This window comes from Haliotis cracherodii, unplaced genomic scaffold, assembly GCF_022045235.1.
Source record: "Haliotis cracherodii isolate W230 unplaced genomic scaffold, xgHalCrac1.p SCAF_26, whole genome shotgun sequence".
Lineage (NCBI taxonomy): Eukaryota > Metazoa > Mollusca > Gastropoda > Lepetellida > Haliotidae > Haliotis > Haliotis cracherodii.
The window spans coordinates 3,245,281-3,387,506 of record NW_027266282.1 but is presented as its reverse complement, the minus strand read 5'-3'; the positions used below and the strand labels follow the sequence as shown (position 1 = coordinate 3,387,506).

General features: G+C 42.1%; 4 protein-coding genes across 7 annotated transcripts; 2 read left to right on the top strand and 2 right to left on the bottom strand.

The window, feature by feature from the left end:
- Positions 1-6,527: 6,527 nt before the first annotated feature.
- Positions 6,528-9,596, bottom strand: LOC139473037 (uncharacterized). The gene is made up of 4 exons (XM_071255552.1): positions 9,422-9,596; positions 8,615-8,839; positions 7,169-7,342; positions 6,528-6,754 (listed from the first exon to the last, which is right to left on the bottom strand). Exons 1-4 carry the CDS (start codon positions 9,594-9,596, stop codon positions 6,528-6,530), a joined length of 801 nt encoding a protein of 266 aa, XP_071111653.1.
- Positions 9,597-42,775: 33,179 nt separating this feature from the next.
- Positions 42,776-70,048, top strand: LOC139472977 (tetraspanin-18-like). Of its 4 annotated transcripts, none has more exons than XM_071255470.1 (8): positions 42,776-42,877; positions 60,688-60,772; positions 62,519-62,749; positions 63,224-63,298; positions 63,659-63,769; positions 65,352-65,558; positions 67,078-67,161; positions 68,947-70,048. In XM_071255470.1, the coding sequence occupies exons 2-8, from the start codon at positions 60,719-60,721 to the stop codon at positions 69,007-69,009; spliced, it is 825 nt and encodes a 274-aa protein (XP_071111571.1). In that variant the 5' UTR covers positions 42,776-42,877; positions 60,688-60,718; the 3' UTR covers positions 69,010-70,048. The 4 variants fall into 4 exon arrangements, with proteins under 4 accessions (XP_071111571.1, XP_071111568.1, XP_071111570.1 ...); XM_071255467.1 differs by having other exon boundaries at positions 42,873-42,957; XM_071255469.1 differs by lacking the exon at positions 42,776-42,877 and adding an exon at positions 43,039-43,123.
- A 1,841-nt stretch (positions 70,049-71,889) lies between these two features.
- On the bottom strand, positions 71,890-135,267 carry LOC139472975 (cubilin-like). Its single transcript, XM_071255464.1, has 19 exons — positions 135,180-135,267; positions 127,609-127,683; positions 123,998-124,033; positions 123,203-123,412; positions 121,662-121,760; positions 119,487-119,693; positions 98,236-98,361; positions 96,579-96,812; positions 95,337-95,435; positions 94,816-95,026; positions 89,407-89,519; positions 88,592-88,696; positions 87,357-87,519; positions 86,433-86,512; positions 85,693-86,049; positions 84,344-84,530; positions 83,645-83,829; positions 78,569-78,709; positions 71,890-76,983 (listed from the first exon to the last, which is right to left on the bottom strand). The coding sequence occupies exons 2-19, from the start codon at positions 127,664-127,666 to the stop codon at positions 76,838-76,840; spliced, it is 2,757 nt and encodes a 918-aa protein (XP_071111565.1). The 5' UTR covers positions 127,667-127,683; positions 135,180-135,267; the 3' UTR covers positions 71,890-76,837.
- Positions 108,352-111,812, top strand: LOC139473051 (transient receptor potential cation channel subfamily V member 5-like). Its single transcript, XM_071255564.1, has 2 exons — positions 108,352-108,420; positions 109,090-111,812. The coding sequence occupies exons 1-2, from the start codon at positions 108,352-108,354 to the stop codon at positions 111,688-111,690; spliced, it is 2,670 nt and encodes an 889-aa protein (XP_071111665.1). The 3' UTR covers positions 111,691-111,812.
- Positions 135,268-142,226: the final 6,959 nt, after the last annotated feature.

Here is a 142,226-nt window from a genome sequence, read left to right as displayed (position 1 = left end):
TGTATGTATTGCCAAAACACTTCAATAGAGATGATGTAAATATAAGAAATATTTCCTGTAGAAGATATACAAAAATGGCTTGGGACCTTTGGCACTCTCTGTTGTAAACAATGTTTGTAGATACGTGACAGTGGTATCAAGGCAGTGCTGCTCTACTATAGGAGCAGAATGTCACAACAACTTATATGCACTGGTGGGTCTTTTAATGGTCACTTGACTGTGTTTCAACTGTGATGGAATGGTTCACGAGATGACTGGGGGACTCCTTTAGGTGTTGAATGACAAGAGTTGAAACTCATGCTACAGAAGACAAACTACTCATGGGACACAAGTGATTAAGATTTTCTTTGAGAATTAGAAATATATGGCCACATTTACAAATAACACACTTCAATTCTGATAATTCTGAATGTTGAAAATTAATTAGGTTCATGAAATTAAATATTATTTCAGGCTGCTATTAAACTATACCAACTGTTGCAATCAACTATTAAAGTGGAATGTTTACACAAAACATTGTGAATAATTTATTTTAAGATAAATGGGTGTTTTTGAAATGTCATCCACACACTGTATTTGGAGAGGTGATATTTGCTATTTGTAACCTCTGCCATGAATTGAAAACATTCATCAATGTATATACTAATAGTACATTTACCGTATTTTCTTGAGTATAGTGCGCACTTTTTTTCGAAAAAACACAGCTGTGTAGAAGGGGGTGCGCATTATACACGAATTATGAGTTTGGATTTTTTTTTTCCCCCATGGAAAGACATTACCGTGAGCACGAAACAGCGGAAATACCATGTCAACAAATCCATACTGAAGTACGCAAAATAATTATTTAATTACACTGTCTGTCTATAAAAAGTGTTCTTTGTATTTCTGGACTTATGTTTGTAACTTACTTTATTAATTTTATTCAAAATTCCTTATAATATTGTTTTTATTAATTTCGGCGAAATCGTGTGTGAAGCGATCGGAAGATCGCACAACTCACCGTAATTAACAGCAACCACGGTCAGAATACCGCTATTGACCGCTATTGACGGTACTTTTTTGGTTAAAAATTTCTTTTACCAAAAGGAACAGATAATAAGTATTAAAACTTTAATAGTTTAATACCTTTCTACATCATTTGTGATTTACATTTACTTTTATTTGGTATTTACCACAAGGAATTGGGATTTGAAGAATTTTAACTGAAATGTATTTTAATGAGACTTTTGAAACTTGGTATGATGCACCCATTTTTGTGTTTTAACTAAATATATAAGGGTGTAATAAGTACACAATAAGTACCTGGAGGTACTGATGTACTGTCATCGCCATGAAGTTTAACGTTTGCCTTCACCAAGATCTCAGATACCCTAGAGGCACCGGTGTGTTGCCAACACCATGATGTTTTACTTATACCCTTGAGGCACTGGTGTGTTGCCAACATCATGATGTTTAACAGATACCCTTGAGGCACTGGTGTGTTGCCAACACCATGATGTTTTACTTATTCCCTTGAGGCACTGGTGTGTTGCCAACACCATGATGTTTTACTTATACCCTTGAGGCACTGGTGTGTTGCCAACACCATGATGTTTAACAGATACCCTTGAGGCACTGGTGTGTTGCCAACACCATGATGTTTAACAGATAGCCTTGAGGCTCTGGTGTGTTGCCAACACCATGATGTTTAACAGATACCCTTGAGGCACCGGTGTGTTGTCAACACCATGATGTTTAACAGATACCCTTGAGGCACCGGTGTGTTGCCAACACCATGATGTTAAACAGATACCCTTGAGGCACTGGTGTGTTGCCAACACCATGATGTTAAACAGATAGCCTTGAGGCACTGGTGTGTTGCCAACACTATGATGTTAAACAGATACCCTTGAGGCACTGGTGTGTTGCCAACACCGTGATGTTAAACAGATACCCTTGAGGCACCGGTGTGTTGCCAACACCGTGATGTTAAACAGATACCCTTGAGGCACCGGTGTGTTGCCAACACCATGATGTTTAACAGATACCCTTGACGCACTGGTGTGTTGACAACACCATGATGTTTTACTTATACCCCTGAGGCACCGGTGTATTGCCAACGCCATGATGTTAAACAGATACCCTTGAGGCACCGGTGTGTTGCCAACACCAAGATGTTTAACAGATACCCTTGAGGCACCGGTGTGTTGCCAACACCATGATGTTTAACAGATACCCTTGAGGCACCAGTGTGTTGCCAACACCGTGATATTAAGCAGATAGCCTTGAGGCTCTTGTGTGTTGCCAACACCATGATGTTAAACAGATACCCTTGAGGCACAGGTGTGTTGCCAACACCATGATATTTTACTTATACCCTTGAGGCACTGGTGTGTTGCCAACACCATGATGTTTAACAGATACCCTTGAGGCACTGGTGTGTTGCCAACACCATGATGTTAAACAGATACCCTTGAGGCACCGATGTGTTGCCAACACCATGATGTTTTACTTATACCCTTGAGGCACCGGTGTGTTGCCAACATTATGATGTTAAACAGATAGCCTTGAGGCACCGGTTTGTTGTCAACACCATGATGTTTAACAGATGCCCTTGAGGCTCTGGTGGTGTGCCAACACCAAGATGTTAAACAGATACCCTTGAGGCACTGATGTGTTGCCAACACCATGATGTTTTACTTATGCCCTTGAGGCACCGGTGTGTTGCCAACACTATGATGTTAAACAGATACCCTTGAGGCACCGGTTTGTTGTCAACACCATGATGTTTAACAGATACCCTTGAGGCACTGGTGTGTGGCCAACACCATGATGTTAAACAGATAGCCTTGAGGCACCGATGTGTTGCCAACACCATGATGTTTTACTTATACCCTTGAGGCACCGGTGTGTTGCCAACACTATGATGTTAAACAGATGCCCTTGAGGCACCGGTTTGTTGTCAACACCATGATGTTTAACAGAAACCCTCGAGGCTCTGGTGGTGTGCCAACACCAAGATGTTTAACAGATACCCTCGAGGCTCTGGTGGTGTGCCAACACCATGATGTTTAACAGATACCCTTGAGGCTCTGGTGGTGTGCCAACACCAAGATGTTTAACAGATACCCTCGAGGCTCTGGTGGTGTGCCAACACCATGATGTTTAACAGATACCCTCGAGGCTCTGGTGGTGTGCCAACACCAAGATGTTTAACAGATACCCTCGAGGCTCTGGTGGTGTGCCAACACCAAGATGTTTAACAGATACCCTCGAGGCTCTGGTGGTTTGGCAAGTCCAGCACTATCTCAGCTATTATGATGTAGCCAGCAGTGTGGAACCTTGAACAGACAAACCATGATGAAGAGCTGTGGTCTGCCAGCCAAGTACAAGCCACACACAGCAGCCATTATTGTCATCAGGAACACATTGCTGTCACACCTTGAGCATGGGAACGAGGTACCAGTTTACTCATGAAGGTGATTGTGAGCATCTTGGTCTCCAGTAGGGCTTGATACTACCCCTGATGCGAGGGACATGGACAGTGGTACAGATGACACACAGCCCTCGTCTCTGGTTATCTATTTTCGTGGAACGATAGATGAAATTTTGCTATCAGATATCGGAATCAAATATGCACAGAAAAGGCCAACTGTAATAATGGGTAGATGGCTATTTCAGAAAGGCCACACAATCACCCATAAGGCACTGATATTTAATAAATCTAAGGAATGTTCAGCCATGAGATAAACGATACATTATATATGTCATTTAGTGTAAACAATAATAAGATCAATATTAATGTGTTGTCAAAATTTGAAATGAAAATTAAGAATGATATAATCAAATTTCATATGAAGTAAACATGAAAGTTACCAATTTAGAAATTTGGAACGGCCAGACAGCAGACAGACCAACTCCCTAACACTCCAATGTCTGACGTGACCGCACCGGAAGTGTTCTCCCTGAAGGCCCCCCTGACTGCCTGCCTCCATCCATTCTTCATCAGTTCTCCATCCAATACATCGCCTGGGGCAATATTTCAACCATAATACGACGACCTGCATTGAGTGGGTTCAACACCCGGGATCAGGTCAGGTGCAGGCAAATTGCAGCTGGCAGTGTGTGTCAATCCATGCTCATGGGGTATGAATCCACACTAGAGCAGCCAGGCAACAGCAAAGTTGGTCTTCCTTGGGCTCACCATCCAAGTACTATCCAAACTTAAAGCTGCTTCATTTTGTGTGTAAAGCTTACAGCATTGCTGTCAATGCCACCTGATCCATTTTCAAATTTAGAAATTATGTTGACACTATCTTAAATCCAAATGGGCTAAATTTGTTCCTTCCGCCCAGTGTAGCCTGGCGCTGAGGGAAGTACTTATCACTTCTACACTACCACCTGCTCAGTGTGCTTCAGTGTGAGGCTTTGCTCAACTGGCTCTACATCAAACACTTTACTTGTTTCTGTAACATTAAGTCTGAAGAGGCATGATGAAGAGACAAAATCACTGATGGTACATTTACGCATTTGTGTGACCAAACTCTTTAACCAAAAATAGTGCATGGATGGGTAATGTTAGAATGATTATTAAACTTGCACAAATTGTCTCGGCTAAATAGTGTACATGATGATTACTTGCTAGAACCTAGGGTATGTCATCAGAGGTTTTACTGATGACGGACAACACACATGGTGTGATGACTAGTGGATGTCCAACTGAGCTGACAAATGTTGCTGATGGTAATGTAGAAGTGAGGATCCAATCGGGGGGGATGGACAAACTGATGAATGAATGGATGACACAGGTTTTGGAAGAAGAACTGAGACATTTATGTCTCTTAGCAGTCAGTGCCTCACAGATGAATAGACTGCTAAAAAAAACAAAAAAACAAATGTTACGACATGGGTCATCCTACAGATGACAGTCTAACCACATCAGCTTGTCAACATGGTTCAACCACTTCAGACTACAGAATGACCAGTGCCTCAAGACAGATGGAAGCACCATGATGTTGATATTGTCCTGACCAGTGCCTCAAGACAGACAGAAGCACCATGTTAATATTGTCCTGACCAGTGCCTCCAGACAGACGGAAGCACCATGATGTTAATATTGTCCTGACCAGCGCCTCAAGACAGACGGAAGCACCATGTTAATATTGTCCTGACCAGTGCCTCAAGACAAATGGAAGCACCATGATGCTGATATTGTTCTGACCAGTGCCTCCAGACAGACGGAAGCACCATGATGTTGATATTGTCCTGACCAGTGCCTCTAGACAGACAGAAGCACCATGATGTTGATATTGTCCTGACCAGTGCCTCAAGACAGACAGAAGCACCATGATGTTGATATTGTCCTGACCAGTGCCTCAAGACAGACAGAAGCACCATGATGTTGATATTGTCCTTACCAGTGCCTCAATATAGACAGATGACATTCTATGTACTTATACATGTATTGCACGAAAATCTTTCTCAGATACTTTCATCAATTAGAAAACTACCAGTACAAATGTTATTTACATATTCAGGTAATTATAAATTACTTTCCAATCCCAGTTCCTTGTTGTATAATTTATAACATATATAGCTTGATTGAACATTTGATGGCCTTAGTTATGACAGCTGATTTAAATAATTTCACATTATTATAACATTTACAACACTTGAAATTCTTCATTGATTTTTATTGCATCAATTCCAGTTAAGGAAGCTGAAGTTATCTCCTCCTTAACTGACTGATTCTGTGCACACTCTAGTTCCTGTATCATTGCTTCATATTATAAAGTGTGTCACTTGTGCCACATGGAAATCCTTCAGGCATATGTTAACACATTTGTATCGTTTGAAAAAGGCCCTCATACTAAATAACTTTCACTTGTCAATATTGGATACACATTCCTGAGGTGTTTGCAGCATGGTATCTTGCTGGATATTGTCCAATGACCGCCTCTGTTGTGTATGTTCCTATATACTCAAAGCAGCCTTATGTACGACTCAGTGTTTGGGGGGGGGGGGGGGGGGGGGGGGTTCGTGAGTTAAAACAGCATACTGTACTTTGTATATTGTTTCCAATTCCTAAACATCTAAGTAAAACATATCATAAAACATCACAAGTATCAGTATCAGTTTAGATAGCCTCAAAAAGCAAGGCAAAATGTCATAAAAATATAACCAAATCTGAAGACTGAATGCCTCAAAAATGCTAAAATATTATAATTGTCAAATAAAACAGCATACAATTTTTACATTTATCAAATTCACTGCTTCACTTATAATTGTATTAATAGATATCTTACCCTTTACATTTTTCTATATGTTGCTCGTAATTTTTTCCTGAGAAATTAGCTACCCCTTGTAACATTTAACCCCAAATTTTGTCAGGTAGCATTAGATATTATTTCAACTTTGAAGACCTAAACAGACACACTTTAACTGGAAAATGTTGCCAAATGTTATATGTGAAATATTAGTACACCTAAACTGCCAAAAGAACTAAAATAGTATTTTCGAAATACTTGTGTTGTGTCTTCATAAGTTGTCTAGCAATCATCTGTGGCGCCCCTTCTCTTGCGTTTCCTGATGTGAGGAAGGTAGGGCAGTGGGGCGGGGCTCGGTGACCTCATGTCATCTGCTGCGTAGTCCTGGGCCATGAGGCGAGGTGTGAGGAGGCGTGGAGATCTCCTCGGGATCTGGGGCAGGTTGAGAGCAGGAACCTCAGACAGGTTGAGGCGTGGCATGGTGGTAGAGTCTGTGCTGTTGGATCCCCCTGTTGCAATAAGGGCAGGTTAGGATCAGTGTTAAAATGCTAGTTTTTTATACCTAAAACTTAAATGTATGTATACACCGTCGTGTCCTCATGGGTAAAATTGGGTTCAGCTTCTTAGACACCTTGCATGGTTTGAGTAGATTTGTTTCAATTAATCCTCCAACTTTCTGCATCTTGAGCTCATGTTAAGGGTAAACTGATGCCATTGTACCTACAGTGACTGTGCTTTCTTCTTAAGAAATTCCACACCTGACCAAGAGGTCATTCTGTCTGACCACCCAATCCAGTAATGTCACCTCATACAACACACATCGGTTACTTGCAACCAGTTCTAACCAGGACTCCCCACATGTTCTGAAGTCTATGCATCCCAAAGATTGCCATTTCCAAGTACAAAGCTACCACTAAACTTACCAATCGGGAAAATCTCCTCTGAGCTGACGTCTGAGAGTGGGTCCTCCATGCCCTCCCCGGGGTAGCGAGTAGATGGGGTGTAGATCCTCTGTCCGTGGATTGCTAGATGCGGGGCATCTGGGGAGTGATGGCTGCTTACAGACCCCCCTTGGGGGCTGACTCTCTCATTCCCACCTACAACAGCCATAGATGGACTCACTCATAGGTCAAGCATGCAAGCAGCTTTGGGAATGTCAGACTTAACAGGGTTTAATGGCACATTTGATTTGCAAGATGACACTTACATATTGTTTTCCAGCGTTTACACATTCAAAGTTTTGCTTTGCTTGCTTGTAATAAAGCCGGTGGTATTTACTCGGATTATCAACAGAGTTGTCATGGAAGGTGAGACATGTTAGGCACAGTCAGAAACATCACAGTTAAACATTTGACAGTCAGAAACATTACAGTCAAACATGTGACAGTCAGAAACATTACAGTTAAACATGTGACAGTCAGAAACATTACAGTTAAACATGTGACAGTCAGAAACATTACAGTTAAACATGTGACAGTCAGAAACATTACAGTTAAACATGTGACAGTCAGAAAAATCACAGTTAAACATGTGACAGTCAGAAACATCACAGTTAAACATGTGACAGTCAGAAACATTACAGTCAAACATGTGACAGTCAGAAACATTACAGTTAAACATGTGACAGTCAGAAACATTACAGTTAAACATGTGACAGTCAGAAAAATCACAGTTAAACATGTGACAGTCAGAAACATCACAGTTAAACATGTGACAGTCAGAAACATTACAGTTAAACATGTGACAGTCAGAAACATTACAGTCAAACGTGACAGTCAGAAACATTACAGTCAAACATGTGACAGTCAGAAACATTACAGTCAAACATGTGACAGCCAGAAACATTACAGTTAAACATGTGACAGTCAGACACATCAGTCAAACATGTGACAGTCAGAAACATTACAGTTAAACATGTGACAGTCAGAAACATTACAGTCAAACAAGTCACAGTCAGACACATCAGTCAAACATGTGACAGTCAGAAACGTCAATGTCAAACATGTGAGACAGAAACATCACAGTCAAACATGTGACAGTCAGAAACATCACAGTCAAACATGTGACAGTCAGAAACATCACAGTCAAACATGTCCCAGTCAGAAACATCATAGTCAAACGTGTCACGGTCAGAACTGTCCCAGTCAGACAATAATTCAGCAATATGAAGGTGATCTATAAATAGTCAAGTCTGGACCAAGCAATCCAGTGATTGACATCATAAGCACTGATCTACACAATTGTGATATAATTACATGCATCAACCAAGTCAATGGGCCTGACCATACGACCCTGTTAGTCTCTTACAACATGCATGGGTTGCTGAAGACCAGTTCTGCTGGTAAGCTTCAACACACCAAACAACTCACAGTGTGCCAAGCGAGACATCTGCTGCCTCCGGAGCAGACGGACGTTTCTTCGTGACAGCCCATCGTTGATGCCTGGCAGAGTCAGGTCCAGCTGGGAGTTGGTTGGTCGTCTGACCAGCATGTCCTTGGGCATCTGTGTGTTGTCAGTGTAAGGCACTGGTTCCCGGCGCCGTAGGGGCTGTGGCAGGTAGTTTCCGCAGTGCACTGATGGGTTGAGGTGAGAACCTGCGACCAACAACATTATTCTTGCAACAACAGCATGACGAGACACACACCAGAGGCAGCCTTATCATGTTCAGTATGCACCAATAACTATTATAATCCAAATACCAATATATATATTGTAGGGCCTGAGAACCCCGTACACCGAGAGAGACAATTTCTCAAATGATATGTCACAAGTCATGTTTGCGAAAGTTTGAGAACTTCATAACTGTAACAGATGTAAACCCCTTTACCTCTTAACTGTGCTGCAATACCTGTTGGTAATTTGGTACTTTAAGTATTTAGTATGATGATTTGAAATATAATTGCATTACTTACTTACTGTTGGGGATTTAACATGCGCTTTCCGACATAATGTGTGTTTCGATAAAACTGCATTGACAAGCTATATTAAAGTAGTCAGTCTACATGTATCATGACTTCAGTCAGAAACAGTTGCCTCTTGTCCGATGCCTGGTTTAAGTAAACACAAAACTCAGCTTATAGTAGCCTATATTTTAGCACTGACATCTACTGACAAAAGTGCTATAAGGCAGACTGAGTAAGACCCAGACAGTGATTTATGATGATAATATGTCTCACCTGTAGCTGGTCTGACACGCCGTCCTATGTTGTTCTGTCCCTGCACAGTCGCCACCAGGGGGATGTTGAGAATCTGGGGGAGACACATACGACGAGGCTCCCTGGCTTCAGGGTCATAGATTGGGCTTGAGCAGCTTGGGGGCCGAAGTGGGGGTAGCCTTATTTTCCTACCCATTTTAGCTGGAACCCATTAACATATCACTTGCAGATGAATAGCCTGGTGAAAGACAGGTGATCTGCCCTGTTGGGAAGACCTGGACTTGTACCCAATATAACAGAAAAGACTGGACCCTATGATACATGTTGGATGTTATGGTACATAGTGTGAACTGGACCCTATGCTTCACAGTAATGGCTGGATCCAATGGTACATGGAATATGAGTGAGTGAGTGAGTGAGTGAGTGAGTGAGTATGGTTTTACACCGCTTTTAGCAATATTCCAGCAACATCACGGCGGGGGACACCAGAAATGGGCTTCACACATTGTACCCATGTCGGGAATCGAACCCGGGTCTTCGGCAAGGCGAGTGAACGCTTTAACCACTAGGCTACCCGACCGCCCCACATGGAATATGAAGAACCCAATTGTACATGTTGGATGTTATGGTACACAGTGTAGACTTGACCCTATGCTTCACAAAACTGGCTGGATTCAATGTTACACGGAATATGAAGAACTTTCTGGTACATGTTGGATGTGATGGTACACAGTATAAACTGGACCCTATGCCTCACAGTACTGGCTGGATCCAATGGTACATGGAACATGAAGAACCTTATGGTACATGTTGAATGTTATGGTACACAGTATAAACTGGACCCTATGCCTCACAGTACTTGCTGGATCCAATGGTACACGGAATATGAAGAACTTTCTGGTACATGTTGGATGTTATGGTACACAGTATGGACTGGACCCTATGCTTCACAGTACCGGATGGATCCAATGGTACATGGAACACGAAGAACGTTCTGGTACATCCTGGATATTATCGTACAGAGTATAGGCTTGACTCCTTGCCTCACAGTACTGAATGGATCCAATGGTACATGGAATATGAAGAACCTTATGGTAGATGTTGGATGTTATACTACACAGTGTAGACTTGACCCTATGCCTCACAGTACTGGCTAGATCCAATGGTACATGGAACATGAAGAACCTTATGGTACATGTTGGATGTTATGGTACAAAGTAATGGCTGGATCCAATGGTACATGGAATATGAAGAACTTTCTGGTACATGTTGGATGTTATGGTACACACTATAAACTGGACCCCATGCCTCAGTGTACTGGCTGGATCCAATGGTTAAACGAACATGAAGAACAGTTAAATATACATAATTTGTGTGGACCCTTGTATCCTATCAGGACAAAGAGATCCTACAGGACACATTGGTCAATAGAAAATATGGTATGTGTATTTGTGTACAGCTACGAGTTTCTTTGGCTTAACAGAAAAATAGTCACTAAACCTTTTCCCTGGATTTGTCTGCATTGACAGCATCTGAGTACTATGTATCTAGTAGTACTTTCTACCCTCAGTAAGATGCTTTCAACCAACCACAGTCTCTGTTGCATACTCTGCCGCTGTTTGTAAGCTACAAGCATACAGGACGATTAAGCCACACACTTGTCGAGGTGTTGGCTTACGTAATTATGCTGACAAATCAGTAACGAAACAATTAGATCTATGACGGCAATGTTAAAACACAGAGATCAGTGTAAGACAGAATAGTCCAACTGCTGTGTACCCCACCTATCTGTACGGAAAAAGTCAGCGGTCAGCGGTCAGCGGTCATGAATATTTGGCATGAATATTTGGAATTGAAAAATAAGCACACCATTTCATAAAAACGTCCCGCAAATATCCATGATCCCTAACTTTGTGAATTCAGTAAACAGTATGAAACATTAGGTTAATCTCAATTCACATTCCAGTCTTTGAACTCGCGAATCCCGTGAATAAGACCCGGGATGAGCTCGAGTCCGCGGCCAAGTTGGATGTCAGTAGCGTTGCCTGGAGTCCCGTATCCTTATATCACCTATAATTTGGTTTCTACAGTCTGACAAGCTTACTCTGAACCAAAGATTGCAAGCTTACGACGCGGCCTCAATGTACTTACATCCGTTTTTTCCGATTTTTTCCGCCAGATTAAGTAACTATCTTGGGAAGTAATCACAAACAGTGTCTCCGTGTCGCCATTTGCATGATTATGACGTCATTATTCTGTGACGTCACTGACATGTGTATACTCACGAACATGACGTTTTACGCAAGTTTGAGACCAAGCTGCGAGGCCTTCCCCTACTCAGTTACTTGCGGCCAGCAGCTAGCATAGTACTAACACATGAATCAAAATGGTTATTAGATAGAAATGACAGTCACTTTTGATAACTACTCAATTCCAACACTATATATAGATAATCACAGGATAAACAAATTACAGTAGTTGGCGGTGTAGCCTAGCTAGGTCAGCCAGTCCGTAAGAGGCAAACAAATCATTTTCTTTCTTTTTGACTGATACTATTGAAAAAAAATCAAGTTCATTGAAATATTCATTTATTGATATACTTCTATTTATCGTTTACCTGTTTAAAGATAAAAGGTCACGTGCAGTGCCTTCAATTGGTACACTTTGAAGAGATTTTAGCTTAGTTTTTTCTGACTGGTACAACTACTGATAAGATAAGGTGAAATGGAGTTTAACGCCGCGTTCAAGATAATTTCACTTATATAGCGACGTGCATGCTCGTGCGTGTATGTGGCTACTTATACTATCTCGGACTAATGCCGATTTTATAGTGCTAGCCCACTGAGTTACCACTGTAGTTTAAATTTGCATACCCCACTTGGACACAGTATACTGAGTCCGACCCGACCAGTCATTGTTTTATCCCCTGAAATATCAAGCGCCAGTCAGGGTAACAACAAGTACTATATTTTAACTATGGTACGACGAGTTCCGCTCTCCGGGGAGACGCACTGTGAACTACACCGACAAAGGATGACATCTGATAAAAATAACTATCCTTCTTAACAATTGAGTAGTCATCACAGAGACTTAATTTGAATCGTATAAATAACAAATCAGGAGTGAGTGAGTGAATATGGTTTAGCGGCGGGGGCTCTACACATTGTACCCAATTGGGAAATCGAACCAGGGCCTTCGGCCTGACGAGAGAACGCTTTAACCACTAGGCTACCCCACCGCCCCAATTCGCCAGGAACACATGGAACTTTGAAGCAATATTTGATGTATACTATTGCCTCATTATTCTCTGTCTACCACAAACTGCTTAATATACTGCTTAATTGGTATAGTACACGACGAGTGGTTCCTTGAAATGATTAAAACCGGTGAACAAAAAGGTGACTTGACCCAAGTATATGCTGAGCCATATCGTTATTAGTCTGCCGTTGTTAAATGTTTACCTCTGTACCTGGAGATTAATCATTTGTTATCAGAAATACAAGGTGTATTCGACATGGCAATTTTGTCTTTCATAACATTGTTGTGTTATATTCTTAAATTGAATGTCTTTAAACCAATAAAATGAAGTTATAGTGTACTATCATAGATTTCCATTAAGCCTTGGCCTTTAAAAGGAAAATTTATTTAAGTTATACAAAGCGATCTTAGTGCTAAGATGATCGTAAATCCCATACCTTAACATAGACTTACGACAGTCGTCGTGCTAAGGTTGTTTTGTACAACGCTACCCAGGGCATTAAGTCGCGTGTCATTCTTGTTAATTGAGAAACGCATTTTTGTTTCAGGGACATCGCAGTTAAACAAAGCGGAAAGCTACCGTCGAATCTTTTTTGTTTTGTATCTAAATGACCTTGAAGCATATTTGGAACAAAAATGCGTAGAGGTATTAAGGTGTTCGGGAGGATTATTTTATTTGGAATTTGTAGGAAGATCATAGTTTTGTCGTAGCAGGTGATACTATTATTATTTCATATAACGCTCGGAATGTTTTCAATGAATATTGTATTTATTTTGGAAATTACCTATTAATATAGATACAGGTAAGGTTGTAAAAAGAGGATCAGGTGATGTGTTTGGCATAGATGATGTTGCTATTGAAGTAGTAGAGGAGTACACACACCAGGGTGTCGTCGTACAAGACAACGCTGCGACTGTCGTAAGTCTATGTTAAGGTATGGGAGTAACGATCACTTAAGATCGCTTTGAACAACGGAACCCTGGGCTTGATGACTAAACGTGCTGGGAATGTCCTGGCAGCCATAACGTCATTAGCTGCTAAAGCAAAAAAAGCCATGTTTTGTTTGTTTGTTGTTAACATAGTTTTCAGCAATATTACAGCTATATGACGGCGCTCTGTAAATAATCTAGTCTGGACCAGACAATCCAGTGATTGACATCATGGGCATCGATAAACGCAATTGGGATACGATGACATACATCTACCAAGACAGAGAGCCTGACCACCCGATCCCGTTAGTCGCCCCATACGACAAGCATAGTCGCCTTTTACGGCAAACATGGGTTGCTGAAGACCTATTCTACCCCGGATCTTCAAGGGTCGAAAAGCCATGTATATACTTACATAGGAACAAGAACGTTGGACAAGATTGACCGGTTATTGTTATTTGACCAAACGATAGCACCAATATTAATTTATGGTTCCGACATATGGGTGTTTGGTAAATTAGATATGATAGAAAGGATACACACAGATGTTTTTAAACTAGAGTTAAAAAGATTACACCTCATAATATACTGTACGGGAGTTGGGAAGAATTTCAATTACTGGTATAATTTAACAGAGACTTTTGATGTATTGGTAAACACTAATTAATAATACACCAGCAGAATTGTGTACTGTTATGTAAAGTATTATATTATCAGATTCAAGTAAATATGAACATACCTATCTGCAATTTGTTTAGGTTTAAGCTCTGTGTGGACTCAACTGTTTGTACAAAATAATCATATTTATTAAATCTGTTGTCAAACAGCGCATCTTGGATCCAGAGTATCAGACATGGACAAGATACTTCTCACTGGGCAGTGTTTTATAGATTATTTAAACATGAAATAAAATTAGAAAGGTATTTGTATCTCATTCCTATTATTAGGATGAAATCCGCTAGCAACAGATTACCAATAGAGATTTGGCGATGAGAAAATATATCACGTGAAGATAGGCTTTGTAATCATTGTAACATAAATATATTAAGCAGACAATACCACTAATTATCAATTTGTCCCTTTTGATAATCTACGTAAAGATATATTCACAAAAAAATACTTACAAGGCAAAATGCAATCGAACTAGATCAATTATTAATTACTAAAATCTGCCAGAATTAAGACGACTGGTATATTTGGTAAAGAAATGTTGAATTAAACAATTAAATTATGAATGTAAACTGGACTTGAAATTTCTTAAAACCCGCGCACGTCTGTCTAATGTGTGCTACATCATGTAATTCTGCCTTTAGTCCTTCATTGTCTCATTGTGATGACCTTGGATATTATCGTCTTGTTGTTATCACCTCCTCCTCCATGCTGGTGATCATTGCTTCCAGTAGCCTAACGGTTAATACTTGTAGCTGACATCCGTGAAGATCTGGGTTAGAATAGGTCTTCAGCAACCCACGCTTGCCGTAAGAGGCGACTATGCTTGTAAGAGACGACTAACGAGGTCGGGTGGTCAGGCTATCTGGCTTGGTAGATGTATGTCATCGTATCCCTGTTGCGTGAATCGATGCTCATGGTGCCAATCACTGGATTGTCTGGTTCAGACTCGATTATTGACAGACCGCCGTCATAAAGCTTTAATATTGCGGAGTGCGGCGTAAAACAACAAACAAACTTGTAGCTGAAGAGGTTTCCACAACCATGATGGCCTACCTCCCTGAGATAGACACCTTAACAGTATATAACACGTCGTTCAATGCACAACACAAGGCCTGTCTTCTTGTCGCCATGACAATGCTAATATGGTTTGAATTACATTTAATACATTAAAGCCAGACACGTTAATCAAACATGGATTTGTTACATTGTGTTTCCTATTTCACTTTTCTGTCTACTGGGGCGTGTCTCTGGTAAGCTAACCGCTAAGGCACACGTAGGAATATTGGTTGGAGCAGAAACTACACAAACACAACTTTCCGATGGAACATGTGTACATATATTGTAAAGGTGTAGCAACAGAAGTTTGAATATCGCAAATATTATTGTAACGGTAAAACTGCTATCGATAGTTAATGGTATGCTGCAGAATGAAGAAAACACGGTCAAATGCATTAGTACAAGATAAGAAAAAAATTGGAAACAATAATCTTTGTCAAATGAAAATAATGAAGTGGTAGAGTGTTTGAAGGGTCATGTTTGGTTGTCTTATCTGGCCTACAAGTGGTCACATTGTCCAGTGAGGTTTCACTCAGTGACCATGCAACCATTTCAACAAACGTAATACCACACCTTACGGACGTAGACTTACCGAGAACAGACAAGCAGTAACAGGCTCTACAGTAGGCCAACAAGACATTATTACATTTCATTTATATTTGAATGTAAGCCTTCTAAACGGTTCAGCTAAGATGCCTTGTGACAAATGTGCTTTTATGAATTTTTACGATATACTTACCTACGGAATTGCGATTTTTTCCTTCAGAATCGTGATTATCTCTGGAATAAAGTTCGCACTAGCGTCTTCTTATCGCGATTAGAGTGTTTATGACGTTTTTGTTCTGTGACGTCATGAAACGCGTGTCCTATATATGACGTAGTACGCGAGTTATGTGACAGACTTGTAGTCACCTCTGGAACCAGTGTGTGTGTGCCGTGTGCAGGCTGTTGAATACAGTTGACAAAATAGACAAGAAGAAGCATTTTTTAAAATTCAAAAACAAAAAGGCTTGGGTTGTTTATATTTTATTATTGTATGGTATGTATAGCATCCTTACAATCACCGTGTCAATAAGATATTTGTCATCCTGGTGCAATGCTCTCATAACCCAAAATAAATGCACTCCAAACAATACAAATCTAATTCGACAAATTCAAAACTGTAAAAATGTATGGCCTCAAGCACGTATGATACCAGATTATTTGAAAAGTGCTCGCAAATGTAGTTTTTTTAAACATATATACCCCGTTTTTCCTTAAAATTGTGAAATAACTGAGCGGATGGTTAACGCCGCCTAAACTATAACTTTATTTTTTCTAACGGCTGATTCTGTGGTAGGTGTAGTCAAAGTGTGGTCGGTGATACACGGCCCCAGCTACCAGGGGTTGGTTAATAGACAATTAGGGGATATTAACGCCTAGCCACACATATAAATCAATTAATACAAAAAAACGTTTTTTAATCGTTATTTATCATGCTTTCGTTCAACGTTTGTTGTTAATTTCTTCTCGACAACGAGAACAATTAACTGGTTAACAACTGGTTCTTAATGTTCCATTTTTCTTCCTCACGGAATTCAAGGGGATATTGGCCCCTCACTGTCCAACAAGAGACGCCCCAACGGCGGTGGAAACATTGTGTGACTGTCACCGCACCCGTGTCATGGATCGTTGTTCGTTGATACTGCTATCAACCGTTCTGTAATGAGTGTGAGTGAGTGAGTTGGGTTTAACGCCGCTTTTAATAGTATTCCAGTTATATCGCGTGCCCCCGTTCTGTAATGAGGAAAGTTGAATACACACATAAAGATATATATACATAATTATCATAGCTGACGTGGATATATAACCGACATATAGATAAAGATCCTACTCAACTCTTGACATAGAATCATTTTGGTGTATCATGGAAAGATGAGATATCCCTATCAAACGGGAAGTGGTATATATCCTAATGTACTTTCAGACAAAATAAATTAAAATCCTACTCTGACAAGAACATATAAAAAATAATACATGAAGTGTCGTTTAATGTATCAACATGGCGGGCGTGTTCTAGTCCCCTTCTGAACATATTATGTATGCTTTGGGTTCAAGTGGTGGCATGAATTACTTTATGTTCCAAACACAACTACATGTAGTATGTGTACATGCTTACAGAACTGTATCGTAAAGTGTTCAAATATATACCTGGTACATACATACCTGGCAGCAGTTATTCAGTAAGCTTTAAAAATAGTGAAAACGATTACAGAGGTAAATGACGTGTGTTTTATTTCCGGAGACGTATTACATTATTGTTCAATAATCACACTTGGCGAGGCCACGCAGTGTATTTCTGTACGGCTGTACTTGAATGGGGATATGTATACTGCTTGGGTGACTTCCTTGTGGATTGTTGTTTGTTTGTTTGTTGTTTAACGCCACACTCAGCAATTGTCAAGCTATATGACGGCGGTCTGTAGCCAGACAATCCAGTGATGGACATCATGAGCATCGGTCTACGCAAATGGGATACGAAGACATGCACCAACTAAGTCAGCGAGCCTGACCACCCGATCCCGTTAGTCGCTTCTAACGACAAGCATATCGCCTTTCACGACAAGCATGGGTTGCTGAAGACCTATTCTAACCTGGATCTTCACGTCTCCTATCTCTTCTAAACGATTACAGAGTTAAATTACATGCTTCTATTTACGGAGACGTATTACATTATTTTGCAATAATCACACCTTGCTACATCACGCAGTGTATTTTTATACAACTTTACTTTAACATCTTCCGCCTGTAGGACATGCCGACATGCATACAGCACGAGTGACATGACTGCCTTCCCAGGCATGTGTCACGTTGTCCAGATGAAGACTAGTGTCACACTGATGTATGGCTTGTGTCACCGGGGATTGCCTAAAAGTCGGGCCGGGCCGGGCCAAAGTTGTATTGGCTAATTACTCCATTATCGGCGACCATACCTACATATCGTTGATGCAACACACACATGACATTAATGAACAATCATCAATCAAGAACGTGCACCATGATTAAGTGATTCGGACTAAATCACTTGAAAACTAGAAAGTGGAGCTGTGTGTTAGCGTCGCTGATCGAGGTAATATGTAAAAGGGCAATCGTTAAACGAAATAGGATTTGAAACGTATCAAATACTTCTAGCTATCGTGATACAAATTTCCATCTGTCGGCATAGCGTTTACATTATAGGACAGTACTGTGTCTAAGTAAATACCACTTAATAATGTCACTGTTCATCGTATTTAAAGCAGACACGTTGGTTAAAATGGACCTCTTCTCCCCATACTCTTAACAGTCTCACAAGTGTTCGGTCCGACTTGGCCCGGGCTGTCAAAATCAACTTTAAACACACAGATGTATCAGCTATAGAGTATTATTATATCTACCTCTATACCACTTTATAATGTCACAGTACATCGCATTGAAAGAAAACTGATCCGTTAAAGTCAAACACTTTTACTGTATTTTCTTAAGAAAATCTTTGTCAGAAGTGTTCGTTCCGACTTGGCCCGAGCTGTCAAAATCAACTAAACCTAACAGATGTAACATCAAATGGTTTCACATCTATCAACTAGTATAATATCTACCTATATATCACTTTGTAGTGTCACAGATCACGGTATTTAAAGAAAACAAGATGCTCAAAGTGAAGCCCTTTCCCCTCTCCATTCTCAACATAGCCTCCATCAAAAGTGTTTGGCTTGTGTTGGGTCCGACTTGGTCCGGGCTGTCAAAATCAACTCTACACTCACAGATGTATCATCAAATGTGTTTGCATCTATAGATTAGTATTACATCTGCCTTTATACTACTTTATAATGTCAGAGATAGCGGTATTTAAAGAGAGTAAGGAGCTCAAAGTGAAGCCCTTTTCCCTCTACATTCTGAACATAGACTCTATCAGAAGTGTATGGCTCAATTCTCATATTGTTTCCACATCATTAAAATACACTTGTTTTAAAATAAACTTGTTATAATGTGCCTTCTCTGTATGTTGAATGTACTTATGTGTCTTGCACTTATTGTGCATTTAAACTGACGTCCAAAAGAAACTTTACCAGAGTTTGAAATCACTCTTGCTCAAAAACAACAAAACATACATGCATGAAGTAAAGTGTATTGAGAAGATCAATATATCAACATAATCAACACTGAAAATGACAATCATACCGCGACCGAGAATGACGTCAGAGCCCCCAAAAGTTGGGTGTGGTACAAAAGTCGAGCTTTCAGAATCATGGACAATAGGCAGAGTACATAAACAATCGCTCACGTTCAATAACAAGTCATTAGTAGCGTGTGTGACCACCAAATGCCTCAATACACGCAAAAACTCTTCGACGCACAGAAAAAGTCAGTCTTCTGATGAGGTCACGTGGGATTTGACGCCATTCTTCGTGGAGGGCCAAGATCAGTTCTTGCCGGTTGGCTGGAGAGTGTGGTCGTTGTCGAACACGACGATCCATCAAGTCCCAGAGGTATTCTATGGGGGACATGCCGGGTGAGCTTGCAGGACACGGCAGGACGTTGACGTTTTTGGCTGCGAGGAAGTTAGTGACAATTCTGGCTGTATCGGCTCTAGCGTTGTCATACTGATAAATGACACCACGTGGCTGCTATTTCATTATCCATGTAACGCTGAGCTGTCAAGTTTAAGTCAACGATGACCAGCGGTGTCCTCACCATATGGTACGACCTCCTGCACGCAACACGCCGCCGTTCGTTCACCCCTTCGGCGGTAGTTACGTTGTCTTCCATCAGCCCTAAACATACAGAATCGACTTTCGTCAGTGAAGACAACCCTCTGCCAGTCACGTCGTTGCCAACGTCGTACAGTCCGGGGCCCATCTCAATCGCAGACGACAATGTTGCGCTTTCAATAGCTGTACTCTGTATGGTCTAAAAGCCCTGATTATATGAGCCTTGAGTCTCCTGGCCACTGTCTGTCGACTAACCCTGTGACCTAAGGCATTTGTCGCCGATGACGTCACTGTCAGGAAGCGATTTCGGAGGTGCAAGGTACGCAAGTACCGGTCTGTCTGTAACGTTGCATCAAGTTGGTAACGGCAAAACGGGAGCAACCGAAGGTTCGTGCAATATGGGCGTGGGTGGCTCCCATCTGTACCATACCCAAGGCTCGTTCACGTTGTTCGACTGTGAGTCGTGGCATTTCTTTCGTGTGTTTTTTTTATCACTGTGGATGTCTGATTTGCCGTTGCAATCGTTTTATACCCTTACCCGCACGTGCATTTGCAGTTGTTCGTGGTGCACGTGTTTTTCACTTTTTCGCGTGTTATCTCGCAAACATGTAACAGACGATTAACATTTTCTGCATACAGTATTGTTGTACTTAGGTTATGTGTTTTAGATAGACTTCATCGAAAAAAATGTATACTTTGTCTGAAATTTATATTTTCAGTTGGTAAAGTTTCTTTTGCACGTCAGTTTATTTTGTAGTTTGTGATAGTGTAATATTGCCACTGTTTCTTCATGGAATGTTACACAATACATATCTCATCTTCAAGATCTTTGTTGTATGATAGTTTGTTACAGTTGTGTACGGTGGCACGGTTGGCCAAAGTCGCCTTATGCGGTGCAATTCGCTATGCAGAGTGGTGTCCCTTGGGCACGCCAGAAACCTATGACAGTGTGTTCGAATCCCTGTTCGCCCCGATTATGTTGTCAGCACTTTACCCGTGCTCATGGGTTTCATGGGTCTAATACCTGCATCACTTCGGGCTTTCCTCCCACATCAAGCTGACACGCCGTGATATAACTGGAATTATACTATTCAAAGCGGCGTTAAACCCATCTCACTCACTCACTTCTCTTGTGTACGGTTCCGTTTGGTTAGCTGGGTGTGTGTGTGTTGTGATTACTTCCGGCTTAAATTTGAAGTATGTGAATATATCATGCAACCGAATTATTTTTCAGGAGAATAATTGCAAACTAAGGGCCTACATATTGATTTCCCATGGATCCAGAAGCAAAGAACTTATACGGGTGTGTAATCTCTGCAGGAAGTTAAAACAACTGTCAATACAATAAACCATGCAGAACCATAAACCGCCGTATGAAACGGTATAAATCATATTTTACAAACAGTGAACGACTTGAAACTGTGCTCAGATCTGCACAGCAAGCACCATACATGTGATTGTGAAGACAACTTATTACAAATATCTGATATCAAACCTGTTGTTTTACATGTGTTGTTTATTGAACAAAGTCATGCTTCATAGAAGCCTGGTATTTAATCGCGTTGAACAATAATTTGCAATAGCAGTGTGAAGGGAGAACGACTGAGTGCGCGTGACATGCTTGACCTAAATTCCTCCCCAGGAACCATTCTCGCTGGCGGCCTGAATAACATACGATACATTGCAAAGGTAGTGCGCAAAAGAGCTATTGGGGTAAGGGAGATACTCACTCACTCCGAATGATACAGCTTGAATAAGATACGATGTACAGCATTAAAAGGTCACGCGTGATAAAGCTCTTAATGCGCAATAGGCAATCACGCCCAATCACCATCTGTCAATATACAAAACAGAATAATACATTAAGATAACAGTTTTCATGTAACGATTAAGTATTTCTAAGCAACTTAAAGATACATATATCTAGATATTGTACACATCTTTAAGTTGCTTAGAAATTCTTAATCGTTACATGGAAACTGCCATCTTGATGTATTATAATGTATTGTATATTGACAGCTTGTGATTAATTGTTACCAGATGGCTGCAGCTGGGGTAGCAGACGACACACTTTCCAACAATGGGGAACAGGGTAAAAATATGAATAGGCTAGTTATCATCGAACATCCAGTTGCAGTTTGTACTCCAAGCTTGCAACACCTCTCCAGCCTTCCAAGCCTTCCAAGCCAGCACAGCTTCGCCCGATAGTCAGCCCAAGGAGAACCCCACGGTAATTATAAACCTTTATCCCAATCACTACTCCACACAAACTACAACACAAACACCCAAGCCACGTTCAAAACCTTAATCCTCAAAACAAACATCCTCTCTCTCTCTCTCTCAATAAACCCAAACACCCCACTTAAAGCAACAAAACACTTAAATCTAACAGCATCTCGGCTTGGACACTCGCCCTGTGCTGACGTGTCCTTCCAAGCTCGCAAACCCACGCTACGATGAGAGACCTCGCCAAGTCACTCCCGAGAGAGCTAGTTGCCATCCTGGAGCCCCTGCTGGCTTACCGGGTTGGCGACTACTCTCTCAAGACATCATACAAGTTGAAGACCTCCACCCTCTCCATCTCCTTTGACCTAGGTCAGAGGAAGAGGCCTCCGGGCATGGGAGGAGGAAGAGGAGAGACATCCCCTCAGCTGAACCTTCCCCCCGACCACCCACCGCCACCAGACTCACAGACCATGGAGCCCGCCCTAAACGACTCCAGCGTCCAAGACCATCGAACCAGAGCCCCCAACCCTCAGCAAAAGTCAGACCCAGACCACCCCGGTTGAGGGCCCCCCTAGGGTAAAGAGCTTCAGAGACGTCAGTGGAAAAATCACATATCCTGATCAACCAAGATAAGACTCATCCGGACCTCCATGCTGCGCTCATCTCCACCCCCTAGAAGCAGCTCTACGCCAAGCTAGGAGTCCATCTCGCCATGGTTCACAAGCGGTCGGGTCAGGAGTACGAGATCTCAAGCTTCACGGACTTGTACCATTTCTTCCAAAGCAATGGCATACCAACCTCCGACCACTTCATCGCAAATACCGCCGCCCTCCTTGCCAAGAGTCTCTATCAGAATCCTGACCCCCAGGAAGAGAAGCTGACCAAGAGGCTCCTTCAAAGACGCCGCAGCTAGACTTCTAGCCACCACGCTCGCCAGCCACGACGGTCCGGGCTGTAAAAATCAACTTTAAACACACAAATGTATCATCAAATGTGTTTACATCTATAGACTAGTATTATATCTACCTATATACCACTTTATAATGTCACAGTACATCGTATTTAAAGAAAACAAGGCGCTCAAAGTGAAGCCCTTTTCCCTCTACATTCTCAACAAAGTCTCTACCGAAGTGTTCGGCTTTTGTTGGGTCAGACTTGGCCCGGGCTGTCAAAATCAACTTAAAAATCACAGATGTAACATCAAATGTGTTTACATCTATAGATTAGTATTATATCTACCTATATACCACTTTATAATGTCACAGTACATCGTATTTAAAGAAAACTGGTCCGTTAAAGTCAAGCACGTTTATTGTATTTTCTTAAGAAAATCTCTGTCAGAAGTGTTGGGTCCGACTTGGCCCTGGCTGTCAAAATCAAATTAAACATCACAGATGTATATTCAAATACGTTTACATCTATAGATTAGTATCATATGTACCTGTATACCACTTTATAATGTCACAGTACATCGTATTTAAAGAAAACAGGGTGCTCAAAGTGAAGCCCTGTTCCCTCTACATTCTCAACAAAGTCTCTACCAGAAGTGTTCGGCTTGTGTTGGGTCCGACTTGGCCCGGGCTGTCAAAATCAACTTAAAAATCACAGATGTAACATCAAATGTGTTTACATCTATAGATTAGTATTATATCTACCTATATACCACTTTATAATGTCACAGTACATCGTATTTGAAGAAAACAAGGTGCTCAAAGTGAAGCCCTTTTCCCTCTACATTCTCAACATAGTCTCTATCAGAAGTGTTTGGCTTGTGTTGGGTCCGACTTGGCCCGGGCTGTCAAAATCAACTTAAACATCACAGATGTAACATCAAATGTGTTTACATCTCTAGCCAAGCATTATGTCTACCTAAATACCATTTCATAGTGTCTCAGATAGCGGTATTTAAAGAAAACAAGGAATCAAAGTGAAGCTCGGTTTAATTGTACGGTACACATTGTAGACAGACAGACAGACAGACAATAATTTATTAATGTCTCACTTCTGAACATATATAAATCAGCTTTGTACAAATAAACATTGATAGAATGTACAGAACCATTCAATAGAATTATGAGAGATTATTAACAGAATATCCCACTGCAAAATATATGATGAATTGTTGAATTAACATTAGATAAGGTTGAGAAATAATTGTGTTTTTTTTTTCAATACATCTTAGACTGGTTAGTCGTCTACTCGATGATACTTACTTACTTATATTGGAGATTTAACGTGCGCTATCCGACTGCAAGCGTATGTCGCGCATGGGCTCAGCCAGGCCATTTAATGTGTTTCCGAAAAGGGGAAAAGTGAGTTTGTGCAACCCAGGAGGGGGGCTTTAGGGGCTGCTTATATAGTAATTTTGAAATTTTGAGATTTGGGATGAATGCGAAGAGTGGGTGGAGGACGAACTAAGGGAGCTGTGTGTGTTGGGTGGTTGTTACATTAGGTAGTTTTGGTTTTAATATTTTATTTGTGGTTTAAATGCGACTAATTAGTCCTGTTTTAATTAGGTATATGCCTAAGGCTTTGAATTTTTCTAATATATTTTGTAGGTTTAGGATTGATTCTAGTGTAAGTCCGGTTTTAAGATTTAGGGTGGTCTGTAGTGTTGTTTCGGTGTGTTTGGTAGTGTGTGCAGTGAATGAGTACGTGTTCTGGTGTTTCATGTTGTTTGCAATGTGGGCAGTTTCCTGTTGTGTGTAGATTAGCTATTTTACGGTGATTACTGTTTGGTGTGGCCTGTTTGTAGTTTAGTAATTATTCTGTCGATTATTTTGGATGGGTGTACTATTTTTGGTTTACTTAGAGTTTTTAATAGTCTTTTCCTGATTTGGCTATTTGAGTTTTGGTATATATTTTGCCATTTTTTGTTGATATTTTGTTTAGTAACACTGTTGATTTCTGATTTTGAGCTAGGCAAGTTTAAACTTATTTCTGGGAGTTTAAGGGATAATTTTGCTGCATTTCCAAAGATTCCTACGTGGGCAGGGATCCAAATGAACTCTATTTGTTTACCTGCCTTAGTTAAGTTGTTTGAGCTTTTGAGTATTTGATTTATTAGTTTGGGGCGGTGTTTAGTGTTTTTATTTTTGAGGGCTTGTAGTCCACTGAGGGAGTCGGTTAGGATGAGGATTTTTATGTGTTCTTTTAGGTTGCTGATTGTGTAGTGCTGAGGCCATGCCCATGAGTTCGGCCGTGAATATGTATTGGTTGTTTAGGAGTCGGTAAGATTGGGTGTTTTTGGTTGGTTGAGCGATGTGGACTGCGAAACCTGTGTGTTTTGAGATCGGATCTGAGGATCCGTCTGTGTATATGTGACACCAATTTGGCCAATTTTCGTGTATGTATGTTAGTGTGGTGGTTTTAGCGATGTTAGGATCGTCGGTCTGTTTATTTAGTGTATCGGCTAGTGTTGTGTCTATTTTTGGTATTTTAAGTTTTGGAGTGAAGATATTGGATGATTTATTGTTTTGTTTAAGATTATTTATTTTGTGTTCATTTAGGTAATTGGTTATTCTTAAGGAAATTTGAGTAAGTAGTGGATTTTTCCGGGCTAGGGCTTGGTGTCTAGGGCTAATATTGGTTATTAAGTTTTCGATTAGAGGGTTTGATTGGGACGCGGCCCAGAAGTTTAGGGTAAGTTGTTCCCTACGTAGTTTAAGTGGCATTTCTCCTGTTAAGGCCTGGGGTGAGGTGGAGGAGGTGCCATGTTGAGTTCCTGATACTGGATTGAGTAAAGTATTTTAATGAGAGAGTTGTTTAAGGTGTCGTAAATGGCACGAGGACTCACGGTATGTAGTCATAATTATGAGTTTATTACATTGTTGAAGATGCATTTTGATTCAAACTCAATTAAATAAGCAAAACTATACGTTGGTGGACATTTGCGATCTGCCTAGATATGCACGTTTCGTTTTATTATTCTGCAATCCATTTTTAGTATTACCCGCTGGCCCGGCCCGGCCCGACTTTTCTTGGCCTGGCAATCCCGTCACCGGGTGAGTGAGTATGGTTCTACGTCGCTGTTAGCAATACTCCAGCAATATCACAGCGGGGGACACCAAAATGGGCTTCACGCATTGTACCCATTATAATTAGTTCCATGGCAGGATAACGTATACACGCAACACGTTGCGGTTTTTTTTTGTAAATACAGATGAGTGAGAGAGTTGGCTAGTTTTTTCAGTTATAATACCGTCAGCCGAGGTAGGGGGAATTTCTCCCAAGTGATAGACAGAGATAATCTGGGTACAAACCGGCGGGTTCTGGAAAGGCAAAGGGACGCAACTCTTTACAGCGAATTGCGGTTCTTCAGATGACTGGGCAGTCCACGCTACCTGTATTCATGAATAAAACGACGTAATTTTAGGCAATACTTTATATACACATATTTTACTATTAAGTCATTGAGTTGTTGGTCTTACTTTTCGAACCTGCACATAATCCTACTTGTCATGTCTCCTTGTTAAAATGAGCAGATCCATCTTCCCAAGGCAAGGGAGTTAACTGACTGTAAAAGAACAGTTTCCACCCTGGCCGAACTAGGCTGGAATTTCTTGGCTCGATCTTAGCGCCACCAGTGGCTATCATGAGTTTTTACCCTGCTATTAACCAATCAGATTCCATCTCTCATGTCACTTGCATTTGCTTCAAACAAACATGGCGGTGCCCAGTCAAGACGATCTGATCGATGATCAAGATATAAATAGTAATAAAACGTACCTTAACCTCGCGAAGTGCATCTAATCGCGTGAGCACCTTGATTAAAAACTTTAAAATATGTAGAAAATATCTGTTGACGCTCAGTTGACAGTACACATCTTATGCAAATCCTGCAGTCGACCGAAATCTGCACGTTGAAATCCATGTTGTTTACGATCCGGATTTCGATTTCGTTCCGCGAATTTGATTGGACTATGCATAGACTCGGAGTCCAGCCAAAAACTAAGGGCGGAAACTTATCTCGGGAAGATGGATGAGATCTGATTGGTTCACGTGATCATGATAAAATACTTTATCATACCTCCATGTCAGAATAATGAGATCTGATTGCTTGACGTGATCTTGATAACATAATATGTATCACGACATGGGGGAAAATAAATTTCTGAGGAGGCGAGTAAACCCCCTATACCCCACCACGAAGAAGACAGGCAGCACGCGGATTTCTGAGCAGAAGACTAAATCCCCAATACCCCGCTTTGAAGCAGAAAGCCTCACGCTTTTTCCGAGTTAATGAAAGTCAAGTGACATAGCACACGTTAACCTCATGCCCATTGCTATCGCAACCACGCACATACGGAAAAGTGTATAGCTGCACGTGCATGACGAAGTGTTGTAATACAATACTTCTTGAAACTGACGTAGCTTGCGTTCGGGCCGTTTTGCCTTGTGTGGGCGTGGTCCCGTTTGCTACGTCACAATAGCCAAGATAGTGGGGGAATTAACTTGGTAGAGCTGATTACTCGGCTGTCACCTTTAAAACAGACAGAAGGCTGCTGAGTCCCTTTACGTCTTTATTCGTGGCAGAGTGTAATTTCATATATAGAGAGATATTTAAACAATATTACATTACAAGATAGATGCAGTCAATGACTTGTTACATTAAATATATAATTGACAACCATACATGAATTGATAGCAACTCGTTTAAACTTTCTTAACAGGACTGTTCTAATAAATAAGGTACAAAAACGAATTGTGAATAATAAGCGACTGGGAGGTATTTCATGTTATTCTAGCTACAACATTTCATACAGGAACTGTTAACATTTACATTTACGGCATTCTAGCGTTACTCGTGTATTAACATACAAACGTATTTAACATACTGTATAATTTCAATGCCGTAAATGCTTAACCAAATGATAGACGTAGCACGGCCAATATTCGCATGAGACGGTATTTACGTGAGATTACCTGAGGGTATTTACCACAATGTACTCTTTCTCATGTTATGTAATGTACGGCTTTATCTATCACTTGGCATATCAACAGTTAATGTACAAGTGAATTAATCTACTAACATCTATATAAACACACACATACAATTAACATTCAAGGTGCTTTGCGGTATAATGAATGACATATAACTTATTCTTAAATATTACAAACCATGGTAAATATATAGTTGCTTGCACAGGATATCATATAAGTTAAAGGCAAGGAGAATTTAACAAGAAAATAATGTTATCTTACCTTTAAAACAGACAGAAGGCTGCTGAGTCCCTTTACGTCTTTATTCGTGGCAGAGTGAAGTATCTGCCACTGGACTCCGTATATATAGGGACTCAGGCCTTCTATAGAATGTGTTAGTTACCTAATATTGAAACTATGATCTAAATCTGCTACATGCGTGGCGTATTAATTACAATTATTCGACAGTTACAGAGCGCACCGACCGCGTAATATCCTTTACATTCCACCTATCTGATACTCAAATGACGATGCGTCCGGCCATACACAGCATGTTATAGCCTGAGGCATATCCCTAGCCTGGCCACCTGGCTGAGTTAGATAATCCGGAGTCACTGGTTTGTGACGGTCAGTTACGTGCATGGTAACTGACTTACATTATCAACAGAAATATATTTAGGTTTAGCTAGTTGTAAGATAAAATATTGAGTAAAATACAAAACATATTATTGAAATATGACCACTATAATTATGGGTTAATTATAGTGATTTTAGGACTATGACAATATCCCTCCGCTGTGGGAAGCTTTTGACCGCAAAAGCACAAAATATATGTTACATGGAATTAGTGCTACTGAAAGATACAATATCCATTTGTCATGGTAACAAACATAAAGTAGGTATTGAAAAAAGAATACAATATGTGCACAATAGTCTACCAAACAGAACATGTTATGACAGAGTATTGTTCTGTTATGAGAACCCAAAAAGGTACAACATAATGAAGCATAATACAACAGTTTTAGCAACATCTGGCTTAATAGAACATGTAGAGTATTGTTCTCAGCAGGAATTCAGCAATTTGAAAACTTTACTTGATGAAAGAGGTCATATACATGTATATGTATCGGTTTAGTTCATGGATGAGTAACAGTTCATACACAGTTAATTGTTTTTTGTTTTTTCTATTAAGCTTAAAGTTTTGAAATAGTTATGGGATGAAGGTGGACAAATAGTGTCATATTTGGACATAAAGTTTGTTTCGATTTTGAAATATACACCATTATAACAGCATAATCTATAATAATAGATAAGTGAATCTGACAACTCTGAGAGAAGATCAAGTAGGTAGATCAGTGTTGACAACGGGTTTGAAGAGATGACATTTGCAACTATCATCCTTCTAGCACTTAATAACACAGGGGGCCCTGCAGGTTTGTCGACAACATCTAACCACTCACAATGAAACTAACTGCCAGGTACTATCAAAGTCAAGGATAACTATATTATTAGAGATTAGACAAAATATTTGTGTGATCGTTTGTGCTTACGACTGCGTCCAGCCTGTGTTTTATGCACGTGGAAGTCTCTGATAAGTCCTTGTCCTATATTATGGTGTGGCTCCCATGTTGGTGTAGGATGCGCAACCCATTTGACAAGAAAATGGCGTATGCCATTGATGTCTTTGTACTTCAAGAGTTTTTCAACATCATAGAATTGATCTTGATTGCGATCTTTTGTTTGCTTGTGATTGTGCTCTGATGGCACAGTTTCATCTGCTTTTGCAGTTGGCTTTTCACTAGAGACTGGTGATTCTAGTGGAGGACTGCCTTGCAAAGTTTGTGCAGGAGGATCTGGTAACAGTTCCTGTGCTCTGCTTGAAACCAATGTAGGTGCAGAAGAACCTGATGTGTCAACATGCCGTGCAACATTACCTCTGAGGACATAGGGTTTCAGGCGATTGGCATGGACCAAAGATTTATGTTCTTTGTCATCTGAACATCTGTGAATTTTGAAGGTGTGGTTTGGACCAATGTCTGTGATATAATAAGGACCTGTCCATGATTGGGACAACTTCGGGGAAAGTCCTTGTTTGACTACAGGGCTGTGTAGAAGCACCTGTTGACCTAACATGAATGAAGGTTCTGATGCTTTTAGCTCTTGATGCTCCTTGTCTATCTGTTGACTTACAGACATGTTGTCGCGAGCAATAGATTTGACAACCTTCAGATTGTCGATGAGCTGCTGGAGATGTGTCTCTGCATTTTTACCAAGTGTCGGCTTTGGTGTGAGTGTAGTATCAAATGGAAGACACATCTCTCTGCCAAAGAGCATATGGTGTGGTGAGTAACCAGTTGATTGGCACGGTGTGTTTCGCATTGACATGAGAACACATGGAAGAATATCAGCCCAGTTGGATTGGTCAGGCTTACAGTAAGATTTTAAGGCTTGTGCAATTGTACTGTTACGTCGTTCAACCATTCCATTTGTCTGAGGATGGTATGACGATGTGAAGTGGTGCTTAACCTCAAAGATTTCGCAAATAGCATTGACCAGCTTTGATGTGAACTGGCGACCTCTATCGGTGACTAGAGTTCGAGGTGCACCATACCTTGTGAAGACCTCATTAAAGAGTTTTGTAGCTACTTCCACAGCATCTTGAGTGTGCAATGGAAATGCTTCAATCCACCTTGAGAATGAATCCACAGCTACAAGAACATACTTATGCCCATCCTTTGTTTGAGGAAGAGGTCCAAGGATGTCAACATGTAACCTGGAAAAGTTGTCTTCAATAGGCATTGGTACCATTGGAGCTGGCTTTGAATGGGCCCAACGTTTGCTTTTTTGACATTCTTCACAAGATTTGATGTATGTTTCAACATCTTGGTACAAGCCTGGCCAATGGTATTTGGTCAAAATGGACTGACGGGTGGCATCACGACCAAAGTGGCACCCACCTGCTTTTGAATCATGGTAAGCATAAAGCAGGGACTTCCTGTCAGAAATAGGAACTGCCAGTTGTGTAACCATTGGGTGACGTCCGTTCTTGTGTCCTCTATGCTTTGGCAGGTAGAAATGATACAAGATGCCATCACATAGATCATACTCCTGTGAGAGACCTTGGAGACCTTTGACTTGAGAATCAGTGAAATGAGAGGGAATCTCACCATTCTCTAGAAAGTCAATGATAGGCTTGAAATCTGGTGAACCTTGCTGTCTTTCTGCAAGATTGTTTTCCGGGATATCAGTTCCAATTGTTTGAACTGTTGGTCCTGATGGAATCTCATCTTGATAACAGAATTCAACATACAGATCTATCGACGATGCTGAAGAAGGTGCTATAGCCTTCTGACCAGATAAATGAGGGTTTTCTGAAGTTGAACATTCAGGAGATATCCCATAGTCATTATCTGCTGCAGTAAGCTGACTAGCAATCTGGTGATGGGTTGTTGATGATGGGTTTTTGGGTGGTGTTGAAACCACTTCAGCATATGAATGCTGGATTGGATGATGATTTGACTGGGTGGTGGCTGAGGTGTAGCTGATAGAGGGGACTGGTGGGACAGGGAAATCATCAGTGACAGGTTCTATGATCTGTGCAGGATATGGAATGCGAGAGAGAGCATCAGCATTTGTATTGGCTTTACCTGCTCTATGTTCGATCTCATAATCATATTCCTGCAGCATGAGAGACCATCTAGCAAGACGACCTGTTTCCTGTTTGATGTCCTTAAGCCATTTCAGAGCATGATGATCTGTGAAGACTTTAAACTTCTGAGATGTGAGATACACCCTGAAAGTTCTAATGCCTTCTAATACAGCCAAACATTCTAGTTGAGTGATGCCCCATTTCTTCTCAGCAGCATGAAGGGCACGGCCACCATAGCAGATGACATGTTCTTGGCCAGAAGCATCTCGTTGACCTAAGATATACCCTATGGCTGAGGTAGAAGCATCTGTTGTAAGAATGAATGGTTTATTGGGATCTGGATATGTTAAGACAGGGGCTGAAGTTAGGCATGCTTTCAATTTGTTAAGTGCCTGCTCACACTCGTCTGACCAATTAAAGGTGGCATCCTTTTGAAGCAAGTTATATAATGGTGATGCTATGCGGGAAAAATTTGGGACAAATTTGCGGTAGTAACTTGCAAGACCCAAGAAATGTCTGATGTCATGGACATTTTTGGGAGAAGGGATGCTTTTAACAACTTCTACCTTTGATTTGTCAACTTCTACTCCATCTTTGCTGAAGACGTGGCCTAAATACGTTACTCTCTTAGCTGCAAATCTACATTTGCTTGGTTTTAAGGTAAGACCAGCTTCTTTAAGTTTGCCAAAAACACATTTCAGATGATGTAAGTGTTCTTCAAATGTTCTGCTGTAGATTATGATATCATCAACATATATTAAAATGTGTTTCCAATTCATAGCTTGAAGAGCAGAACAAATGGTTTGCTGAAATGCTGCTGGTGCATTTTTGAGACCGAAAGGAAGACGATTGAATTCAAAAATGCCATCTTGCGTGATGAAGGCGGATTTATGTTTTGTTTCTGGGTGAAGTGGTATCTGCCAAAATCCACTTGCACAATCAAGAACAGAGAACATCTGAGCATGTTTTTCACCAATAGCATCTATGACATCTTCCAAGCGTGGAAGAGGGAAAAATATTGGTTTCGTAACCGCATTGAGCTTGCGATAATCTACCGCAAATCGATAACTGTTGTCAGATTTCTTGACCATGACTACTGGCGAATGCCATTCAGAATGACTTGGTTCTATTATGCCTGCGTCTAACATTTCTTTAATTTGCTTAGCACATTCTTTTCTAACTAAAGATGACTGGCGGTAGAAGGGGAGTCTTACAGGACGGGTATGCTCTGTTTCAATCTTATGTTGATGCAGATGTGTTTTGCCTAGCTCTGACCATTCTCGTGCGAAAACAGATCTTTGAGACAACAGGAAGCACTCAAGCTGTTGCTTCTGGGTCTCTGTGAGATCTGAGTCACTCAGGTCAAAATTCAGGTTAGCACTTAGTTTTGATGGGCTAGAAGGGACTGCAGTGTTGACTGAAGGATGGTCTAAGATTGGCTCAGATTCCAATGTATGGACAGATGATGGGTCAATGATGGATGCTGTGGCTACTATTCGTTGACAACGAAGTGTGACAGGTTTATCAGTTGGGTTGAGAAACCTCATACATGGTCTACCCTTGGCACTTTGAATGAGACATTTGGCTCCTTGGAGTGGGAGTGCCTCTAGGCCAGGAAATGGTTCCAGTAGCAATACTCTGTTGCTCTCACAACGGGAGATTTTAACAGGAATATCAGCCTGGGAGTGGGGAGGAATCTGAACTGTTTTGCGAGGTCTAGCAAACCCTGCATTGGCGTCCACCAAGCCTACGGATATTAATCCATCATGCAGGTGAACTGTGCGGTTTGATAGATCAATTTTGACCCGGTTTGACTGGAGAAAGTCTAAACCAAGAATGATGGTATGATGTAATGATGTGAAGACATGAAAATCCTGTGAATAAGAAGCATGGCCGATGTTAAGTTGTAGAGTGACTAAACCTGACACAGGATGGCGTTCTCCTCCTACACCAATAATCTCTGTTAGATGAGATTTCTGAAGGTGAGACTCAGTGAGTCCTATTTTCTTCAGAAATTTCATATGAACACAGCTGATTGTTGCTCCAGTGTCTATCAATGCTGTTGTTTTGACTTGTCTGACCTTAACTCGAATGGTGTTTTTAGATAATGGGGCTACAAGAGATACATGATGTTGTTTAGCGTTAGTAGAGGATGGGGAAGTAGGGGTAGTATGCTTAGTGGGTGGGTCAGATGGTTTGGGTTGTTTGAATGGGTGCCTGATTCTAGGTGGATCCTTGGAATCAGGCACGCGTCCCTATCTATTATCTATCTTAGACAGAAGAACCTGGTAACATACAGATGTATGGTGACCTTTCTTTCTACAAACATTGCAAATGGTATGCCGATGGGGACAGTGATTACGCTGAGAACAATACCCACCACATCCTGAGCATCTTTCTCTGTTGTTTCTGCTGGATGGTCGGAGTTGCTCTCGTCTGAAGTCACGTGGTCTGTGCTGCGACTGTAGACTGGCATAAGATGACTGATGACTTGGTCTCGAGCTGTAGTCATCAAGTCGAGATGGTGACTGGAACCTGACTCTTCGCTGACAGTCATCATGAAGCGTCCCCTGCTGTGTTGACATTGCTGCTGCCAGAGGCTTCTGTTGGCTCTCCATTAGTGACATCACTAGTGTTGATAGCTTAGTCACCTGGTCTGTGAGACTAGCTTGATCTGGCTGTTGGATGCTGAGGTATGACTTGGCCGCTAGTTCACCCTGTTGACGCACTTCTTCCAATGTTTTGGGTTCTTTGTTATAGACCCATTGTCTGACGGAAGGGCACATACCATTCACAGCTATGGCAACTAAGATGTCGACTGGTATGGATTTACTAGAGGTGGACTGCTGTAACCTACTGATGTAATCTGATACTGATTCAGCAGGTTGCTGATTGATTGCCAATACTGACAGATCAAATTGTCCTGATGGTTGAAACCTAGTAATGAAAGCTTGTTTCAAGCTATTCCAGTCTGACTTGATATCGTCACTCAAGGCATGATGCCAATGTTTGGCCGGTCCTTCTAAGAGGAAGTTCAACATTAAACACGCTCTGTCTTGGTCAGTACCTTGGAGTTTAACCCAAGTTTCTAGATCTGACCACCAGTTATTTGCATCCTGCTTACCTGAATATTTAGGAAGCTGAATATGTGACATGGCCATGCTTGTGTTTGAAGCTGTGGAGGAAATACTTCGAGTAGCTGCTGTTGAGGATGTTGTTGATAACGTTGATATGGTTGTTGATACTGACGTAGATGTTGATGTTGATGTTGATGTTGACGTTGACGTTGACGTTGGTACCGTTGATGTTGACGTTGTGTATGTTGCTGGTGATGTTGGTATTGTAGAGGTTGGCGTCTGTGATGTGGAGCTGTTGATGATGATGACTCTGCCTGGTAACTCAGGGTTACAACGAGTCAAGACTAAAAGACTGCAGCCTCATCCTGTTCTCTGTGTTCTGCCTTTCATCAGCACCGGAAACTTTGATCTCCATCAACTGACGTAGCTTGCGTTCGGGCCGTTTTGCCTTGTGTGGGCGTGGTCCCGTTTGCTACGTCACAATAGCCAAGATAGTGGGGGAATTAACTTGGTAGAGCTGATTACTCGGCTGTCACCTTTAAAACAGACAGAAGGCTGCTGAGTCCCTTTACGTCTTTATTCGTGGCAGAGTGTAATTTCATATATAGAGAGATATTTAAACAATATTACATTACAAGATAGATGCAGTCAATGACTTGTTACATTAAATATATAATTGACAACCATACATGAATTGATAGCAACTCGTTTAAACTTTCTTAACAGGACTGTTCTAATAAATAAGGTACAAAAACGAATTGTGAATAATAAGCGACTGGGAGGTATTTCATGTTATTCTAGCTACAACATTTCATACAGGAACTGTTAACATTTACATTTACGGCATTCTAGCGTTACTCGTGTATTAACATACAAACGTATTTAACATACTGTATAATTTCAATGCCGTAAATGCTTAACCAAATGATAGACGTAGCACGGCCAATATTCGCATGAGACGGTATTTACGTGAGATTACCTGAGGGTATTTACCACAATGTACTCTTTCTCATGTTATGTAATGTACGGCTTTATCTATCACTTGGCATATCAACAGTTAATGTACAAGTGAATTAATCTACTAACATCTATATAAACACACACATACAATTAACATTCAAGGTGCTTTGCGGTATAATGAATGACATATAACTTATTCTTAAATATTACAAACCATGGTAAATATATAGTTGCTTGCACAGGATATCATATAAGTTAAAGGCAAGGAGAATTTAACAAGAAAATAATGTTATCTTACCTTTAAAACAGACAGAAGGCTGCTGAGTCCCTTTACGTCTTTATTCGTGGCAGAGTGAAGTATCTGCCACTGGACTCCGTATATATAGGGACTCAGGCCTTCTATAGAATGTGTTAGTTACCTAATATTGAAACTATGATCTAAATCTGCTACATGCGTGGCGTATTAATTACAATTATTCGACAGTTACAGAGCGCACCGACCGCGTAATATCCTTTACATTCCACCTATCTGATACTCAAATGACGATGCGTCCGGCCATACACAGCATGTTATAGCCTGAGGCATATCCCTAGCCTGGCCACCTGGCTGAGTTAGATAATCCGGAGTCACTGGTTTGTGACGGTCAGTTACGTGCATGGTAACTGACTTACATTATCAACAGAAATATATTTAGGTTTAGCTAGTTGTAAGATAAAATATTGAGTAAAATACAAAACATATTATTGAAATATGACCACTATAATTATGGGTTAATTATAGTGATTTTAGGACTATGACAAAACCATTGTCCGTGAATGATTTTAAACCTAGAATTTGTTGTGAATTTTTTTCATATGGAAATGCATGTTTCTCATATGCGCAAACACGAATCTGTCATAAGAGAAGATTAACCCTAAACTGAAAAAAAGCTCATTATCAAAGGTGACATTTTTGCGGAATGTATTTGCAGATGTAATAATCACTCCAAGGTTTCTGTCATCTCAGACACACTGTTGATCCCAGTTCAGTATGACCTAATCAACGTTCCATAAGGCGTTCTACCAACATCAACTGAACTAGACCCTGCATGCTTGATCGCATGTCCGTGCAGCATACCTTATCTCTGAAATATACAACAATGTCACTTGACGTCAGGATAAATCACTTTATGAGGCTGTGGCATGCGAGAAACATTACTGTGTAAACAATGCACTCTGACCCCAACTGAAATCCTACCACCAAAGCCACCTACTCAGTAAAGCGATTTTCTACAGTGTGGCTATGGGTTCACAATATTTCAACGGGTGTTCGTCAAAATAATTTTCATACATTTTGTTGTAAAACTATTTGCACGCTAGTGCAAAATACCCTGGCGATGATATATATATATATGTATATGAATGTGAGGTTTACATTGCAGTAAGACCTTTCAGTGTTATGTTTGTTTGTTGTTTAACGCCTGTTCATTGAGTCTGGGCAATACAAACCAGTGATTGATAATATGAGCACCGCTGACATTCAGTCAACGAAGTCACCAAGTCTAACCATCCATCCCATGTAGGCTTCGTGAAGGTCAGGGTTAGAATGGATCTTCAGCAACCCATACTTGCCGTAAGAGGCGGCCAACGGGATCGGACGGTCAGGCTCACTGATTCGGTTGATGCATGTCATCATATCCCATTTGCGTAGATCGATGCTATTAATCACTGGAATTTCTGGTCCAGACTCGATTATTTACACACCGCCGTCTTATAGCTGGAATATTGCTGTGTGCGGCGTTAAACAACAATCAAACAAACAAATCAAGCCTGGCAATCCATCCCATTTACGTTCCACAAAGCGATCGCAGCGCTACCACAAGCGTAAGTCTGTGAATGAATGAGTATGGTTTTACGCCGCTTTTAGCAATATTCCAGCAATATCACGGCGGGGGACACCAGAAATGGGCTTCACACATTGTACCCATGTCGGGAATCGAACCCGGGTCTTCGGCGTGACGAGCGAACGCTTTAACCACTAGGCTACCCGACCGCCCCGTAAGTCTGTGTTAAGGAGTGGTATAGATGATGGGGTAACGGGGGCACCCCACCTTGAACCTGGTCCAGCCCCTGGAAATGCTTCCATGAAGGTCTTAAGTTATGAGAAAGTAATCGAAGTAATGAGAAAGTGAAATTACGAAACTATAGTCGAAGTATCGAGAAAAAAACTGAAATTTCGAAAACAAATTAACAAATGATTTAAATGAAGAGAAACTTTCGATTAAAAAAACCCCCTAAACTTATGCTACTTATGGTACCATAGTGGCACCATTCGGCTTTCGTAGTTCTGTTGCTGACTGGTCAAATTTGGGAGATTGTGATGGGTTGGAAGAGGCTAGCCTGCATGGATGGTTCCTGGTAATATCATTAGTTTGTCAGTACTAGATCCGTGATCATACTTTTGTTCCCCAAAACTGGTATAAATGACCTTTGCTCCCACTTTACAATTACGGGGCGGTCGGGTAGCCTAGTGGTTAAAGCTTTCGTTCGTCACGCCGAAGACCCGGGTTCGATTCCCGACATGGGTACACTGTGTGAATGTGTGAATATTGCTGAAAGTGGCGTAAAACCATAATCACTCACTTTACAATAACACAGATTAGTGAGCCACGTGACAGTGTACGGCGCGTATATCACCAGATAGATCCATGCATGGACGTGTAGAACGAGACACGCTCGCTTCCGGTCTGCAGCTGGGTGAGCAGACGACTGATTTCTCGGGAAATCCAACACAAGCGGTAAACACGAGACACTGCCGACAGCTAAACAATGTCTAAGTGTTTTACACACATATTCTATGGCCCAGTATGTTATAAATATTACGTTACGAAAAAATATGTAATTAATTCGGTGATATGCATTGCACAGCATGTTTAGGCTTGACAAATATTCTGTGATTTCGATCATTCGCAACCTGGACAACTGGTAGGGCATATGACGTGTTGATTTACACGAGCCTCACCCACGGTGGGCGTGTAACGTGAGTTTACCCTCGCGCTGCAGTCAAAACATGACTTGAGTAATATAAGCCTCGGGACAGAACAGAAAAAAAAGTGAAAATCTTCAATCCTTATATAATACACTGAAACCTCAGTGAAGGTCAGTACTTCATGAAGATATACTACTCAACATTTGCTAAGGGCCATTTCCAACTTTCGTAAAATGTGTGGTTCTTAGTACATGTTGGGCAGTATGTGTGAAACCAACTTATATGTTTGTTTGTTTGCTTTTTGTTTAACGCCCCACTCAGCAATATTCCAGCTATATGACGGCGGTTGGCATCATGAGCATTGATATAGGCAATTGGGATCGATGTCATGCATCTACCAAGTCAGCGTGCCTGACCACCCGATCTCGTTAGTCGCCTCTTACGATAAGCATAGCCGCCTTTTACGGCAAGCATGGGTTGCTGAAGACCTATTCTCTACCCGGATCTTCACTGGGATAAAACAATTTATAAGAGATGTATACGAAGCGTGACATACAGGAAGAACGGTGTTATGTGTAGCAGCTAAAAAAAAGTTACTGAACAATTTTCATGCTGTGAAATGTGCACCAGTAATGTGAAGGCTGCGACATTGGTGCAGCTGTTTGACAGGTGAGCTGCACAGCAAGTGACATCGGATGATATACGCCAGGATGTCAGTCCGCCTTGATCTACAATGAGTATCGTTATTGCCAGCAGCAGCAGTGTGATTTATAAACACTGACATTGTTTTAATGTTTAAATATTGATACAGAGTTGTCCTTTGCTACAGTCTTGCGGGGAAGCCTAGTGGTAAAGTGTTCGTTGATCAAGCCGCAGTTCACACATAGGTACAAATAGCGAAACCCATATCTATTGACCTTCACATTGATATAGCTTAAGTACAGACTGTTCAGTTCCGTTGTGTTTTTAAGTTTTGGCTGCACTTAGAAGTTTTCTAGCTATATGACGGCTTTCCGTAAATAATCGAGTCTGGACCAGACAATTCAGTGGTTTGACATCATGAACATCGATCCACGCAATTGGGATACGATGACATGCATCAACCAAGTCAGCCAGCCTGACAACCCGTTCCCGTTAGTCGCCTCTTACGACAAGCAAAGTCGTATTTTACGGCAAGCATGGGTTGCTGAAGACCTATATATCAGTAGTGCGTAATACCGCCACGATTTGTCAAACAATCTTTCACTTGACGAGGCATACTGCGTATGAGTCTCCCTGTGGCAACTTGAGGGTGTCCGCCCCACTCCTTGCATCGCCTGGCCAAGGTCAGCCAACGTGGTCGGCGGCCTATGACGTTGACACACGCATCGTCCTATCATGTCCCAGACATGTTCAACGGGGAAAAGGTCTTGGCTCATTGCTGGCCATGACATTCTATAGGTGTTGTGCTGCTGGAGGTGAGCATTGGCGATTCGTGCACAGTGAGCACAGGCGTTGTCGTCCTGAAAGACGAAACGTCGTCAAACAAGCCTTGCAAACGGGACAACAAAGGATATTAGTATGTTGTCCTGATAGTACAGTGACTCTTCTTACACACTATGGAGTGGGAGTCGCATAGTCATAGTGATGCCGCCCCACACCACATCCGATCAACCTCAAAATATGTCAAGTGGTCTCAGGCTGACATTGATTTGACGTTCATGTCGAAGTAGCTAGCCACGGCCGCTCCTGTCGAGGAAGTGAATTTGCCTTTGTGAGGCCCCAGCGCGCCAGTGTGCCGTTGACGCCGTCCTTGTTCACACACAACAATGAATGGAACCAGGTAAACCACAGCTGTGTGATAAGCAAAATCAATAAGATTGACAGAAATATTGGTCCACAGAGATTAATCGACCTTCCTCGAAAGTGACTAAATCAGGTACAAATAGCGAAACCCATATCTATTGACCTTCACATTGATATAGCTTAAGTACAGACTGTTCAGTTCCGTTGTGTTTTTAAGTTTTGGCTGCACTTAGAAGTTTTCTAGCTATATGACGGCTTTCCGTAAATAATCGAGTCTGGACCAGACAATTCAGTGGTTTGACATCATGAACATCGATCCACGCAATTGGGATACGATGACATGCATCAACCAAGTCAGCCAGCCTGACAACCCGTTCCCGTTAGTCGCCTCTTACGACAAGCAAAGTCGTATTTTACGGCAAGCATGGGTTGCTGAAGACCTATATATCAGTAGTGCGTAATACCGCCACGATTTGTCAAACAATCTTTCACTTGACGAGGCATACTGCGTATGAGTCTCCCTGTGGCAACTTGAGGGTGTCCGCCCCACTCCTTGCATCGCCTGGCCAAGGTCAGCCAACGTGGTCGGCGGCCTATGACGTTGACACACGCATCGTCCTATCATGTCCCAGACATGTTCAACGGGGAAAAGGTCTTGGCTCATTGCTGGCCATGACATTCTATAGGTGTTGTGCTGCTGGAGGTGAGCATTGGCGATTCGTGCACAGTGAGCACAGGCGTTGTCGTCCTGAAAGACGAAACGTCGTCAAACAAGCCTTGCAAACGGGACAACAAAGGATATTAGTATGTTGTCCTAATAGTCCAGTGACTCTTCTTACACACTATGGAGTGGGAGTCGCATAGTCATAGTGATGCCGCCCCACACCACATCCGATCAACCTCAAAATATGTCAAGTGGTCTCAGGCTGACATTGATTTGACGTTCATGTCGACGTAGCTAGCCACGGCCGCTCCTGTCGAGGAAGTGAATTTGCCTTTGTGAGGCCCCAGCGCGCCAGTGTGCCGTTGACGCCGTCCTTGTTCACACACAACAATGAATGGAACCAGGTAAACCACAGCTGTGTGATAAGCAAAATCAATAAGATTGACAGAAATATTGGTCCACAGAGATTAATCGACCTTCCTCGAAAGTGACTAAATCAGGAATGACACCCAACGCACGACTCACACACATAACACATAAACGTTATACATACATTAAACGTTCATGCATAGGATGTTTGTCGTCAACACTTATCTTTGATCTAATATTTGGTGTTAAGATTTATAGTTCATGATCCCCTACATTCTTGGAAGAGTATATAATATAGATGCGACAAATCTTTGTAAAGAATATCCTTATTCTTTCTTCACAAAAAAGTTCTTACATGAATGATGACCAGTTTTAATACACTATCGATCAGATACCGGTATGCTTATGCTCTGTGGGCATTTGTTTCTCATCCTTTCTGTTGCTGATGTTGGTCTGTCAAAAGAAACAACCAAATGCATGCCTGGATTTCTGCGTCAATGAAATTAACAAGCTTCGGGAGACAAGCGTTACATTTGTTTGTTTGTTTGTTTGTTTGTTGTTTATCGCAGCACTTAGCAATATTCCACCTACATGGTGGCGGTCTGTAAATAATCGGGTCTGGACCAAACGATCCAGTGACATCAAGAGCATCGATCCACGCAATTGGGACACGATGACATACATCAATCAAGACAGCGAGCCTTACCACCCGATCCCGTTTGTCGCCTCTTACGACAAGCATAGTTGCTTTTTACGGCAGGCAGGGGCTGCTGAAGACCTATACTCCGGATCTTCACAGGTTAACGGAATCAATGACTTCATGAATTTGTCAAATCTTAGAAGGGGGTGCATTTAGAGCCGATGCAGTAATCCCGCCCATGTAAACGTCGCGACGTTTCCTAGCAACCACCGTATACATTAAAAATTAATTACTTTCCAGTGTTTACCGCAGTTGTTGACAAACAAACTCCGCTCGCTGAGACAGCAACCACCCCAATAACAAGGCCTACTGCTTCCTGAATTCTGAGTACAACCCTATTAATAGATTAATAATCCTAAACATCAATGATCAAAACAATCCTCCTATCGGTCACTACGAAAGTCGCCTTTGCTCTGCCCAGTGGTCAAACAGGACGATTGTTTCGCAAGAAACGGCCGGTATTGATTGATTCGCTGAGCCGAAATTGACGCTGTGACGTCACGGCACACAGGTAAATCTACTTCCAGGTGTTTAGGCCATTAGCTGTTGATTGTCACAGGTGATATTGCTCCCAATAAGCTTCATATCAAGGTAAGTCAGTTAGATAATTACACGATCTCATTTGTCTAAAACTCGAGCTACAGGTTTAAACAACGTCACGGGCAGGAAGACAACACAGTCTAATATTTGTAGGTCAGCCCGAGTTGGAGCGCGTATCAGCTTACCTAGCGGCGGTGTACTTGGGAGGAACGCACAGGTAATATCAAAGTCATTTGATTACATATTTGACTGAAACTGTCATTATGTTTTCAAATGTAATGATTTGGTAAAGCAGGTGATCGTGTTCTCGTATTAACGCTGATTTTGTTCAAACTCGACATTTAGGACCATAGAAGTGTGTCAACATTTCTCTGTACTTTTTTAATAAGCCGTGGCCATTGTGGCAGTCCCTTTCGGGATAGAAAAGTTGTGCTGCGTAGTTAGCTTTGTGGGACCATAGAGATTGTGATCATGGTGATTATGTTTGAAGAACACAATTGACTGCACACGCAGTTCACAGCAAGCGAACAACTGCCACGGTCTTTAAAATAACTCGATAAATACCCTTTACTGTTCACGCATGTAACGTTGTATATTTACTCAAGAAGTACATGTTCTTAACCCGATCGTATTACTCTGCATATAATCAAATATGCATTGTTTGAATGTTTGTGACATTTTTCAACATTGTAGTCTGCTAAAATAATGCAAGAATTGACGGCCAGGTTGTTTTGAAAGTTGATAATGGCGACCACAGCCCGGGTGAACATGTTATCTCGCGGCTATCTCTACCCGTTACGTCGATGTGGTAAATATGCCTTAGACGCCCAGATCACACCCAGGACAAATGGCGGTATAGACGGTGATAGGACACAATCGATCCCAGCTCTCTGCCACACGTCTGGATATGGACTCGTACTTCTAGTTGCCCCGGCCCGTTATTGAACGACACGGAATTCCCTGCAAGGAGTTTCTGTTACCGTCTTGACAGATTCTTTGGCACCAAAGTACTATATTCGATATTCGATAGGCACAAGCTCATATTGATGTCAAATAACAACACTAGCGGCCCAGACTGTCATAATGTAGGTTTACATTTCACATCTTTTATCTAAGGGGATGAACATTTTTTTCTTTGGCTGTTTAGAAATATGAACTGGCTAAGTGTTTCTGGTTGTTGAGTATGTAGACACAAGGGTTATTTTTAACAAGCGTAGATTAAGTGTTTATGGTTATGCTTTTTGTCTGACGAGGTACATTGAATGGTGTCATATTGCAGATATGTTTGATGAGGTACAATGAGTTGTGTCATATTGTAGTTATGCTCAATGTTTGACGAGGTACGAGTTGTATCATATTGCATATGTGCTCAATGTTTGACGAGGCACAGTGAGTTGTATCATATTGCATATGTGCTCAATGTTTGACGAGGCACAGTGAGTTGTGTCATATTGTAGCTATGCTCAATGTTTGTTGCACGGAAACTCTCACATGCAACACATGGCGATGCGTATCTGTTTTGCAAGGTTTCGTAACGAAACTCTTCCTCGTGTCAAATATCTGGTTTTGTTGGTGAAGCTGAATATGGAGCTAATATCGATACAAACTCCCAGCCCGCAACCCGCACACACATCTGCTTCACATGTTCCAGATACCAATACACACATTTACCGTCAAGCATCATGTATGAACCAGTTGGCCTTCTCCTGTGTGACAATGGTTCTCAATACCAAGACCTGTCAAGCATCATGTATGAACCAGTTCGCATACTCCTGTGTGACAATGGTTCTCAATACCAAGACCTGTCAAGCATCATGTATGAACAAGTTCGCACACTCCTGTGTTACAATGGTTCACAATACCAAGATCTGTCAAGGGTTATGTATGAACCAGTTCGCATACTCCTGTGTTACAATGGTTCACAATACCAAGACCTGTCAAGGGTTATGTATGAACCAGTTCGCATACTCCTGTGTGACAATGGTTCTCAATACCAAGATCTGTCTAGAGCGACCACCCGTAGAGCTGGAAGGTCCGGGGTTCGATCCCCGGTCGCGTCATACCAAAATAATTTAAAAGATGGTACTTGTTGTTACCCTGCCTAGCGATCGTCATTAAGGATTAAAACAAGGACTAGGCGGCTAGGAGTCAGTATACTGTGTCTGAGTGGGGTACTCATGTTACCTGCATGGTATATCAGGTATCTCAACTGCGGCATGGTATCTCAGTGGGCTGGCACTGAAGAAATCGGCATTAGTCCGGACTAGCACTATTTTAAAAAACCTAAAAAACTTTTAGGTCAAGCGGTGGACGTGTTTTTTTCAGGTGAATAACTCTAAAAGCACGCGGAAACGTCTCGTCTTAATCTGTAGGGCACATCTTTCCCCATTGTCACCTTTACTCTCGTGTTTCGTGAATCGGGAACTTCTTTCATCCTGAAGTTACTGAAACCCGTAAGGAACTCACCACAGTTTAACACCGTGCTTATTGTCATCCATACCTTCACAAACAGTAACCCCTGATTAGGTTGTTAGTCTTTTCAATGAGGGAGGGATGCAGTTATACATAGAACGTGTTGTTAGATCTTTTCCTGTCACACAACGGTTGTATTTTTCAAATGTATTATACTTATTCGAAAACTTTGATTAAAATAAAATAAAACAGTAAACTACGGTTATAACGAACACGCTTATAACGAACTAACTTTTTAGTCCCGACTATTTGCTGTAGTTATGCTGTATATATGCTTATAACGAAATACGATTACAACGAACTAAAATTAGTAGTCCCTTTGAGTTCGTTATACCCGTAGTTTACTGTAATATTTCTTTCGAAATGGAATTAGATAATTTAAATTTGCCTTCAATTTTCAAGTGTTTAACTATTTCACAAGGATTTTAGTTCAGTTATGAAAGGAACAAAACTAAGCCATATTTGAAACACACACATAAGACTAAGCATTTGTAATTTAAACTTTATATCGGTTATAGTCAAGGTATAAAACGACTGAAATTTTCACTTAGGCAATTTACAAAACGCTTTACATATTTCAGTCATTTTGGGAAGCCTTTTTAAACTTATATATATGTTCTAGTCAATCTGTCAAATTAAATACAGGTTTTTCAGTCGATTTGTAAAATGACCTTAATTTTTTTAAATTGCCTAAGTGATTCACCTTTGAAACACATTGACTGAAACATATGTACGTATATATACCTAGAACCAATACACTGTTCAAAAAAAGAAACGCAGAGGTAGATTTTTAGTAAATTTATTGTACCTAATAAAATCGCTATATTTAATTTAATATCATAGATACAAAGATAAAATGTTGGAGCTCGATAGTCACATGTTGTCGTTGTACAAAGACACTGAAAACTGTTCATTATCATGTCACATAAGGCCACGTGTGACCGCCCCGGGCAGCAATCACGTCTCTGCATCTCTTCTGCACTGACTGGATAAGTGTACGAATTCTGTCCTGCGGAATTCTGCGCCATTCTGCTTGTAACGCGTTGGCCAGTTGTTGGAGTGTCTGCGGCGTGTCCTGACGTTGACGTACACGTCAATCGAGTTCATCCTAGTGGTGTTCGATTGGGTTGAGATTTTGGACATCTCGACGGTCGGGGCAAGACATTGATGTTGGCATTATGAAGGTAGTCTACCGTGACACGAGCTGTGTGCGGTGGAACGTTGCCCTGTTGAAACAGCTAACTCTGGCGGTCAATGATTGGAAGAAGGTGAGGTTGAAGAATTTGATTCATGTATCGATTTACTCTCAAATGTCCCTGAACCACAACTAAGTCAGATCTCGTGGTGTAGGATATGGCCCCCAACACCATGACACTACCGCCATCGAATTCACGTACAGATTGTGGGGCAAAACGCTCATTTCGACGACGATAAACACGTTGTCTTCCATCTCGCCGGTGAAGAAGAAATAGTGATTCATCGCTAAACCACACTCATCTCCAGTTTCTCAAATACTAAGGCTGTAAGGTATGGCACCAACGCAAACGTCGCTGTCGATAGATCTGATGCAAAACAGGGATGATAACTGGTCTTCTGGGTCGGACTCCAGCCTCGCGAAGATGGTTCCTGACAGTCTGGTCCGATATCCTCCTCAAACCAGGGATGAGTCCTGCAGTCTCCGTAGGTGCGGCATTGCGATGACGTAGGTGGAACAGTCGAATGTAGCGATTTTTACCAGATGTTTTATGTAGTCAGGTTCAATGAACTACATACTACCTGTGCGTTTCGTTTTTGGAAGAGTGTATGTCTCAACCCATGGTATATTTGCGTGGTTGTCAGCCTGAGGGGCGTCCACCGCGTACCCGGATACACACGCGCGTGCTGCATCAACCGGAAAGGTCATTGTGACCTAGTCATGGAGAAAGGGCCTACCTTTATCTAACATCGCTGTCATCGGGAGTGACCTCACGCCCAGACAGGATTCGTATTAATAACTGTCTAGCAGGAAACATAATATCGTATTCGGTTTATGTCAAGTAGTGAAAAAAGGTTTGAGAAACATGACCCACAAGTGCTAGTCATATATTTATACAAACAGAACTCGGTGTGTGTAAACCATGTGACAAGGGTGTTGGTGTGTAAACCATGGGACAAGGGTGATGGTGTGTAAACCATGGGACGAATGTGTTGATGTGTAAACCATGTGACAAGGGTGTTGGTGTGTAAACCATGTGACAAGGGTGTTGGTGTGTAAACCATGTGACAAGGGTGTTGGTGTGTAAACCATGTGACAAGGGTGTTGGTGTGTAAACCATGTGACAAGGGTGATGGTGTGTAAACCATGTGACAAGGGTGTTGGTGTGTAAACCATGTGACAAGGGTGTTGATGTGTAAACCATGTGACAAGGGTGTTGATGTGTAAACCATGTGACAAGGGTGTTGGTGTGTAAACCATGGGACGAGTGTGTTGGTGTGTAAACCATGGGACGAGTGTGTTGGTGTGTAAACCATGTGACGAGGGTGATGGTGTGTAAACCATGGGACGAATGTGTTGATGTGTAAACCATGGGACAAGGGTGTTGGTGTGTAAACCATGGGACGAGGGTGTTGGTGTGTAAACCATGTGACAAGGGTGTTGGTGTGTTAACCATGGGACAAGGGTGTTGATGTGTAAACCATGTGACAAGGGTGTTGGTGTGTAAACCATGGGACAAGGGTGATGGTGTGTAAACCATGTGACGAGGGTGTTGGTGTGTAAACCATGGAACAAGGGTGTTGGTGTGTAAACCATGTGACGAGTGTGTTGATGTGTAAACCATGGGACGAGTGTGTTGATGTGTAAACCATGTGACAAGGGTGTTGGTGTGTAAACCATGGGACAAGGGTGATGGTGTGCAAACCATGGGACGAGTGTGTTGATGTGTAAACCATGTGACAAGGGTGTTGGTGTGTAAACCATGGGACGAGTGTGTTGGTGTGTAAACCATGTGACGAGGGTGTTGGTGTGTAAACCATGTGACGAGTGTGTTGGTGTGTAAACCATGGGACGAGTGTGTTGGTGTGTAAACCATGGGACGAGTGTGTTAGTGTGTAAACCATGTGACGAGTGTGTTGGTGTGTAAACCATGGGACGAGTGTGTTGGTGTGTAAACCATGGGACGATTGTGTTGGTGTGTAAACCATGGGACGAGTGTGTTGGTGTGTAAACCATGGGACGAGTGTGTTGATGTGTAAACCATGGGACGAGGGTGTTGGTGTGTAAACCATGGGACAAGGGTGAAGGTGTGTAAACCATGTGACAAGGGTGATGGTGTGTAAACCATGTGACAAGGGTGTTGATGTGTAAACCATGGGACGAGGGTGTTGGTGTGTAAACCATGGGACGAGGGTGTTGGTGTGTAAACCATGTGACGAGGGTGATGGTGTGTAAACCATGGGACAAGGGTGATGGTGTGTAAACCATGGGACAAGGGTGATGGTGTGTAAACCATGTGACGAGGGTGATGGTGTGTAAACCATGGGACGAGTGTGTTGATGTGTAAACCATGTGACAAGGGTGATGGTGTGTAAACCATGTGACAAGGGTGATGGTGTGTAAACCATGGGACAAGGGTGTTGGTGTGTAAACCATGGGACAAGTGTGATGGTGTGTAAACCATGTGACAAGGGTGTTGGTGTGTAAACCATGGGACGAGTGTGTTGGTGTGTAAATCATGTGACAAGGGTGATGGTGTGTAAACCATGGGACAAGAGTGTTGATGTGTAAACCATGGGACGAGTTTGTTGATGTGTAAACCATGTGACAAGGGTGTTGGTGTGTAAACCATGTGACAAGGGTGAAGGTGTGTAAACCATGTGACAAGGGTGTTGGTGTGTAAACCATGTGACAAGGGTGAAGGTGTGTAAACCATGTGACAAGGGTGATGGTGTGTAAACCATGTGACAAGGGTGTTGGTGTGTAAACCATGTGACAAGGGTGATGGTGTGTAAACCATGGGACGAATGTGTTGATGTGTAAACCATGGGACAAGGGTGAAGGTGTGTAAACCATGGGACAAGGGTGATGGCGTGTAAACCATGTGACAAGGGTGTTGGTGTGTAAACCATGTGACAAGGGTGATGGCGTGTAAACCATGTGACAAGGGTGTTGGTGTGTTAACCATGTGACAAGGGTGATGGCGTGTAAACCATGTGACAAGGGTGTTGGTGTGTAAACCATGGGACGAGTGTGTTGGTGTGTAAACCATGGGACGAGTGTGTTGGTGTGTAAACCATGGGACGAGTGTGTTGGTGTGTAAACCATGGGACGAGTGTGTTGGTGTGTAAACCATGGGACGAGTGTGTTGGTGTGTAAACCATGGGACGAGTGTGTTGGTGTGTAAACCATGGGACGAGTGTGTTGGTGTGTAAACCATGGGACAAGGGTGTTGGTGTGTAAACCATGTGACAAGGGTGATGGTGTGTAAACCATGTGACAAGGGGGTTAATGTGTAAACCATGGGACGAGGGTGTTGGTGTGTAAACCATGTGACAAGGGTGTTGATGTGTAAACCATGTGACAAGGGTGTTGATGTGTAAACCATGTGACAAGGGTGTTGGTGTGTAAACCATGGGACAAGGGTGTTAGTGTGTTAACCATGGGACACGGGTGTTGATGTGTAAACCATGTGACAAGGGTGTTGGTGTGTAAACCATGGGACGAGTGTGTTGGTGTGTAAACCATGTGACAAGGGTGTTGGTGTGTAAACCATGGGACGAGTGTGTTGGTGTGTAAACCATGGGACGAGTGTGTTGGTGTGTAAACCATGGGACGATTGTGTTGGTGTGTAAACCATGGGACGAGTGTGTTGGTGTGTAAACCATGGGACGAGTGTGTTGATGTGTAAACCATGGGACGAGTGTGTTGATGTGTAAACCATGTGACAAGGGTGTTGGTGTGTAAACCATGGGACGAATGTGTTGATGTGTAAACCATGGGACGAGTGTGTTGATGTGTAAACCATGTGACAAGGGTGTTGATGTGTAAACCATGGGACGAGGGTGTTGGTGTGTAAACCATGTGACAAGGGTGATGGTGTGTAAACCATGTGACAAGGGTGATGGTGTGTGAACCATGTGACAAGGGTGTTGATGTGTAAACCATGGGACGAGTGTGTTGGTGTGTAAACCATGAGACGAGGGTGTTGGTGTGTAAACCATGGGACGAGTGTGTTGGTGTGTAAACCATGGGACAAGGGTGTTTGTGTGTAAACCATGGGACAAGGGTGATGGTGTGTAAACCAAGTGACAAGGGTGATGGTGTGTAAACCATGTGACAAGGGTGTTGATGTGTAAACCGTGTGACGAGGGTGTTGGTGTGTAAACCATGTGACAAGGGTGTTGATGTGTAAACCATGTGACAAGGGTGTTGATGTGTAAACCATGGGACAAGGGTGTTGGTGTGTAAACCATGGGACAAGGGTGTTGGTGTGTTAACCATGGGACAAGGGTGTTGATGTGTAAACCATGTGACAAGGGTGTTGGTGTGTAAACCATGGGACAAGGGTGATGGTGTTTAAACCATGGGACAAGGGTGTTGATGTGTTAACCATGTGACAAGGGTGTTGGTGTGTAAACCATGGGACGAGTGTGTTGGTGTGTAAACCATGGGACGAGTGTGTTGGTGTGTAAACCATGGGACGAGGGTGATGGTGTGTAAACCATGGGACAAGGGTGATGGTGTGTAAACCATGGGACAAGGGTGTTGATGTGTAAACCATGTGACGAGGGTGTTGGTGTGTAAACCATGGGACGAGTGTGTTGGTGTGTAAACCATGTGACAAGGGTGATGGTGTGTAAACCATGGGACAAGGGTGATGGTGTGTAAACCATGGGACGAATGTGTTGATGTGTAAACCATGGGACGAGGGTGTTGGTGTGTAAACCATGGGACGATTGTGTTGGTGTGTAAACCATGGGACGAGGGTGTTAGTGTGTAAACCATGGGACGAGTGTGTTGATGTGTAAACCATGGGACGAGTGTGTTGATGTGTAAACCATGTGACAAGGGTGTTGGTGTGTAAACCATGGGACGAATGTGTTGATGTGTAAACCATGGGACGAGTGTGTTGATGTGTAAACCATGTGACAAGGGTGTTGATGTGTAAACCATGTGACAAGGGTGTTGGTGTGTAAACCATGGGACAAGGGTGATGGTGTGTAAACCATGTGACAAGGGTGATGGTGTGTGAACCATGTGACAAGGGTGTTGATGTGTAAACCATGGGACGAGTGTGTTGGTGTGTAAACCATGGGACGAGTGTGTTGGTGTGTAAACCATGAGACGAGGGTGTTGGTGTGTAAACCATGGGACGAGTATGTTGGTGTGTAAACCATGTGACAAGGGTGTTTGTGTGTAAACCATGGGACAAGGGTGATGGTGTGTAAACCATGTGACAAGGGTGATGGTGTGTAAACCATGTGACAAGGGTGTTGATGTGTAAACCATGTGACGAGGGTGTTGGTGTGTAAACCATGTGACAAGGGTGTTGATGTGTAAACCATGTGACAAGGGTGTTGATGTGTAAACCATGGGACAAGGGTGTTGGTGTGTAAACCATGGGACAAGGGTGTTGGTGTGTTAACCATGGGACAAGGGTGTTGATGTGTAAACCATGTGACAAGGGTGTTGGTGTGTAAACCATGGGACAAGGGTGATGGTGTTTAAACCATGGGACAAGGGTGTTGATGTGTTAACCATGTGACAAGGGTGTTGGTGTGTAAACCATGGGACGAGTGTGTTGGTGTGTAAACCATGGGACAAGGGTGATGGTGTGTAAACCATGGGACAAGGGTGATGGTGTGTAAACCATGGGACAAGGGTGTTGATGTGTAAACCATGTGACGAGGGTGTTGGTGTGTAAACCATGGGACGAGTGTGTTGGTGTGTAAACCATGGGACGAGTGTGATGGTGTGTAAACCATGGGACAAGGGTGATGGTGTGTAAACCATGGGACGAATGTGTTGATGTGTAAACCATGGGACGAGGGTGTTGGTGTGTAAACCATGGGACGAGTGTGTTAGTGTGTAAACCATGGGACGAGGGTGTTGGTGTGTAAACCATGGGACGAATGTGTTGGTGTGTAAACCATGGGACGAGGGTGTTGGTGTGTAAACCATGGGACAAGGGTGATGGTGTGTAAACCATGGGACGAGGGTGTTAGTGTCTAAACCATGGGACGAGGGTGTTGGTGTGTAAACCATGTGACAAGGGTGTTGATGTGTAAACCATGTGACAAGGGTGTTGGTGTGTAAACCATGGGACAAGGGTGTTAGTGTGTTAACCATGGGACACGGGTGTTGATGTGTAAACCATGTGACAAGGGTGTTGGTGTGTAAACCATGGGACGAGTGTGTTGGTGTGTAAACCATGTGACAAGGGTGTTGGTGTGTAAACCATGGGACGAGTGTGTTGGTGTGTAAACCATGGGACGAGTGTGTTGGTGTGTAAACCATGGGACGATTGTGTTGGTGTGTAAACCATGGGACGAGTGTGTTGGTGTGTAAACCATGGGACGAGTGTGTTGATGTGTAAACCATGGGACGAGTGTGTTGATGTGTAAACCATGTGACAAGGGTGTTGGTGTGTAAACCATGGGACGAATGTGTTGATGTGTAAACCATGGGACGAGTGTGTTGATGTGTAAACCATGTGACAAGGGTGTTGATGTGTAAACCATGGGACGAGGGTGTTGGTGTGTAAACCATGTGACAAGGGTGATGGTGTGTAAACCATGTGACAAGGGTGATGGTGTGTGAACCATGTGACAAGGGTGTTGATGTGTAAACCATGGGACGAGTGTGTTGGTGTGTAAACCATGAGACGAGGGTGTTGGTGTGTAAACCATGGGACGAGTGTGTTGGTGTGTAAACCATGGGGCAAGGGTGTTTGTGTGTAAACCATGGGACAAGGGTGATGGTGTGTAAACCAAGTGACAAGGGTGATGGTGTGTAAACCATGTGACAAGGGTGTTGATGTGTAAACCGTGTGACGAGGGTGTTGGTGTGTAAACCATGTGACAAGGGTGTTGATGTGTAAACCATGTGACAAGGGTGTTGATGTGTAAACCATGGGACAAGGGTGTTGGTGTGTAAACCATGGGACAAGGGTGTTGGTGTGTTAACCATGGGACAAGGGTGTTGATGTGTAAACCATGTGACAAGGGTGTTGGTGTGTAAACCATGGGACAAGGGTGATGGTGTTTAAACCATGGGACAAGGGTGTTGATGTGTTAACCATGTGACAAGGGTGTTGGTGTGTAAACCATGGGACGAGTGTGTTGGTGTGTAAACCATGGGACGAGTGTGTTGGTGTGTAAACCATGGGACGAGGGTGATGGTGTGTAAACCATGGGACAAGGGTGATGGTGTGTAAACCATGGGACAAGGGTGTTGATGTGTAAACCATGTGACGAGGGTGTTGGTGTGTAAACCATGGGACGAGTGTGTTGGTGTGTAAACCATGTGACAAGGGTGATGGTGTGTAAACCATGGGACAAGGGTGATGGTGTGTAAACCATGGGACGAATGTGTTGATGTGTAAACCATGGGACGAGGGTGTTGGTGTGTAAACCATGGGACGATTGTGTTGGTGTGTAAACCATGGGACGAGGGTGTTAGTGTGTAAACCATGGGACGAGTGTGTTGATGTGTAAACCATGGGACGAGTGTGTTGATGTGTAAACCATGTGACAAGGGTGTTGGTGTGTAAACCATGGTACGAATGTGTTGATGTGTAAACCATGGGACGAGTGTGTTGATGTGTAAACCATGTGACAAGGGTGTTGATGTGTAAACCATGTGACAAGGGTGTTGGTGTGTAAACCATGGGACAAGGGTGATGGTGTGTAAACCATGTGACAAGGGTGATGGTGTGTGAACCATGTGACAAGGGTGTTGATGTGTAAACCATGGGACGAGTGTGTTGGTGTGTAAACCATGGGACGAGTGTGTTGGTGTGTAAACCATGAGACGAGGGTGTTGGTGTGTAAACCATGGGACGAGTATGTTGGTGTGTAAACCATGTGACAAGGGTGTTTGTGTGTAAACCATGGGACAAGGGTGATGGTGTGTAAACCATGTGACAAGGGTGATGGTGTGTAAACCATGTGACAAGGGTGTTGATGTGTAAACCATGTGACGAGGGTGTTGGTGTGTAAACCATGTGACAAGGGTGTTGATGTGTAAACCATGTGACAAGGGTGTTGATGTGTAAACCATGGGACAAGGGTGTTGGTGTGTAAACCATGGGACAAGGGTGTTGGTGTGTTAACCATGGGACAAGGGTGTTGATGTGTAAACCATGTGACAAGGGTGTTGGTGTGTAAACCATGGGACAAGGGTGATGGTGTTTAAACCATGGGACAAGGGTGTTGATGTGTTAACCATGTGACAAGGGTGTTGGTGTGTAAACCATGGGACGAGTGTGTTGGTGTGTAAACCATGGGACAAGGGTGATGGTGTGTAAACCATGGGACAAGGGTGATGGTGTGTAAACCATGGGACAAGGGTGTTGATGTGTAAACCATGTGACGAGGGTGTTGGTGTGTAAACCATGGGACGAGTGTGTTGGTGTGTAAACCATGGGACGAGTGTGATGGTGTGTAAACCATGGGACAAGGGTGATGGTGTGTAAACCATGGGACGAATGTGTTGATGTGTAAACCATGGGACGAGGGTGTTGGTGTGTAAACCATGGGACGAGTGTGTTAGTGTGTAAACCATGGGACGAGGGTGTTGGTGTGTAAACCATGGGACGAATGTGTTGGTGTGTAAACCATGGGACGAGGGTGTTGGTGTGTAAACCATGGGACAAGGGTGATGGTGTGTAAACCATGGGACGAGGGTGTTAGTGTGTAAACCATGGGACGAGGGTGTTGGTGTGTAAACCATGGGACGAATGTGTTGGTGTGTAAACCATGGGACAAGGGTGTTGGTGTGTAAACCATGGGACGAGGGTGTTGCTGTGTACACCATGGGACGAGGGTGTTGGTGTGAGATATTCTTGACATATAAGGGGACGTTTATAAACAACGTACGTATATGAAGTTAGGTGTGGTTCAAGGGCTTACCATATTTGACCTTGACACGTGATGGGAGGGTTCGCTGTGAGTCAGGGAGGGAGGTATGCTATCAATGCCGGGCTTAGGCGTTATCGGCCGGCGTTATCAGTCCTGACGGGGTACTTTATGTCGGATAACGTACCCACCCTGACTTGTGAATATTAACGGATGTGTTAATACTCGAACTCAGCCCGCGAGTAGCCACTGTGATATCACCTGTCTGGTGATGCATTAATACCTTAAAAAAATATGACAATTTGTCCGTGCCCCCGCATTTTGTCAACGTAGCTGGGTATGGAGAAGAACACCCCTTCCCGGGAGGAAAATCTCTTCAGAATTATTTTTTAAAACTTTTCTCCTGAAATACTCCCTTTAGTAACAACCTGCCATATCCTTGTATTTCAACTCTTCCAGCCGCTTCAGCAACAACATCAACGCGCCCCTGTCGTGGTTTTGTCACCCACCTAGACCAGCTACATAAAATAAAACATTATTCCGCTGATCTCCAGCTGCGGTAGTTGGTTGCCTGGCAACGTTGTTAAACATGCCACCTACAGCTGGAACAACTTGTACTCAATATCCGTTTTGTCATAGGAAATGATCACAATATGCCTAAACTACTGGGATGACTTGGCGATTCACACCCTGGTGATATCCAAGAACACCAACTTCCGTGGTTATTGATGCAGGAATACATGGATAATGCATCGTTACATCGATTATACTCATTACACACACAGCCCATTGAACGCCATCATGATGTCCCTCTGCCGATACTTGACATGGCGCTTAATGCTATTGTCGGCATACAAGCTGACAGAGTCAAGGGAGTTAATATTGCATTAGAATCCTGGGCTGATAGAGCAGGGAACAGTATCCAAACAGAATATTTGTCTAACATTGATTCGGGTAATTGCGCATTAATATCTCTCTTGTCAACCATATGTTATATGAGCTAAATGACTCGGTCGGTCTCGTGTTGTCTATAAATTAGTTTTTGATTCAGGTGAATGTAAATATGCCCGCTCGTTAGCTTCGTTTTAGAGCAAACCGCATTATCAAACACGACAGGGATCATGAATTTGACTTCGATTTATCCGGATTTATACACGAGTAATTGGTGCTTGTCGTAGGAGGCGACTGACGGGATCGGGTGGTCAGGCTCGCTGACTTGGTTGATGCATGTCATCGTTTACCAGCCTTGATGGATACTTATGATGTCAATCACTGGGTTGTTTAGTCCAGACTCGATTATTTACAGACCACCGCTATATAGCTGGAATATTGTGCGGCGTTAAACGAGTACATTAAACGAGGGTTATAACGAACTCGAAGGGACCACTACTTTTAGTTCGTTATAACCGTAGTTCGTTATAAGCATTATGTACAGCAAATGGCTTGGGCAAAAAGTTCGTTATAACATGTTCGTTATAAACGTAGTTTGCTGTAATTGGAAGTGGACACTCATGACATAACTTGTATGTTCACTCGTCATACCGAAGACGCCGTGTTTGGTGTCTGTGTCCCTGGTTAAAGGTCTGCTGTGGCCTTTCTAAGTACAGCCCAGTTAAACACAACAATGAGTCTGCCACCCCTCAGAAACTGCATCAGTCAGCTTGTCCTCATTCCGGAAACGAATGACGATTAGTGTCAGGAAGGGTTTAAACTATACAAAGAACACATGCTTGATTCATAACCCCGAAATCTGTTTTTCTGGACATTGTATTGAGAACGGTTCCGGTTTAACGAAGTTGCGCTCAGAGCATCATCTGAAAGGTTAAACAATGCTGGCAAAACCGAGAATTCTAATCAACCGTTGTACTTCCCAAAGTGAACTGCTATCTTATTTAAAACACGGTCAATTATCACAGTTGGCATGAAAGGCACGTGCGACATATAGTTCTCTGAACGTTAACGGAATATAAATATATGCACGTGATCCAGTTTCGTGGAAGAGGCCCTTTAAATTCTCTTTGCAGTTGGAAATATTAAGTGTAAATTACTATTTCAGGTCAAAATGGAATATCCTAAAAGGTTGTAGATTTTATCTACATCATAAATAACCTGTGTATGGTTCCAGATCCTGCTTGTCAATCAATATGAATATGGATATCGAGATATTTGATTCGAGTGATTTTAAATAGGTTTCCGGGGCAAGCTTATTAAACCTTATTAAAATAAGTTGGTCAGATATTATATAAACATAAAACTGAATATTATCCTCAGATAACAGCTTTCTACGTTGGAAGGCTTTCATGCATGACGTGTTTAGCCGACAACAAGACAATCACAGCTGGAATTACAGCTGGAAGACAGCGACGTTGAGGGGTTAGGCGCATGTCACACTACTGCATTGTGGGGTCCCGGGAGAGAGACCCAGGTAGACATGTCTGTACAAGTTCGTGGCACAGAGCCATGCATACAGACCATCCTTGCTCTGCCCATGTGGAACGATGGTTACAGTGAACCGTTTGGGTTCAGCTTTGAACAGATTTCCGATTGCATCTCGGCGTCTCGGTTTTAAGCGGGAGAATGCAAAAGTGGCGCTGTCATCAACGTTTGCAACTTTTGACATTTAGTCATGATGGACGAATTCCCTCAATGGCTGAGACTGTGTTATTGTATGTCTGAAAACATGGATAATATACAATCACACAACACCTATAACCGTTTTAGTGTAATATCATTCATGTTGTCATTTGTCTACCAGACCGAGCAGAAAGATACAACTGTATTTCAGGGTTGAAGGTAATAATTGAGAAAAACGCTGGTGCATACATTTTGTTTTTAAACTGTAGGCATTTGTCACTGTAGACTTAAGTAGACTTCATGTAGGGATCACTGGCAGACAATCTATTGACCATGGTACTGCACGGTGCAGTACTGCTAAGTGCGTTGTGGCGAGTTAAACCATAGATTGACTGTACCATCCGAACCAAAGCGATAACGAATAATAACTACAATCTGACAATGAAGACGACGATACACCATTTCCCTCGGCGCTAAGGGGTAATGTTATCAATGATAACACTAGTCAAGGCCAGATCCCGCATTTTTTTAAAGGGAGGGGTCCAAAATATCAAAAAACCCTCGTCAATTACTGCCTACAACCTATACATTTGGATTTCAAAAGGAGGGGCGAGGGGGGACCCGCCTCCCCCATCCCTCCTCTTGGCCCACCTATGGCAGTGATAACTGGAATAGTTAGAGTGGCGTTCCATCTGTCAACGTTCAACTACAACACGACAGCAGTAACGGTGTGTCAATATTTCATCACATATCATGCCATCGAACTTTGTTTAATTCGTATAATGCCAAAAAAAACCATTTCCTTGTGTTGGCAACCTTCACCGCCGACACTGTAAGAGGCTTTCATACCGGTGTATATACAGACGCCACTTCCGAGAGACGGGATCGATGTGCCTGGCACCAGTCGTCATAAGACAATACACACATTCCAGAGTAAACATTGGGTGTTGCATCACATGCAGGGTGTTGGTAGCGTCGCTATCAACAATACAACCGCTGTCACGATTCGATCAGTCATACACGTTTATATAACGCTTACATCCGGATGAGGAATCAGCTAGCCGTCTTCAGAAAAACAACAAGTGGAGCGTCATACGGTGTTGAGCAATCGGCGAGTCACGAGGGAATAAAGAACGACTGACATGATTTCTCGCTGACGTATAGTATTACATCGTGGGGAGTGTCAGGTCAATTGCTTCATATGCAGACAGTGTCTAAATAGAACAGAGAGTATCTAAACTTAGTCCAAAGATACTACAATGACGTTATTTCGTTTCGTAAAATATTAAAGAAGAATATGAAAGTGGTATATGGGAAACTGGGAACGTACAATAACGAACTAAGTTAAGTGGATATTAACATATTGTTTTTTTCTTGGTTTGCTTAAACGGCATTTGTGTCAAGCGACTTTTAATTTTGCCAGTAGGCTATATTTCTTGGTATTGTTTAATTTGAATACCTCATTAGCCAAACTAGGTCACCCAAACGACATTACGAAGAAGTTAAAAATAACTGTGTTACAATCTCTTATCTTTAGCAGGACTTGAAAGATTGTTTACAAATGACTAACGATGACGTCACTGCCTAAGCTAGTTCAGATATAAGTACCGTGTGACTGGTCAAATATTTCAGTGTCTTCTTAGCCTGGTGAAGTTAGACGATAAGGAATTATTTGACATTAGCACACATACGTGTATTACATTCAGGTAAGAAATGTAAAGAATAGCGTGGAAAGCTTGTAGGTCGACGCTTGAAATCAACGTAAAACTGCATATATGGTAGCAAAATTCATTTAAATTATAAATTTGTAAAATTGAAGTTATAAGTGGATGTGTTATATGAACCAGTAGTCAATGCTTGTTATCCTTAATCGATTGATTAAACAATTGATTGTCTGGTACAGGACAGGTATGTTTTTATGTAGGGGAACCTCGATATTCCGGAAAGCTGGGTTTCCATCATCTCGTAGGGATAAATGAGTTGCATATCCAGCAAGACAATTGGCTTAGCTTATATGCTATCATCTATATTACGTAATTGTCGCCAAGATTATTTTCCTAGTGAGCGAGATTCTGTCGGCGTTGTTTGTTCCCTGTGAGTTGTAGACCATTTGGCCACTATAACGTATAATGTCTAATAATTTGGTGGAATTGTCGACTTTGAGAGAAAATATGAAAAGGTTATCCTATGACAATTGCTCTAGGTTTTACATGTCATAGATTTGCCCGTATGTCCGGCTGAGATAAGACTAGCAACATGTTATCATGGTGTGCTCTTATATTTTGAGTGACATAAAGTGTATGTTTTGTGGCAACTACTCTTCTAGGAAAGATGGAGCGGTGGTAGGCTGATAACAAACGATCATCGTGATAATATGATATCAGTAATAACCATAACATGGTGTAGGTTTGTAAAACACAAACCATCTGACTGGTTGCATTGGTTCATTTTGATGCGTATACATGTTTGTATTATTTACCTGTCAGTGATGATAGTTATGATCATCATCCCCACCATTAGCATCATCAACCTCACATTAGTATTGTTGTTGTTATTATTTTTATTATCATTATGGTTGCTGGTGTTGTTGTTCATCATCATCATCATCATCATCATCATCATCATTTTATTATTATTATTATTATTATTATTATTATTATTATTATTATTATCTTTCAGGTTTTAAGAAAAAAAACAATAAAACTTCACAATGTGTCAAGGCCTAGCTCGGTGTTTCCTCATTTTCTTCAACATAATATTCTTGGTAAGTATGGCTACAGTATACTCATTATACATACTTCACCCAGGCCAAGCAGATCCTCTGGTTACGGGTGTCGCCCTGATTAAAGAGTGACTGGTTTCTAAGTTGCTAAGCGCTTCAAACATGCGACACAGACATTGGGCTTTAGGAAATTATTGATCTGAGATAAGGATTGCGACATTTCAGATATCTGCTTTTCCAATACATGTTGGTCTGAATAATTGTCGTATTGGACTCACCAACCCAATGTGACACGATTTGCTCTAAATTCATGACTATGAATCTGTTTGTTCTCCCTTTGATCTAGCAACATAAATAATTCAAATAAGCGACAATAGGGTAGCAGGAAGTGCTGGTGATTCATTGATATCGTGGCGGCTCAATATGACTAAAGCTGATTAAATCACTAGAGCTTGAAAATACGTTTTTACACATTAAATTAAATTTGATATAACGTAGGTTTGTTTATCTCGTATTGGCTGACCTTTGCTGTCGTTTCTGCGCATCAAACCGTAGCCACATCAATTTGAATGTACAACTTTATATTTCACTATTCAAATTCAAATTCAAATGTTACCAAATTCTCTTGACAGTAAACAGGAAGGTTATCTTTGTTGTTTTTCAAACAAATTTAAAATCACATTTGCAATCCTCACTTTTAGAATTTCCTCTTGGGGATTAAATACACATAGACAGTTTACAATAGTTTCAAATTTAAACAATTTAATGCTTATCTAAATCTGGAACTTAAAACACATACTACGCATATTCTCGACGAGAAAACCTTTAATATAGTTGTCGGGTTGAATAACATAATTTTGTTGTTGATAATAGCAATGTACACCGCTTGGATATGGATATATAAATCTATATACATGTACCGGTACTGAGATTATGACGGCAGCATGGGAAAACACTCCCAACCCACTATATGGCTGGGGAGGGTGTAGACATATACACCCGGGTGTCAGGGTGTCAATCTAGTCCAACAGTGGCTACATATGAATGCCATCGTATGGAAATTGCGTAGATCGATGCTCATGATGTCAATCACTTGATAGTCTGGTCCAAACTCGATTATTTACAGACTGTCATATTATTGCCGTGTGCAAACAACAAACAACAAACATTCACCGATAACCATATATTTCAATTATTAATCGCAGCCTGTGTACCTGTCCTAACGACATACATACTTATGTTGAAAGTCATAAACTTGTTTGTTTGTTTGTTGATTAACGCCGCACTGAGCAATATTCCAGCTATATGACGGCAGTCTGTAAATAATCGAGTCTGGACCAGACAATCCAGTGATTGACATCATGCGCATAGGATACGATGGGATACGATGACCGGTATCAACCAAGTCAGCGCACCTGGCCACCCGTTAGTCGCCTGTTACGGCAAGCATGGGTTCATGAAGACCTATTCTACCCCGGATCTTCATGGGTTGAAAGTCATAAACTGAAATTGATTAGCTAATCCAGGTGCAACGCTTCTACCAGGAATGTTTGTTTGCTTTATGTTTGCATTGATAAATCTTACCAACTATTTAGATACATTCAGAATTGCTGCCACTCCCTTTCGTCGACCTACTGCAGAACCCCAAACCAAACCCCGGCACTGTAGCTCACCTGAATATGTATACGAATAGTGTGTAGTCAACTGTTTGAAATGTCAACTTGACTTTCAGACAGGTGAGCTAAAACTTAAGTATACGATTACGGTACGTTGTGCTTTCTTTTACAGATTTTTGGTGTCTTATGTCTTGGCATTGGCATCTGGGTCGTCGTTGACAAGACCCATGTGATCTCCTTATTCCGGTACTCGAGCGACAAGGTAGACCTAGAGGCTTATGACGTGCCGTCTCTGCTGGAGAGTGGGGCCTACATCCTCATTGCCGTGGGGGCCCTCGTCTTCGTCATCTCCGTCTTCGGCTTCTGCGGGGCCATCAAGAAGTCCAGGTGCTGCCTCATCACGGTCAGTAGCTGCGTCTGTACAGTGTATACTCCCCAGGGAGTTGAGAATACAAATTGTATGTACAACGACCGCCCGTTAGTCGAACACCTGTTTACTTGCTCCAACATTTGGAGTCGTCTCATATAGCGATCTTAGCTAACCTTTAACCTAAACTTACGATGCTCTGGGGCCACATGCACGAAGCAAACTCCAGCTATATGGCTGTAAATAGTCTTAATAATGTAAAACATGAGTACCGCTTCTATCGCTTCGTGTGAATGGGCCCAGTTCAAGCGGATTTTACAAGCAGTCATCAGTAAAGAAAGCACATGTAATTATGAAGGGTTTATGAAAACCTTCCTTTATCGCCTGTAATACAAAACGACAACGTTATGCTTTGTTGTGAATTCAGTCACTGGGCAGCCAGTGAAACGCGGGTGTGACATCACACAAGCAAACACAGTGACAGTGTCTCATAAGTTCTTCCCATTTCAGTACGGCGTGTTGGTCGGTATCATCCTGGTCATACAGGTAGCTGCAGGAATTGCTGTAGGCGTGTTCAGTAGCCAGGTGCGTGTCTCCATAGTTACCACTCTAACTAGCCTTACTCCAAGACTACCTAGAGGAAAAACTCCCGCCCTTCCGGTTATTGTATCTTGTTACTCAGCAGAGAACACCGAACCTTGATAATGTTGAGGGGAACGAAATTAGGAATCTTTTTTTCTAATTTAACTGTTTTATTTTTACAAGCATTCTTGTTAAGTTTTGATAAAATCATAACTTATAAAGACTCATAAGTGTACTTTCTCTCTATTATTTCCCTTTCAATATTTGTTGTTGTTGTTTTTTTGTTGTTGTTTTTTTTGTTTTTTGGGGGGGGTATGTTTTAGCCTGGGTTGTACTACAATGTTTCAAATACCTGTTCCACAGTTCGACAGCTTTGCCAAACCGTTCCTGAATGAGACAATGCCAAAGAAGTATGAGGGACCTTACGATAACAATGACGTCATCTCTCTTGCTCTGGACGCTCTGCAGGCATCGGTAGGTTGCCCGTGAACCGGGCGAACATTGCGCCATGTATGTGAACACTGTGATCAATCCTGTCAGGTTTTAATGTCCGCAATGTGTCTGTGTGGTCACCCCATTGTTCACCCTTCTTTAGTCAGGTATTTAGACAATATTCATTTGGGCTATAAGAGAGTGGTCTGTCGGTTATCTTAAGCCTTGACCAGACAATCCAGTGATTGACATCATGAGTATCGATCAACGCAACTGCATGATGACATACAGTCAATCAAGTCGATCGATCCATTCAGTCGCTTTTTACAAGCATAGGATACCCGACTGACCCAGGATCCTCACGTACACTATATAGATCCCTAGTCTCACAGACTTGTGCGAGGCATCTGCAATTAATTTCACTAACAGTTTACATCTTAATATCACAATATTCTTCAAATGATTGTTCTTTTATTCTAATAAAGATAAACCACGCGATACTGCCCTGTCATAGTTACAAATACTTGTCCGAATTTCTGTTTCACTGGTCAACAATCTTATTAAAATCAGATCTAAGTTCTTGAGGCCGCTAAACTAAGATCCGAGGACATCCCATTACGAGTCACGTCGGAACGACCTTTCGCGAACTTTGACCGACCACTGAAACGACTAACAAGAAGTCGACATCAGCCAATTAGAAAGCGGCTTTCTCGAGCATTACGGCACTCGTTTCAACCTTGCGACTTCCGTTTCAGACAACGCTTGAAAAATATGTTGACAGAGTTCTCGATTAAAATTTTGAAAACTGAACAAACGAACATTCCGGAATGTCTAATATATGGTTGCGATTGTATGGCAACGTACTGTGCAACGCCTCCTCCGTTCAAACGTTTATACCACGGAAGCGAGAGATAGACGATAATTTTCATTCGTCACCACTCGCCCCTTTCCATAATCTGCAAGAAGACTCTTCCCCCTATCGATGAATGTTCTGTGCGAAAATACGACAAACCAATCAGAATGCGCGTATGACTTCAAGTTCTTCGTCAAAAAATCCCTCAGGAATAATTTTTGATTTTACATATGTCTTGCATCTAAAAAAATTAAATGTGTTCAAACATACTGTATAATTCAGCATGTCCAGCTGTGCTTTAAATTGCATCTACATTATATATTGTATATGGAGAAAACGATGTGAACCATTACGCAACGAGTTGACAATTGTTTTAGGTATGCCCGTTTGCGCTAAGACGGAAATCGATCGCAAAAATGGCCACGAGAGGGGCACGAGTCGCCATGCGGCTTGTCCCGGAATATCACGAGTTGGTCACGAATGGATAATTTTGACGGAATCACTCGTACGGGCCGCAACTTTCGTTCTGAATATCCCGTGTTAACTTTTTCGAGGTTGCATGATAACACATTCCGACTGTCACTTTCATGATCTGGTAAGCGACGTTTTGATTGGTCTGATGAAAGGTCGTTCTGACGTGACCCGTAATGGGACGTCCTCAGATCTTTTAATGAGATTGACTGGTCACTGACTAGTGGGCCAGCGTAAATTTGTCCTCGCTAACAACATTAACATGTCATGTTTTCACAGAAATCCTTTGTCTTTTTGCAGCAAGAATGTTGCGGGATAAACGGTCCAGGAGACTTTGTTAATTACAAAAAATTCAACAGGACATGGAGTGGTGTAGCTGATGCCGTCATTCCATTTACCTGCTGCAAGTCAACCAAAAAGGACTCCTTCCCCGAAAATATGGAGGAGTACATGAATGGCCTTGTGGACCCAAACTGCCCGAAGAATGTAACTAAGGGCTACCAAGAGGTATGTGCATATGGCTTCTCAAGATATACTGCCGGGCAAAGGAAAGTAAACACTAAGAAAGTGGACTTGATCAAAACTTACAAACGTCATCAAAATGTTCCTAGGCTGATAACAGTCGCTGAATCTCTGCAAACACAACTAAGATACCAGTGTCAAATACATGCATTGCCGTGGAATAACCATTTATTGTTTGTTTCATGTATCGCCACCATTTAACATGGATGTATACTTTCGTTTGCCATGCAGTTTAGAAAGAGATTGTTAGAAACAATCATTCTGGTACTGCCATTCTCATTCATACAAGTAATTCATGGCCACTCGTGTCACTCCGTGACAAACCCGATTCGCCCCGATTATGTTTCTAGGTTTGCCAGCACCGTACCTGTGCTCGTGGGTTTCACCGAAGTTGTAAACGTCTAGGATCGGTATCATTAACGCTTTCCTCCCACATCAAGCTACCACGCCGAGGTATAACTGGAATACTGTTCAAAGCGGCGTTAAACCAAAGTCCCTCACTCATTCTGTGCGTGTCATTCCTTAATCATACAAACCATTCGTGACCACTCGTGTCACTCCGAGACAAGCCGCCCGCCTTCCTGCCGAACCAGGAAAGCGGTGACGTTCGTGAAACAAGTTAGTCTGCTACATAACAGAACGAGTGTCCGCAAATGGACGCACCACTTCCTTAATCAAAATTGTCATTCCGTTACAAGTCTCCCATCTTCCCGAGGCAAGGGAGTTAACTGACTGTAAAAGTCAAGTTTATACCCTTGCCGAACTAGGCTGGTATTTCTGGGTTCGATCGTAGCGCCTCCACTGGTATAATTACGAGTTATGTTCTTTCTATGTACCGCCTATTGACCAATCAGATTCCACCCCTCATATCACTTGCATTTCCTTCAAACAAAATGGCGTCGCACTGTGAAGACGATCTGATCGATTATCAAGATCTATGTTGTAATAAAACGGGTCTTACTTCCCGAAGTGCATTAAATCAGATGAGCACCTTGATTAAAAACATGAAAAGATTTGGAAAATATCTGTTGACGCTAAGTTGTCGGTACATATGCTTTGTACATCCTGCAATCGGCCAAAATCTGCACGGCAGTTTACGAACCGGATGTCGATTGCGTTACACGATTTTAAATTGACTATGCATAGACATCCGTGCCAAAATATAACTCCATCGTTCGGCAAGGGTGGAAACTGGACGGGAAGATGCAAGTCTCCTTGTGGGCTATGGAAAGATGAATGTCAGTTTGCATTCGACTAGTTTGGGAATGACACAATGCGTGTTGATACGATAGACGATAGGGGTGCATAGAAATAACCCAGAGCCCTGTGTCCAAGGCATAGCATGTCGTAATACAGACACAAAGCATGGATGCATGAAGTACAAATGTTTCTGTCAACGGGCTCCTGTTACCCCTTAAGAAACAACTAGAGTTCTTGCCACGATTTCCACCCTCTACGTTCTGTTGTGAAAATGTGTTGAAGATTGTACTGTGTGACTTTACAGGGTTGCTATGAGAAACTGAGAGATCTGTCCAAGACCTATTTCGCCGCCGTGTTGGGCGTGGCCATCGGTGTTGCCGTATTAGAGGTATGTATAGTGTTATGAGGATGGGTAAATAATGCATCCTGTGTATATAATGTAACTTGTGTAGATAATGTAACATGCGTAGATAGTGTAACATGCGTAGATAATGTAACATGCGTAGATAGTGTAACATGCGTAGATAGTGTAACATGCGTAGATAATGTAACTTGTGTAGATAATGTAACTTGTGTAGATAATGTAACTTGTGTAGATAATGTAACATGCGTAGATAATGTAACTTGTGTAGATAATGTAACATGCGTAGATAATGTAACTTGTGTAGATAGTGTAACTGGTGTAGATAGTGTAACTTGTGTAGATAGTGTAACATGCATAGATAATGTAACATGCATAGATAATGTAACATGCATAGATAATGTAACATGCGTAGATAATGTAACTTGTGTGGATAGTGTAACTTGTGTAGATAGTGTAACATACGTAGAGAGTGTAACATGCATAGATAATGTAACATACGTAGATAATGTAACTTGTGTACAAACTAATAGTGTAACTTGTGTAGTGTAACATATGTAGATAATGTAACATGCGTAGATAATGTAACTTGTGTAGTGTAACTTGTGTAGATAGTGTAACATACGTAGATAATGTAACATGCATAGATAATGTTACATGCGTAGATAATGTAACTTGTGCAGATAGTGTAACATGCGTAGGTAATGTAACTTGTGTAGATGGTGTAACATATGTAAATAATGTAACATGCGAAGATAATGTAACTTGTGCAGATAGTGTAACATGCGTAGATGGTGTAACATGCGTAGATAATGTAACATGCGTAGATAATGTAACATGCGTAGATAATGTAACATGCGTAGATAATGTAACTTATGTAGATAGTGTAACATATGTTGGTTGGTTTGTTGTTTAACACCGCACTCAGCAATATTCCAGCTATATGACGGCGGTCTGTAAATAATCGTCTGGACCAGACAATCCAGTGATTGACATCGTCAGCATCGATCCACGCAATTGGGATCGATGACATGCATCAACCAAGTCAGCTAGCCTGACCACCCGATCCCGTTAGACGCCTTTTACGACAAGCATAGTCACCTTTTACGGCAAGCATGGGTTGCTGAAGACCTATTCTACCCCGGAATCTTCACGTAGATAGTGTCACATGCGTAGACAATGTAACATGCGTAGATAATGTCAAATGCTTAGATGGTGTAACATGCGTAGATAATGGAACTTGGGTAGATAGTGTTACATGCTTAGATAATGTAACATGCGTAGATAATGTAACATGCTTAGATAGTGTAACATGCGTAGATAATGTAACATGCGTAGATAGTGTAACATGCGTAGATAATGTAACACACGTAGATAATGTAACTTGTGTAGAGAGTGTAACATACGTAGATAATGTAACATGCGTCGATACTGTAACATGCGTAGATAATGTAACTTGTGTAGATGGTGTAACATACGTAGATAATGTTACTTGTGTAGATGGTGTAACATACGTAGATAATGTAACTTGTGTAGATGGTGTAACATACGTAGATAATGTAACTTGTGTAGATGGTGTAACATACGTAGATAATGTAACTTGTGTAGATGGTGTAACATTCGTAGATAATGTAACATGCGTCGATACTGTAACATGCGTCGATACTGTAACATGCGTAGATAATGTATTTTGTGTAGATGGTGTAACACTAATGGGAGGAGACCGCGTAGATAATGTAATATGCGTAGATAATGTAATATGTGTGGATAATGTAATATGCGTAGATAGTTTAATAATGTGTTATCTTGCAGCTCATCCTGATAATCGTGGCCTGTTGTATTGCCAAGAATGACCCAGAGGGAAAGATGGTCTAGACGGCCCTGACGGAAAGATGGTCTAGATGGCCCGGACAGGAAGATGATTTAGATGTCGCTGACGGGAAGATGGTTTTGATGGGGGTGGGATGGGGGAACAGAACTACACGGCTGCATGGGCTACTGGTCGACAAACACAAACAACTGATCACATTAGGCAAAATCACATGCCCTTTTCTTAAGCCTGACGGGGAATGACGTTAGTGTTTGTGACGATTGTTAATACAGGTTACAGCTCTGTACTCTCCGAGCCGTGGCACTAGACATTTAAACACTTTGTATTTATCAACTTAGGGTGAAGTATCAGTTCTAGAAAAGTGGTATGAGTTACGCTGATAATTGCGACATTCCGTGCATATAACCTCGGTTTCCTTTGTTAAAACCATATATTTGTTATATAACATTCACGACACGTGGCCTTACAAATGTGTTGTTAGCAATATTACTCAGCGTTATGGTATATTGTTGTCCCGATACCTGATGACATGATATGGCTGGCAAAGCTACGGGGATGAACACAGTCGGTGGCCACGGTGGTGTTCTGGTATGCAGATGGGATTGCACAAACCGTCGGTTCGGTTGGTTTAATCATTCAGCGCCGCAAAGATCCATTAACAATTCACGACGTATTTTTCCACATCACCACAGCTGAAACTGTCAAGCGGATCAGTGAACTTCTGATAAAGAACAAAACCAACAGAAGTGTCAATTGGGGTCTTTCGTTTTTTTGTTGTTTAATGTCGCACTCAGCAATATTCCAGCTGTATGACAGTGATCTGTAAATAATCGAGTCTGGGCCAGACAATCCAGTGATTGACATCATGAGCATCGATCTTCAAAATTGGGATACGATGGCATGCATCAACCAAGTCAGCGAGCCTGACCACCCGATCCCGTTAGTCGCCTCTTACAAACAAGCATAGTCACCTCTTACGGCAAGCATGGGTTGCTTAAGACCTATTCTAACCTGGATCTTAACAGGTTCTTTCGTTATAAAAAGAACGTATTCTACCCATATCTTCCATTGTGATATCATCTTTAGGCAGTATAATCATTATACATTACATGTATGTAGTATGTGTTACTCGTTTGTATAATGCCGATGCAACGTTACATTTTGACTCAATCACTGTTACACGTTTGGACCTTGCAAGGTGTCATTGTGAAGAAACGGAAAGTGGTGTAAGTAAACCCCTAATAATTATAATGATTTTATCTGTCTTACCCCCAAAACGCTTGCCTGACCATGAAAAAAGAGAGAAAAACATTAAAAGAAAACTCGACGCATTTCATGGGGTTGTTTTTGGTGTACTGGTTGTGTTCAGTGTGTCCCCGAAGTGTGACAGTGATAAGCAATGTGTAGCCCATAGCTTTGCCAGCCGACTCACTTTGTTAATGTTATTGTTTTACACCTGTTTATCCTCCACTGAGTATTCATACATAAATGTTTATTATTCGAAATATTATTTTCATTGTTATGAATTCACACACCTGTCGTATCAACTGAATGCAGCCCCAGCAGCTGATTAATTGCCACGCCCATCTGAAGCCGGACATTGGCAATAGTTTTAGTGAGGCTCGCTGCTTATACACTGTGGAGTTGACGCCTTGTCAGCGCGACGTGCATTGAAGAAAATATCACATGCTTGGGTCACTAGTGGTTTACATTGTGGTCATTCCAAACAAACTGATCATGATCAACACATGGAAATATTATCCGAATTTGTTTGACAGATTAAAACATGTATAACAACATATTTGTACCAAAACAAGAACACCCAAATTAAATGAAATGCTTGTGCTATATCCTTCAACTGAATAGCGGGGTCGTGCGCCATGTTTTACAGTGGGTCAAAACTATTGCTTGGGTGATGTCGCGCCAAGATCGTTATTCATAAAGTTGTCAACTCAGACGACAGTGCGTGGGCTGTTATCATACGTAGTTAACTAGAGTGGACTGGGTGCATATCTCTCGGGTCCATTTAGTTTTGTTCGTCCGTGTTCTTACAATCAACACGGAAGCTGGTTCTTATCACATTGAATCACCTGTAGCACACTTGATAGCATTATGTTTTTGTGAATGTGTTTCCTATCCGTGTAAATACACATGTGGTAGTTTTTGGGTGTCTGTAGCCTGATTTTCCTGCTTCGTTTTTATCACAAATTCTCTGCAAAAATGTCAGATTGTGCTGTGTTTTTGTCAACTCTCAGATTGAAAACAAGTGTGTTCTATTGCACTTACATCGTACATGATACAAACCATAGTACCACTATGAACCCGTCTGTGTTCGCTGTTATGTATGTCCAGTCGTGAAATATGTGTCATGTAAGTATACAAGTAGGTATACAGGTTGTCAATCCAACACCTCCTGGTTTTCTTTATTTTTTGTCATTACAAACATAGTAGCATCATTTTTGTCGTTAAATAATAAATACATACACAAATATCAATTTCTTGGTTTCTCCTTTATAAGTTCCAGGTCACGTGATGTTTTCTGCGTATATATGATTGTTGAAATACACACAGAGGGCCTAAAAAAGTACACCGAGTTTGTTTTTTATGTAATTGGAAATTGAAAGAACTGTTAAATTTGATAATGATTTGATATTTAACCATCACTCATTCCGGTTTGTAAAAAGTAATCTGTGGCTGCATAATTTCGTGTAAAAATAATAAAGACTGACATCAGAAGTTTTATATGAAATAATGTTTAAAAAAATAAAAAACACATAGAAGTATTCTTTGAGCCTCAATTTTTAGATACAATATCGCTAACTTAAAATATTTTCAACTGAAAATCAAACATACAGAATCATTTGAGCGGTATAGTTTCTTTTGCTCCACAGTTTATAAGCGCTCTATAACGCTTTAAGGTTGATCTCGGGGTTGGGGTGGGTGGTTATATATTACACTCAGCAATATTCCAGCTATATCACGACGGTCTGTAAATAATCGACCGTGGACCAGACAATCCAGTGATTGACATCAACAGCATCGATCAACGCAACTGGGATACGATGGCATGCATCAACCAAGTCAGCGAGGTGACCACCCGATCTCGTTAGTCACCTCTTACCGTAAACATAGTGGCCTGTTACAGCAAACATGTGTGTCTGAAGACCTGTTCTACCCGATCGTCCCAGGTCTGGATCAGGTCTGTAGCTGGAATACATCCAGGGCACTGGGGAGTGTTATGGCTGCTACAGCTAGACCATGACAATGCATCTCTTCTGCCAAACAATATAAACAATATTGTTAGAAGCTGACCAGTAAATTGACAGTGACCTTCACCTTGGACCTATAAATGTGAAGATACAAACAGGGTATATCTGATGGAGTACTGCCACAACAAATAAGAAACTCTGCTGTTGTGATAATATGAATGTTTATTTATATTATCAAAACATACAATGATGAAAATAAGCACTTGAGATAACTCTCCCCATTATTAACCCTGCACATGCCATAACAGATCAACATATATATTCAGATCATGACACACATCAGGAAATCAACAGTGGAATCCTGTTTATCCAGACAACTGTGACTGTGTATATGTCTGGGTGACTGGGGGTTTCAGTCATTGCACAAACACTTGACAAGATCTCAAAATATATCGAATATATCATATCACGCTAACTGAAGCCGATGACAGTCTTCTGCTGGCTGTCATGACATGACGACAGCCCTGGGGTCAGCCAGGTTTCCTGTGTATTTGAATCAAGAGATGCCCAAAATGTCTAACATGGGGCCATAACGACCTTACCCTGATATGGATGCTTAACTATAAATACTTTTACATTTAAGAATATGTAGCCATTTAAGTGACCCGTCTCCAGATATAAAATAGTTAGGAGGTTGTGTTAATCTCGATAAGAAGGATCTCACTGTGTTCCATTTTTCAAAATCACTTGTAGAAGCTAAATTTGCAGTAGTGCCAACACCTAATGCTGTTTGAAACTTTGGAATAAAAACATGACAAATCAAATTCATATCACAAAAGTGTCTTGAGTGTGCAGAATGTATTGCCAAAATAACCGTGGCCAATCTAGGAGAAGTACAATTGAATACATGAGTAGTGAAACATCAGGGTGCATGCATGAAACAACAGCATCAAACAAAAGCTATTTAACAAGAACAAGGAAAATTCAAAATAAACAAAAAGATACTACCAGACATCCTGCAGACAATCTGATTTATACACCTGGAAAAATGTTAAGCACTGCACACACTAAATTTCATACAAGATAATCATTGTTGAATACATTCGATTTTGTATACAAGTGAGTGAGTGAATATCGTTGTACGCCACATTTAGCAACATTCCAGCAATATCACGGTGGGGGACACCAGAAATGGGCCTCACACATTGTACCCATGTCGGGAATCAAACCTGGGTCCTCTGCGTGATGAGCGAACGCTTTAACCACTAGGCTATCCGACCGTCCTGATTTTATATACAAAGTAACATATAAGTATTGAAACACAGGAAACAAAAACAATGAAGTACGGACATTTTTTATAAATGTTCCCTGCCAACAGTTATGTGACTACCATTTCAATATCTTCCTCTGCCTCTTGGCGTCACCTGATGTGGACCGTTGTTTGTGTGTGTCAAGAACAACATACAGTGTTGTTTCTTTACCAAGTTGTCACAGCTATATGAGCTAGCTTAGACATGTAGTAAACAGATCAATGAAGATGTTTCCAAAGGTCACTGGGAAATTTGGGCTATATAAAAACAAATGTGTTGCTCAGCATTTTTCTAGGTGTATATATCATGGAACTGTCATCAGATACAGCATCTGGTATATATAGCATTGCCTTGAAAGATGCGATGTATAACCAGGAACTTAACAACTTTTCAGACACAACATATTATGCTTTTAAAATGAAAACTGACTAACATTTGGGTTAAAAAGTCATTGAAACAAAACAAACCAAAGTTATTAGTAGATGTAAACCTTTGTAAAATATCACAAGACACTGTGGCAGCAGAACTACAATTCAACCAGATCTTCATCCCAAAGTTTACACCTAGTCATAAGAAAATAGGCTTTTGAGAAACATTACTCAAGACATATGACAAAAGTGAATCCAGGTGTTATAACCTACCAAGGACTCTCTGGTCGACATGGTTTCAGAGAAAACACTTTTGAACATTCTTCTAAACCTGAACTAATTGTCAATAAAAACAGCCAACAGATCCAAGATACAGTGTTTGGAGCATCATCTCTTGAGGAGCATCTAGTGCCGAGGCAGTCTCACCATCATGACCAGTGTACAACAAACAGGAACTCCCCTCTGAATACACCTGATGGAGGTACAAGATGGCGGACACAGTACATCATGGTGTCCCCGTAAAGATCCAGGGTAGAATAGGTCTTCAGCAACCCATGCTTGTCATTAATGGCAACTGTGCTTGTCGTAAGAGGCGATTATGGGATCGGGTGGTCAGACTCTCTGACTTGGAATATGCATGTCATCGTATCCCAATTGCATGGATCAATGCTCATGATGTCAATCACTGGACTGTCAGACTCGATTATTTACAGACTGTCGTCATATAGCTGTAATACTCCTCAGTATACTGCTCAAATAATATCATGTTGAGCAGATTACATGATATGTGCGAGTAGAGAGCACAAGACGTTTCGCTGTACTAAACATTTAGCAGATTCTCTGTCCTAAGCAACAACAATTACAAAATGTCAAAGCTAGAGAATTCTTAAAAAACTGAAAGTTATCTGAAAAGACTTCTTGAAGTAGCAGCTTTCTTGTCAACACTGACGTTGTGATTACTAGCACCAGCAAGCATGGATGTTTCCCAGACTTCGGAAACAGTGAACAGTCCATGAACTGTTCCTCAGAGGCGTGCTCCATCCCCACCTCCAAGTCCTGGTAAACCCAGCATGGGCCACACTCTTGTCTCAGTAGTCTGCAGTACACATTGCCTTGTTGATGCAAGTGAACCACTTTAACTTTCATTATGAATCCAACCCCTGCCAATGTCAAACACACACACTGGACCGGTCATCTCTGCCAATCCTGGGAGTCCAACATAGCCACTTCCAACACTTTTGACACAAACAAAATCATAGAGTGAAACTGGAATTTCTTTCTAAGCACAAATAATGTTATTCTCTTCAAAACCAGAATGAACAATGCTTTTCAAAATGTTACTATTCTTTTCCAAACATATATAAAACAACACACAGCTATCCCCAGTAATGAACACGGACAGCGTTCTACAGAGGCTGTCCACCATTTGGTGAACAGGAGACATGCAAGTAATCCAAACCCATGAAATATCTGGAATCTATGCTGAAACCCATGATGTGCAGTACAGCTACAACTAAGCTTTCTAAATACAACCATGTGGTACAACAGATCTTTTCTTCTATTGTTACCACACATCATGTTTTTAACTACTGCGCAACTGCTTACAAAAAACACATGTTATATCTGCTTGATGGAATGTTTAAGTAACAGGCAGTAAGTATCCTTAATAAATATTGATATCAAGGCTGAATCCGTCATTGTTGTAACGAGTACCACGCTCGGCACCACTCTTCCACGTACCAAGTCTCCTGATCCTGTGACTGAAGGCTGGAGAGTGACTGATGGCAGGAAGTTGTCACAAGACGTTACACCACAGGAATGACAACAATGTCCACCACCTGTTTCCACTGGCGATTGTCAGGAAACCTCCTGCTGTTCTGGAGAGAGTTTACACATGGTACTAGGTCCTGGTAAATGCAGGTACACTACAGTGTATATCTGTTTCACCAGGTACTAAAGTGGTATCCGTTATGACAGTGATCAGTGCAGCGACTCTAACCATGAGTATACAGGGTGGGGGCTGAGATTCTGAAATATCGTATTCAACGTAATAAGCGCCCAGGGCCCACTCAAAATTAGAAATAGGGGGCTCTTATTAGAATAAATTTTTGGTGAAAAAAACAAACAGATTTGAAAAATCGTAAATTTCGTGGTTTCTGCTGATAGCCTGAAATGATACAATAGAAAAGTCTGTGCGTATTATACACAACAGATATATTTTTTCAGAATTTAATTGCCCATAATTAAGGGTGCATATAACACATAAATGCGTATTTTACACAAATAAATAAGTCTTGTGTACATTGATCAATCGGAAGGGGTGCTAACTGGGATTGTTCACCAGCCAATATATTAGGAAATATTGCTGTGGGTGCTTATTAGTGCGGGGCGCTTATTACGTTGAATACGGTAACCATCTGATGAGGGGCCACCTTCCCAGCCAGGAAACCATAACTAAAGGATGGCTTGAAAAACCTCATGCTAACACGAGACTAAACTAGCAAAATAACAATTTAGTTAAAAAATGAGTATGTTTTACAAACAAAATAGCATGGACAATACCGAATGGTTGACGCTACCATGACTGCTTGTGAAATGATTAGCAGGTTAACAGATCACTGAGTGATGCAAGACAGTTCCACTAAATTATGATCCATCACCAGAAGATGTTCTTTTTTTGTAGTAGTGATATTACAGTGATGTCAGTTTGTAAAAACAGTTGCTATCCTGAATAGAAGTATGCACAAGTATGTACATTATTGTAAAGCAATCATCTTCATTATAAAAATATTTCTCTCTTCATCCTTGATCATGTTTGAAAGCAGGAAGAGCTCTTGATACTTTGGAGACAATAATACTCTGGATATGTGCCAAGTGCACATGTAGCTGAAATCTCATTAAACATATACTTTCTGAAACAAGCTTGCAACAAGGTGAAGGTCAAAAGGTGAAGGTCAACAGGTGAAGGTCAACAGGTGAAGGTGATTATGTGACGACAGGGGCACTGAGGTCACGCAGCTGGCTGTAGTTGGGGTACTTGATCCTGCGGTAGATGGCGGGGATGAGGAAGGCCAGGATGGCCCCGAACACCAGCCCCAGGATGATGCAGATGGGCACCCAGTACGAGTTGACTAGAACACACAATGTCAGACATTGCACAAGACATTTCAAACGTAGACAAATACTGCCGGAGTCTATCGGCATATATCCTATTCTATATATCTAGTCAAAAACATTCGCAACTGTCCTGGTATTTGTATTTGACAGTCAATGAAGCATGATAAGCAGTTATGTCTATGGCCTACAAAATTTGGCATAGCAGAGGAATATTTTGAATCACACTCAATTTCAAAGCTTTCATGACCACAATTTTCTTAAGGCTAAAAAAATAATAGTCTTGGTTCTCAGGCAGCGCCCACATCATCATAAAGACCGTCGTATGTTTCATTTTTATTTCTCTAAAAAAATATATAAAATGCTAATACTTAAAAACATTGTGATCAAATTTAGCCTGCAGTTACTTTCCTCTACATGCACACTGCTTCACTGCTTCGTGTTGAGGTTATGGCAGAAATAGGAGTTTGTATGTTTGTTTATGTAGGGAGGCCCTTTCCAAGGTTCATGGTACACCACTATTTATCTGTTTACATAATAGTTTGAACAAGCACAGAAAAAACCACCGCCCGCCCGCACTATATTTTCAAAAGTCATTGCAATCATGAGCATCGATCTACGCAATTGGGATACGATGACACGCATCAACCAAGTCAGGGAGCCTGACCAGTGGATCATGTTAGTCGCCTCTTACGACAAGCATAGTCGCCTTTCATGGCAAGCATAGGTTGCTGAGGACCTATTCTTTTCTCTCATACCCCTTCTGCACTGCTGTAGTCTTTAAACAATCTGTAATATACACAAAAAGATGTGGACTGTCGTGTAAATCTTCAGCCTTAGTAGGGGTAGTTTATTAGATTACTTACAGACTGACCCAGCAGATGGTTGATACAGGGATTACAGTGAACCAGAACTCATCACATCTTGACACAAGATCATTGAGTAATGGCAGCCATATTCAAATCAAGATGTCTTAGGGAAACTGAGGTGTCATTATTAGTTGTTAGTCTCAGACGCTTCAGCTTCATTGGCCAAGTGGTTTCTGACTTTCAATCAGGTAGGCTAATAATTACATTTACATATATCAGGGCTCGATTTAAGAAACTTGATTTAACTTGCTCCAGGCGCATGTTGACATGAAAACCTAGTTGCACCAGACAAAACCAGCTTGATGCCTTTTGACCGTCTTAAACTCTGGTTCCATAAATTCCATAAAGTTGAAACATACGGTTCTGTTGCCAGTGTAACATAAATTATTGACGCATTGTTGTAAAACGTAATAGGAACATGTGCACATGTGTCTTGAAGTACCCACAGTTTGATTCCGACAATCCTAAGAAAGTACGACAAATTACACATTACACAAGGATAAGTGATTAAGTATAGTAAATAAACTTTGGATGTATTGAGTGTTCATAGAATATTGCTGAGTGCAGCATTAAACAACAAAGAAAGAAAGAAACAAGCATTAATGTTTCTGAGAGTCTAGGAGAGTGATACAGGGCAGCCAATGCTTCACATTTGTAATGTTACTAATTGTAAGTCTGTCTTTTCACCCTGAACACATAGTTTCATCCTGAACTTTGATATTGTGCTACTCACCCAGACCAGAGCGGTCAGCGGTGCTTGTGCCGTTACAGTTCTTCTCATCGGTCATGTCCCCGCAGTCATCAACTCCATTGCACACCCAGTCAGGGTGGATGCAGACGCCGGCCCCGCCACACTGACGGCTCTTGTTGCAGCCTGGAGCAGAGACAGTGAATGGTGGAGACTAATGTCCCATCTGGCACCTAACTTTCACTCTGTTTCCTAGACACAACTGTGTCTGTCACCTTGTTTCCTAGCTATGTAAGTGTCAAACACATCATTTCCTAGCTATGTATGTGTCAATTACACCCTGTTTCCTAGCTATGTATGTGTCAAACACACCATTTTCTAGCTAGGTATGTGTCAAACACACCATTTCCTAGCTATGTATGTGTCAAACACACCATTTCCTAGCTATGTATGTGTCAAATACACCCTGTTTCCTAGCTATGTATGTGTCAAATACACCTTGTTTCCTAGCTATGTATGTGTCAAACACACCATTTTCTAGCTAGGTATGTGTCAAACACACCATTTCCTAGTTATGTATGTGTCAAATACACCCTGTTTCCTAGCTATGTATGTCCAATACACCCTGTTTCGTAGCTATGTATGTCTAATACACCCTGTTTCGTAGCTATGTATGTCTAATACACCCTGTTTTGTAGCTATGTATGTCTAATACACCCTGTTTCGTAGCTATGTATGTCTAATACACCCTGTTTCGTAGCTATGTATGTGTCTAATACACCCTGTTTCGTAGCTATGTATGTCAAATACACCCTGTTTCGTAGCTATGTATGTCAAATACACCCTGTTTCGTAGCTATGTGTGTCTAATACACCCTGTTTCGTAGCTATGTATGTCTAATACACCCTGTTTTGTAGCTATGTATGTCTAATACACCATTTCCTAGCTATATTTATGTCTAATACACCCTGTTTCGTAGCTATGTATGTGTCTAATACACCCTGTTTCGTAGCTATGTATGTCAAATACACCCTGTTTCGTAGCTATGTATGTCAAATACACCCTGTTTCGTAGCTATGTGTGTCTAATACACCCTGTTTCGTAGCTATGTATGTCTAATACACCCTGTTTTGTAGCTATGTATGTCTAATACACCATTTCCTAGCTATATTTATGTCTAATACACCCTGTTTCGTAGCTATGTATGTGTCTAATACACCCTGTTTCGTAGCTATGTATGTCAAATACACCCTGTTTCGTAGCTATGTATGTCAAATACACCCTGTTTCGTAGCTATGTGTGTCTAATACACCCTGTTTCGTAGCTATGTATGTCTAATACACCCTGTTTTGTAGCTATGTATGTCTAATACACCATTTCCTAGCTATATTTACGTCTAATACACCCTGTTTCGTAGCTATGTATGTCAAATACAACCTGTTTCATAGCTATGTATGTCTAATACATTGTTTCGTAGCTATGTATGTCTAATACACCGTTTCGTAGCTATATATGTGTCAAATACACCCTGTTTTGTAGCTATGTATGTCAAATACACCCTGTTTCGTAGCTACGTATATGTCTAATACACCCTGTTTCCTAGCTACGTATATGTCTAATACACCCTGTTTCCTAGATGCGTATATGTCTAATACACCCTGTTTCTAGCTAGGTACGTGTCAAATACACTGTTTCGTAGCTACGTATGTGTCAAATACACCCTGTTTCGTAGCTATGTATGTCAAGTACACCCTGTTTCATAGCTATGTATGTGTCAAATACACCTCGTTTCCTAACTTCGTATATGTCGAATACACTGTTTCCTAGCTTCGTATATGTCAAATACACCCTGTTTCCTAGCTACGTGTGTCGAATACACCCTGTTTCCTAGATACATGTGTCTAATACACCCTGTTTCCTAGATACATGTGTCTAATACACCCTGTTTCCTAGCTACATGTGTCTAATACACCCTGTTTCCTAGATACATGTGTCTAATACACCCTGTTTCCTAGCTACATGTGTCTAATACACCCTGTTTCCTAGATACATGTGTCTAATACACCCTGTTTCCTAGCTACATGTGTCTAATACACCCTGTTTCTTAGCTACATGTGTCTAATACACCCTGTTTCCTAGATACATGTGTCTAATACACCCTGTTTCCTAGCTACGTGTGTCGAATACACCCTGTTTCCTAGCTACATGTTTCTAATACACCCTGTTTCCTAGCTACATGTGTCTAACACATCCTGCTTCCTAACTACGTGTGTCGAATACACCCTGTTTCCTAGCTACGTATGTGTCAAATACACCGTTCCTCGCCACGTATGTGTCAAATACACCATTTCCTAGCTATGTATGTGTCAAAACACCGTTTCCTCGCCACATATGTATCAAATATATCCTGTTTCCTCATGAAGTATGTGTCTAATACACCTTGTTTCCTAGCTACATGTGTCTAATAACCCTGATTCCTAGCTACATGTGTCTAATACACCCTGTTTCCTAGCTATGCATGTACAATCTGTTAGATGCAACGCTCTGTGCTCTACCTACTGAAGGTACAATCCTATGTACAATCTGTTAGATGCAACGCTCTGTGCTCTACCTACTGAAGGTACAATCCTATGTACAATCTGTTAGATGCAACGCTCTGTGCTCTACCTACTGAAGGTACAATCCTATGTACAATCTGTTAGATGCAACGCTCTGTGCTCTACCTACTGAAGGTACAATCCATGTACAATCTGTTAGATGCAACGCTCTGTGCTCTACCTACTGAAGGTACAATCCTATGTACAATCTGTTAGATGCAACGCTCTGTGCTCTACCTACTGAAGGTACAATCCATGTACAATCTGTTAGATGCAACGCTCTGTGCTCTACCTACTGAAGGTACAATCCAACGTACAATCTGTTAGATGCAACGCTCTGTGCTCAACCTACTGAAGGTACAATCCTATGTACAATCTGTTAGATGCAACGCTCTGTGCTCTACCTACTGAAGGTACAATCCTATGTACAATCTGTTAGATGCAACGCTCTGTGCTCTACCTACTGAAGGTACAATCCAACGTACAATCTGTTAGATGCAACGCTCTGTGCTCTACCTACTGAAGGTACAATCCTATGTACAATCTGTTAGATGCAATGCTCTGTGCTCTACCTACTGAAGGCACAATCCTATGTACAATCTGTTAGATGCAACGCTCTGTGCTCTACCTACTGAAGGTACAATCCATGTACAATCTGTTAGATGCAATGCTCTGTGCTCTACCTACTGAAGGCACAATCCTATGTACAATCTGTTAGATGCAACGCTCTGTGCTCTACCTACTGAAGGTACAATCCATGTACAATCTGTTAGATGCAACGCTCTGTGCTCTACCTACTGAAGGTACAATCCTATGTACAATCTGTTAGATGCAATGCTCTGTGCTCTACCTACTGAAGGTACAATCCATGTACAATCTGTTAGATGCAACGCTCTGTGCTCTACCTACTGAAGGTACAATCCAACGTACAATCTGTTAGATGCAACGCTCTGTGCTCTACCTACTGAAGGTACAATCCTATGTACAATCTGTTAGATGCAATGCTCTGTGCTCTACCTACTGAAGGCACAATCCTATGTACAATCTGTTAGATGCAACGCTCTGTGCTCTACCTACTGAAGGTACAATCCATGTACAATCTGTTAGATGCAATGCTCTGTGCTCTACCTACTGAAGGCACAATCCTATGTACAATCTGTTAGATGCAACGCTCTGTGCTCTACCTACTGAAGGTACAATCCATGTACAATCTGTTAGATGCAACGCTCTGTGCTCTACCTACTGAAGGTACAATCCTATGTACAATCTGTTAGATGCAATGCTCTGTGCTCTACCTACTGAAGGTACAATCCATGTACAATCTGTTAGATGCAACGCTCTGTGCTCTACCTACTGAAGGTACAATCCTATGTACAATCTGTTAGATGCAATGCTCTGTGCTCTACCTACTGAAGGTACAATCCATGTACAATCTGTTAGATGCAACGCTCTGTGCTCTACCTACTGAAGGTACAATCCTATGTACAATCTGTTAGATGCAACGCTCTGTGCTCTACCTACTGAAGGTACAATCCTATGTACAATCTGTTAGATGCAACGCTCTGTGCTCTACTTACTGAAGGTACAATCCTATGTACAATCTAATGATGCAACGCTCTGTGCTCTACCTACTGAAGGTACAATCCTATGTACAATCTGTTAGATGCAACGCTCTGTGCTCTACCTACTGAAGGTACAATCCTATGTACAATCTGTTAGATGCAACGCTCTGTGCTCTACTTACTGAAGGTACAATCCTATGTACAATCTGTTAGATGCAACGCTCTGTGCTCTACCTACTGAAGGCACAATCCTATGTACAATCTGTTAGATGCAACGCTCTGTGCTCTACTTACTGAAGGCACAATCCTATGTACAATCTGTTAGATGCAACGCTCTGTGCTCTACTTACTGAAGGTACAATCCTATGTACAATCTGTTAGATGCAACGCTCTGTGCTCTACCTACTGAAGGCACAATCCTATGTACAATCTGTTAGATGCAACGCTCTGTGCTCTACTTACTGAAGGCACAATCCTATGTACAATCTGTTAGATGCAACGCTCTGTGCTCTACTTACTGAAGGCACAATCCTATGTACAATCTGTTAGATGCAACGCTCTGTGCTCTACTTACTGAAGGTACAATCCATGTACAATCTGTTAGATGTAACGCTCTGTGCTCTACTTACTGAAGGTACAATCCATGTACAATCTGTTAGATGCAACGCTCTGTGCTCTACTTACTGAAGGTACAATCCATGTACAATCTGTTAGATGCAACGCTCTGTGCTCTACTTACTGAAGGTACAATCCTATGTACAATCTGTTAGATGCAACGCTCTGTGCTCTACCTACTGAAGGTACAATCCATGTACAATCTGTTAGATGTAACGCTCTGTGCTCTACCTACTGAAGGTACAATCCTATGTACAATCTGTTAGATGCAACGCTCTGTGCTCTACTTACTGAAGGTACAATCCTATGTACAATCTGTTAGATGCAACGCTCTGTGCTCTACTTACTGAAGGCACTGAAGGTGAGTGAGAATCCCATCCCGGTTCCGTCCTGGGCTGTAGTTGCAGTGTAGTTGTACATCACCAGGATGGTGTTGGTGCGGGCAATGACATTTCCAGTCTGAGTCTTCTTGAACACGACAGGCAGGAGGGGGTCCCTGATGGAGCCTCCGTCATGGATCGTCAACAACGCCCTGTTGCAACAAGGCATCAGTCAACTTTAGTTTAACAGCTGAATTATTTTCAGTGAACAACATTTCTGATATTCTAAATCTTCAATTTCAAGGAAACCCCTGTGTACAATAGAATGTGTAATCACAGACAGCATCAACTGTACTCAGTTTACAAACAAACAATGGGATTCTTCTTCCAATTACTGGCAGTAAGTCACAGTTCCATCATGTCGGTATATTCACATTAAGGAAGTCCCAAGTCACATTAATGTCCTCATATCCTAATGTCATCAGTGAAATGAAATGTTTATTTGAATGTCATAAACAAATCTGAAACCTATGTTGGTGTCGAATGCCCTACTTCAAGTTCATGTCTCTGTTTTCAGTTAATTGATGGACAGACTTCCAAACAAAGCTGGTTGTCCTGTGGACCTAGTGTCCTGGGGTTCTAAGATGTTGAAATCAGTAAGCTACAGGTGAACTGGTAAAACTGAATTAGCAAGCATGCTACACGAGTCTGCAGCCATCAACTTACAGCTGCTTCTTGTCTGCGCTGGTGACGGTCAGCTTGAACTGCACCGAGTTGCGATCAGTGCTGTTGTCCCCATGGGCAGGTAACTCCACAATCCAGACACACAGTGAGCTCTTCGTCACAGGTTTGGGGTAGCCAGGGGTAGCGAACTTCCCAGTTGGAGCTTTGGTGGTGAAGTTTCCCCCACAGTCTGGAAACAAGGACATACTCAGGGGTGGAGCTGCAGTGTCAAATCAATGTAGCTAAATCTTCACTAAACCTCCACCGTCTGGAGTGGAGCTGCAGTGTCAAGTCAATGTAGCTAAATCTTCACTAAACCTCCACCGTCTGGAAACAAGGACATACTCAGGATTGGAGCTGCAGTGTCAAGTCAATGTAGCTAAATCTTCACTAAACCTCCACAGTCTGGAAACAAGGACATACACAGGGGTGGAGCTGCAGTGTCAGGTCAATGTAGCTAAATCTTCACTAAACCTCCACCGTCTGGACATAAGGACATACTCAGGATTGGAGCTGCAGTGTCAAGTCAATGTAGCTAAATCTTCACTAAACCTCCACCGTCTGGAAACAAGGACATACTCAGGGGTGGAGCTGCAGTGTCAAGTCAATGTAGCTAAATCTTCACTAAACCTCCACCGTCTGGAAACAAGGACATACTCAGGATTGGAGCTGCAGTGTCAAGTCAATGTAGCTAAATCTTCACTAAACCTCCACAGTCTGGAAACAAGGACATACTCAGGGGTGGAGCTGCAGTGTCAAGTCAATGTAGCTAAATCTTCACTAAACCTCCACCGTCTGGAAACAAGGACATACTCAGGATTGGAGCTGCAGTGTCAAGTCAATGTAGCTAAATCTTCACTAAACCTCCACCGTCTGGAAACAAGGACATACTCAGGGGTGGAGCTGCAGTGTCAAGTCAATGTAGCTAAATCTTCACTAAACCTCCACAGTCTGGAAACAAGGACATACTCAGGATTGGAGCTGCAGTGTCAAGTCAATGTAGCTAAATCTTCACTAAACCTCCACAGTCTGGAAACAAGGACATACTCAGGGGTGGAGCTGCAGTGTCAAGTCAATGTAGCTAACTTTCACAATCTCACCTCAAATCCTGCTATGACATGTTATGAAAAAGATGGACAGAAATTTGAGTGAGCTTCATTTCCTAAATGCAAGAAAATACGGACATGAACTAATCAGTGAACCAAACTTGTTTGTCACACATGAAGGCAGGAAGTTGTCTTTACACCTTAAAAACCTTAGATCAGTCACAATGCACACAGTGAGCTGACAAGTGACACTGAAACTGAAACTCCTTTGTCAAATAATTCCATTTCAAGAATAAATGCACAAACCCAGTTTCCAGTACTTTGCTGCAAACCCTTGTTCAGGCTTGAAGGGGCCGGTCTTGGGGGATGTGGCTGTGAACTCCACGCTGGTCGACTCTGCTGCTACAATGATGTCGTTTGGTGTCATCATCCCCCCATATTTGGCAAGCACCTGTGAAGTACCATTGAATGTGTCCTTGACCCTGACAAAGTGACCTTGACCCAGTTGGAAGGTATTGAAGGAGAGGAAGAAGAGTTGTGAGGATGTGGTGTTGGTGGTGGTGTTGGTGACGTCCCAGACACAGTCGGAGTTGAGGGGGTAGAGTCCAGGGTAGCCTGGGCTGGTCAGCTGGCCAGCTGCCTCGGTCAGCAGGCCTCCACACACTGCCGGAGGGAGGAACAGCATCAGGACCATAGTACATTACATATTCAATAGGGTGTTTGTCCTCCCCATCTTCCGGCCTCAACTGTTTTCAAACACTGTAAGGGATTCTGAGATACATTAATGAAAAGTACTGTTAACAATGAAGGATAAACGATAATTCTCCATGTGTTGTTTTGCATGAATCACCTCTGATAATATCTGGATAAAAATTGAATCCAAACTGCAGACAGGTTCACAAATATGGTCATTAAGTATTTGAAATAATACTTTGAATGTCCTCCTAGACAAAATGCATTAGGATCTTGAATGACAGAGGACAGGATAAAGGGCAGGCAGGTATTCTGAACATATCTTCTTCATCAGCAATCTACCGGGTACCCACCTCCTTGCGACACTGCATATGTTGCCATGACGACTGGGGAAGTACAGTTTTTGCAGGTGTTGGTGGACTTGTACACCAGTCTGTCACAGAAACATGCCATTATATATAACAAGTTGATTATTGAAAAAATGCAAGAATTTCCACTCACTAAAATAATAGGGACTGGCTATTTATTACAGGGGGGTTGGACATGGCATGTTGATGAAAAAACAATCACCCTCCCTAAATGCTCATATGTCCTCATACATTTTTATCAATACCCTCCCTGAAAAGACAAAATGCAAAAGCACTTCATGCTTTATCTTAAAATGACCATTAATAACAATCCTCCGAAAATACATGTATAATTTTTACTGACCCTCCCCTCCTGACTGTAATATTTTTGGGTGACTCTCCCCCATTCCCCCTGCCCACCACTCCCTTACCCCCTAATAATACCCTAACGGCTAATCCTGCAAGGATGGTAAAAGCACAAAGAGAAGGGTCTTGAAACTGTGTCAGGAAACTCTGAAGAATAAGATCCAGTTCCGCTGTTCCAGAATGTGCATACCCCAAGCTTAACACTGCACAATCAGAAATAATATAACAGACCAAAAAGCTTTTTAAAATCAAAACAATCTGTGATGTTGGTCAAATTAGTTCAGAGAGAGAAACATGGCAAGACACTTTTAAAACAAGATGGAAAATTTCGAGAATACACAAAATGTCCGTCGATCCAGCCAGACAATAATTAATTGGAATGTAAGTGTAGCAGCCATCTCATTACCGACCCCCTGATTTGAACCACAGACCTTCTGATTAGAAGTCAGACACCTTGTCCATATGACCAAAGATGTTAACCCCTTCATCTGTGGGATGACTCCTTGCCTTGTATCTGTCTACACACCACATGCACATCACACAAGACTGGCTGGATGCCCTTACTCAATGCCCTTGCTAGCTGGAGCACTGAACTTGGGCAACTGCTGGGCCATGTTGGTCAGGTCAAAGGTTGCCAAGGTCGTACCATACTCCATGACCCCACTGTAGATGGTGACAGTCTCATTACCAGACAGACTCAGTTTGGTAATCCTGAGAGACACGGTACCTGGTATTCAAGAGAAGACATGTCCATTATTTCCCTGAAGTTACCATGGTCACATCATGTGCCACACATTCAGGTACATTGTAGCCACCTTCAAACTCTAGTGAGAACAATGACGGGGACTAGGATCTAAATACATAACCCAAACCTAAATATTTGACAGATACTTGTTTGTGTTAACATTAACACTTTCACAAACTTCCTAACACACAGGTGAGCTAGTTTCTGTAGTCAGCTTGTGTGTGTGTGTGTGTGTGTGTGTGTGTGTGTGTGTGTGTGTGTGTGTGTGTGTTTGTTGTTTAATGCCACACTCTGCACTATTCCAGCTATATGATGGCTGCTTAACATGAAGAACTGCCCATCGTTCTCACCCCGTTCAGCATTTCTTCCACATCACATCTACTTCCAGAATTCCTCACTGTGGTGAGGTGAGGTGAAATGGGGTTTAACATCGTGTCCAAGAATATTGCACTTATATAGCGACGTGCATGCAGACCCATGAAGATCTGGGGAAGAATTGGTCTTCAGCAACCCATGCTTTCCATAATAGGCAACTATGTTTGTCGTTAGAGGCAACTAAGGGGATCGGGTGGTCAGGCTTGCTGACTTGGTTGATGCATGTCATCGTATCCCAATTGGGTGGATTGATGCTCATGATGTCAATCACTGGATTGTTGGTCCAGACTCGACCGCCATCATATAGCTGGAATATTGCTGAGTGAGGCATTAAACAATAAACAAACCAACGTGCATGCACGTGAGTGTATGTTTATTGATGCTTGTACTAGTCTGGACTAATGCTGATTTATAGTGCTAGCACACTGAGATACCATGCCGTAGTTTAACATGAATATCCCACTCAGACACAGTATACTGACTCCGAGCTGACCAGTCCTTGTGTTAGCCTCTTAATGCCGAGCGCGAGACAGGGTAACAACAAGTACCATCTTTTAACGTCTTTAGGTATGATGCGGCCTGGGATCGAGTCCTGGACTTTCCGCTCTCCGGGCAGACGCTCTACCACTACACCATGGAGGCGGGGTCATTCCTATTTGAGAGGGACGTTCACACTGACCTTGCTGACTTGCCGGTCTGACCGTCCAGCGACACAGTGTTCCAGGGTCAGCCTGCTGGTTCAAAGAGTAGTCTCCCCTGGTTCCAGACGCCACAACATTGCAACCTGCACAAACACATCATAAACAACCCAGCGAGGCCACAACAACCTGACATTGTGTTTACTGGTAAAACAAGCTAATTGTTGCAAGTGGCTAAAACAACCACTGACAACATTCCCCCGGAAATCAGATTGCTGCATCATATTGCTCTGAGCTGTGGCACAAACTGCTCCCAAGATCTCATCTTGAATCAGGGAGTTAGTGAGTCTTGTTCAAGAGCACTGTCAGCAATATTACAGCTTTGTCGTAACTTACTGAGCCTGGACCAGCATACTCAGGTCTTCTAGCCACCAGGCCCAATCGCAACCCTTATATAGAGGATCGTAGACCACCACAATTAAGCAACAAAAAGCATAAACAAAGTATATCTGACTCTAGTCCTCTAAGCTATATGCTCTAAGTATGAGTAATGTATATCTGATTCTGGTACTCCAGGCTATATACTCTAAGTGTAAGTGAAGTATGTCTGACTTTGGTCCACGGCCTGGTACTCCAGGCTATATAATCTAAGTATAAGTGAAGTATGTCTGACTTTGGTCCACGGCCTGGTACTCCAGGCTATATAATCTAAGTATAAGTGAAGTATGTCTGACTTTGGTCCACGGCCTGGTACTCCAGGCTATATAATCTAAGTATAAGTGAAGTATGTCTGACTTTGGTCCATGACCTGGTACTCCAGGCTATATAATGTAAGTATAAGTGAAGTATGTCTCACTTTGGTCCACGGCCTGGTACTCCAGGCTGAAGTTTTCCCTCTGATTGAAGTTCCTGGCCACCATCAGCAGCGTGTTGCTAGGCGACGTCACTGGGAATGCTTGTGTGTCGGTCCTGTCAACAGAGCGAGTACATCAGTACTAACTAGTTGGGTGCTGTCAGGCGCTGTCGGGCACTGACAATACATATACAGGATTCCACTTCCACATTTTGAGATATCACAAGGTTTCCTAATGAGACACAAGGTTGCATGATAAAATTCAATGGCAATACCATGTTTAAACTGAGCAGCTGGAAATAAAAAGGTCAACTGTGGTTCTACATGAGAAGTGAAATATATTTTTGCAACACTGGAACATGAAAAAAGCTGCATTTCCATTCATTGTGGACAAAGCTTTGGCTGTTGGATGTAGCCTCGGAGCCTTGGTAACGTATTAGGGGTGACTACTGGTTTGGAAATCACTATTGCGATAGCTATTGATATTGAAAGAAACTATTGCGATAACTATTGATATTGCAAGCAACCATTGCGATAAATATTGAAAGTTTTCAGTGTATCATTTTAGATGGATTTTAGAGTTGCATTAAACTTGGAACTGAAGTTTCCTTTGAATGTGATAACCATAAAACAAATAAAAAGTAAAGTTTGAGATATGACTGATTTGTTTTTTCTTTACCCTAATAACTTACGAAAAAGAAATTTCCACATTACCATTGTAAATTACTACAACTCATGATCAAAAGAAAAACAAATTTGAACAGCATTGCATGTACTTTATTGATATGGTAAATACAATCGAAACAATTGATCGGAAACTAATTTAACATCTACTGACAATTCATCAAGGCTCTCCAAACACATCTCCCTGTCCACTGACAATTCATCAGGGCTCTACAGACACATCTCCCTATCATCTGACCATTCATCAAGGCTCTACAGACATGTCTCCCTGTCCACTGACAATTCATCAGGGCTCCACAAGACACATCTCCCTATCCATTGACAATTCATCAGGGCTCTACAGACACATCTCCCTATCATCTGACCATTCATCAGGGCTCTACAGACACATCTCCCTATCATCGGACCATTCATCAAGGCTCTACAGACACATATCCCTCTCCACTGACAATTCATCAGGGCTCTACAGACACATCTCCCTGTCCACTGACAATTCATCAGGGCTCTACAGACACATATCCCTCTCCACTGACAATTCATCAAGGCTCTACAGACACATCTCCCTGTCCACTGACAATTCATCAGGGCTCCACAAGACACATCTCCCTATCCATTGACAATTCATCAGGGCTCTACAGACACATCTCCCTATCATCTGACCATTCATCAGGGCTCTACAGACACATCTCCCTATCATCGGACCATTCATCAAGGCTCTACAGACACATATCCCTCTCCACTGACAATTCATCAGGGCTCTACAGACACATCTCCCTATCCACTGTCAATTCATCAGGGCTCTACAGACACATCTCCCTGTCCACTGACAATTCATCAGGGCTCTACAGACACATCTCCCTGTCCACTGACAATTCATCAGGGCTCTACAGACACATCTCCCTGTCCACTGACAATTCATCAGGGCTCTACAGACACATATCCCTCTCCACTGACAATTCATCAAGGCTCTACAGACACATCTCCCTGTCCACTGACAATTCATCAGGGCTCCACAAGACACATCTCCCTATCCATTGACAATTCATCAGGGCTCTACAGACACATCTCCCTATCATCTGACCATTCATCAGGGCTCTACAGACACATCTCCCTATCATCGGACCATTCATCAAGGCTCTACAGACACATATCCCTCTCCACTGACAATTCATCAAGGCTCTACAGACACATCTCCCTATCCACTGACAATTCATCAGGGCTCTACAGACACGTCTCCCTATCCACTGTCAATTCATCAGGGCTCTACAGACACATCTCCCTATCATCTGACAATTCATCAGAGCTCCAGACACATCTCCCTATCCACTGACAATTCATCAGAGCTCTACAGACATGTCTCCCTGTCCACTGACAATTCATCAGGGCTCTACAGACACATCTCCCTATCATCTGTCAATTCATCAGGGCTCTACAGACACATATCCCCCTCCACTGACAATTCATCAGAGCTCTACAGACACGTCTCCCTGTCCACTGACAATTTATCAGGGCTCCAGACACATCTCCCTGTCCACTGACAATTCATCAGAGCTCTACAGACATGTCTCCCTGTCCACTGACAATTCATCAGGGCTCTACAGACACATCTCCCTGTCCAGTGACAATTCATCAGGGTACTAAAGACACGTCTCCCTATCATCTGACAATTCATCAGGGCACTAGAGACACGTCTCCCTATCATCTGACAATTCATCAGGGCACTAGAGACACGTCTCCCTATCATCTGACAATTCATCAGGGCACTAGAGACACGTCTCCCTATCATCTGACAATTCATCAGGGCACTAGAGACACGTCTCCCTATCCACTGAAAATTCATCAGGGCACTAGAGACACGTCTCCCTATCATCTGACAATTCATCAGGGCACTAGAGACACGTCTCCCTATCATCTGACAATTCATCAGGGCACTAGAGACACGTCTCCCTATCATCTGACAATTCATCAGGGCTCTACAGACACATCTCCCTATCATCTGACCATTCATCAAGGCTCTACAGACATGTCTCCCTGTCCACTGACAATTCATCAGGGCTCCACAAGACACATCTCCCTATCCATTGACAATTCATCAGGGCTCTACAGACACATCTCCCTATCATCTGACCATTCATCAGGGCTCTACAGACACATCTCCCTATCATCGGACCATTCATCAAGGCTCTACAGACACATATCCCTCTCCACTGACAATTCATCAGGGCTCTACAGACACATCTCCCTGTCCACTGACAATTCATCAGGGCTCTACAGACACATATCCCTCTCCACTGACAATTCATCAAGGCTCTACAGACACATCTCCCTGTCCACTGACAATTCATCAGGGCTCCACAAGACACATCTCCCTATCCATTGACAATTCATCAGGGCTCTACAGACACATCTCCCTATCATCTGACCATTCATCAGGGCTCTACAGACACATCTCCCTATCATCGGACCATTCATCAAGGCTCTACAGACACATATCCCTCTCCACTGACAATTCATCAGGGCTCTACAGACACATCTCCCTATCCACTGTCAATTCATCAGGGCTCTACAGACACATCTCCCTGTCCACTGACAATTCATCAGGGCTCTACAGACACATCTCCCTGTCCACTGACAATTCATCAGGGCTCTACAGACACATCTCCCTGTCCACTGACAATTCATCAGGGCTCTACAGACACATATCCCTCTCCACTGACAATTCATCAAGGCTCTACAGACACATCTCCCTGTCCACTGACAATTCATCAGGGCTCCACAAGACACATCTCCCTATCCATTGACAATTCATCAGGGCTCTACAGACACATCTCCCTATCATCTGACCATTCATCAGGGCTCTACAGACACATCTCCCTATCATCGGACCATTCATCAAGGCTCTACAGACACATATCCCTCTCCACTGACAATTCATCAAGGCTCTACAGACACATCTCCCTATCCACTGACAATTCATCAGGGCTCTACAGACACGTCTCCCTATCCACTGTCAATTCATCAGGGCTCTACAGACACATCTCCCTATCATCTGACAATTCATCAGAGCTCCAGACACATCTCCCTATCCACTGACAATTCATCAGAGCTCTACAGACATGTCTCCCTGTCCACTGACAATTCATCAGGGCTCTACAGACACATCTCCCTATCATTTGTCAATTCATCAGGGCTCTACAGACACATATCCCCCTCCACTGACAATTCATCAGGGCTCTACAGACACATATCCCTATCCACTGACAATTCATCAGAGCTCTACAGACACGTCTCCCTGTCCACTGACAATTTATCAGGGCTCCAGACACATCTCCCTGTCCACTGACAATTCATCAGAGCTCTACAGACATGTCTCCCTGTCCACTGACAATTCATCAGGGCTCTACAGACACATCTCCCTGTCCAGTGACAATTCATCAGGGTACTAAAGACACGTCTCCCTATCATCTGACAATTCATCAGGGCACTAGAGACACGTCTCCCTATCATCTGACAATTCATCAGGGCACTAGAGACACGTCTCCCTATCATCTGACAATTCATCAGGGCACTAGAGACACGTCTCCCTATCATCTGACAATTCATCAGGGCACTAGAGACACGTCTCCCTATCCACTGAAAATTCATCAGGGCACTAGAGACACGTCTCCCTATCATCTGACAATTCATCAGGGCACTAGAGACACGTCTCCCTATCATCTGACAATTCATCAGGGCACTAGAGACACGTCTCCCTATCATCTGACAATTCATCAGGGCACTAGAGACACGTCTCCCTATCATCTGACAATTCATCAGGGCACTAGAGACACGTCTCCCTATCATCTGACAATTCATCAAGGCTCTACAGACACGTCTCCCTGTCCACTGACAATTTATCAGGGCTCCAGACACATCTCCCTGTCCACTGACAATTCATCAGAGCTCTACAGACACATCTCCCTGTCCAGTGACAATTCATCAGGGTACTAAATACACGTCTCCCTATCATCTGACCATTCATCAGGGCACTAGAGACACGTCTCCCTATCATCTGACAATTCATCAGGGCTCTACAGACACATCTCCCTGTCCAGTGACAATTCATCAGGGTACTAGAGACACGTCTCCCTATCATCTGACAATTCATCAGGGCACTAAAGACACGTCTCCCTATCATCTGACAATTCATCAGGGCTCTACAGACACATCTCCCTGTCCAGTGACAATTCATCAGGGCACTAGAGACACGTCTCCCTATCATCTGACAATTCATCAGGGCACTAGAGACACGTCTCCCTATCATCTGACAATTCATCAGGGCTCTACAGACACATCTCCCTGTCCAGTGACAATTCATCAGGGTACTAGAGACACGTCTCCCTATCATCTGACAATTCATCAGGGCACTAAAGACACGTCTCCCTATCATCTGACAATTCATCAGGGCTCTACAGACACATCTCCCTGTCCAGTGACAATTCATCAGGGTACTAGAGACACGTCTCCCTATCATCTGACAATTCATCAGGGCACTAGAGACATGTCTCCCTATCATCTGACAATTCATCAGGGTACTAGAGACACGTCTCCCTATCATCTGACAATTCATCAGGGCACTAGAGACACGTCTCCCTATCATCTGACAATTCATCAGGGCACTAGAGACACGTCTCCCTATCATCTGACAATTCATCAGGGCACTAGAGACACGTCTTCCTGTTCACTCACGTGAAGGACACCAGAGGTTGGGCCTTGGGCTGCAGGCCGCTGTAGAAGTCCAGGGAGGCCAGAGGGTAGAGCAGGCTGTTCTCGGACATGGTGATCTGGACCTGCTGACCCAGCGGGGCCGAGAACTGGTAGTACAGGGCGGTGGCGGTGCTGTTGTCCAGGGTGGGCTGCAAGGTGATGTTGCCGCTGCCACTGAAGAAGCCGCCGTTGGCTGTTACAGACACATGGTAATACAGGACATTACAATTACAGAAGGAAATTAGGATATCTTCTGGTTTTTGTTGGCTTAATCCTTAGAAAGCACATAATGACTTGTACATGGTCCCATACAAAACAGAGATTCACCAAGAAACACAGAGTTACTCTAAGACATGCAAGCATTGCCCTGTGTGCTTTAGTTGCCACCAGGTGATAGCAGCTTTTGGAACAAAACTTTGATCTGAACAACTCAACATTCTTGCTCTCTCTTCGTTTGCACACTACACATTCCTAATCTTGGCCTGTTTGACGTAACTACTGACCTTGTTCATACACGTGCACAGTCAATGTCCTATCCCCCGGTACGTCCCCGACCACCAGCCTCACCCACAGCTCACTCCCAGAGCTGGTCACCAGGTCGCCTACAACAAGATCAGGGAGTTATGTCACAGTAACTCACAGCTCACTCCCAGAGCCGGTCACCAGGTCACCTACAACAAGATCAGGGAGTTATGTCACAGTAACACACAGCTCACTCCCAGAGCCGGTCACCAGGTCGCCTACAACAAGATCAGGGAGTTATGTCACAGTAACTCACAGCTCACTCCCAGAGCCGGTCACCAGGACACCTACAACAAGATCAGGGAGTTATGTCACAGTAACACACAACTCACTCCCAGAGAATCAACAAGATCAGAATAATTTTTTAATTTGAAGTTTACACGATAGAAGGCTTTTTCATTTGACGAGAGGTATATCACATGACCACAAAACTGGGGTTGAGGTTCTCAATGTTTTAGCATACACTGAGAAAAGTCAGAGAGTTTGACTGCATGATCGTTCACAAATATCCTTGCTACAACCCATCCCAGTGAACAAAACGAAGAAATGCATATCCAAACTATCGAAGTATCAACTCGATTAGTGTCTAGGCTGACAGTGACAGTCTACAGCAATCTATGAATTTACCTTCGAATCTATTTGACACATCTTTAATTAACTTTCAATGATCGGCCAATTGATTAATGATGACTAAAACCTGTAGCCGCCAGATTCATTAACAACTTTAGAAATCTGTCCCGACACGTTGCTTGAGTCGGCCATTTTGACGTCTTGTACTTGATGTATTACGACGCACTGTCATTGTGACTGACTTAATGAGGTAGTTCACAACAGACCTTTCTCATCTAATGGTGATATCATTTGAATACGTGTGTTGCGTCAGATGTTCCTGAAGAGCATAGTGTGCATACATACGCTCATGTCACTTCTCTTTTTAAGGAACTATTTTATTCTGCCGTACAGCTGGTTGTTGTATGGCTGTCAGTGTAAACATGAAGTCACACATACTAAATATAATGGTGTATAGATCTAGACCTACATCATTTGACGTAAAAAACTGTAAGCTCCGACGTTTATATAGTTTGGCCCTCACTCTATGAAGGTTCATTCTCCAATGAACTCACAAAATGAAAGTCAATTCTTTAGTAACCCATGTTGATAGGATAGGTGTATTGATAAGGCATGTCACATAAATGATTTTACATTGTTTGTCAAGAGCTGACCTTCAGTGGGCAGAGACTGCATCTCGGACACGAGAGGTGACGCCATTGACCCGCCGTCGGCGATGATGACCTTGTCAGCGCCTGGCAGCAAACGGAGTGTGGTCAGGTTGAGCAGAAGCGTGTACCCTGGTTGTGCACGGAGGATCCAGCGACAGTCTGTCAGCGGAGACCTGTCTCCGGGCACGTTCACAGAGATGGTGGTGTTGTTGTCCACATTCAAAATGGTGCTGCAGTCTTAAACAAGAGATGTTCCAATGTTGTTCATGTTCACGGTGCTGCTATAGTGTTGTTCATGTTCACTGTGCTGCTATAGTGTTGTTCATGTTCACTGTGCTGCTATAGTGTTGTTCATGTTCACTGAGCTGCTGTAGTGTTGTGTTCACTGTGCTGCTGTAGTGTTGTTCATGTTCACGGTGCTGCTATAGTGTTGTTCATGTTCACTGAGCTGCTGTAGTGTTGTTCATGTTCACTGTGCTGCTGTAGTGTTGTTCAAGTTCACTGTGCTGCTATAGTGTTGTTCAAGTTCACTGTGCTGCTGTAGTGTTGTTCAAGTTCACTGTGCTGCTGTAGTGTTGTTCAAGTTCACTGTGCTGCTATAGTGTTGTTCATGTTCACTGTGCTGCTGTAGTGTTGTTTATGTTCACTGTGCTGCTATAGTGTTGTTCATGTTCACTGTGCTGCTATAGTGTTGTTCATGTTCACTGTGCTGCTATAGTGTTGTTCAAGTTCACTGTGCTGCTATAGTGTTGTTCAAGTTCACTGTGCTGCTATAGTGTTGTTCAAGTTCACTGTGCTGCTATAGTGATGTTCAAGTTCACTGTGCTGCTATAGTGATGTTCAAGTTCACTGTGCTGCTATAGTGTTGTTCAAGTTCACTGTGCTGCTGCAGTGTTGTTCAAGTTCACTGTGCTGCTGTAGTGATGTTCAAGTTCACTGTGCTGCTATAGTGTTGTTCAAGTTCACTGTGCTGCTGTAGTGTTGTTCATGTTCACTGTGCTGCTATAGTGATGTTTATGTTTACTGTGCTGCTATAGTGATGTTCATGTTCACTGTGCTGCCATAGTGTTGTTTATGTTCACTGTGCTGCTGTAGTGTTGTGTTCACTGTGCTGCTATAGTGATGTTCAAGTTCACTGTGCTGCTATAGTGTTGTTCAAGTTCACTGTGCTGCTGTAGTGTTGTTCAAGTTCACTGTTCTGCTATAGTGTTGGGATCACTGTGCTGCTATAGTGTTGTTCATGTTCACTGTTCTGCTATAGTGTTGGGATCACTGCTGCTATAGTGTTGTTCATGTTCACTGTGCTGCTACAGTGTTGTTTATGTTCACAATGCTTCAATGTTGTTTGTGTTCACAGTGTTGCTTTAGTGTTGTGTTCACTGTGCTGCTGTGTTGTTTGTGTTCACTGTGTTGTTGTAGTGTCGTGTTCACTGTGCTGCTGTGTTGTTTGTGTTCACTGTGCTGCTGTGTTGTTTGTGTTCACTGTGTTGTTTTCGTGTTGTTCGTGTTCACTGTGCTGCTGTGTTGTTCGTGTTGACTGTGCTGCTGTGTTGTTTGTGTTCACTGTCCTGCTGTATTTTTTGTGTTCACTGTGTTGTTTTCGTGTTGTTCGTGTTCACTGTGTTGCCGGTGTTATTTGTGTCCATACTGCTACACTTACACTGATCAACCATGGTGTAGACTGCAGCAAATGTTTGCGCGATGCTGGAATTGGCCAAGGTGAAGGTGATGTTGACCCCCTTGTCCGCGGCGATGAAGTCATCAGGGAGCCCCGCAGTAGCAGACCCTGCACATAGAAACACCAGTCTGTAGTTACAGACTAATCACCTCCCATAGCTGGAAACAGGACACCAAAAAGCACTGCAGCTCACATTTAAAAGAACGCATTTTCCTGCACAGCTTCAACAAATTAAAGTCTTTCCAATTTGTCCCCAAAATACTGAGCCGGAACTTGTTCTTTATATCTTCCACACCAATTGTTTCTCCTTACACAGGGGCAGCCAAAAGCAATCTTACTAGTTCACAAGAAAACATAACTGACTCAGGCTTGTAAAAATGACTGACTGCATTGTCTTGAGTGTCAAATGAAGGTTTTCTTGGTGGACTCAGCAACAAATAAGACTTGATTAGCTCTTGCTGGATACCAACTTTTATGAAAGTGTGACCTTCAAAGAAACATTGACGAAGAGGTTGTACACAAAATTCCATAAAGCATCAATGAAGTTATCACCGAGGCAGTTTAAAAGCCAACTGCTGAGTCTGTGAGTAAATGTCCTATTACACTGATGTACCATGTTAAGTCAAACTCAGAAACAGCTGCCAAAATAACGGAATGGTTTTACAGTGGTTAGCAATATTCAAGCAATATCATGGTTAGGGACACCAGACATGGGCTTCACACATTCTACCCATGTGCACAATCGAACCAAGGCTTTCAATGTGACAAAAAGAACCCTTGATCCAGTAGGCCACAGCCTATACTTCGTGAGAAATATCTCAGTCACCTATATGAAAATATAGTACTCACAGAAGTCACATAAAACTCATTCATAATATCACATGAAATGAAAAGTTGAGAGATCAAACATTTTGAAAGAAAGTGAAGAGCTGGAGCAACAACAACAAACTTTAACATTGTTCTAAAAATAAAGTAACGATCTCCAGGATGATGAATGCATCTCATCTATTTTCCCAGATTGTTCAACAATTCTGAAAGTGGAAATCTTACCCCCCCCAACCGCCTCCCCTCCCCCATCTATATACCTAATGTGTAGACAGGTGAATATAGGACCAGCAGATGCAGTTTCAAGAACCCACACTACCTGTGAAGTGAAAGACACCTGATAAATAATTCTACATAGCAATCAGTACATCTCATCAAACTTGAAGGCCACAATAAATTAATTATTACAATCCTATCCATAGTTCAAAACATGTGAGGTGGAAGTCATTTTGTTTTCAAACTAGTTTACCTTGTATTAAACTACACGATGTGATTCCCTAACATGTACACACTTTGTAAGGGCAAGGGCTGACTGGCAACAGGTGGAGATAGTCCACTGCACCAGTCGCAAATACAGTGACTGTCTAATTGCTAATTGTAACGAATGACCATAACAATCAAGAAACAAGCCAACACAACGTAACAGTCTGTCGGTACTTGCAGGCAATAAAATCATGTATTTGTTACGGCCTAATCATTGTTGATTACTGTATTCGACGTAATAAGCACCAGGGCATAATAAGCCCTCTCAATATTAGAAATAGGGGGCTCTTATTAGAACATAATTTTGGTGAGATAAAAAACAGAGTTGAAAGATTGTAAATTTCGTGGTTTATGCTGACAGCCTGAAATGATATAAAAGAAGAATCTGTGAGTATTATACACAATTAGATATATTTTCGAGAATTTAATTGCCAATAATTAAGGGTGCTAAAGCATACGAGTGTGTATTATACACGAATAAATAAGTCTTGTGTACATTGATCAATCGGAAGGGGTGCTTATTTGGATTGTTCACTAGCCATTACATTAGCAAATATCGCTGAGGGTGCTTATTACATCGAATACAGTATTCTTGATTCTATTTAACAGGAGAGTCCCCCTTTAAATAATAGAATTCTCGAATCAATACTCAGCATGCAAACAACAAATCAATACAGTCTCATTACTCATTCACATAATGTGATGACATGGCAGCTAGTCCAGCAATCTTAGCTGACTCTACTCATTCACCTTAAGCCAGGCTCCACTGTTTCTCACCTACCTGCCGTACAATCAATACCAGCATGCACTACCTGCACACTGCCAGCAGTCATTAGGAATACCAGGGGAACACTCAAACAATGGAGGAGAAAACTAGGAAAGGTAAATACTGCAGTGTTTTAACATTCTCAAATTACCCTGTAATTCATCTAACCAGAATAAGTTATTAATTTGTCAGATTCAAGAGATTTACAATCAACTTTCACCTTTGTGGCTACTGGGCAATCATTTCCCTATTCACCCAACCATTGTTTGTTTGTTTGTTGCTTAACACCACACTCAGCAATATTCCAGCTATATGACTGCGGTCTGTAAATAATCGAGTCTGGCCTAGACAATCCAGTGATTGACATCATGAGCATTGATCTACACAATTGGGATACGATGACATGCATCAACCAAGTCAGTGAGTCTGACCACCTAATCCTGTTAGTCACCTCACGACTGGACACGTGACTTGTTAAAATATATATGAAATTTGATGATATTAAATGTCCTCCATTTTGCTTTGTGCTGTGTATGGAGTCCCAGTAGTCCACACACTGCATGGTGTGACTTGATGTCATCGGTCATTGGTGACTTGGGGTTTACACCATTGTCAGTCATAATCTAGAACTGAACCCGGGTCGCATGACAACCTTAACCACTAGGCTACCCCACCACTCCAAATGTCATCAACTTACATAATAACATGGCTGAAATGTTATCATCCTGGTTCAAACATTTATTGAACACAAACTCTGAATGCTGATCAGTGTGTTACCTGCACAACCTCAGCAGTAAATAAAGAGTGATCTTGGGAGAAGCTTGAAGAATGTTTCATCCCTATTTCAACCATGCCACTATACCTACATGGGTGGTGCATGCAGTAAGTAAAGAAAATGATAATGCACTCAGTATGTGTATTTTCACCTGCTGTAGAAACAGTTAATATTGTTTGTTATTGTCCAAAAACAAACTTCCCTATCATGTTTATTTTGTAATTTCTGTTAGCAGTGACTCAGCTTGACCTACTCCTACAGGGTCTCGTCAGTCAGGAGATGTCGACACTACCCAGTTAATCACAGAACATACACACTATAGATAAACAACCAGCTTACAAGGAAATGACTAGGGGTTATCTCTGTGTGGGCTGTCACAGGTTGTTAGGAAGGCGATTACACTAATGCAAACCTATGGCAACTGGAGACTTCATAGCATTCGGGTACATTTGAAACCAAAAATATGAGCTCGAGGTTTCCAATGGTATACACCATGGAATGTACCATTTTTGTATATCAAAATCACAGGTTTATTCAAATATTTTCCCATGCCAGACCCTATCAGAACCTCACTGAATTGATCGGTCTCTGGAACAGAGTATTCTATTACAGTAACTATCTGCTTGGACGTTCCCGTCATCTTTCTTTGCAAATGGGAGCCTCTCCTATAGCAGTTCCAGGATAGTAACTATGTTTTGCTTGGATGTTCATCATATTTCAGTATCTATACAATGTGGCTGATGTGAATGTAGCGGCCATAAAATTTCTAAATCCCGTGCTGGGATTCAAACCATGAACCTTCTGATCCGAGGTCGGACACCTTGTCCACATGACCAAAGAGGTTAACCCCTGCTTCACTGACAATGTAAGGATGTCATCTACGGGATGATTCTACTCCCTGCTACACTGACAAGGTATGGATGTCATCTGTGGGATGACTCCACGCCCTGCTACACTGACAAGGTAAGGATGTCATCTGTGGGATGACTCCACGCCCTGCTACACTGACAAGGTATGGATGTCATCTGTGGGATGATCCCACACCCTGCTGCACTGACAAGGTAAGGATGTCATCTGTGGGTGACTCTACGCCCTGCTGCACTGACAAGGCATGGATGTCATCTGTGGGTGACTCTACGCCCTGCTACACTGACAAGGCATGGATGTCATCTGTGGGTGACTCTATGCCCTGCTACACTGACAAGGTAAGGATGTCATCTGTGGGATGACTCCACGCCCTGCTACACTGACAAGGCATGGATGTCATCTGTGGGTGACTCTACGCCCTGCTGCACTGACAAGGCATGGATGTCATCTGTGGGTGACTCTATGCCCTGCTACACTGACAAGGTAAGGATGTCATCTGTGGTATGACTCCACACCCTGCTGCACTGACAAGGTAAGGATGTCATCTGTGGGATGACTCCACGCCCTGCTACACTGACAAGGCATGGATGTCATCTGTGGGTGACTCTACGCCCTGCTGCACTGACAAGGCATGGATGTCATCTGTGGGTGACTCTACGCCCTGCTACACTGACAAGGTAAGGATGTCATCTGTGGGATGACTCCACGCCCTGCTGCACTGACAAGGTATGGATGTCATCTGTGGGATGACTCCACACCCTGCTACACTGACAAGGTTGTGATGTCATCTGTGGATGACTCTACGCCCTGCTACACTGACAAGGTTGTGATGTCATCTGTGGGTGACTCTACGCCCTGCTACACTGACAAGGCATGGATGTCATCTGTGGGATGACTCCACGCCCTGCTACACTGACAAGGTAAGGATGTCATCTGTGGGATGACTCCACGCCCTGCTACACTGACAAGGTATGGATGTCATCTGTGGGATGATCCCACACCCTGCTGCACTGACAAGGTAAGGATGTGATCTGTGGGTGACTCTACGCCCTGCTACACTGACAAGGCATGGATGTCATCTGTGGGTGACTCTACGCCCTGCTGCACTGACAAGGTAAGGATGTCATCTGTGGGATGACTCCACACCCTGCTACACTGACAAGGTTGTGATGTCATCTGTGGATGACTCTACGCCCTGCTGCACTGACAAGGTAAGGATGTCATCTGTGGGATGACTCCACGCCCTGCTACACTGACAAGGCATGGATGTCATCTGTGGGTGACTCTACGCCCTGCTACACTGACAAGGTAAGGATGTCATCTGTGGGTGACTCTACGCCCTGCTGCACTGACAAGGTAAGGATGTCATCTGTGGGATGACTCCACGCCCTGCTGCACTGACAAGGTAAGCATGTCATCTGTGGGATGACTCCACGCCCTGCTGCACTGACAAGGTAAGGATGTCATCTGTGGGTGACTCTACGCCCTGCTACACTGACAAGGTAAGGATGTCATCTGTGGGATGACTCCATGCCCTGCTAGTCTGACACTGGGGCACCGCACCACACACAGTCAGACCTGACATAGTGGAGCACTGATACACTGGGCACCACACCACACACAGTCAGACCTGACATAGTGGAGCACTGATACACTGAGCACCACACCACACACAGTCAGACCTGACATAGTGGAGCACTGATACACTGAGCACCACACCACACACTGTCAGACCTGACATAGTGGAGCACTGATACACTGGGCACCACACCACACACAGTCAGACCTGACATAGTGGAGCACTGTTAACTGGGCACCCCACCACACACAGTCAGACCTGACATAGTGGAGCACTGATACACTGGGCACCACACCACACACAGTCAGACCTGACATAGTGGAGCACTGATACACTGGGCACCACACCACACCACACACAGTCAGACCTGACATAGTGGAGCACTGATACACTGAGCACCACACCACACACTGTCAGACCTGACATAGTGGAGCACTGATACACTGGGCACCACACCACACACAGTCAGACCTGACATAGTGGAGCACTGATACACTGGGCACCACACCACACCACACACAGTCAGACCTGACATAGTGGAGCACTGATACACTGAGCACCACACCACACACTGTCAGACCTGACATAGTGGAGCACTGATACACTGGGCACCACACCACACACAGTCAGACCTGACATAGTGGAGCACTGTTAACTGGGCACCCCACAACACACAGTCAGACCTAACATAGTGGAGCACTGATACACTGGGCACCACACCACACACAGTCAGACCTGACATAGTGGAGCACTGATACACTGAGCACCACACCACACACAGTCAGATCTGACATAGTGGAGCACTGATACACTGAGCACCACACCACACACAGTCAGACCTGACACAGTGGAGCACTGATACACTGGGCACCACACCACACACAGTCAGACCTGACATAGTGGAGCACTGATACACTGAGCACCACACCACACACAGTCAGACCTGACATAGTGGAGCACTGATACACTGGGCACCACACCACACACTGTCAGACCTGACATAGTGGAGCACTGATACACTGGGCACCATACCACACAGAGTCAGACCTGACATTATGCTACAATCACATCAACATACAGAATTACAAGTTGTATGAAGAAAGCCAATCAGCACAACATTGTTTCCAGCACATTCTGTGTATGAAGCAATCAGTTAGGTCGGCAATCAATACCCGTTGTACCCAAGACAAATGTTCTCCCGTGACCTTGTCTGGGTGATTAGGTGTACCTTGACACCCGCGTACGACAAATCTTGAAATATTTGACTATAACTATCGCTACCTTGCGAGTCTGGAAGGATGCCATACAGTTGGCCGACTTGCCAAGTAGCAGCACTTACTGTACAGCCCTCCACAGTGGAACTACCCTTCTGGGAGTACTGTGAGTACTGATCACCAATACTGTTTCTGCATAAATACTACCGTTTGTATATTAGTATTATACCAAACCAGTTTACACTGAATATGTCAGGATTTACCAGCCTTTATCTCAGTAAACTGCCCAAGGTTTTTATAGATCAAAGAGGAATTTGTGTTATGTGTGCCTTTCCTACAATGACTCAGCAATAAATACCGACAACTTTAATCTACTGAACCTGAGGCTAAGACAATGTTAACAAAGTTCAGCTGCTTCCTGTATGCTGTAAACTAAATATATGAAGGATTCCATGCATCTCTGACTGCATCGAATAGGCAGGATTCTGTTTGTTTTGTTTGTTTGTTTGTTGTTTAATGCTGCTCTCAGCAATATTCCAGCTATGGGACGGTGGTCCGTAAATAATCGAGTCTGGACCAGACAATCCAGTGATTGACATCATGAACATCGATCTACACAATTGAAATATGATGTCATGCATCAACCAAGTCAGAGAGCCTGACCACCTGATCGTATTAGTCGCCTCTTACGACAAGCATGGGTTGCTGACGACCTATTCTATCTCAGATCTTCGTGGGTCGGATCTGTATGTCGTACCTCTGCTGCTGCACTTGTATTTGATTTTGTTTGGAACATCTGTATCAGCGGATTTTTCCAATGGAAAGATATAGGGGATCAAATACCCAATAGCACATGCAAAAGTCAAAACATAATATTTGTCAACATTGTCAATACAACAACCAAGCCACAAGTCTCTGTAGCTCACCTGGGCCCTGATGCACAAGTGATCTCAGTGCTACGACCATCGTAAGCCTTTGGTTAAGTATGGGAGTTACGATCACCTTAGCACTAAGAAAGCTTTGAGGAACGGGGACGTGAATAATGAAAAAGTAACTTTCTGCAGCTTCAGCTTGTTGTGGCGAGGGGGATCAATAGTGCCTTAAAGCAACCTTGATGCAATAGATTCAAGGCGAAACAAACACGCTTATTTTTGCCGAGAGTCAATCTTGATACCTTGAGTGACCTTAAACTTTCGTATAGGCATTATCATTCAAAGAAAGGTACTTGCAGCATATAAAATTTCATAGTGATATATGCAGAAATGGCCAAGTAATGGGTAAACCTTACATTGAGTGTATATGGTTATGGAGGCCTGTATGAAATCATATCAGGACTCTGTGAGCAGATCTTAGAGACACTTAGCTGGGATCTTTCATGTACAGTTTCAGCTTTATGGGCCTTGTAGTTACATAGATGTACACAATGCAGTAACACCTGGACTATCACAGCAGACATATCTGAAATAATGTTTTGTTTGTCTGTTTGTTGTTTAACGATGCACTCAATATTCCAGCTATATGATGGTGGTATGTAAATAATCGAGTCTGGACCACACAATCAAGTGATTGATATCATGATAGATTGACCACCCGATCCCCACAGTCGCCTTTTACGACAAGCATGGGTTGCGGAAGACCTATTGTAACCCCGATCTTCATGGGTCTGAAATAAGATAACCATGAGAACAGTAACCTGTTCCTGTATTGCTCACTAAGTTTCCTGTAGTTTCACAATACTAACACTGACATGGGTGTCTACAGCTGAAGTGAGCGCTAGAAGATTCCCCTTCCCATTTCAAGACATGCTGAAAACACTTCCATAAATAGCCTCTCCATCTAAGGGGCGGTCGGGTAGCCTAGTGGTTAAAGCGTTCGCTTGTCACGCTGAAGACCCGGGTTCGATTCACAGTACAGATATCTGTATTGCAATATATCACAGTACAGAGATCTGTATTGCAATATATCACAGTACAGAGATCTGTATTGCAATACATGTTGCAATACATATTGGGGCCCAAATCATATATTTTTGTTGTTCAAATGGTACTTCATTCAATAATCCAGACTTCAGATTACGAGATGGGTAGTAATTGAGATAATGGGACTACCTATTACATCATTAATATAGATTGTTATTGTAAACCGCTGTTTTACAGCTGTGTGCTATTTACATGGGTTAGATAGAGAACCCAGTCCATCCAAATCCCTCAAGATAGTAGATATATTTTATATGATTATATATTACCTCTTCTACGACTGTATCGGTAAATTTCAATACACAAGGATTGTATTGTGATACATGTATTGGTGACGGCAGTACTGCAATATACCGGTATGCGAGTCATATTGCACACCCCTATAGAGAAGAGTGAGTGAGTGAGTGCATCATTTACATCACCGATGAAGAAATGTGTAGAATGACTGAAATTTTCACTTAGGCTATTTACAAAACGTCAAAATATTACAGTCAATTTATGATTATATTATAGTTATTAAGAAGTTCAAAAGGGATTAAAAACATCACAATGGACAAATTATGCTAGGATTAGAAGCTAAAAAAATATATAAAGGTATACACTGACTTTAATTTTATTTTAATCCTATCATTTTCAGTACCTAGGTGATGAAATAGAACATAAAAATGTTTGGAATTTGTTATCATAATATAAAAAATGCAAAACTAACTGTAAAATGACAGAACTAGTTTGGAGTTTTGTATATTGCCACAGTGAAAGTCATTTTACAGATTGGCTTGAACATGTACAACTCTGCAGGTACTGGTGGAGGTCGGGGGAGTCAGCCAGGAGTTGACACAGTGACCGGCAACACACATACTTATGCATAGTTATGCCAAACCTACTTCAGCATAATCATGTGTGTCAAAGAAAGTCAAATAACAGCCAGACCAATTCATGTATAACTCAACTCAAATAGCTCTTAGTCATGCAATGACTAGAAAAGATACCAGTAGTTGTGACTGATCCCCAGATAGACTATATTATGGCTGACAAGGTAGACACAATTTTAAGGATAACAACTTCATTAATACTGTAAAAAGCGACGTTTCGGTATAGATCCTGATACCGTTGTCAAGCAAGACTGAATGAAGGACACAGTACAGAATATATATAGTAGGTGGAGGATTAACAGTGACAACAATTGCATACATGAGCGGGATAACATGAGTAAGTGTTGATAATACCGTCTCAACACGTTGGACAGAGAACACATAGGTGGAAGCCAATGGGACATGAGGCCAATGAAACAGGACAAGTGATTATTGCTTGATGAGTTCATAGTAGGCAGATGGAATGAAATAACCTTGATCTCTGTTGATTGATGGCTTGTGGAGGCGAATGTTGACTGCTTCTGTTAGTTTTCTTCTAGTGAAACCATGGAGGTTGTTGGAGAGGAATTGGACGTTTTCCAGTTGATGCTGTGATTGCAGCAGTTGCTGATATGGTTTGAGTGATGCCTATCGAACAAGTTATATTATGGGTGCTCTGTTTTGCAGCAATGAGCCACTGGGGATGACAACTACGGACACCCTTCCAAGAGTAAGAGTGTGCGGGCTGAACACCAGGTGGCCATGAACCCCGCCCAGCACCAGCACCAGCACCAGCGGGTGTATCAGACAGACCAGCAGGGCTTCCTCAAGGTAACACTGATCACTTCCTCAGTAGACACGGTTCAGGTACAGGTCTTATAACTGTGGACACAGGGCTGGATAACGATAATGATTCTTCAGGTTAAATTTTTTGTTTTATATATAGTTGTATGGGGCAGTTTGTTTTTCTTGTTAATTTTTCAAAGTAAAATGTACAGTCATGGAATGTTTAATGGAGAAGAATTAACCAGTTACTGATACTGGTGATTATAGTCACAAAGCTGGGTATCCACCTGTAGATCAGAAAACATTACTTGTAGTTAGGGTTGGCATATTGGCACATAAATTGGATTGCAATATATAGCAGTAGGGAGAGCTGTATTGCAATACATATTGCAATACATATTGGGCCACAAATTATATAGATGTGTACTGTTCAAATGGTACTTCTTCATTCAATAATCCAGACTTCAGATTGCGAGACGGGTAGTATGGATAACGGGGCCACCTATTATGTCATCAGTATGGAATGTTAATGTAAATGGTGTGAAGCACAAGCTGTTTGCATGGTTTAGATAGGAACCCAGTCCATCCAAATCCCTGAAGATAGCTATGAATTACATAATTATATATTAATTCTTCTGTGACTGTATCGGAAAATAGAAACAGTTCTGTCAGTGAGTGACACTTGTACTAATACCATTGATTTCAATCTGACAGAAACTGGTGACCAATGTGGTCCTGGGGCGGGACAAGGAGGAAGAGGCCCTGGCACAGCTGGATGTCCTCCAGAGGACGGGCCAGGAAGGGTCGGACCTGCTGGCCGCACACCGGGACAAGGACGAGACCCTGCTCAACCTGGCCGCCAAGTTCCATGAGGACGTCACGGTCATGAAGAAGATCATTGAGGTGTGTCCCGGCCTTCTCTTGGTGTCAAGGACAGGGGAATATGAAGGGCAGACAACTCTTCACATTGTCATCAGCAAGTGTAACTACGCTGCTGTGAAGATGCTGCTGAAGGCGAGTGTGGTGAAGAGGTTCAAGGACCAGGTGCTTCGGATGCTGGCCACAGGGTCCCGCTTCACCAACACAGTGATGATGGGGGAGCTGCCCCTCTCAGTGGCAGCTCTCACACTGGACACACACATTCTGGAACTCATGTTCAAGTATGGAACATCAGACATGGTATCTTTTCAAAACAGTTATGGTGACACTGTGTTCCACTCCTTGATCAAATATGCGTGTTTGCACCCAGACAAGACCAATGCTGTGATAGAAATGTGCCACGGGATCAACAAACGGCTGGGTGAGAGACCGACAGAGGAGGTCCTGACTACTGGCGCCAGTGTCCATCTTGCACACAAGGACCCAATGACAGTCTGGTTCCTGCCTAACTACAGTAACCAGACGCCCATGCAACTTGCCGCCTCGCTGGAGCAAGTGGACATCTTTAGGTTCATCCTCAACATTGAAGGTGTCTACTGTCAGCTGGACAGACATGACGGGCTGTTTGATGTTCATCTGTATGACATTACTGAAATTGACACAGTTTCCCTGACAAACTGGCAGCGAAAAAACAACATCAAGATGAAACAATCTCAGGCACATCAGAAGAATAAAGTATCAAGTATTGACACTCCCTTGACAAATATCAACCAAAACAACACCCGATACAACAAACCTGGCGCCAACCCCTTGAAACAGACATACAAACCCATCCTGGAAACAATTTGTGAAATTGATGTTCAACAAGCATTTGAGGTGCTGAATCTGAAAGTTATGCGGACAATAATCAGAGCTAAATGGTCCAGATATCGTTGGGTATATTTGACTTGGGCCATTCTCCATATCATCTACATATTAATCTTGACTTGGTATGCTGTGGTGAAAACAGAAATATTAAATCAGCAGCTTCCTAGAAGTACCACAGCCAACACCACAGGCCAAGGCAACACGTCACTGTTCCAGTGTGTGTATACATGTGTGCAACACACCATAAACTCAGAACCACAACAATCTCAAACCATCCCCCTATCATCCCCAAGTCTAAACAAAGAGTACAACACCACATTATTTGTTCTGGTAATCACCATTCTAAATATTTTTATAGCAGTACTGATCATTCTGTTTGAGATAAGACGCAGAATATTCCAAGGCTATAAGTTCCATTTGAAGAAGATTCATCACAACGGGACCTACCGTGTACTGTTGTGTGTGTTCTCAGTCAGTCTCCTCGTTGATTCACTCTGGTACTTGTTCTCCCCCACCAACAACTACCTCCTCATCTTGGCGCTGCTGCTGGGGTGGTGGTTCCTCACGTTCTTCCTCAGAGCCCTAAAGAAGTTCAGCTTCTTTACTGTCATGATCCAGAAAGTCCTGCAAGGGGATGCTGTCAGGTTTGCTGTGATAATTATCTTGGAATTTGTCTCTTTCACAGTGGCCCTCTACATCACCTTCCTGTCAACCCAACCTGAAGGTTTCCGCTCCGTCGGGGAAACGTTCCTCACACTATTTAATCTGATGCTAGGACTGACGGAACTGAATATCCTCACCCAGGCGAGAGACCCCTGGCTGGCTATAACACTGTTCATCCTCTTTGTGCTTCTCACCTATGTCCTCATGCTCAACGCTCTCATTGCCATGATGTCGCAGACCTGTGCCATGGTTTCTGAGAACAAGCTTGCCCAAGGAGAGCTTCAACGGTTGTCCATTATTCTGTTCCTAGAAAACATCATGCCCCACGGGTTGAAGGTCTGCTGTGGAACTTGTAAGAAGGTCAAACATTTTGATGTGGGCCAGAAGACGACCATTGAGGAGGACCGCTACTTCCTGGAGATGGACTCCTTGCAGACCAACTACTCCAAAGGCTCTTCCATTATGAAGAGGAAGCAGATGGTGCAAACTTTAAAATTTGACAACACATCCTCAGATGTGCAGAGATATTTACAAATGTTGCCCCAGGCCGAATCCAGGAAATACCCAGAACATACGTACATCAAACCCATCAAGGAAAAGAAACAAAGGTCACAGAATTTGATAGAAGTCCCCAAACCTCAGGACGGAGGTTTGTCTCCAGTCTCAAGAGGTAGACCTTCACTGCTATCAAGGTCTTCCTTTAAAAGGAAGGGCAGAGATGTTGTTGATGCAAGTCTTTCAGATGAATTGAAGCATCAGATACGTTTTGGTGGTGTGTCTGACATGAGAGACACATCTCCTGTAGGGATGGGCCAGGAGAGTGAAGACCCACCATCCAAAGACCAGACAGATGGCTTGCATGTGTCACTGGAGTATAGGCCTGACATAGCCAATGTTGAAGTATGAGTGTGTGGCTTCATCCCATGGCCAGTGCTAGGAGATGTTGGGTAGAATTCACTCAACACTTCCCCATCCAAGTATCTAACATTAAGTATAGGTTAGTCCATAAGGAGGTCTCTTTTATTTATTGTTATATTTATAGCTGTTTTGAAACTGTTGATGTGTTACACAATATAGATGTTTTGTTATTGTCTAGGATTTCAATGTTGGATAGTGCACACCCATGCATAATGGATTCAGTATTTTGGAAAAAAAGTTTTGCCAGTATTACGTGCAGAAAAAGCGTACATCTTAGCCTCTCAGAGAAAAGAGGGAAATGAACAGTTGATAACAACCTTGGTCAATAAAAAATTGAAATTTGAGAAAAAAACATCACTTGGCACGATGATTTATCATTTAAATTTTACTTCCTGTTGTGTATTTTCTTGCAAACTAAGATGGAAATAGCAATCAGCTGTACACTTGTTTTCTCCCAATCTACTGATGATTGGGTTAATAAAGACACAAAACTATAACTTCAAAGGATTTTAATACAATGATCAGAAAAATTGTATCTGAAATTGTTATTTTATCAAGAATAGTATATTCCAAAATAGTGTTGTTTTAGATTCTGCTTTTACAATACATATCACATACAATAATAACCATAAGCAACTGCCAGATTGCCAGAACTTCAAACTGCAGACACTGACCAGACAGGGACAACATGACCAACAATCCATGCCAATGGAGCCACATACCATCTAATCCAAGTTTATCATCTCCATGGGGGCTCACACATGATCAGCCAAGTCAAAGACCACTCGATCAAATTTAGTCACTCAATGACAAGCAATGTTGAACATGGCACCCCAGTGATAAGGGTTACAAACATGGTGCCCCGGTGATAAGGGTTACAAACATGGTGCCCTGGTGATAAGGGCTACAAACATGGTGCCCCGGTGATAAGGGCTACATACATAGTGCCCTGGTGATAAGGGCTACAAACATGGTGCCCCGGTGATAAGGGCTACAAACATGGTGCCCTGGTGATAAGGGCTACATACATTGTGCCCTGATGATAAGGGCTACAAACATGGTGCCCCGGTGATAAGGGCTACAAACATGGTGCCCTGGTGATAAGGGCTACAAACATGGTTCCCCATTGATAAGAGCTACAAACATGGCATCCCAGTGATAAGGGCTACAAACATGGTGCCCCAGTGATAAGGGCTACAAACATGGTGCCCCGGTGATAAGGGCTACAAACATGGTGCCCTGGTGATAAGGGCTACATACATTGTGCCCTGATGATAAGGGCTACAAACATGGTGCCCCGGTGATAAGGGCTACAAACATGGTGCCCCGGTGATAAGGGCTACAAACATGGTGCCCTGGTGATAAGGGCTACATACATTGTGCCCTAATGATAAGGGCTACAAACATGGTGCCCCGGTGATAAGGGCTACAAACATGGTGCCCTGGTGATAAGGGCTACAAACATGGTTCCCCATTGATAAGAGCTACAAACATGGCATCCCAGTGATAAGGGCTACAAACATGGTGCCCTGGTGATAAGGGCTACAAACATGGTGCCCCGGTGATAAGGGCTACAAACATGGCGCCCTGGTGATAAGGGCTACATACATTGTGCCCTGATGATAAGGGCTACAAACATGGTGCCCCGGTGATAAGGGCTACAAACATGGTGCCCCGGTGATAAGGGCTACAAACATGGTGCCCCATTGATAAGAGCTACAAATATGGCATCCCATTGATAAGGGCTACAAACATGGTGCCCTGGTGATAAGGGCTACAAACATGGTGCCCTGGTGATAAGGGCTACAAACATGGTGCCCCGGTGATAAGGGCTACAAACATGGTGCCCCGGTGATAAGGGCTACAAACATGGTGCCCCGGTGATAAGGGCTACAAACATGGTGCCCCGGGGATAAGGGCTACAAACATGGTGCCCCGGGGATAAGGGCTACAAACATGGTTCCCCATTGATAAGAGCTACAAACATGGCGCCCCAGTGATAAGGGCTACAAACATGGTGCCCCATTGATAAGGGCTACAAACATGCTGCATCGGTGATAAGGGCTACAAACATGGTGCCCTGGTGATAAGGGCTACAAACATGGTGCCCCATTGATAAGAGCTACAAACATGGCGCCCCAGTGATAAGGGCTACAAACATGGTGCCCCATTGATAAGAGCTACAAACATGGCATCCCAGTGATAAGGGCTACAAACATGGTGCCCCATTGATAAGAGCTACAAACATGGCATCCCAGTGATAAGGGCTACAAACATGGCATCCCAGTGATAAGGGCTACAAACATGGTGCCCCAGTGATAAGGGCTACAAACATGGCGCCCCATTGATAAGGGCTACAAACATGGTGCCCCATTGATAAGAGCTACAAACATGGTGCCCCATTGATAAGGGCTACAAACATGGTGCCCCATTGATAAGGGCTACAAACATGGCATCTCATTGATAAGGGCTACAAACATGGCATCCCATTGATAAGAGCTACAAACATGGTGCCCCGGTGATAAGAGCTACAAACATGGTGCCCCAGTGATAAGGGCTACAAACATGGCATCCCAGTGATAAGGGTTACAAACATGGCGCCCCAGTGATAAGGGCTACAAACATGGCATCCCAGTGATAAGGGTTACAAACATGGCGCCCCAGTGATAAGGGCTACAAACATGGCACCCCTGTGATAAGGGCTACAAACATGGTGCCCCATTGATAAGGTCTACAAACATGGTTCCCCATGATAAGGGCTACAAACATGGCATCCCAGTGATAAGGGTTACAAACATGGCGCCCCAGTGATAAGGGCTACAAACATGGCACCCCAGTGATAAGGGCTACAAACATGGCGCCCCATTGATAAGGGCTACAAACATGGCACCCCATTGATAAGGTCTAGAAACATGGCACCCCATTGATAAGGGCTACAAACATGGCATCCCAGTGATAAGGGTTACAAACATGGCGCCCCAGTGATAAGGGCTACAAACATGGCATCCCAGTGATAAGGGTTACAAACATGGCGCCCCAGTGATAAGGGCTACAAACATGGCACCCCATTGATAAGGTCTAGAAACATGGCGCCCCATTGATAAGGGCTACAAACTTGGTGCCCCATTGATAAGGGCTGCAAACATGGCATCCCAGTGATAAGGGGTACAAACATGGCGCCCCATTGATAAGGGTTACAAACATGGCGGCCCATTGATAAGGGCTACAAACATGGCGCCCAATTGATAAGGGCTACAAACATCGTGCCCCATTGATGAGGGCTACAAACATGGCATCCCAGTGATAAGGGTTACAAACATGGTGCCCCTATGACAAGGGTTACAAACATGGCGCCCCGTTGATAAGAGCTACAAACATGGTTAACCATTGATAAGGGCATAATGTCATAATTAGAACACTTAAAACTACCACACAACATAAGACTGCGCATATTCCAAGGCAGTTAAAAATAGATATAGAGATCCCCAACTGAAACCAAACTGCTTGTGCTAGTGCTCGAATATTATCAAGGATTCCAATGTGTATTATATTTTCTAAATGATTACATATGGAAATTAATCTTATGAAATAGCTGCATACCTTACTAAACATGCATCCACATTTGCTGAGTCTTAGTGGATGTATCTTTTTTGTGTACCGTATTTTCTTGAGTATAGTGCACACTTTTTTTCCAAAAAACACAGCTGTGTAGAAGGGGGTGCGCATTACACACGCCATAATGAGTTTTGATGTTTTTTTAGCCCCAACGCAAAGACATTACCATGAGCATGTAACACTGGAAATACCATGTCAACAAATCCATACTGAAGTACGCAAATTAATCATGTCATAACACTGTCTGGCTATAAAAAGTGTTCATTGTATATCTGGACTTATGGCCTCATAGCCTCATTGACTTATGACTTATAGCCTCATTGGTGAATAGACAAATTGTTCCATGTGAAAAATTCCCTGGCAATAGCGATCAGCTGCTGCGTGTAGGGTTATTATTATTTTAAATATATTTAGTAAAAGCTGCAACTAAAATAACAAGATATTGGAATATATTATTCCTCATAAGAAAATAGTTTCAGATACAGGTTTTGCCAATCCTTCCATTAAAATCTTGTAAAGTTAAATATTGGGTGTGTCTTGACCGAATCACCGGTAGATTCCAAGAAAATGTGTCTACAGCTGATTGCTGTTTCCGGCTTAGTTTATGAGAAAATACACAAGGTAATCTTAATCCCTGAATGTAAAACGATGCCAAGTAGAACAAAAAATACAATTTAAATAGTAAATCAGCATGTCAGGCAATTTTTTTATATCAAATTTCAAATTTGTGCTGACAAAAATTCTTATTACCCGTTTGTTTACCGGAATTCGCTGAAAGGGTATGGTGTAATTTTTTTCTGCACATAATATTCAATTTTTTTTTTTTCCAAAGTACTGAATCCGCTAGAGGGGGGTGCACATTATACTTGGGTGTAAAATATTCTCAAGAAAATAAGGTATTTTCTCAATTCGTATGCAACGCCGGATGTGACATCTGGTAAATGGCTGCACTGACACAGCCAGTGATCACCCCAGGAATCCAAATGGAGGAAACAATAACAATGTTTCACTATCAACTACCCCGCTCTATAGATCACACAGGAACTGGGATCACAGAAATGTGTGCACCCCACTCACATCTATTGTGTGATATTTCAAAGGATAAGTCAATCACGAGTCATAATGATACAATCTTTATAACTGCTGTGTAAAACACACTCCATGCCTCCTAAATGTCTTTTTTGCATGATGTTTTTATGAGATACTCGAACTTGTTACGTGTCTGATAATCCGCAACATGATTGTGTCACAATGATTTGACAAACACTGGAATGGACTTGTGGGGCAGCTCGCAACTGTGAAGGTCCTTCTATAGTGATATTAGTTAAATATTCATATTGTCAATGTCAAACACTGCAGGAGCATTGTCGCAAGCTCCAAGTCAGTTTGGCCTCACTCTATTCATTAAAATCAAGTTCTTAAATAGCTTTGTTTGTTTGTTTGTTGCTTAGCACTCAGCAATATTTCAGCCATATGACGGCGGTCTGTAAAAAATTGAGTCTGGACCAGACAATCCATAAAAAGCAACCTTCCGCTCCTAATGCATATAGGCAAACATGTAGCTTAATCTGCTAGTCTATTAGGGAGGTATAGACCCAGGGGATGAGTGGAATTGTAGGTGTTGATCCTTATCATTGTCGCCTTATACAGCAGGCAATGCAGTGTGTGTCCCCAGTATGAGTGGAACTGTAGGTGTTGATCCTTATCATTGTCACCTTATACAGCAGGCAATGCAGTGTGTGTCCCCAGTATGAGTGGAACTGTAGGTGTTGATCCTTATCATTGTCGCCTTATATAGCAGGCAATGCAGTGTGTGTCCCCAGTATGAGTGGAACTGTAGGTGTTGATCCTTATCATTGTCACCTTATACAGCAGACAATGCAGTGTGTGTCCCCAGTATGAGTGGAACTGTAGGTGTTGATCCTTATCATTGTCACCTTATACAGCAGACAATGCAGTGTGTCCCCAGTATGAGTGGAACTGTAGGTGTTGATCCTTATCATTGTCACCTTATACAGCAGGCAATGCAGTGTGTGTCCCCAGTATGAGTGGAACTGTAGGTGTTGATCCTTATCATTGTTGCCTTATACAGCAGACAATGCAGTGTGTCCCCAGTATGAGTGGAACTGTAGGTGTTGATCCTTATCATTGTCACCTTATACAGCAGGCAATGCAGTGTGTGTCCCCAGTATGAGTGGAACTGTAGGTGTTGATCCTTATCATTGTCGCCTTATACAGCAGGCAATGCAGTGTGTGTCCCCAGTATGAGTGGAACTGTAGGTGTTGATCCTTATCATTGTCCCCTTATACAGCAGACAATGCAGTGTGTGTCCCCAGTATGAGTGGAACTGTAGGTGTTGATCCTTATCATTGTCGCCTTATACAGCAGACAATGCAGTGTGTGTCCCCAGTATGAGTGGAACTGTAGGTGTTGATCCTTATCATTGTTGCCTTATACAGCAGACAATGCAGTGTGTGTCCCCAGTATGAGTGGAACTGTAGGTGTTGATCCTTATCATTGTCGCCTTATACAGCAGACAATGCAGTGTGTCCCCAGCATGAGTGGAACTGTAGGTGTTGATCCTTATCATTGATACCTTATACAGCAGACAATGCAGTGTGTCCCCAGTATGAGTGGAACTGTAGGTGTTGATCCTTATCATTGTCACCTTATACAGCAGACAATGCAGTGTGTCCCCAGTATGAGTGGAACTGTAGGTGTTGATCCTTATCATTGTCGCCTTATACAGCAGGCTATGCAATGTGTGTCACCAGGAACAGCTTATTACTCGCTACACCCATTCACAATAAAACCAAAACACTAATCTAGAATTTCTTCATTTAGAACTTAGAAACGTCAGTCTATTCAATGCTGTAAGAATGCAAGATGGTTAGTCACAAGCGGCCATAAGATTTCTGTGTCCCGTGATGGGATTCGAACCACGGACCTTCTGTTCCGAGGTCGGACACCTTGTCCACATGACCAAAGAGGTTAAGCCTGTCAGCAAGCTAACAAGGTAAGGATGTCATCTGTGGGATGACTCCACGCCCTGCTACATACATATAATAGAGCGTCATGAACAAAATAAGATGAAGGGGAGACCACTCTGTCATGCAGCAAGGACACCTTGAGGTGAGGTGAGGTGAGGTGAGGTGAGGTGAGGTGAGGTGAGGTGAGGTGAGGTGAGGTGAAATGGGGTTTACGTTGCGTCCAAGATTTTTGCACTTATATAGCGATGTGCATGCATGTGTGTGTGGCTGCTAGTACAAGTCTGGACTGATGCCAATTTTATGGTGCTAGCCCACAGATACCATGCCGCAGTTTAACATGAATACCCCACTCAGACACAGTATAATGACTCCGAGGCGACCAGTCCATGTTTTAGCCCCTAAATGCCGAGTGTTAATCTTTAACGTTTTTTGGTATGACGTGGACGGGGATCGAACCCAAGACCATCCGCTTTCCGGGCGGACGCACTACCACTAGACCACAGAGGTGGTCTACTGTAAATGATCTTTGGAGCTGAGCTTCTCACTACCAAGCAAAATCTGAAGTGTGTTTTCAATTTGAGTGTGCAACCCCTGGAAGGATCAGTTGTGGGATCCAAATATTCTGAATTGGTTCAGGGGCCAACTAATAAACGTTTCCTGTGTTCAAGGTGTTTTAACAAACTTATCAACTGTCTAAACATAACAAATACCAGAACAATAAAAAACAAGCATTTGGATACCTTATAGTGAAACAATACAGTAGTCACGGTATAAAACAAATTAGATGAGAGCGAGACAGACAATCAATGTGCAGCATGGAGATAACTGAAGTCATGATATGTTAGACTGAACACCCTTTCATCATCTGCCCTGCTGGCTTAGAAGGTTATAACACTAAACAAGATATGTGAGTTTGCATGTTTGATTCACATCATGGAACTTACGTGTAAATTTATTTGATTTTTAACCATAAAAAAATCTATATTTAAACCAAGGATGTTTATAAATCTTTGGAGTGTAAACTCTTCAGTTAAGTTAGGAATTCTCCCAGAATGCCCTGGGCATGGACACTAGCAACTGAGTTTGTGGGCATTCCAGTATTTGAAGAAACGTAAGATCTATACGATGACATCACTAATGGGTTATTGTTGATGTATAAGAATATCTAGTAGACTCACCCTTGGTGGAGTTGAAGCTGTTTCCATCTGTGACGTTGAGGACGCCGCTGACGATGTTGAAGTCCGTAAAGCTGAGGGCCAGGACCTTGTCTAGTGTTTGTGGCAGCCCCTGGATGAGGTACTGACACGTTAAGGGTCCCTGACCAGGCAGGTAGAAGGGAGCGAAAACCCTCCCAGCGTACTGTAGCTCCATGTGCAGGAGACAATCTACAGAGAGAAACTATGCTAAAGCAAACATCAAGCAAGGGACTAAAGTACTAGTATCTGCATTGAAATATCTTCTACTGGATCTGTCAAACACATATATCATGTTGCAATCAGATTCTAAAAGTTTTATTGACAAACACACAGGATGTTCATCAAAGCAAAGCAAAAAATCAGAATGTAATAGCCACCTCAATAACAATGTTATAAGCACTTCCGGTTTAATATCACCTCCAGTCTAATAACATCACTTCCGGTTTAATAACATCCTTTCAGATTTAATAACATCACTTCCGGTTTAATAACATCACTTCCAGTTTAACAACATCACTTCAGGTTTAATAACATCACTTTCAGTTTAATAACATCACTTCTGTTTCAAAAACATCACTTCAAGTTTAATAACATCACTTCCAGTTTAATAACATCACTTCCGGTCTAATAACATCACTTTTAGTCCAATAACATCACTTCTGGTCTAATAACATAACTTCCAGTTTAATAACGTTTAATAACATCACTTCTGGTTTAATAACATCACTTTCGGTTTAATAGCATCACTTCCAAACTTCAGTGGAAGTCAAATCCAGCCCAAACCTCCAAACATCCCCATTTACATGTGGCAATAAACAATCCCATCAGAACACAGTGAGTGAGTGAGTGAGTGAGTGAGTGAGCAAGTTTAAATTTACTGATGCATCCACATTAGTTCAGCCATATAGTGACGAGAACAAGTAATATATACATGAATGAGTCATGAATGCAAAGTTATGTTTAAAAACAAATTTAATCAAACAGATTTGGGCATAACCAAATTTTATACAGTTTAAAATGGACACAGTGACATATATCATGAGCATCAATGACACGCATTCAAACAAGTCACCGAGCCTGACCACAAAATCCATTAAGTCGCCTCATATGACAAGGATAGGTTGCTTGGGACTTTTTCTACATAGGAATCCTCCACTGATAGTCCTCCACATACTAAGAATTGACGTCAATACTATCTGCATTTATGGAGGTATAGTTGACACATGAACAACAGTATTATGCTGGAATAAATAAATTGAAAGTGATTCTGTGGCATTGGCTAACAAAGCAATATATTTTGCTTTTGTTTCCCTAAACCGAAAAGAAATGTAGGTAATGGCCAAACTGTTTCCTGATTCGCTGATAATAGAATGGGCACGGCTTGTGTTGCAAATATAAATGAAATTAAATAAAAAAACAATAATTACTTCACAGACTGCTTACTTAGTGATTAACACACACAAAACTGCAGACAACTGTATGAAATGAGTGATATCATTCAGTGGAATAATGCAACACAAGCCCCTCCCATTCTATTATTAGCATATGCATGTAAACAATTGGGACACTCCTCCCACATTAAACTGACACGCCGTGATTAAACTGGAATACTGTTCAAAGTAACGTTAAACACAACTCACTCGCTCAGTCATGAATGAAATATAACACGTCAACGCCAAAGTATAGCCAGTTTCCATTATCCGCTGAAACAGGTTCCAGTGGTGAAAAAGATGGTGAAAATGATGTGAATGGACCATTGGAAATCAGCGATGACACCACGTGTTCGCGAAAAAAGAAATCATATCCCAACTGGTAGTGAGTGAGTGAGTGAGTGAGTGAGTGAGTGAGTGAGTGAGTGAGTGAGTGAGTGAGTATGGTTTTACGCCGCTTTTAGCAATATTCCAGCAATATCAAGTCGGGGGACACCAGAAAAGGGCTTCACACGTTGTACCCATGTCGGGAATCGAACCCGTGGCGTGGTGTGACGAGCGAACGCTCTAACCACAAGGCTACCCGACCCCCACCCCAGTCAGGAAACAGTAATTTCAAATGGTGCGTGGACTATCAGCTATTTAGAACAGGAAGCTAAAACAGAAACAATGCAGGAAGGCGACAAGGTTCACTTCTGCTAAACAAATGTTATTGTAGATAACTGACCTTTGGTGTCATATCTGAAGGCCAGGCCTACAGTGACGTTTGACGCCTGGGAATACTCAATACGTATTTTTTTAGAGAAGGCCACCACAAGAAAAGAATCTGAAATAGAAACAGACGTGATAGAAAGATAAACCATGGCAACAAAAGACATAAGAACTGATAACAGAATCTGGCATTGCTGCATTCCTTGAGGTAATCATGATACTGATTTTGTCAGAGCTGTTTATTATTCCGGTAGGGCTCGTGTTTACCAGGACATCAGAAAATACACTTTTTGTCAAACATTTAAACATCTTTGTAAAAAATAAATAAAATGATTTACTCAGTAAATTAAATTTAGTAAATCGATTATTACTTCATATACTTCTAGCCAACAGGGACAGAACAGGTCTATAATAGACTGCAGGCAAAAGTAATACTTACTTGGTATTCCTCATATAGGATATAGACAATACAGTAAAGACTCAGTTAATAATCTCTAAAAACACAACGCCTCATGTAGTGGACTGTCTGATGAGAGGTTCGATGCCATGTTTACACAACCAAAGAAGTTAACCCCATCAGTTTCAAGGAGCGGATTTCATCTGTGGTAGGACTCCACACGCGCTCCATGGCCCAGTTACACAAAGCAACCTGAGTGTTAAAACATTCATAACTCCATCCATTTACGATCATCATACAGCTAGGAGAATCATTACTCGCATTCTTTAACATACACTTACGATCATCATCGTGCTAAGATGACTGTAACTCCCATTCTCTAACATACACTTACGATCATCATCGTGCTAAGATGACTGTAACTCCCATTCTCTAACATACACTTACGATCATCATTGTGCTAAGACAACTGTAACTCCCATTCTCTAACATACACTTACGATCATCATTGTGCTAAGACAACTGTAGCTACCATTCTCTAACATACACTTACGATCATCATTGTGCTGAGATGACTGTAGCTACCATTCTCTAACATACACTTACGATCATCATTGTGCTGAGATGACTGTAGCTACCATTCTCTAACATACACTTACGATCATCATCGTGCTAAGATGACTGTAACTCCTATTCTCTAACATACACTTACGATCATCATTGTGCTATGACAACTGTAACTCCCATTCTCTAACATACACTTACGATCATCATTGTGCTAAGACAACTGTAGCTACCATTCTCTAACATACACTTACGATCATCATTGTGCTGAGATGACTGTAGCTACCATTCTCTAACATACACTTACGATCATCATTGTGCTGAGATGACTGTAGCTACCATTCTCTAACATACACTTACAGCCATCATTGGGCTAAGACAACTGTATCAGTAACCACCATTCTTTAACATACACTTACAGCCATCATTGTGCTAAGATGACTGTAACTACCATTCTCTAACGTACACTTACAAACATCATTGCGCTAAGACAATTGTAACTCCCATTCTTTAACATCTACTATACTACGACCATCACAGTGCTACGATCGCTTTGTGGAATGGGACCCATTAACATGAACAATGAAGTCTCATACCCTTCTTCCCTGTGGCGTTGATGACCTGTGAGTGGTTTCCGTCACCATCGTACACGACCAAGTAGTCTGCCGTGCCCAACAGGAACTGGCTGAAGACGATGGAAGTCTGGCCGGTGTTCTTACGGCTGATCTGCCAGGTACAGTTGCCGGGCCCGGTGGTGTTTAAGCTGTAGTCTCCTACGGGGGCGGTGAAGTTCCGGTCACATGATGCTGGGGGACAGGAGTGAGTCCAGAAATCACACTTGTGGTACCACCAGCTACTCTACTATATATGAATCACATCTAAGACATCATCAAGGGCTTCTATATGTACTCCAGTGAAGGTATTTCTACACTGTATCATCACCTTGTCTGACATAACTTTTGATTATTATTCAGGCCAACCCAGTATCTTCCCTTGTTTTAAAGAAGAGCCTTTCTATTTTTTACAAAAGAAGTAAATCTTAAAATAATGCTATATTAAGTTGAAAAATATATCTTTGACGCGTGTTTGAAACTTTGATACAAGATTTATACATAATGCATCAGGAAGGGCTTCAAAAGTATCAGGATTCTTATCACTGTGTTGTCACCATGGTGATGGATCAACATACAGTCAGTTCCTGAACATTCATACTTTGGCTTCAGACTTTTGACATTTTTTGAGAAAATTTGTAAAACAAATATAAAAGTGTGTCTGGCCTATACATTGAGAAAGCACAAACAGGAACTGTAAGACGGACTACTGGGATGGGAGCATGTTCAGGAGGTTAAGACGTCCCCTGGGGGGAATTCCTGTCGTGAGACTCAACCTACCTGCCACATCCGTAGACGCCTGGGCTGCAGTCCCAGCTGTTAGAGAAATAGCATCAACACCATTAAACTTAGGAGTGTGTCAGATAACATCACAGCAAAATATGAAACAAGAAAACATTGATGCGAGGCATGAACACTGACCCACAGAAAGTCTTTGTTCCTCAAAATATATTTACAATAAAATATATTTCCGAAAATGTTTAATCAACACATGCATGTTTAAACAATTTTCACACAATTGGTTTAAATTTATTCACTGTTTTACATCTTAAACCATGTTTTTGACTACTTTGCAATTACCTCCCTTACATCTGTACATACTTAATTTGATGAACAATGTCTGTCCACAGTAAATGAGTGCAGTACCCTATTCAAGCTGGAACAAGGTCAGGCTGCATACCGCTTGTAATGAAACCTGCATGTAGGCTCTGTCTCCTTTCCATTATTGCGGTAAACTTTCAAACACATGTCATGTATTTCAGGGTTCAAATACTAAAACTGAACAACTAAATGCATATTGGGAATTCTAAGAACAAGCAGACATGTTAGGGCAGAGCAAAATCTGAGGAAAAATATAACATTTTGGATAGCATTCTCAATGTACCACATTTACCGTGTTAAGCACACGACTCCTGTGAGCACCCCCTGCCAGTAATCTTCATAAGCACCCAATAGCAGACCGAACATTTACACGACAGTTCATATTTTCTTATGAATATTTCAGTTTTACAGAAAACAGCAGCGTAGAAGGGGCCTAAATTGCCAAATGACTAATATCAAAACATTTTCAGTTTCATTGACATTTAAGGTTTACACATATTACAGTGTTATTTATGTCAATATATAATATATAATGGTAGCAAATGTTTCTGACTAAATCAGGATATATCCTCCCATGGCGCTGTAGCTCATCTAACTCTGCCTGTTGTCAACAGTTACATATGTAAACAAAGACACAGTCACTGGAATACACTTCCGATCAGCAGTGATACTCAAATAGTTTCTTCATCAGAGTTAAAATGGTTGAGGGCCAATGGATGACTTTGAAAGAACTGTGCAACTCATTTGAACAAAGTTTCAAATAAATCTGCCATAATGAACGTAAGCTTGTATAACCTTGTTGCAAACTACACTTTCTTTCTCCAAAATTTCAAATCCAATCTCACTGAACATGTTGAAAACAGATCTTAGTTCTCGCTACCCCTAAACAAAGATCTGAGGACATCCCATTATGGGTCACGTCAGAATGACCTTTCACGAACTTTGATCGACCAATGAAATGACTTACAAGAAGTCAACATTAGCCAATCAAAACGCAGCTTTCTCAAGCTTTATGGAACTAGTTTCAAACTTTCATTTCGGACTACGCTTGAAAAAAGTGTTGACAAATTTCTCAATTAAAAATTTGAAAACTGAACAACAAACATTCTGGAATGTCTAATAGTAATATATGGTCGAGATTATATGGCAGTTCTTCCCACGTGCTGTGCAACGTCTCTTCTGTGCAAATGTTTATCCGTTGAAGCGAGAGACAGACGGTGATTCTGATGGAATCAGTCGTACAGCCGTAACTGTCATTCAGCATACCCCGTGTTAACCGTATCGAGGTTGTATGATTAGAAAACACATTGTGACTGTCACTTTCCTGATCCGCTCTGATTGGTCGGATGACAAGTCGTCCTGGCGTGACCTGTAATGGGATGTCCTCAGACCTTTGTTTAGCAGTAACAAGAACTAAGATCTGATTTTAATGAGATTGTTTGAACTCTAAAGCTAAGATTCGATAGGTAGATTCTTATGCAGCATGACTACACGAAATGCTGAAATAATAGGAACAAGGTAAACTTCATTATACCATTCCATACGTGTGGATAAACATAACTTGTTAGTATGGTTCAGAAACTTGAACAAAATAGTAACAGATTCAGTTTCTAGGAAACCCCTCCTATTTTCCTACTCTACATCCTCCAAGGTCATCTACATTTGGCTGACTTGGATCGAATCAGTTGGCTGACTTCCAGAGAGTCACCGATCTTCCTCTGGGGTTTGTTGCGATGAGTTGGCAAAATTCACTACTTTTAACTTCGTTATCACCAAATATATAATGCAACCATGGGTCGAAGTGCAAACAGATAACTTACGTTCCATGCATGAACACCCTAAGAATGTATTAAACACAACTATTTGCTTGTTACTCACTTACAAACGCACCTTCAACGACAGCCTTTGGCTGGGAAAAGACCCTGGGAATATATGATTGCAAACGCACCTTTAACGACAGCCTTTTGCTGTGAAAAGGCCCTGGGAATATATTAATAGCAAACGCACCTTCAACGACAGCCTTTTGCTGTGAAAAGACCCTGGGAATATATTAATAGCAAACGCACCTTCAACGACAGCCTTTGGCTGGGAAAAGATCATGGGAATATATTAATAGCAAACGCACCTTCAACGACAGCCTTTGGCTGGGAAAAGACCCTGGGAATATATTAATAGCAAACGCACCTTCAACGACAGCCTTTTGCTGGGAAAAGACCCTTGGAATATATTAATAGCAAACGCACCTTCAACGACAGCCTTTTGCTGGGAAAAGGCCCTGGGAATATATTAAACGAAACTATCTGCTTCTTATTCACTGACAAACACGCCTTCAACGACAGCCTTTCGCTTTTTTTTGTCTTCCTCGCAACATTTTGCCTTGTTCTCCACCAAACTTGACTTTGGCAAATATACTTTGACCAAGCCTTTAGAAGGACATTTAGCCTATGAAATGTGTTATTAACACATGAACTGCATGAAGGGTCCTTTATTAAAAGCATCAATTGATATTCTGGAGACACAACACAGACAGTCAGCAGTCTGGACCAGTTCGGAGCCATGTTTTCAGCAAAGAACTCACAGAGGAAAAAACAAACATACTGCTTACAGATATATAACCAGTATGTGTTTTTACAGAACTTATTCTGCATCTGCATGCTGCAATCCGAATAAAGTTGCTGAATAAGAATCTTTGATGTAAGGAATCCTAGCTTAAGTCTCGTATACCTTCTGAGATCATGGTGGATTCTAAATAATTTACTAAAATTGTTTTCAATCCATGCTGTAGTTTTCAATTTATAGGTCACACAAATGTTTAAGTAAAAACAATTCTAAGGGAAAAAAAATGAAAGAGCTGTGTTTTTTCAGAAAATCCGAATATTGAAATTCTATGGTTAGAAATATAGAAAGTGTTCACCAACTATGAAAAGAATCCAAGAAGTGTTTGCAAGATTGCACAAAGAAATGTCCTCGGTTGGACAGATGGACGGAATTCCTTGGTATAGCTATATACCCCCTTTAAGGTCAGAGGTATAATAAATCAGTTGGAGGTTCATTCCTTCAGGAGGTTCACAGATGAAGCCAAGCCACAACCTCATTTGGAGCTGCCATCCTGGGAAACAGTATCGTAACAGTTCGTTCTCAGCACACACTAAACATCTCAGTACATGCCCTGATGAAGCTGCCACTTCACCATCACCTCTCACCACAGCATCAACATCATCAGGGCATGCAATGAACACATATCTGACCAGACCTTCTTGTTGAGAAGGTTCCAGTGAGAGGTACAGTACCTGAGAATGATGCCACACACAGGAGAAGCAGCAGACCACCAACACCTCCGGGATACATCTTGGGTGTTTTTCAGTCTGAAACCAGGAAGTGTAAACTGACATGGCCTTGCTAATAGATTTACAACTACATGACAGACTGCACCACTCTCCTACCCAGAGTTCCTTGCGGCTGGCAGCCAGCCAGCATAGTACCTTTGCCACAGGCCAGCGCCATGTGATGATTCGTCACATCTTTTACAGTCCATTCAAGATATTGCATATGCTGTTCATCCGTTTCATTTTTGACAAGCTTTCACATTGTGATAAACAAATGTCAAAGAATGGTTACGGTTCATTTAGAAAGTATCCTAAAACGTGAAAATCTACTTGCTTTTGCGTAGTTATCGTTTGTTTATATTGGTTGTACGGCTGAACGTGCTGTCATCGAAGCCCTACGGAGAGCTAGCGATACGGACACTTCAATGTATAAATATATATTGTCATGCAACTCACTGTCGCAGTTGTGGTAGCATATCTAAATAATCATGCAAAACAATATGTAAAGCATATACCAAATACTTGCATTAGTCCGTTCTATACAGATTTCTGTAAAAGCGCGTTTTGTTTACAAACAAGAGAAAAGTCCGGTCACGTGATATGCAAATTAGCCTGTGGCAGTGTTGTTATGCTGAGTCACCACTGCGACGGAGTGTGAGACTGCACATCTAACTCCCCATGACTCTTTAATGTCCTGTTGCTGTATGCATATAAGAAATATAGGACGAGTAGGAGTTGTTTATCGTATAATAAAACACTGCAGGGAGAATAAACAATGTTTTTTTGTACAATAAACAACGACCACAAGTCATGTATTTCCTACACGATATATCAACATTATGCAAGCCTCTTCAAGGGTGATGATGACATGTACAAGCTTTGAAACTATTTACCCGTATTTAAATAATGATGACTACCTCAATAGAATCCAACCACGGCAATGTCGGACAAGTCCATTTTTGGCACAGGTGGGTATTTCCCACATATTTTCACAATCCTCATGTTGATTACCTGTACCTGTTCTCCCAATACCGATTGTCATATCTCTCATGCTTTGGGATGCTATCTCATATAAGCCCATAAAACAGTGATAGCCGGGGTTTTATGTTCACATAAAAAAGTGGGTGTCCAGGGGATCCCCAATAGTTAACATAAAGGGTCCCTACAGGCAATATGAGGGTCGTGTACAGTAATGAAATGGTGTAGTGTACTGTACGTTTAGATAAATACTTTAGAGTCTGGAATGAATCCATGTGGACAGTGGTCATGATTGATGGGTGAAATGACAGACATCCATAACTGCTCTTGATGCACCGAAGAGGTTGCAAGGCCAGCTCTAGACATGTGAGAGTGACAATGGCATCTAGTGGTGGTCACCTGCTGGGCAACCACTAATGGGCCAAAGCTGTATACGCCTCCACATCCTCTAAGGCAACATTTCACAGGCGGTGGCTGGCGAAAATGGTGGCTGTGAAGCGCATTGGTGCATGCAAGCGCCCAGGTCACGTGCGGGTTGCTGGCTCTCGGAGGATCCAGTCCCACGGCCTCGTACGCCTGAAGCATGATGGCTCGAAGCCAGAGAGCAAAGGTGTTACGACTGACTTCAACCGGTATACCATGTTGTCCATGGCTATTTTTGGAGCGTCGAAAAAATATCTCAGCGCCCTCACTGGACATAGTAGGAGTTCCTGTTCATCCTTAGATCCCACTATTGAAGAGAGGGGCAGAATGAGGAAGGATCTGTCGGGCTGTCCTAGGAGTTGGTTCTTGGCTATAGAGTCGGAGTATGAGACTGTCGGATTAACGGGTCTAAACAGCACTGATTAAATTGGTTCCCATCATTTGTGTCGGATAAAGCCGATTGTCGGATTAAGGAGATTTGACTGTAGAAAGGTTATAAAATGACACCAAATGGAGAGGTTCAAAGGGCGGGCCTCTCAATATGTGAGGACCACGTTGAGGTATCACACTGGGGGCATAAACTTGGCCTTCTGTTCTTTCAGTTGGAAGGAACGAAGTGAGGCTTGGAGTTCCAGGATCCTCTGCATTTTTCAATCTTCTGGAACTACCAAGAAGAGTTGAGTGCCACATGGAATGTCATGATAGAGCTACCTTTCACATGACGCATGTGGTGCAAGAATAGAAGAAATCTGGCCAAGAATCATGGAGACGCTGAGGTTGGGTCCCGGTGTTTTTCCTTGCCTGAAGTAGCACCACTTATCATCATACAGACTCATGGTAGAAGGTCTATGTGCCAGGGTAATAGCCCTTGCCGCCCTAGCTGAGTAGGCTTTGGCACTTAAGGCTATTTGTAGATGGACCAGATGTGCAGATGCAACCTTGGAGCCAGGTGTACTGGTGGCGGAAAAGCGTACACTTTAAGTCCTTTCCAGGGGGTACACATTGTACCCATGTCGGGAATAGAACCCAGGTCTTCGGTGTGACGAGCGAACGCTTTAACCACTAAGCCACCCGACCAGCCACCAGATGCTGAAGGGGCTGGATACCATGGCATGTACTGTTGCAGTATCTGCAAATACAGGAACCATGCCGAGTCCATATAAGGCGCCGGGTACGTCTGGGGGAGGCGTCTGTTGGAAGGCAGGTAGTCTGAAACCTTGGAGGAGCCTATGAGCCTGCATAGGTCCCGTGTAGGGGTCTACATCTGTGGGATAGACACATTCGGGTCCATAGGTGCCACGTCTGGCATCATTGTAGCGGGGGCAGCCATGAAGATCGGGGTCACAGAGGTGAACATGGAGAACATTGGCACCTGGGACGACGATTCTGGGGTGGCTGTCGTAAAGGGGATGACAGCCTAGCATGCTCAGAATCATCAGACATTTTTTAGCGACAGTGTTGACATGCCTGCTGGGTCTTCTGTTTCTTAAACGCTTGGATGTATTTTGCGAAAGCTGTGGGGAAAGTGGGAGACAGTCTTTACATTTTAAAGTCTGGGTGCAGGTGGATGTGCAATTTTGGCCAAAAGGATGGGGATCCCACCCAGACTAATTAAGGCGACCCTTGCCACACGTTGGCATGTATCTGCAGTCACAGCAAAGAGTAATCAAAATGTGTCCCCTCCTCATGATGAATGCTAATATCGTTTGTCCCAGGCATTTGGGTTTTTGAAAAATAAGTTTATGTAAAAAACTTTAAAAGCATGATTCAATGATAATGTGAGAGTTCAACACACAGATCTTCCTTCTATGGGTGCTTATCTGTGATGTCACCCCTTCCCTGGTCACATGGGAGCTGTGTGATAGGGTTGTCCTCTCAGCTACTTGGAACAACTTCTTCTTCCGAAAGATCTCACTTGGGTCTTTCTCTCAGTCAAGAACAAGCAGTAAATGCATTAAGGAGTAATGCAGGATAATTGCATTGACTGCCATATCAGCCTAGCAGGGGGCATAATACAGGTCTGCATAACACACCCTGGGATATGACCGTCTCCATGTTGGCTTTATTGCACATACACAATGCCTCATATCATTGATGGGTATACGATCAAAGTTTTTACAACCATTACAATAAGCTGTTCCTCTGGTTAAAGCTCACTCACTTCAATTCGACACCTAGGTACTACCCCTGGTATTCAAACCTGTACCGGGGTAGTAATTTTTTTATGTGGGGATAGAAACAAATCGTTTCACACCATTTAACCTAGAAATCATAAATTTATTCTGCATGTTGAAAAAACTGATTTCAAACAGGATGCAAACATGAGCAGGTCGCCATGCTCTCCTGAACATGTATGTCATACCATCAACAGTCCCCACACAGCCACTTGATTCTCAAACGTCCCTATGCTGCTGTAGGCAGGAAATTAGGACAAGCAAAGTCACATCTGGGTCTTTATCTTCACACCTTGATGCAGGGGTTGAAAATAAACATGTGCCATGGAATTACTTCTCTCCAGGTGAGCCGTTATCTGTAGGAGAAGAGAGTTCCAAATGTTTTCATGTCTATGTTTTGATGGGAGGGGAAATGTGGCATCATCATATCTTAAACTTTTAACAATCAACTTGATCAACAATAGCAACACACAACAGATGGAATATTGCTGTGTGCTGTGCTAACAAACATAACTGGAATATTGCTGAGAGTTGTTTTAAACAACATCCACTGCTGGAATATTGCTGAGTGATGTTTTAAACAACATCCACGGCTGGAATATTGCTGAGTAATGTTTTAAACAACATCCACGGCTGGAATATTGCTGAGAGTTGTTTTAAACAACATCCACTGCTGGAATATTGCTGAGTGATGTTTTAAACAACATCCACGGCTGGAATATTGCTGAGTAATGTTTTAAACAACATCCACGGCTGGAATATTGCTGAATGTGATGTTAAACACCATCCACAGCTGGAATATTGCTGAGTGTTGTTTTAAACAACAACCACAGCTGGAATCTTGCTCAATGTGATGTAAAACAACAACCACAGCTGGAATATTGCTGAGTGTGATGTTAAACAACAACCACAGCTGGAATCTTGCTGAATGTGATGTTAAAACACCATCCACAGCTGGAATATTGCTGAATGTGATGTTAAACAACATCCACAGCTGGAATATTGCTGAGTGTGATGTTAAACAACAACCACAGCTGGAATCTTGCTGAATGTGATGTTAAACAACATCCACAGCTAGAATCTTGCTGAATGTGATGTTAAACACCATCCACAGCTGGAATATTGCTGAGTGTTGTTTTAAACAACAACCACAGCTGGAATCTTGCTCAATGTGATGTAAAACAACAACCACAGCTGGAATATTGTTGAATGTGATGTTAAACAACATCCACAGTTAGAATCTTGCTGAATGTGATGTTAAACACCATCCACAGCTGGAATATTGCTGAGTGTTGTTTTAAACAACAACCACAGCTGGAATCTTGCTGAATGTGATGTTAAACAACAACCACAGCTGGAATATTGCTGAGTGTGATGTTAAACAACAACCACAGCTGGAATATTGCTGAGTGTGATGTTAAACAACAACCACAGCTGGAATATTGCTGAATGTGATGTTAAAACACCATCCACAGCTGGAATATTGCTGAATGTGATGTTAAACAACATCCACAGCTGAAATATTGCTGAATGTGATGTAAACAACATCCACAGCTGGAATATTGTTGAATGTGATGTTAAACAACAACCACAGCTGGAATCTTGCTCAATGTGATGTAAAACAACAACCACAGCTGGAATATTGCTGAATGTGATGTTAAACAACATCCACAGCTAGAATCTTGCTGAATGTGATGTTAAACACCATCCACAGCTGGAATATTGCTGAGTGTTGTTTTAGACAACAACCACAGCTGGAATCTTGCTCAATGTGAAGTAAAACAACAACCACAGCTGGAATATTGCTGAATGTGATGTTAAACAACATCCACAGCTAGAATCTTGCTGAATGTGATGTTAAACACCATCCACAGCTGGAATATTGCTGAGTGTTGTTTTAAACAACAACCACAGCTGGAATATTGCTGAATGTGATGTTAAACAACAACCACAGCTGGAATATTGCTGAGTGTGATGTTAAACAACAACCACAGCTGGAATATTGCTGAATGTGATGTTAAAACACCATCCACAGCTGGAATATTGCTGAATGTGATGTTAAACAACATCCACAGCTGAAATATTGCTGAATGTGATGTAAACAACATCCACGGCTGGAATATTGTTGAATGTGATGTTAAACAACATCCACAGCTGGAATCTTGCTGAATGTGATGTTAAACAACAACCACAGCTGGAATCTTGCTGAATGTGATGTTAAACACCATCCACAGCTGGAATATTGCTGAATGTGATGTTAAACAACAACCACAGCTGGAATATTGCTGAATGTGATGTTAAACAACATCCACAGCTGAAATATTGCTGAATGTGATGTAAACAACATCCACGGCTGGAATATTGTTGAATGTGATGTTAAACAACATCCACAGCTGGAATCTTGCTGAATGTGATGTTAAACAACAACCACAGCTGGAATCTTGCTCAATGTGATGTTAAACACCATCCACAGCTGGAATATTGCTGAATGTGATGTTAAACAACAACCACAGCTGGAATATTGCTGAATGTGATGTTAAACAACATCCACGGCTGGAATATTTTTAAATGTGATGTTAAACAACATCCACAGCTGGGATATTGCTGAATGTGATGTTAAACAACATCCACAGCTGGAATATTGCTGAATGTGATGTTAAAACACAATCCACAGCTGGAATATTGCTGAATGTGATGTTTAACAACAACCACAGCTGGAATATTGCTGAGTGTGGTGTTAAACAAGAAACACAGCTGGAATATTGCTGAATGTGATGTAAAACAACATCCACAGCTGGAATATTGGCGGAAGACTTCCAATTGTATGCGGCCTTCACACAGAGACTCCGTGGAAAGACCGCTTCTGTTTATTCTGCCATGCCTGAATATGTTGAGGCTGAACTGCATGTATTGTTGACATGTTGAGCCAAGAAGAGAATGTTTTGCTCATAATCTCATCAATTCACCAACAACTGAAACCTTTGTAAGACTTATGTCAACTGACAATATCCATTACAACAATATTTCATTGTATCAACATACTTAGATGTTGTTAACTTCTTAAAATAAAAGTAAAATATAAATTCAAACAAATGATATTCACACAAAAAAAATTTTTCAATCAAACACACCATTTTTAAATTTGTGCATCATCAAAAGATGAAAATATATTTGTAGATGCTTTAACTAATATTTGCAAAGTAATAACGGTTTAAAGACTACAGGTTTGGTAAACTGGAAATTTCCCAAATGTTTTGTGTAATATGAAAACTCTGATACAATCTCAAACTTCACGTTCACCATCTAAACTCATGATTATGCCATCTTAATCTTTCACACAAACCTCTTCAAAACTCACACCCTGTCCTGCATACCTCCTCTAGTAACAGTACTTTTACTGTTAGCTTCATATAAAAATACACCATCATGCTCATGCTCAGTTCTAAAAAAAACTTCAAGATGCTTAGACATGTTTTCTTGAAATGGCTACCTGATTCTTTGAAATACCGACCCAATAACAGTAGGTAGGTTCAGACAAAGAGTGCAAAAAGATTATTAGCAATGTTCAGGCAATTTCAAGTGTGACATCATTCTTGTTTTGGTGTAACGTGCACATACGCAGCTGCCATCTTAGATGTGACCACACGTCACATGTCATGCATCGTGCCCTGTGTTTGCACACACATACACTCACATTTACATAAGTAAAATTTACATTAATTTTTAACATTATTATAAAAGTAATATCAACACGAGTAATTCATAACCAAAGAAATAGAATGACTTAACTACACATGACAATAAGTTAATCGCGAAGAATAAAACGAAACTAGACTAAGTAATCGTGACAATTTCCATATTACAAAGACTTGTCACACGTTGACATTCGTTGAAACATATCTATAGCAAATGCATTATATCTATGTTATGACAATTCTTAATCATCTCTTGGAAACAAACCTTTGATCTGCAAAATAGTCAGTAACAACGTTAGTCTCTCGCAACCTCCTTGCACACTCAGTCATGCATGACCAACCCTGTTGGAGTTATACGCCCCTTCCAAATGCAAAGTACTTTCCGTCAGAAATAATAAGCTTAGTAACAAACTCGACAGGAACGTTACCAGCTCGTAACGTCTACTGTAACAATGGATTCGAAGACACAATAGCTTTGATTCAGGGATATAAATAAAGCATCGATGTTTGATTGCGTGGCATCGTATCAAATAGTGTTACCTGTCCTTGACATAGATCTATATGTTATCTTGTAGAATGGTCCTAGACGATCTGGTTACCGTGTTGTAGATAGCTGAAATCACTCCCCCTCGGCTTAGCGCACTCCACTCTCGCAGGCCCAAATCACTCCCCTTACTATACTGAACCAAATTAAAATCTTCACAATCCTAAAATTTTAACATTTTGACCAGTTATCATTGTGGGCCCTTATTGTGTATTTAAACAGTAATGGCCACGTATTGTCTTCAGATAACACCCATTTTTGTGCAGGTGAATCGATCAAAATCATGTGCAAAGCACTATAGTGGCAAAAGTGGTTTTTCACTTGCAACTGGTCACGTTGCCATAATACCGCACGTGTTTTCAGCCATACTTGTTAGCAGTCATTAACAAAAAAAAGAAAAACACAAGAAAACAAAAGTCTTTACGGCAATTTGTCACGCCACGCCTTTCAAATGTGCAACGTGAACGTGCCATCGGCATGTTGCAGACGGGAACGTCCGTAGCTGATGTCGCAAGGACGATTGGTTGTAGTCGACGGACTGTTTATGATTTACAGACGCGTCTACAGCAAACGGGTACTACCGCTGATCGCCCTCGGCCAGGTCGACCACGTGTGACGTGTGATCGTCAGATTGTCTTACGTCACCTCCGTAACCGATTTTTGACGGCTACATCAACCAGAAATGTACTGTTTAGGGGTAGACTGAGTGCGCAAACTGTTCGAAACCGTCTGAGAACTGTTCACCTTCAAGCACGACGGCCATACTGCGGGCCGATTCTCACTCAATTACACAGACGTCAACGTCAATTAATTGTGGGCACAGCGACACTTACGATGGACTCAGAGGGATTGGCCGTCAAGGTCTCCCGACCTAAATCCCATCGAACACGTCTGGGATGCTCTTGGCAGAAGTCTGCGCACTCTCAAGAACCAACCACAGAATTTGCAAGATCTTGGCACCATTTTGCAGCAACAATGGCGTCGTCTTCCCAATCACGTGTTCACAAGCATCACAAGGTCCATGCGGAGGCGTTGTGTGGCAGTTGTCAACGCACATGCTGGCCATACACGCTTCTGAACTTGTGTGCCATCAGATTCTTGTGCTTGGGACTTATGATTTAAACGGTTGATCTTGTTACCGAATACCGTAGGTGTTTGGACATTAATGATTAAAAATTACCTTTTCTGATACATCTGTCCGTTGTATATCATATATGGGATTACTTTTAAAAATGGGAAGTTTTTAATTTGACTCAGTATATTTCAAATGTCTGTGTTTGATTGTATGTTCTGGTATGTTTGTGTGTGGTTGGTGTTGTGGGGTGTGCTTGAATGTGTGTTTTTTTAATATTTATGTTTATGGATAATTGTTTTTATGTTCTATACTGAACCGCAAAAGAAACGTCACTTCAAGTAACATTGCATGAAAAGTTGTCATTTAAATATCTGGGTATGTCAAAGTTTCTAAAATTTAACATTACCTTGTCTTGAAAAAATACAGCCTCTGTGGTCTAGTGTTAGAGCGTCCGCCCGGAGAGCGGAAGGTCCGGGGTTCGATCCCCGGCGGCGTCATACCGAAAGACGTTAAAAGATGGTACTTGTTGTTACCCTGTCTGGCGCTCGGCATTAAAGGGCTAAAACAAGGACTGGTCGGCTCGGAGTCAGTATACACTGTCTGAGTGGGGTTTTCATGTTAAACTGCGGCATGGTATCTCAGTGTGCTAGCACTATAAATCGGCATCAGTCCGGACTAGTACAAGCAGCCTCAAACACACGTGCATGCACGTCGCTATATAAATGCAATAATCTTGGACGCGACGTTAAACCCCATTTCACCTCACCTCACCTGCCTGGAAAAATGAAATTTGATGACAAAAAAAACCCCAAAACAAAGTAGATGACAATAAAACCGATCGGCCAAACGCATCACGGCAACGGCCATGGTAACCCGATGCACGTGAGTTCCGTGCAAATTGAAATTCACATGCGTCAGGCCGACGTCAGGATCATCAGATTGTGCGACAGCATCTTCAAGATCGCTTTGTTATTGCTGCGGAAACTGCTCGACAGACCATGGGGACAAACCAGCGACACATTAGTGCGGACACCGTGCAAATCCAGTTTATCACGGTAGATTATTTATCCTATCATTGAAGGGAACACCCGATCTAAAAGCTAGTATTATCACATATGCACATCATGCCAGATCTAGGAGTCCATCCTACTCAGTTTGTCTATTCTTGTTGGTACATGACCGCCTATTATGACCCTGCCCTTGACACAAACTACATTTTATTTTCATTGGACTTCTCCTAAAACTCTGTGAAGAAACCATTCTGTTTTGTTTTAGCATAACGTGCTCCAGTGCTTCCCTACTCCTGTGACATGTTGAGCAGAAGAACCACGATGTAACACTGTCATTTAACTTTTCAAAGCCTTGCTGTGAAAAGCTTCTCAGATTTCCATGAAGTCTGATCATATCACAGACATGGTATGCTAAGATATGCATGCAAGGCGTCACGTCTTTAGTTTGGTAAACCATCACAAGTGTCCGTACCCATTGCTTGCACCGTTCATTAAGGGAGACAACTTCAGACTCATCAAAGGAACCCTGCCCAAGAATGGAGCAGATAGATGAGAATTCACTCCAAAGAAAGCTGATTTCATTCACTCTAGGGTGATTAGGAAGAAAATCTGTAATGACAATATGCTGGGACATCCTTCTTATGCTCTGGTCCAGTAAAATCACTAAAAATGAATCTTCCCGAAGCTTTATCATTTTTAAAATAAAATTCCACACTAAGACCCTGCACAAATCTTTCACATCTGGAGACATTGCAACACCTTCCTCTGTTGTACACACTAATACACCTTTGGACACTGTCCGAAACTCTCAACTCCGTGATAAGGTGCTTTACCGATTGATCGGATATGCGCAAAAACAAGTGAAGAAGATCTGGAACTCTTCTATTGATTGGAATAAAGTCAAACAGAGGAGGATGAACACAGTTAAAGTTATGTTACTTTCTTGTGGCCATCATAAATATTTCCTGCACAGTTCATGCTCTCTGAGAATCGTCACTAACTGACCACTGCATAGTGGTGTCATATCGGTCTTTTGATGGACATCTACACCACACACAACTGTAGTTGCAAGCACATGATGATATTCCTGAGACCATGTTCAGAAACTTAAGATCACCACCAAGAAAAAAAGTCACCTGAAATATTTCACCAAGAACAAGTACAATGATTTCTGTCAGTGCATCTGAAACATTCTGGTACGTTTCCTTCCCTGAAAATACATCTAGTAAGTAATTGCTATTAACAGATAGACAGTTTTCCTCCTCAAGTATGGTGAACCCGAAATTTATTAATTCCTTTCTCCTGCCAAGTTCAGTACCATCACCATGCAGTTAGTTTAACATGCAGATGGTTACTTTCAAGAAGCTTCTCTTTAGCCCCTGTTGTCAAAATGTATGAAACACATTTACCTAATATATCTTTCAGGGATTGCTGTACACCAATACTAGGATCTAGAGTGTTAACTATTTTGTATCATTGTATTCTTTTATCTTTTGAGACAAAACATGTGACCTTGGTAAAAACGGTATTGTCATTGATAACTCGTGATATACATGTGTGAAATATACTGAGTCAAATTGAAACTTCCACATTTTTTACTAGTAATCCCATATATGATATACAACGGACAGATGTATCAGAGAAGGTTATTTTTAATCATTAATGTCCAAAGAAGGATTTTAATTAACGGTGGTAACCATAATTTGTTCCAAGCACCTACGGTATTCGGTATTAACATCAACAGTTTAAATCATAAGTCCCAAGCACGAGAATCTGATGGCACACAAGTTCAGTAGCGTGTATGGCCAGCATGTGCGTTGACAACTGCCACATAACGCCTACGCATAGACCTTCTGATGCTTGTGAACACATGTTTGGGAAGACGTCGCCATTGTTGCTGCAAAATGGTGCCAAGATCTTGCAAATTCTGTGGTTGGTTCTTGAGAGTGCGCAGACTTCTGCCAAGAGCATCCCAGACGTGTTCGATGGGATTTAGGTCGGGAGACCTTGACGGCCAGTCCATGCATGACGTTGACTCCCGCATTCTGAAGGAAATTTCTTGTTAAAATTACTGTACGGGGTCTGGCATTGTCGTGTTGGAAGATCAAACCGGGTCCATGTGCTGCCATAAAAGGCAGAAGTTCTGGTGCAAGTACCTGGTCGCGGTAAGCAGCAGCGTTGAGGTTGCCACGGATGACAAGAAGCCTGGAACGTGCATTGCGACAGAAAGCACCCCATACTATATGACACTTCCGCCTCGAAATCTGTCAACTTCCAGTACACAACACTGGGCGTAACGTTCATGACGGCGCCTCCACACCCTCGCCCTACCATCAGCAAATCGAAGATTAAATTCATCACTGAAGACGACTTGATTCCATTCCCTCTGAGTCCATCGTAAGTGTCGCTGTGCCCACAATTGACCTTGACGTCTGTGTAATTGAGTCAGAATCGGCCCTCAGTATGGCCGTCGTGCTTGAAAGTGAGCAGTTCTCAGACGGTTTCCAACAGTTTGCGCACTCAGTCTACCCCTAAACAGTTCATTTCTGGTTGATGTAGCCGTCAAAAATCGGTTACGGGGATGACGTAAGACAATCTGACGATCCTCTGCATGTGACGTCACACGTGGGCCCACAATGATAACTGGTCAAAATGTTAAACTTTTAGGATTGTGAAGTTTTTAATTTGGTTCAGTATATTTTGCGTATCTTTGACATGCAAAAGTCTATCTAAATTGGTTGTCCACATTTTCCTTATAGCTGGTTACATTAACTAAACACTTTTGACCATCTGTCCTTTGTGTCTGTACTGATAATGGGTCTAGTTCGTAAATGTTCATGAAAGTCCAGGCTTTTTCATAGTCTTCTACCAGCATGTGTTTTCCTTTGTTATGCTGTGATCTCGACAAATTGTTTTCGTTGGACGACACTTTCAGTATTCGATACTTCTTCCCATCCAAATTTTTGGGCTTTGTCGACAACTTTCGAAAAAGTTTTAAGAGTCACAGTTTTAAATTGCAGCCTTTTAGCCTTACTGATCTCTGTATTATATTTGCGATAATACTCCTTTTTTAAGTTTTTCTCTTTTTCTAATTTAGAAAACGTTGATGGCAAACAGTGTTCAGAAATAATAACTTTGATATCAAAGAATTCATTTTCCCAGGTTACAAGTAGGTGTTTAAATTGGTTTCCCCCTTCTCTTTTAGTCTTATCATGCCTTGATACTAGTTTCTTTAAGTAAGACCGTAGGACAGGTGATACTTTGTCAAACAAAACAAATGAGCTATCAAGATGATGTTTGTTGCAGACAAAACCAATGACCCCATTACAAATACCTTTACTGAAGCTGTTCCCTGTCGGTGTTAGCCTCTTGTATTCTTCTATTAGTGTTAGTTTTGACACTCTTAAGATTATACTTAGTATATCCCCTTCACCCCCTGGAGCCATGCGTGGACTTTTCTTTGGGCATTTGGAGTTGCTAACAAATAAATGATCAAAGCAAAAAATGAACAGTTCATATTTGTGCTCTGTCACATGTTCCAAGTATAGTTCCAGTTCCAGACATATTTTGAAATATCAGGGCAGGGTCTTCAAGACAGGCTACACTTACTACACTACTCCCAGTGTACACCACAGAAGGTTGATATCCATCCTGTTCCCTTTCTCCCTCACAGACTGCATGATGAAGATAACTCCGCGATGTACCAGTTTTCGTTTCATGTCAGTGGTGTACTCTTCACGGGGTTTTCTCTCATAGAATCCAAAGCGGACAGTGTTATTTCCAAATATCGGCATCAGATGAACCTCCGTCGCTCTTTTTGTCTGTTTTTATGTTAAAGAAATTAATTAACGTAAGGATAAGGATAAGTTTCATTCCTAACTGAAAGGCCTCAGGCTCACAGTGCAATTCTGTTTTTGGGAGTGGTTACAGATATGTTTAACAGGTCATATTCTGTTATCATAGCATGATAAATTAATATTGATAATTTTAAAGGGTATCTTTATCACTTGTTGACATGATCGATATGGATTTTTGCTGAGTGGGATGTACATAAAAAGGCAGTTCCATATACTTACTTCTTAAATGTCATATTTTGGACAGACTATCAGGAGATGAAATTCATCTTCAATCATATTTATATCACATTGTTCTCAATTCTCTAGCTATGTTTCCATGTCTGCCGACTTCGATCCAAAGTCTATGAGAGCTGCATCTAAACTGCCTAAAGCTAGTCTATATCTTTTAAAATTGATATCAAACAAATAGTATTCTGGGGAAATATTTGCCTTAAAAAGGTTGTAATAATTACTTTTTTCTGAACTTAAAACATGCGATGACCAATTTTTTAAGTAGATGTCCTTAAGTCTTTGGTGTATAGATACTAAAAACGAATCTGGATTGTTAGGTACAAATTGATTAAACATACCCATAGCCGAATTGCCAAACATACCCAGAGCCGAATTCATTTAATGACGACTTTACATCATATGACTAATTGCGAATTCAGTGTTTTTCACACAATAACATCATGTTATAGCATTTTCTTGGTAATCTATCAATAGGCATTTTACGAATCTTGAATCAATACTTAAGAATTCTAACACATAGAAATATGTAAAGTGGTACACGTCCACAATCACCATATACCATAACACACGATGTATATTTTTTTTACGGTGGGAA

What these genes read in the sequence shown, in the direction of transcription:
- LOC139473037 (XM_071255552.1), bottom strand. Translation starts at nt 9,596, where the DNA reads ATGGGTAGGAAAATAAGGCTACCCCCACTTCGGCCCCCAAGCTGCTCA. An exon ending in GATGTCTCGCTTGGCACACT is followed by an intron (nt 7,343 to 8,614) that starts GTGAGTTGTTTG and finishes TGGCTGTTGTAG; the next exon opens with GTGGGAATGAGAGAGTCAGC. An exon ending in AGAGGAGATTTTCCCGATTG is followed by an intron (nt 6,755 to 7,168) that starts GTAAGTTTAGTG and finishes TTATTGCAACAG; the next exon opens with GGGGATCCAACAGCACAGAC.
- LOC139472977 (XM_071255470.1), top strand. Translation starts at nt 60,719, where the DNA reads ATGTGTCAAGGCCTAGCTCGGTGTTTCCTCATTTTCTTCAACATAATA. An exon ending in TGGACGCTCTGCAGGCATCG is followed by an intron (nt 63,770 to 65,351) that starts GTAGGTTGCCCG and finishes GTCTTTTTGCAG; the next exon opens with CAAGAATGTTGCGGGATAAA. An exon ending in TCGGTGTTGCCGTATTAGAG is followed by an intron (nt 67,162 to 68,946) that starts GTATGTATAGTG and finishes GTTATCTTGCAG; the next exon opens with CTCATCCTGATAATCGTGGC.
- LOC139473051 (XM_071255564.1), top strand. Translation starts at nt 108,352, where the DNA reads ATGAACCCCGCCCAGCACCAGCACCAGCACCAGCGGGTGTATCAGACA. An exon ending in ACCAGCAGGGCTTCCTCAAG is followed by an intron (nt 108,421 to 109,089) that starts GTAACACTGATC and finishes TCAATCTGACAG; the next exon opens with AAACTGGTGACCAATGTGGT.
- LOC139472975 (XM_071255464.1), bottom strand. Translation starts at nt 127,666, where the DNA reads ATGTATCCCGGAGGTGTTGGTGGTCTGCTGCTTCTCCTGTGTGTGGCA. An exon ending in GTGTGTGGCATCATTCTCAG is followed by an intron (nt 124,034 to 127,608) that starts GTACTGTACCTC and finishes TTTCTCTAACAG; the next exon opens with CTGGGACTGCAGCCCAGGCG. An exon ending in CAGCTTCAACTCCACCAAGG is followed by an intron (nt 98,362 to 119,486) that starts GTGAGTCTACTA and finishes TTCTATGTGCAG; the next exon opens with GGTCTGCTACTGCGGGGCTC.